The sequence below is a fragment of the Thunnus albacares genome, chromosome 18, assembly GCF_914725855.1.
Source record: "Thunnus albacares chromosome 18, fThuAlb1.1, whole genome shotgun sequence".
Lineage (NCBI taxonomy): Eukaryota > Metazoa > Chordata > Actinopteri > Scombriformes > Scombridae > Thunnus > Thunnus albacares.
The window spans coordinates 24,902,115-25,046,293 of record NC_058123.1 but is presented as its reverse complement, the minus strand read 5'-3'; the positions used below and the strand labels follow the sequence as shown (position 1 = coordinate 25,046,293).

The window sequence follows — 144,179 nt, the reverse complement described above, 5'->3', positions numbered from 1 at the left end:
TATCAAATGAAGAGAAATGTTCTCCCCTCGTCCTAGTAATATCTTTGTACTCAGGCAATAACAGCCGAGTGCCCCCCCCTTTACTCTCACTGCCAGAAGGGGGGGACAAAAGTCCCACACTCCAGCGTTAAAAAGCATGTTGTACCAGTCTTGTCTGGGTGAAGACAAATCTATGTATGAAGTCAGAGCTCTTGATTTACCGGTCAATATAGAATCCAACCAACAATCATGGTCATGACCTCAGGCTAATGAACAAAAGGATGAGATCGCGGATACAAGTGCAAATGAAATGAGTTTCCTTCACAGGTTGGCTGGGCTCATCCTTCGGGACAGAGTGAGGCACTCAGAGTGCTCCTTCTTGTTGAAAGGAGTTTGTTGAGGTGGTTCGGGTATCTAATTAGGACACCTCAATGTGGAGGTATTCCAGGCACGTCCAACTGGGAGAGGACCCCAGTGCAGACCTAGAACATGCTGATGGTATTATATATCCTATTTGTTCAGAGAGTGCCTTGCAATCTCCCAGGAGGAGCTGGAAGACGACTGGGTTACTTTGTTTAGGCTGCTAACACCACGACCCAGAAAGGCAGCAAAAAATGGATGGATGGAGCTGTGGCTGAATGTTTAAGCCTGTAACACCTGCCAATCAAGCAAAGACGCCCCAAAACATACCATTCTTTTTTTAGATTATTTTTCTGACATTTTTATTACACTGGCAGTGAAGAGTGACAGGAACAAGAGAGACAGAAGTGCGACATCTGACAAAAGTCCCCAGCTAGAGTTGAACCAGGAAAAAACATTTTTATACCAATACAATTGTTTCTGCCATCAAGTAATTTGATCTTTGTGTAATTTCTTCTCCACCAGAGGCTGTGTTGAGCCTGCTTTCCATCCCTGTCATGTTATCTAAAGGGTGACATTAAATTATGACTCAAAATTCCTATATAGATCTTCAGAGGTAATCCCACGCAACTGAATTTCTACTGTAGATGTGCACATGCAGTTCTTTGGTAAACCTGCTTATTATAACATGTTTACCTATGTTTCTACATCCAAATCTGTCTACGCTTCACTTTTCCACATAGACTTACTTAGTGTATGTGGAGTGGAGAAATCATATTTTACATGGCATGTATCTCAGTACTTATAATACATGACCAGGTGATATAAAAGAAATAAACACAGGGTTAAACCAAGGCCAGTAGAAAGAACAACAAGTATGAACAAGTATGAATGTCAGCACAGCATGTGGAGATCTGCACAGGATATGAATCTTCCACTGGCTACCTCTTTCAGACCATCTGCAGCTTTGATTTATCTGAGACCAGCAATATTCAGAACACCAGTATGACACTCTCCAACCAAATCATGAAGCTGGCTCCAAACATGATGAAAAGCTTGCTTTATTGTGCATTGTGCAGTCGGGGTGGTTCATGTTACCAAGTCTAAGTAAAATGATCCAGTGGACTCTGAAGCTACAGATGTTTTGCTATTCATTCGTATGTCTTGATCTGCTCTAATGGAACAAAACAGAACAATAAAAAGTAAGAAAAATGTTTACTGAAACATATTTAAAGGCTCCAATAAAAACATTATAAACTGCACATAAACATTTGTTCAGCTAAAGGGAAGAAGTCATTTGTTTGAACACCAAAACAAAACTACAATGACTTGTTTAAAGATTCCTTCCAGGCAAGATGTATAAAAACACTCTGAATAATAATTTGTGTCTGATGTGGATTTTCCATGATAAAGTTCAAATACATGATTAGAATGCTTAAAGTGGCATCTACTTCTTCTACCTCAATAAAAATCCAAAATCTGTGAATATGCAAATGTTTTTCATTGTAAAAGTTTAACTGCTGGAGAAGATGTCTCCTACTTCACTGTAAAGTTCATTCTCAGCGTATGTACACTGGAGGCTTCAGGTTTCCACGTCACACTTAGTTGAATACTGGCTCCAAACTAGTTGTGATGTCACAAAAACCTGTACATAGGGTACACCTCTTAAACTGAGATTTTAAGGTGAGCACAGAGAAACTTTCCTACTTTCAGTAGCTGAATGTAAAAACAGCCTTCTAGTGTGAAACTCTGCACATGCAGACACGGTTTACATTACGATGCTGCACTATCTAGTGAAGATAAGAAACTTCTAGATATCATCACATATGTTTAGCCCAGCTGTCCAAACATCTTTCACAGTCTGCACCTCTTAGTGAATAATGTACTGTATGTATGTTTGTGTTATGTTTAATGCTTCTGGGCTTCAACATCTAACCTTTCAAATTTTTAATTTAAGTAAGAAAAACACACGTGCATAGCCCTCTGCAACACAGCAGAGCAATCAGGTGCTGAATTCCACATTGACAGTACAACAACACCTCTTGTCCGTTGCGCTCTTCATATTTAGAGATAAAAGGTAAGAACATTTGTGCAGTTCAGCACACTTTAAACAGCATCCCTCCAGCTTAGACCTCTGTGTCAAATGGCTTTATTTGCACGGCAAGGCTAACCTAATGCTGTGACATTTTTGAAGGACTCCAGAGAAGGAGGCAGTGGTAAATGGAAAATGTCGATTGTGGCGAGCCACACTGGTGTGTAGGCCCCAAGGACTGAACCATTTATATTCTTCATAGGCCTGCGGGAGGGCTGTTATGTATGGGGGACGTATTTGGGCTTTTATTGTTGTATTTTGAATGGATTCACTGAGAGATCGGATGCCTTGAAAGGGGGATTCTCCCCTCAGAAAAAAAAAGCTTTCAGCGCCTCGCAGGTTTTGGTGTTCTGAGGGAAATGGCTGCATCGATTTAACCAGGCCCGACTGTACTCCGGGGACGGTCCCAGTGGTCCGTCCTTCTACTGCTGCTTTCATCTGCATTTTCACTCTCCAGCTGCATCTGCATGCTTTCTGAGTGAAATTAGCCCAATGTGACGACTGATGTACCACTGGGACCCCGCTGATAGCTGTCAACCACCTCACCTAGAAGCAAACTGCCGAGACGGGAAGCAGCAGGCTTCCTTCCCAGCAGATAAAAACACAAACATGAATTGTTATTATTGTTATCCTATCTCCCGTCTCTCAAATCAGGCCACGAATATTCAGCCACCTTCCCCCCGTGGGCTGTCAATAAAGGAGCCAAGAGCCTGCAAATCTGTCTGTTTATATACATCACATCAAGAGCAAATATTAATGCTCAATTTCCTAGCAGTGGGCCATCCTATAATGCATTTATCCTCTGCAAATAGCAATGTCACGCTAACTCTGGGGAAAGGCGTCAGCTGAAATGTTATGAATAACTTTATCAAATTACACAGTCAGAGCAAGAGGGGAATAATAAGGCTGGTGCTGTGGTGCTTGGCAGCCCTAAAGGCCCCAGCCAGGTTAAGGCACCCAGCCAGACACCATGCCTGGAACTAAATGAAGCTGTTAGGAAATGCTACAGGTCGTTCAGAGGCGCACACTACGCTCCCTAAGGGCCCACCATCTGCTGACACATGAAATACCAAGACAAAAGAAAAACAAAACAAGTTCTTTAATACGTTTTAAGAGAAGTTAGACTTTTTGGTCCATTTCACCTTTTTCCCATAGAATTAATTTTTAACAATTGGGTAAAAGTATTTATATACATTTTTTTGTTCTTCAGTAAGCTAATTCTATCTTGCTTTTAAATAGTTTTTATGGAGTTTTTCTTAAAAAAGGAATAATAATGCTTGTAACGTTTCAATCCTCCTCTAATCCACCTCTGCTTGACGTCAATTCCTTCCTCTGCCACTGTATGGCCTAAAACTATGGGAGAAAGTTAAAGTTAAGTTAAACTGTTAAATTAAGGTAAGGGATAAGGTTTGAGTGTCCCCATACTTTTGACCATGTTGTACAGCTAAAGATATTCATTTAAATAGAAAATGAGTAACAAGAAATAAATGCTTTCACTGAAAAAGACAACTAAAAACTAATAATAATAATAATAAAACTGATAATAATTATAATAATAATAAAAATAGAATGATATGTTACAAATACATTATACATTTTTATAACCGATTACATTTGTTAACTAGTGTATTACACTAATAGCTCAGATGCAAAGTAAAGGGGCAAAAAAGTCAAGAAGTAATAACAATAAGTGTTAATAAGTTATATTTCTCATAGGTGGTTCTGACCTTTTCTTTTGATAACCCCACATTTCATGTTATGTGAAACCATAAAGATGTCCACAGACCAGACTTAATAAAGTACTGTACTGATTTTTTTTCTCTCTCAAATGGAAAAACTGCACTAAGTCATTATGTCTCAGCAAAATAGTTCCCTCATTTTTTTCTTCACACTAATTCAATTATAAATCCAATATCTTTTCTCCCTATGCCAAATGTCAAGCTGTGCCTGAGTTATTCCTGACTACGTGCAGAATCAGTTGGTTTTGGCCAGAAAGATGTGAACTGAGGCATGCTGGGATACGGCTGGCCCAGCTGTGTTTCTGCATGCCGATTGATAAAGAGATTAGCCGCCCCCTACGTCTGACCTAAAACAAGGTCATCCAGGGCAGATACTGTACATAAACCATCTATCTATCATGTTCATCTGCGGTTCTTCTTGCCGGCAGCAGACATGCTATAACATCCTTCACTATGAGGAGAGAACATGCAACTTATTCCACGCCAGTAGCTAACTGTTTGGGATTACTCTCCTGGAATGAGTGTTGACAAAGATAATATTTAGAGTGGAAAATCAAAAGAAGTTTTTAGAAAGTGTTTCCGAGCATGCTGGCCGTGTATGAAAGGAAGGCTTTGTTTTGAAGCAGGTCCAAAAGGCAGTTAAATAGGCTTGAAAGGGGAGTGGTCAGTCAGCTCAGTTGTCAAAGACCACTTTAATTTCCTCTGAGGCATCGCCAGACAATTGAGCAGCACTGCTCATCATACCATCTCATTTATCATCACAGATATTTGCAGCACATTAGTGGATTTCAGTCATTGTCTGGGTTATTTCACACTAATCTCTATAATAACATTTATGTCACAAAGGAAGTGATGTGATGCTGAGAATTTGACTTAAGTGACTTTGGGCCTTTGCAACTTGGTTTTTTCTTTATTTGACATTACAAAGAGAATGAATGAACAGATCACATATGCACGTTTTTTATTTTATTCATATAAATCTAAGACTAAATCAACATTTAAAATGTTCATATAGATTTTACAAATATATGTTTAAAGCAAATGTAGGTGGAAGCTTTTTCTGTTTGAACCAACTGCCTTCAGTAAACCAAACGTCACCTTAGATTTTATATCTCTGTTTTATATCTCTTGACCAGCAGACTGAAACTCAAGAGTTTTGTGCAGCTACTTGGATAAAATAGTGTTTTACTGATGAAGCCACAGCAATGCTCAGACATGAACCTATATCCTTAAACCATCTCAAAAACCACTGTGTGTCTCTGTGCTGGTCAAGCTGCTGCTACCAGGCTTTTCCTGATAAAAAAGCTGCGTAGCATTCACTAACAAACAAATCAGTGGACATGTTGTGGCTAATTTACCTTATTAATAATGTTCATGTTATGATGACCCATACAATAATAACTCAGCTCATAGGAAGAGGGAGGTGGGGGGGGTGGTAACAGTTTAATAAATGTTAACACTACATTACTGGTTTCAAAGATGTTCAATATTTTCTTGGATTACATGACATTTTTATTAGCTAAACTCTTACTGACACTTTGGGACTTCTTTTCACTTTTTGGAACATTTTCATCACAATAATAAAGGTGGATGATGTCTGAGCAATGATTACAAATTAGCAACACATGACCCCTGAAATTTAAATATATCAATCGACTGATGTTACTTATGTCGTATTTATGTATGAATACATTCATTTCAATTCTTTGATGTTTGAATAATTTAAACCAAACACTAACTGTTTCAAACTCACTGCCGTTCATTCATCTCCACTGCCAATGCTGCAGCTAGCCGACAGTGCGGAATAGCATGAGGATTGCCAGATCATCCTGTGAGGTGTCCCCCATATCTTGCTCTCTCACTTATCATTAAAGTAGACCACTTTTTGCAGAAAACACACAAACCTGGCAACTTTTATTTGTTTTTGGAAGGTTAAAATCAGCAACCTGAAACACACCCCTTGCAATATGGCAGTATATTTAAGCCGGCAGCGCTCTGTTCAGTCTTTTGCTCTGCTGCTGCTGCTGCACTGCACAACTTAAAACCAGTAGTAATAATCTGCTGTAACTGCTACTACTCCTGCTACCTCTGTTGTTTTCATAGCATTTCATAAGCCCCACCTCCACCCCTGCATCCACCTGTAAGCTCTGATTCCAAGTTCCCATGGGAGGAAAGTTGATATTGGTACTCCCCACTCCCTGAGCTTGGTGTGTTCTTCCAAGGAGTGACAAGGTCAGAACCCACACACAAAATATAAACTCTTTACATATTCTGCATTTAAAATTATAATCAGTTCCACATCAGTTAGCTAATTAAACATCAAATATCTGCAAAAAGCAGTTCATCGCTGTAGGTCAGGGCAATGTTTTCTTTCTCCAACGTAACATTCATTTCATTAAAGTGTCTGATAAACTACTGACCTTGTGCCTGTTTCACCAAAATTGCAACATACAAGCAGCAATTTGCAACAGTAAAGATCATTTCCTCTCATTCAGAGTTATTCAGAGTCTTTTCACCCTCAGGTCTTTTTACGTCATAATGGAAATTCACTCTTATTTCTGTCACTTAAGAGCAAATTGCATTGACTTACATTAGTCCTTCCACCAACCAAAAGTCAAATTTTAACCCTCAAATTTAATGGTTTAACTTGTTTTTTGTCCCCAAATGGGCGGCAAGTTCCCATAATATGACCATATGAACAGATTTTTACCCCCACAGTGTTTAAAACCAATCATCAGGATACGCTCCAAAGAAAGACAACACTTCCAGTTTGTGCTGTGTCATATGGGATAAATCCATGCCCACAACTTGAATTATGAATTATAAAAAAAATGACTATGAATTGACCAGATCAGTGTCATGAAATAATAAAATACTGTTTCATTTCTTATCTTATGTATGATTTACAATTTTGTATTATGTTTGGTAGATCTGCTACATTAAATTTTTATGTCTCCGTAGCTCTTTTGTTAATTTGTGTCTCTCTATCCTATTTAATTATGCAGTTTTATTATTTTTGAAATTTATAGGAAAATAATATCCTTATCCACTCTCAAATGTCACAACTGTAATGTGGCCAATAACATCTGATCAATTCTAAGATCTTTTAATGCCACAAAATAAGTGCAACACTGATCCTGACCTCTTGACCTTTACGCTCAGCCAATAGGGTGCTAACTCTGTTAATTATTTGTGTACATATGTGAGGAACAGAAAAGATAAATGAAGGAGTCATATAAAGACTTCCTTCCCTTCCCCATTGTTTAAGACTCTGTCACCCTGATTGTGTCCTGCTCCTCATTGTTATTCATGAGCTGTCTTGCCGTGTGTGAGGATGCTTTATTGCTACTCTGCCATTCTGGCTGCAATGACTCTGTGATGAGGCTGTGTAGCCTGTAGTCAAGTTCAAAGTGTAATTTGCCTGAGTGTTATTTCAATGGACTGAAATGGCTTCTCATCACGGGCCTTTTCCCTCCCAATAATGCCAGGCCGGCGAGCTGGGCGCTGCTAGGCATGTGCATATACCTCGCAGAATCATGATGAGACGGCTGTTTAACACACATGATTAAACACACACACACACAAAAGGTTCATACAGTGTGGCACAAGCACAAATGAGGTCCCAGTGTCGTGTCGATGTGTCATATTTGTGCTGGCAGCCCGCAGTCGATGTACACAGCGATAACACTGCTCACATGAAACTCCATTCATACAAGTTCTACTGGAGACATTTATCAATCAAGTGTGAATTTTTGTTGTGGTTCGTCCACTTTGACCTTTTGGACCAGCTGATGAGCTTTAAGGCTTCAGTATTCTTGAAGCAAACCTGCCTTAACAAAGTTTTCCACCAACTTAGGATTGCACTGCTATAACATTGTCAGATTCGCAATGGACAAATAAAAAAGATCAAATTTGATGCAGCAGTGATCTCTTTTTTATTCCATGCATTCTTCTTCCTTGTCAAAACCCTTACCCACAATGCAACTCGACCCCCAACAGTTCGGTCAGAGATTTGGGTGTGTTATGCTGTTAAAAGCTAATGTAGCTTGGAGCTGTTAGCCTCAAGCAGAGATGAGGAGTGGGCTACAGAAGTCTGGTAACCTCACTTCCTTCTATCTCCACACCCCCGGATCTTTTTCCTTTTCAAAGTTGTAGTCTTCAGTTCCCTCTGGAGCCACGAAAGGCAGACTTTGATGCATAAAATCAGTGGGGTTTCCCTTTAAGGCAGAAGTGTTTCTACCTGTTCCCAGTGTCCTCACTCGAAGGCGGAGCAAAAAGCCAGATGTCACAGCCTCCGCCTGGCTGCATCCCCCTGCCTGGAATTTTTTGAAATTTTTTGTGAACATTTTCAGACACTCTCTCCTCAAAAGCCTTCATGGTTTTGCACTTGGTTGTATATATGTAAAATAACAGAAGTAAGTGAAGAATGAAAAAAGGGAGGGTTAGACAATCCAACAAGAAATTTATTTGAAACATACTAAGGCCATTAGTGCACACCTTCACTAGTTGCAATGAAGCAATCTTGGAGGCATGTCCCTCTCAAAATTTGAACACAGTGGTCCAAGATCACTTTGATGGTGCCTGGCTCGCTGTTGATGACACTGACTCAGAGTTGTGAAGCAGGATGAGCTGCTGGTTCTGGAAATATCTTTAAATTACCATTTGAAATGTTCCTTTTAATGATATCCTAAATTGTTCAACTGCATCTCTGAGAAATCATGTATTTTTCAGTTTGATATGGCAGATGGCTCTAAATACTATACCCATCAGTGTTTAGCAGCTGTTGCTATGGAGAAGAAACTAGTGGGAAATCAATCAGAGCTCAAATTCTGAACTATTAATCGCTGCAGTTCAGAACATTGTGAAAATAACATGAAAGTATTTTTTACCTTGAACTTTTTGGGCAATTCATACATGGCACTCATACATGAGTGAAATGGCTTAGGGAGGTCACTGTTAGCTGCAGGTCCACACACACGCAAACAGAGCAGACCAACAGTTGACCTTTCACCTTTGTTATGTTGCTAAAGCACCAGCACCATGACCAGTAGAGGAGTAACAGTATTTCTTCCATGACCATCCAATCTGTCTTAGTCTAAATAATAGTGAAATCAGACAGAGAGATGTCAGGAAAAAAGAAAATGCAGCGAGGCTGAAAGTCAAAAGAAAGAAAAGGGAAAGCATGTCTATGAAATCGCATAATTGCGCCGCAGGGAATTTTAATCAATTAGAACTGCAGAGCTAATTAAAGGCGGCATTGTGTTTACTGACTCAGAGCGGCGAGCTCAGAGGGAACAAACGCACACACACACACACACACACTTCCCATTGATTCAAATGGCCCAGCCACATACTGAACCATGTACTTGTATGTCATGGGTTCAACTCTGACAGCATTTTATCATTTCATCTTTCTGCCCCTATCTTTCCATTAAAAATTACACCCAACACATAACGTTTTAAAATGCTTGAAAGTACACATCAGGCAGGCAAGAGCATGTAAGCACACACACACACACACACACACACACACACACACATACACACACATGCATGGCCATGAGCTCCCGGATTCATTGATGAGCACAAAGCCCAGTCACGCTTTATCTGTCAGTGTTGAGCTAAGAGAGTTGACCCTCTCGAGCAGCCGGGCGCTGAATGTCTAATGGTGTCTGACAGTGTCCAAATGGACTCCCATACAGTTCAGAGAAGGTCATTTACATCATTTAGTGCTACTGATGAGATGAATAATAAATGAATTACTGCCCTGATGGAAGGAAAAAAAAAAAAAAGAACGCGTTGATTGAGACAGGAAGCTCTGCCGTTGGCCGTGAATTAAGGTGATGCAAACAGGTGCTGTGTTTACTGCACACACTCACTGAGGGGCCTCTCTCCAGCTGTAACATTTTCCTGACATCCTCCAGAGTGAAGGTAATTTCATTACCAAGCATCCAAACTCTACATGCTTGACTAGCTGAGGGGAGAAAGGAAATCAATAGACACCATTACCATGGTTCTCAGTTGAGGCGTAATGGATATGCACACGGCCAGTTGATGTGCATGTGTGTGTGTGTGTGTGTGTGTTGCAGTGTAAAACAAACCTCATTTACTGTTGACTAATGAAGATTTAAGAACATACTGTTTGTCTTTTTCTGAGCAGCTGTCAGGGGTTGATTACATCCTCACATCAAAGTCCTCGCAGTAGTATAACACCGGCGTCTTACGTTTCGCACTTGTCTCCTCTTCCCGGGCCCCCGGCTGAAAGATGGGGCCCGACCGTGACCCTGTAACCCTGCAGGTTGACGGGACAGAGAAGGAGGAGGAGGTGTTGAAGGAGGAAGCGGAGGAGTCAGATGGGTCACTGGAGTGGATCGCGCCACGTCAGGCCACCAGACTCCTCCATCTGCTATCAGAACTGTGCCTGTCTGCTCGGTAATTAAAATTAATTACCAAAAATTAACTGCAGGCCTGCTTTCACTCTGTCACAGCCTCCTCACACACATGCAAAGATATAACAGCAAATCAGCACACACACACACAAAACATCCAAACACTGTGTTTTTCGCAGATCTCAGAAAGTTCTCCAGTTCTGACAACGCGCTTGATAGACATCATGTCTGCTCTCTCAGTTGTTATCCACATAGCTCATCATCACAAGCGTATGGTACCCGTCGCTGTTTTGTTTAACAGGCTTATCTGGCTCCTGCTAAGGCGCCGACAATTTGTCTTTTAAATTTGAGACAACATCACTTTGCATCTCTCATTTCAGAGACAGTGGGAGGCTGTCTTTGCCTCTCCTGGTGCTAGCAACCATCATTGTGTCCCACTGTGATGTATGGATTAAAAAAAATCATTCTGACAGTCAGCAGCACAACCGAGACAGCAAATATTCTCATATATCCATTCATCACATGCTGGCCTTTGTGTAAAAATAAGAAACAATCCTCATAAATAGATGAGTAAGTTAGCTGTCTTCATAGACGCTTCAGTGAAATTATTTTACCTCAGTAGCAACATAATAAAAAGAAAAATACTTTTTTACAACCCTGAATCAGAGGACATACTGACGGACATTCAAACAAATCTCAAACAAATTAACATTGGTAGTGACATTGGTAGTGGCTCCAGCTTAAAAGATAGGTTCACAATTTTTCAAGTCTGTCTTAAAGCAACAGTCAAGAGTCCAAATGAACACTGAAACAGGTTTTTTCTTGCCATAATCATTCCTCCTGTTCATACTGACCATTAGAAGCTCCCTTCATAATGCATTTACAGTGTAAGTGATGGGGGACACACAGTCCTCCTTCTGTGCAAAAGTGTATTAAAAAGTTTATCCGAAACTAATATGAAGCTTCAGCATCCAAATGAGTCAAATCAAGTGGATATCTTTCAACGTTACAGTCTTTTTAGTGCCAAAGTCCCTCTTTATGTTACTGTACTTCCACCGCAGCTCAACAGGGAGACACTGTCTGAGGAAACACAAAGAGGGAATTTGATGCTAAAAAGACTGTAAATGTGTCAGATAGCTACTTGATATGACTAACTCAAACTGCTGAAGCCTCATATAAACTTCACATCAACTTTTAAATGCATTTTTTTTACACACATTTTTTACACAATGAGTATGTGGACACACTGTGGATTTTGGCTCCCATAAAAGCCAATATGAACTAGATGAATGATTACAGTGAGGAAAACCTCTTTCACTGTTCATATGGACACTTGACTGTTGTTTTAAGACAGACTTGAAATTGTGAACCTATCCTTTAATATTTATTGCACAAATATTAGAGTGGTATTTATCTTATCTAAATAAGCGTTTCCCAATATGTCAAGCTATTTCTTCAGTAAACTACAGTGGGAAACACCGCATTTCACAATAAAGGAGACTTTCAGGCTTTTAGCAGAGCTCAGCTCATGCTGTGTTGTGAGAACACAGTTCGAGGTTACACACCTGCAACTCTGGAAAACAATGACTTCTGGGACAAAAGTAAACATATAGATTCAAACTTTACACATCAGGATGTAAGTTACATGTGTACCTTCACATTTACAGTTCACTGTTCAACTTACATAACAGTATCCAGTGCACATAATCAGTATGTGGCACATTATGCAATAAATTAATTTAACTGCTAATTAGTTCATATTGCTACATGCTGCTATTAACTGGATGACTTGTAGCAAACTAATTCAAGCAATAAAACCACAGTGAGAAAACAATTTGCATTTATTAACCACAAGCTCATACTGTATATCATCACTTTATCACTTACAGTGACAATCACTAATCATTCTGATCACTGGCAAAAATTATTACAGTTATTTATTATAGGTATCTATAGTGCAGATCATTGACAGTGTTACAAAGTGTTTTACATTAAAGAAAATTAAAGTTGGAGGGGGGAATATAAAAGTATTACAAAAATGTAATATTGTTTAAGTGTGTGAGGGACAAAGCCTGTGGTGAAAGATGAATTTATAAAAGTTAAAATGTACTGCAGAGCCATTTTCCAGACTTCTTTATGAAATTTATTGGGAGAAATAGAATAGCCCTAGTCGAGTTTCATCTTGGCAAATGCTTTTCAGTATGAATCAACAGAGATGACATCAAATAAATCCACTTTGACAGCAATCTGTGCGGTGACCTCTGTGTCTTGTGTTGCCGCAGTGATTCAGATGTTGGCAGAGCTGTCTAAGAAAAGGTGAAACATTCGTCACATTCCTTAGAAGTAGGAACTAAGCGGAGCATGTGTTGGAGAGACAGTGCCACTGACCTGCCGCATGTCAAAAAATATTCGGCTGTCTGGTTAATTGAAGTGTAGCTATTTTGTAATTCAAGAGCATGATTTATTAAATCATGCCCACAATTTATTTATTTTTTCTTCCTGACAAGTGGGCTTCATTTATTATTTGCATTATTCTTCGTATTATTGTTGTCGTTGTTGTTTTTCCCACATGCCTTATTGAACAGAATGTGCTGCCTGTATTGATGTGGCCGTTCCTTGGGAAGACACCTGGCTAAATACAATGTAAATTCAGAAATCTATCTCCTTTTAGCTGCATGTCCCTGAGCTGTTCATCAGGACTCAAGGCTGCTGACAGCTTCGCCCTGCAGTCTAAATCAATACAACAGGTTCTTTGAGCATCACACACACATACATGCACCTGCAGTTAAGGGATAACCTTGAGACAGATCCCCACAATGGTGCAGCGGGTGCGTAACTCAACCAATCAGAGCCTTTTGCTGGATCATCCAGTGAATAGCAGTTAATGAATACTGTTTCAATTATCTGACTACGTGACCAATAAAAAATAAAACTATTTTTCTTTCTTTGTTTACCATATGATGGTGAAAGATCAGATTTTTTGAGTGGCAAATGCCAGATTGCGAGCAGCCCCTCCTCTTTAAATCAGCATACAGCCCGTGCATTGCACAGAGGGAACAGAAGCCTAGCTAGCGAGCTGCTTTTAATGTAGGTTAAGATAAAAATCATGGGGAAACAAAGCAGTTTGCTTACATTTGTCAGAAAAAGATGTTGTGAGGGGCAGGAGGAAGAGAATTCAAGTTCAGCCACCATTCTCAGCCTAGACACCTACTCCTGTACCAGTTTCTCTTCAACAAGTGCTAAGTAGTAACAACATGTATGTGACTGCTAATTCAGCCCTTTCCCCATCAACAGCAGCATGTGACTTAACACTTGATTCTCCAACGACGACATCCACCCCTCCACGCCAAAGCACAGGTACAGTACCTGCAGCCATGCACTCAGAAAAGCAAATTTAAATATTTTAAATGCCCTAGAATAAATATGAACCATACTTTACCATAGTGAGTCATTTGTTCCAGGCTCTGCTCGGTCCAGCACTGAGGCATACAAGCCCCATCAGACTTGCCCACTATGGATAAACCTGCAACCCAGCCCAAATGCGGTTCATTCCCAGTCACCACTATAGCAGGCAAAGCTAGTGGTGATTGTTTTTCTGCCCAGTGGTATGAAAGATTCCCATGGCTAGAGTACAGCACTTCAAGGGACACTGTGTTTTATAAGGCATGTCGCCATTTCCCCGAAGCAACCACAGAGGGCCAATTCATAAAAACTGTCTTCAAAGACTGGAAACATCTTTTCCAATTTTGTGTCAAACACAAGGGTAGCAGTGCAAACGCTACAGTGCTGGGCCGAACCGAAGGATACAAGCAAAGCCATCAGCCGCTCTGGAAGATTCAGGACATGAAGTGTTTACTTCATGTTCTGCATCTTCCACAGTGATGGAAAAGTCTGTGCTGTGTTAATGCCAGCACCTGAAAAAAAAAAGATCACAGCAGACAGGAGCCTTTCCATCATTAGCTGAGGTGTTCGATGCATGCCCCAGTGACATAGTGACAAAATGAATCATCGCCTACAGGCCGTCGTCACCCTACCCATAACAAGCTGTACAGTTGAAAGACTCTTTTCAACTGTCATTTGGATAAAAACTAGCATCAGGGCATTAATGATGATATACAGACTGAGCTCTTTGTCCCTGCTCTCCTTTGAAAGAGAACTGACTGAATCGTTGGATTATAATGAAATCATTTCAGTGTTCAACACCAAACCCCGTCATCTCCTGCTGTAATCATCAGAAGTAAACTTACTTACAGTTTCAGACTGTAGTAGCCTATTGCCTATTTCATTACTGTTTATTTCATTATTGTTAATTGGGTATAGCTTTTGTTGGGTGCACAAGTGGAATTTATGGTGATGTTGCTGTGTGTGTGTGTGTGTGTGTGTGTGTGTGTGTGTGTGTGTGTGTGTGTGTGTGTGTGTGTGCGCGTGTGTGTGTGGTTTATGTGACAGGCTATGTTAAAGTGTCATTTTTAATGTTAGTGAGCATGTTGGTGCCAATGTACCTCTATCCATACGTTTGATTAATGAAGCTGTTGCGTCTGTCAGCTGTGTGTGTGTGCGCCCACGTGTGTGTGTGAATATGTGGCTGCCGTGCCAGGCTATGTGATGCTGTTAATGTTCATCTTGGTGCTTGTAACATTACCTCTGATGGTGTATAAGGCTTGTATGATTAAACTGTGGTGCATTCAGGCAAATATAGTTGTAATGTAATATTTTGGTTAACATATGCATTTCAGAACCTATTAAAGGTGCAGTGTGTAGAAATTAGTGGCATCTAGTAGAATGGACTTGGCAGAAATGGAATATAATATTCATAAGTATGTTTTAATTAGTGTATAATCACCTGAAAATAAGAATCATTGTGTTTTTGTTACCTTAGAATGAGCCCTTTATACATAGGGATCAGGTCCTCTTCCATGGAGGCCGCCATGTTGCACAGCCATGTTTTTGCAGTAGCCCAGAACGGACAAACCAAACACTGGGTCTACAGAGGGCCTTTCACGTTTTTCACGAGTTTCGCGGCCACAGTAGGTTCTCCTACACGCTTGGAAGGAGAGGGTGAGGGGACGGGTATTCAGTTGGTTGCAATCTGCATACTCACTGCTAGATTCCACTAAATCCTACACACTGTTCCTTTAAGTATGATTGGTCTTGGACAGACTAGGCACACCTGATTTTCTCTGTGCCCACCCACACTGTGATTTCTGCCTACGCTACTGTGGTGCACAAGAATGGATGGAAAGTCTGAGGAAAAGAGTGTGTGTGCCCGTGTGTGTGTGTGTGTGTGTGTGTGTGTGTGTGTGGGTGGGTGGGTGTGCAATCGACAGAGAGTTTAGGAAAGACAAGAGGGAGACAGAGAAAGAATTGGCTTTCCCTCCTGTCTGACTGCTCTCCAGACTACAGAGTTCTTTATAGAACAGCTGGTCGATTCTGGCTATGGAGAATGCTGCAGATACTAATGAAGTAAAGATCTGACTCCACAGTCCTCCTGCTAGTTCTTGAGACATTTCACAAAAAAGCAAAAATGTCAACCTCATGGTGGCACTAGAGGAAAAGTCAGGGGATCACCAAAGTCAGTAGGATTCATCCTCTGGGGACCATAAACATCTGTACCAAATTTCACAGTAATTCCTTAAATAGTTGTTGAGATATTTCAGTCTTGACCAAAGTGGTGGACTTCTCTTCGACAGAAAGAATGACATTACCATCATTAGAGCTGAAAAAGCAGAACACAGATAACATAGAAACATATGAGTTTTGTGGATAATTTAATGATAATATAGATTCCTGTTATGTACGTCAGCTTTAATTGTTTCGATTTCAATTCTGAGGAATCATGTTTTGATATATTTTTTTGTCATTTCGATATGGAAGATGGCTCTAAATAATGGTGAATCAGAGTCGCAAATCAGATGTAGCAAACTCAAATTCAAACCTTCATTGCTGCAGTTAAGAACAAAACACTGCACCATTACTGAATTCATCTTACACTGACCCAGAAAGTAAACTGATTTAAACTCTTGAATGTTTTCTTCTTTTCTTAAAGATCCCTCATGTTTTGACATATACTATAAAAATCCTCTTCTTTGAATAATAATTTGTGTCTGATATGGTTTTCCCACAAAAAATTACCATGTTCCAATCCTTAAAATGACATCTACTCTCCTCCCCTCCACCCTCAATAAAAATCCAGAATCTATGAATATGCAAATATTGTTCATTTAAAACGTTTCATCACTGGACAAGATGTCCCTTTACTAAAAAGTCCATTTTCAGTGTATGTGCACTAGAGGCTTCGAGTTTCCACATCATACTTTTATATGTTTCATACTGAACCATGAGTAAACTAGTCATGCTTACAGGACCACATCTTTAACTCAGATTTTCAGTGAGCCCAGAGAAACTTGCCCTCTTCAACAGATGAATATCAAAACAGTCTTCTAGTGTCAGACTGCACATACATCATTCTGCACAGTGAAGCTCAAACATCCAAATGAGGGAACAAGAAGAAAAACATATTTTTGACTGGAGAGGGACTTTCTTATTGATATTTTCTGGTACATTTGCTCCTCTTTTGCACAGATGATTCAACAAGGATGGTTTAATGTCCATTCAAGCATTGAAGTGCTCTAACTGTCAGTCAACTAACATTTCCAATGTATGAAATGAACAGGACTTCCAGAACACTACATGTAGTTGGCAGAAATACAGTAACTCCTCCCATCCTGCTTCAGCTTATGAATACAGTCCATATCCCAGATTTCAGAGCTTCCTGCCCACATACAGACAGTATAATTGACACTTTTCAACTGTGTTATCATGGCAACAAGAAATGGAGAATAAGAAAACAAAAAAAACTGGGTATATTCATGGTAATAGATTGCGCTCAAGCAAGTTTAAGTGTCTGCAATTTGATTTCATAAGATACTGAAATGAATGGAAACCAAGAAATGCCTGGAAAGAAAGAGAAACACATTCAGCACTCTGAAACTTACTTATATGCCTTGGAAAATACAGTATGTACAGCAGTAATGTAAAGAATATGTGCAAAAACACACTGGTTTTGTCTTCAGAAAAGCCAGAAGTGATTTTCAGTGAAATGTTTTCCTAATGGGATTAAAAATCTGAATAAAAATGAACAAACTGTAAATGAGCAAAAACTTGTTTTGAACTTATTAACTGTGCTTTGCAAAAGAATATGATATCTCTGATTCTCAGAAACACCCCTAATAGATGAGAGAGGAGAAACAGAAGAGAGATTTTCTTCATGCTGAAAATGAGGGTCATGGTTGCCCATGAAGAGAGAGAGTCTTAATTGTTTCCTTGGAGACGGCCAGAGACTGCCCATGAGTTCTGGCTCTGACATCCACGCTTTTCTCATTAACAGAGTACCTGACATTCTGAGCAGGAAAAAGAGAAAACAACACTCTCCAGTGACTCTCTCTCACCTCTAAAACTGCTCCACAGTCAGACTGACAGACAGCTTTGTCATTATCCGTTTGTAATTCTTTGCTGGTCGATCGAGTCAACAGTATTAATCTCTTCACAGTAACATGGTCCTGTTTATGTCTGAGAGCTGTGTGGATGCACAATTCTTCTCAGAAATCAGCCAACCCTTGTGTGTCTGTGGGCACTGTATGTAACCTCTGACAAAAGGATACAGGCATCACTCTCGGCTTCAGCACCAATAGATTTCACCTGTTAGGTAAGACAAACAGCAGTGCTGCTACCCAATTGGTTGCAATGTGAAGAAAAGCATCTATGCTTACAGTTAGCTGATGTTTCTATATTCAGATAATCAATCTGCAAGTGTAATATGACTCAGGTTGTTGTAGGAAGGCCTCAGTTTGCGTCATATGAAGTGCTAGTCAGATTGTCTAAGAACATCTGAACCCCCCTTTATGAAAACAGAATCAGAGGTGGTTGTGTTCACATTTTTTTTTTTAACTTTCCAAAACAGGCAATCCAACATTCACACCCACTTTAGGCAGTGATTGGCCAGGTGAGCATAGGTGTGATAGTGTGAGTCGATGGTTAACTGTGATAATGCTAATGCTAATTTTTGCTAGCGAAAAACAGGCTTAAACTATTAAAACAAAATGTACTTACTCAAAAAACTGAACATCAGATTCCAAACTGAAAACACACTGAAATAGCGACGGCTACAGCTATGCCTTTACTCTGTGAATCACCACGGTTATGTTATCTAACCAACATTGCCATGGTAGCAACTTGTCAAACACAAGGTAGCCACGCCCTACAGCATTCCTTCCTTTATCATCTATTTTACTCTAAATGAGGCCATAATTTACAAAACGAACATCATGCTGTATTGAAGAACACTTGAAATTAGCGATTGAGATCAGAAACACATTAGGAAACTGTTTACTGAGGTAATAAATCAAGTGAGAAGTAGGGTCATTTTCTCATAGACTTCCGTACAATCGGATTTCTTTTTGGAGCCGGTGGAGTCACCACCTGCTGGCCATTAGAGAAAATGCAGGTTTAAGTCACTTACACATTTGCTTCACTTTTCAGACCCGGAGCTACTCACTTGGAAATGACCCAACTATGGAGGTCTGTAGAGCACCACCAGATGCATGCATACTGCCGTGATGCACCCTTGAGAAATTTAGCATGCATCACAACCGAATACCAACCTCAAGTGGAACACTGAAAACTGTCCAGCTAAATCCCAGCAAACACCATTAAATGTTTAAAGTACACCATTAATGAAATACAGAGCAACTGCAGTGAAGAAATAATTGTCCATTTCTGTTGTATGTTGTATCAGCAACACAAGCCTAAGTTTAATATTGACATCTCAAACACATATTACAGGATTGGGTAATATGAATGATAGGTTATTCACTGTATCTTCAAAGACTCATACCAAATAATGCAAATAATGCACCTAAATCCACTCTTAGAACTTATTACTCAGTCCTCGAGAAAGTCCACTTCATGATTAAAGAACATAACTACTCTGGAGGGTTCTTGTGCTCCGCAAGATACTATTGGTCTGTTTATAATGTTGGAGTACTCCTCAGTCAGTAAAGAACTAGAGGTAATAATACAATAAATTAAGGAGATGATAGCCTGAAATCTGTACCCTGAACATTCTTTTGTACAACTGCCGTCATTTTTCATGCAACACCATGAATGCCTTTGTAGAAAGACTGTCTGAAAGTTTGCACCCTATTTGTAAGATTCATCACATAGACACTACAAAGACATGAAAAAGACACAGAATTCTTGTAGTGTTTGGGGACACAGTGAGATGTAGCCAGGACGAGGCTCTAACATGTTGTACAAACTAGTTTGCTTCAAGCATACTGAAGCCTTGAATGTATTATGTCCATATAATAGCAGAAAACATTTAAAATGTTCATGTTGCTGAATCACCATCTTCAGGTGAAATGCCATAAAATTAGAATTACATCAAATCCAAAATGCAGTTGACCTGAACAGACCCAAACAAAAAGAGCGCTGACACGGGCAGCTGCTTCACCAATTAACAAGCAGCCATGGTGTCAAAAGAGCAGCAGTATCAATCATTTTTCTCCCATCATAATTGTGACATACCTCGTGATCAGAACTGATACAGCGTCTCAGATACACTTGGGTTTTATATATATTGACACACCAAGTGTGACTTGGCATGACTTGGGTTTCGGCTCTTGGTTACTAGGAATTGTGAGGACCCATGATTAGCTCTGTGTGCCAAGCTAATGTGGGTAATTGTTCAAACCAATTCAAAGAAAAAATTTAATTAAATTAAAAATAGGATTGCGTACCAAATATGGTGCACATGAGATGAACTCCTTGGGAGGAGTAGTGAAGAATAAGCAAAATCCAAACCACTGGATTGGAGTTTTGACTGTAGATGCTACCTCGCTAATTATTATTGTTGGGAGTAGTACTTCTATTTATCCCTGTGGGGTGACCACACCCACCAGTGCAGTAGAAAATCTGATCATAGGATAATAGGCGTGGCCTCTAATGAACACAGGCAACTCATGTTTCAGGAGTTTTGAGTCAAAACACGAAGTGCTTGTAAAAAAAAAGGCCACATGGTGGCATTATTGAATCCAGAACTTAACACTTTTTCTTTTGCCAAATTTCATTAAAATTTGTTTTTGTAATATAGTTATAACTAGCAATCACTCAAACAAATAAATAAATTAACCAAAAACATAACTTCACTGATGAAGGTAACTTTAGTCCTGGCAGTCAAGCAAGTCAAGAAACACTGTACATAAACATTTGTAACAGCACAATGCATGTTACTGCATGTTGTTTTGTACTTTTTCTTCCGATGAGAACATATATTTATAAGTGCTCTCTGCACTTTCAGGTCAACAATTTTTCTTCTTCCATCATTGAAGATAAAACCATGCAACACTCAACCTCAATATTCCAACACGAGATCACCTGCGCCTCTCCACTTTCCTCCGCCAGTTTCCACGTGTCCATGGCAACATTTCAGTTTAGTATTGATTTTACCATTAGAACACTTTGCAGATCTTGTTATGCCTTATTATTGCCGGAGCGAAATGTCCTTCTCCAGCCAGTGGACTGTGCTTTCGGTTTAGAGACTCTCTGGCTCCATTAAGAGCAGGCCTCAGCCTAATTGGGCCCCAATGAAACACTCTAATGGTGCCATTAGGGCAGGTAGATTAGTCACACATGCAGGCACACTCACATGCACATGCACTGAGTTACACATTCATTCTGTGAGTGCAGTCAAAAAGAGAACGAAAAGGAAAATGTGAAATTAGAGGAAGTCCTCATGTGTTGTTCCCTCAAGTTATTACTTTGTTCACTAAAATTACAGACTCTCCCACAAAAATCTTAATCTTAATCATGCCCTCAAATTACTAAATTGTGCTAAAATTACTGAATTCATTCTCTCAAATTAATACAGTATCTTATATAGTATTTCTCCTTGTCCCCATGACACTCAGATTTAGTGCAATTTCATTTAGATTTTGAACTACAAGAAGAGGATAAACCATGTTTTGTTGTAAAAGGCAATATTGTGTATCTTTAACATCCCTTAAACATATGTACTCAAACAAGTATTTTGAGAGTAAAAATTACAAGATAGAGGTAGTAGAAAAAGTATACTGAGCAGACAAATTAGTTATTTGAGGTCACATATACATAAGTAAATTTTTGCATTACATTTCCCTTTAGTAGTCTGTAGTATTTCATGACACTGTTTTTAGCCACGCCGGCACTATGGCTCTATGTGTGGCAATGTCAGTCTGTTTGTCTGCAACTTTGATCCAGATTGAAATATCTCAACAGGATCCACAGGATGACTGTAATAACTTTGGTGGCATGTTCATATTAGCATGTAGCTCAAAGCACCACTATTGCATTATATAGTTACTTTACCAAAGCTCACTGCTCAGCAGCACAACACAAGACGAAAGACCAATAATCAGTGCAGGCATGAAATGAACGAACAAATCTAGTACGTACAACCTCCAGGAAGTAGCCATATACTCACACTCTAAAGTTTGACACTTTGGTTGATACAGTAGTTAGACTACTTTAGTGCCTGTTGACAATTGTTTTGCATGTTGGTTGAAATGTCTTTATTGTCTCCAGCTCATTTCTTATTTTGTCATGATAAAACATACAAATTGGTAGATTTTTCTATATTTCTGGTAAAAACAATACCCATGTAGAATCAACACAATTATCACAGTAAGTAAATGAAAAAACAATTGATTTCATAAGTTATCAACTTCATGTAGCATACAGCCTGGTATTTTGCAAAGAAAATGCATAATTGTACTTACTACCATTTGATACGCACACATCTGGTTAGCATTGTAGTGTTCTGAGAGTTACAAAACACCTAGAACTGGAAAACTCAAAATGCTTGAAATACTCGATACATTTAGAGGTCCAGACTTGAGTATACTGAGACAAATCAAACACTGGGACTTCTCAGCACTAGCAACAATGAAACAATCTGCTATTTTTCACACAACTCTACCTTTCTGTTTCCCTCAGAGGCCTTCTGCTTATCTTGCTGACTTTTAATGGCTCACAGCTGCTACAGTCCAGTGTGATGTGAAAGAAACAGCCATTAGTATTAAATAGGCTGTTAAATTATTTGTTATCTGTTTACACAAATTATCTAGTCAAAGGAGTTTTATCAAAGCATTATCAAAACATTTTATCAAAGTTTTTGGGGCCGACATCATCAGACTATTTAATAATTCCCATCATACACAAAGCCGCCTTTTTGCGGGATGAATGAAAACTTACAGTCCCAAAAGTGTCTTCTCCTCAACCAATAAACCAAGTTCAGCAGCTGAAAGCTTTGGTTTTGCTTTCCAGACATGTGTAACACACGTCAAAACAGCCCGGCAACAGATCTTATTTAGTGGCACTTAATGCAAATCAGATGAATTGCAGCTGAGCTCATTTACATCTGAGTATGTGGTGACTACCCTGTAAAATTGAAACACTGAGGTGACGCAATTTTCATTGTGTGTCAGGACATCGTGAGGAAGGCATGTGTGACACACAGTGCTGCTTTGTATCTATTATGCCTATATTTATTGAAGAATTGTTTTAATTTTTTTTAAGAATTGTTATTGTTCTTGGAATTGGGTTTCCAATCATCCAACTCACTACATATTCATTTGTCCATGTTTGGACAAATCCAACCACAGAATTCTTATCTGTAATGAGAACTTCCCTCAGTCATTGATAATGTTCTCGTATTTGTTTGGATAACATGAAATGTGTTCCACAGGTAGGAGGAAACGTAAGTCGAGTGGGAAATCAACTAAATGACAGTAAGAATGTCAGACTTGATCCCTCTCCAGCTCTCGTCTCTGACACAGCTCCTTCGTTTTTTTCCCTCCCCTGTCAATAATGCAGCTGGGTCTCTGTTCCCCATAGGCTCCATTTAGAGGCCTTATTTTGATTTCTTCCCATGAAATATCACTCCATCTTTAAAGGCCCAGGGGTGGCGTTCCCGCTCTGACCTTTCCCTGTCAGTCAATAAAATGAACCCTTCTTTCATCAGGAGAACCCACAGGAAAAATTAAGGCATCATTCACTGCAGCACATTTGCTCTAAGACCACTGATTCTGAATGGCTCTATCCCTGGCATGTTGTTGTTATTGGTTTACTGCAGTGCATAAAAATGCATTTTATCTTTAAGATACAAAGACATTCAGTTTGACTTCTGCATGTTTGTCTGTTTGTCAAACATGCAGAACTCAGCTTTTCTCAGAGTTCTCATGGCAGATTTTGAATTGAATTTATGCATTGAAAATACACAAACAGGTGTAATGTGATGAAGTGTAGGTGGGAAATACAGTTTTGGGGTGCTGGTACTCCTGAAATATTTCCATTTTAAGATACTCGTCTTGTCCTCCATTACATTTCAGAGGGAAATACACATCTCTTGCTGGTAGCTAAGAGGTTGACATGTCTGTGCCCAGGGGCCTTTTGTCTCATAAACCATCCATGGTTAAATATCATTGTGAATGCTGGACTTTAACTGTAATAGAGTGCTGTCCATTGTGGTGTACCTGAATTCAGACCTTATGTTCTGCATAATCTGAAAGCCACATTTGAAAAAACATCCAGGTTTCCAGGCTACAAACTGTAACACTTTATTGTGCAGCCCCACATTTGATTGATTTTTCTCACTTCCTGCAGACTCAGCATTGATTTTATGTGTGTGAGCTGTGAGTCCACATCATCACTGACAACAGCTCAACTCTGAGCTGGAACTGCTGTTTACAATTCCACCCACATATGTTTGATAATGTTGCATAATGCAGTGATGTAAGCACGCTGAACGCACACATTATCCTGCTCTCAGCTGACAGCCAGCTGCTGCTGCTGACTGATGGACCGTCCACATGAGGGGGAGCAGTGAGTGATAAAGAGCTTGACAGAGTTTAATTAATGGTGTCTATCCAAGGTCAGAGTCATCATGTCACTGAGCTGTGGCCTCAGAATTGATTGATATCAGTCTTCTCTCACACAGTCACATGTCCAGTCAGGTGACACACATTGATCTGCTGCCTGCTCCAATACTCCAGCTACAACATCCATCCATTCATCCATCCACTTTATTGCACATTCTACCATTCATCCATCCATCCATCTATTCTTTTACCCATCTGTTGATCCATCCATCCATTCATTCTTTTACCCATCCATCCATTCATTCTTTTACCCACTCATCCATCCATTCTTTTCCCATTCTATCATCCATCCATCCATTCTTTTACCCATTTGTCCACCCATCCATCCATTCATTCTTTTACCCATTTGTCCACCCATCCATCCATTCATTCTTTTACCCATTCTACCAATCATCCATTCATTCTTTTACCCAATCATTCATCCATCCATGTTTACCCATTCTATCATTCATTCATCCATCTATTATTTTACCCAATCCATTATTCATCCATCCAGTTTTACGCATTCTGCCATTCATCCCTCCATCCCTTCATCCATCCATTGTTTTATCCATTCTACCATTCATCCATCCATTGTTTTATCCATTTTATCATTCATCCAGTCGTTGTTTTATCCATTCTTTCATTCGTCCATCCATTGTTTTACCCATTCTGTCATTCACCCATCCATCCTTCCATACATATATATACATAAGCTAAAATATTTTAAAAAATAAAAAATAATAAATAAGATTTAAAAAAACAAAGATAACACACCCCTCCCCTACCCGTCCCCTTCCAAGTGTGTAGGAGAACCTATGGTGGCCACAAAACTTACGAAAAAATGCAGAAGGCCCTCTCTAGAGCCAGTGTTTGGTTTGTCCATTCTGGGCCACTGTAGAAACATGGCGGTGCAACATGGCGACCTCCATTGAAGGGGACCTGCTCCCCATGTAGCTATAAAGGGCTTATTCTAAGGTAATAAAAACCTGATTCTTATTTTTGTTATACACTAATTAAAATATACTTATCAATATTTTATTCCATTTCTGCCAAGTCCGTTCCACTAAGTGCCACTAAATTCTACAAACTGGACCTTTAAAGGAGACTTCAGTATATTTGCTGTCCTGATTTTTACAGACAGGTCCGTGCAGAGTCCAGAGGCTCTGACAGCAAAGGTATGATTACCTTTGCTACTAAATCTGGACCTTGGATCGAACGATCAGGAGAAAAGAACCTCTGCATGCTGATTGCCTGTTTCATGTCACTACACTTCATCACTCTGCAGTGACACTCTGACACCACATGGCTCCAGCTTACCGTCAGGGTAGTGACCCCTGAAACTGTCTTCCATTAATCACAATTAGACACCATATAAGAAGCCATAGTGGATGAGAAATGAATGTCACTGGGGGTCAGTCTGGCAAGCAGGAACATGCATCGAAGCTGCTGCCGTTTCTATCTAAACTGAAGCAATAACTTCTATCTGTATACAAACAGATCAATGGTGCAATATGGTTGACCACTAGGGCTCAAACCTACAGGAACAGCTCTGAATTGTGAGACAATTTTGGGCTAGTGGCCACAGTCTGTATTCCAGGATCATGTGACGCACACGCTGTCTCAAAAAGACGTCTTCCTACACACAATAATCACAAAAGGAACAGCTTTAAAACTGTGAATATATAGACACCCAAAATGGCTCTTTTTATCAGAATTTGAGACATTAGTTCCAATAAAATTTGAAAAACCTTGAAGAGCAGCATTGGTAAATTATTTCATGTCATTCGTGTGTACGGGACTCCAGCAGGAAGTCAATGACTTAAGCGGTTCGGCCAGAGAAGAAATCTTGATACGTCTATGCTAGGGATGGGTGTTGTTTGAAATTTTCTGATACTAGTACCAATACAAGTTCAATAGAGATACACAACTTTTTTGATAATTTACTTTGAGGAATATAATCACGTTTTTGTACAAAACCTTTTTTTCCTTTAACAAAAGAAGTTGTCAAATGTTCAACATTGTCTAAACATCAGCAAACATAACTTTACCTAAGAAGAGTAAAAACAATAAAATTGGCAAAATGAATCATTACATATATGATGAAATAAAACGTAAACAAGACTACAAATCAGACCAGACATTTGATGTCAGCTTTTGGTACCAGATCAAACAATTGAGATAGCATTTGATTATGTGAGGGGCTGCTGCATCTGTTGCATCATGCAAAATTCACAACATTTTTTTGATGCACAAAAAAATGTCTGATATAACTATTAGTTATTCATATCAGCAATAAGTCGTACCATGAAGCAAGAAGTAGCACACTGAATTAAAAATAAAACAAGCACAGTTTAAGAAGATTCTCTTAAAGAGTATCTGCATTCTCTCCAATTTTCCAATACTCCCTGACCACTCCAATTTTTTTGACAGCTTGACAACTTTCACAAGCCCATCTGAGATTCCTCAGCCTTTCCCTGTATACATACATCACTTTGTCTTTACATGATTCTTTTTAACAGCTAATAATAAACGAATAATCTTTTGCATGTTTTGCAGATTGTACGTTATTTTAAACAAACTAACTGCAGAAACCTCAGCCTCAGTGGGAGTTTAATCTCCATAAAAACACTGAATTCTTAGCTGCATTAAGCACAGCTGGCCTAAAGGTTATACTAAATGCAATAAACTGGTATTAGGAGTGTGTGACCTGCTTAGTGCAGCATGAGATGGAGTCACACAGAGAAACAGTCAGTACTGCAGCAGTCACAAGCAAGACTCAGTTCTTCACAGAGCAAGTCGTATGAGGACAAAAGTTTCATTTCAGCACACTGTCACACATCATGCTCAGACTGCCTTTATGTCTTCAAGCAGCAATTTTTAACGAGAGAGGGAGCAAAGTATTGATCACATCCAATCAAGTTTCAAAGCGTCTTATTAAATTTGTTTTTCAAGTGATGATACTTTATTGATTTTGGTAATTTCTTGAATTGTTGTCTCTGTGTTCTGGTGCATCTTATTTGTTATTGTCTTTGTCTTCTTTTGCTCTTTCTGTGATTTTTGTTTTTTTAATCTTTTTTTTTTACTTTCAACTCGAAAAGCTTGAAAAAGAGGGATGTTGTGGCTCAACAAGTCTTTCTGAGTGTAGGAGTTGACTGGATGAATGAATAAATAAAACAAACATGAAATATAGCCAAAAAAAAGTTGTGAGAAGTCCAAACCTTCTCCCTTTCAAATCTCCCATAACCTGCTGATCAGAACGTGCCTCTCAGCAAGGTCACATCCTCCCGAAAAATGAATTTTACAACAGTGTAAGTCATAAATTTCTCAAGATGATATTTTATGGGTGAGTATATAAAAGAAGGATGATTGTCAACATTTATACTTGTTGAGCTGAATGTTAAAGATGCAGTTTCATGTATATGGTCCTTTACCACCACCTAGTGGACAACTTAGGTGAGTGCAGTTGTAACATTCTTACTGTAGAAGATCAAAACAGTGGTAATCCATAATCGTGAAGATATAAAACATGAAAAGAAGGTGAAGATTATTCAGCCTAATCTAAAAATAAAGAAGGAACGAAAAAAATTCAATTGAAATTTGTCCACTTCCTCCTTTATAACAAAGTGTGGATGTCCTGGCTGTAACGGAGTATAATCTGTTGTCATAAACAATCAGGGCAGTTTCGGTGCTTCTTCACATCACTACAGATTTCTGAGACTCAGATCAGAGGGAGTACACACCATCTGCCCACAAGAACATTATTTTTTGTGTTTTAATAATGATTCTGGGTATATGTCTCATGGTGAGCTCCTCCTGAACATTTTGAAGTGTTCATTTGGATTTTTCAGGAAGAGAAGGCCAACCAAACGTATGTCTTATGTAATTTTTATGTTCTCAATATTTCCCTTTGTGGTCACTTTAGTGATGTTCTGTGGAACAAAGTGTTCTCCTGGAGGATTTGGTTCCAATTATTAGAGAGTACACGGTTGGGACAGATGTGATTACTCTGAGTTTGTATTTGAGTTACAGTGTTAATAAAAGGGTTCAAGGGACCTAAGTCAAGATTTTTTAATCAAGCCTGTAAGTATTTACCAAGGATTATGAACTGTATTTCTTTAAAACAAGAATTTTGTTGTTTGTTTGGTTTTTTTTCTCATGATTCAGTTTTTATTTCTATCTAGGGCAATAGTTAGAGTATGATAATATTCCGTCTTTATCTTTTGCTCTAATTTCACTAATATTCTTTCAAATATTAGATTTTATGTTCAGATCATTTAGGTTTTGACTGTAATTTTGTTATTGGGGCACATGATCTTAACATTTCTTCCCAGCTCAATGTTGATCTAATCAGACATCATTATGTAAATCTGTTGTAGTGAACTGACATTTGAAGTGACTCAGAATTACGTGACTGTTTTTGCTCATATGTCAATCCTGCACAGTGACAGTGTCAGAGGCAGTGTACTGTATGTGCTTCCATCTTAATTAGTTTATTTCGGTCATGAGATATTCATACAGTGTTAATTAGCTACTGTTCCTCATGAAAATTCAACAAAATCTCAATGTTTCTGAGTCAATTGGTCTGCTCAGACTGACTCACAAACTTGATGAAGTCTTAATCATTTTCCATTATCTGCTTTCTTTATTGACCTTATTTACCGCCTCCTTCCCTTCCTTTGTTTAATGACAATGGAATTACCAAAACTTGTGTGATTCCAGTAAAACCAAAGTGAAAAAAAAGCATTTAACTGAGAATGAGCAATGAAGTCAACAGCTGCTAATGAAGACAACACAGAGAACAGAGAACAAACTTTCAAGACATGTGCAACTTTCCAATTATCTGTATCTATATTATAACATTTTATCCTCTAACAGAATTTGTTAATAAATAGTTTTCAAGTGTCGGCTAAATGTTGTCAAAAACCCTTGCAGTAACGTAAGTCTCCAGTTTGTGATGGGCAATAAAAACGTTCTATCATGGTATACACTGGGGCTGGGCGATATGACCAAAATCTCACATCCCGATATAGGTCATTTCATATCCCGATAACGATACCTATCCCGATATAGCGCATTTTAATTCAATGAATAAACACTTGGTCCATTCCCTTCCATCTCCCCGTGCCGGCATAAAGCCACCTCCGTCTGTGCTTTTACATAGCATGCAGGTGTTCAATTTACAGGGAACTATGTGTGAAAGAGAAACTAACTAAATGTACCCGAGAAACTATTTTGCAGTGGTGGAAAGTAATTTTTTGAATGTTGTTTGTGGCGCTGTGCTTTTGTTTGCATTTGAATTCCCGATTGCGCCTTTGTGCCTTTAAACGTTCCTCGTTTCTGTTACCATGGAAACGAGAAGGAGGGCCGCTGGAGACGAAGATGGATACACAGTTTGAAAACTAAGTTGACAGAAGAAAGAGTGAAACTTTGAGATTGTGAGACTTTATGGCCTGAAAAAACTTCAAACACAACAACATACCATGGCTTTTAGGCCTCTCCGTGAGAAGCCGACTCGTCAAAGGTGAGTTTAACCCTCCGGTCTTGTTCAAAATCACTATTCTCTCAGCTGAGTCTGTAATTTTTTAAAATTTTGATGTTGCTTGCTACTTTTACTGCATAAAGTTTTTAGCCAATATCAGTTCTTGTCATAAGTATAAAATATCCATTCCTTTTTAGGATTTTAACCCTTCAAATGCCAGTTAATTTGCGCAACGCGCTTGTTGAAAAACAACCTCAAAATCAGCTATTATCCATATTCTCAGTGCTAGTGTTTTCTCTTGTATAATGAATAACACAGTCTGGGATATGTAACTAATTAACAACAACACTGATTTATGATAATATGATACAACACTGATATTATGCATTGTTATTTTTGTGCAGGGAAAGCAAAATAGACAAAACTCCCACTCAGCTTGTTCGTGGCCAAAAATGGCCACCTCTTGTTTACATTCCGAAAATGCTATAGAAACACTATATATTAATATTATTTTCTACTTTCACTGGTTATTTTTTTAAAATTGGCATCAGTCCTGATCATGGAATCCAAAATTGTATCAATGACGGAATTTTAACCCTTTAAATACCTGTTTAGATTGCCTATTGCCACTTACCTTTCCAGTAAAAAAAAAAAAAAACAGAAAATTGTCATTTTTTACCATATAATTGATGCAACTGGATATTTCTTTTAATCATCAGAGCAGGTTAATACCTATCAATAAGTAGCAGTAACAATGATTTTTTTTAGTATAATTACTTCTTTTGAGCCAGGCCAAAAAACATTAAAATTCCCTCTCAGCTACCAGGTTTCAACTGGCCAAAAGTAGCCACGATAGAGCCAAGTGGTAGTATTGGATGCATACAGCATATTATAGACATATTTAAAGAGCTGAAGTTAAAAATAAAAAAATCAGAAAAAATCCACACCCATGGGAAATTTTATGTCATATACATTAACACAGCTAAAATGGCCACAAATGGCCAGCATAGAGACCAGAGGCTCTCTCTGTCTGTGTGTGATCCAAGATCAATCTTAGCAGTCAACGTTAATAACTTTCTACTATGTTCATGTGTGAACTGAAGGTTTGCTGAGATTCAGTTGGTGGCGCCAAAACCCCCCCCAATGGAACTGGACGATCTTTTATTTGACGTACTGAAGAAACACCGGGAGTATGAAGATCTTACCAAAGTGTACAAGGAACAACTGCAGGTGCTAACACAGCGTTACTTCTACCTGTCCATTATAAATACTACATTATAAAGTAATGTAACCTCTGCCTGCTGTGTGTGTTTTTATGTAGACATTGAAGAGTTTGGAGCAGCGCGAAAAGGAGATGAGAGAGGAGTTAAAACAAAAACGGATTACAACGAAGGAGTTACTCTCCAGCGTTGATATGTTTCTTAAGGTAAGACCATTACACACTCCTGTATTAGACTGTTCACAAGGCTGGTTATCAGTAAAGCCAATGTGGGCAAATTCTCTATGGCCCCAGGAGTGGAGGGGCCCCAGGGTCAATGTTGTCAATGTTTTGTGTGCTATTGATGGACAGTATACACAAAGGAAGTGAAGAATTTTACCTAGCAGCTAATTCTTGCCCCAGGGTCCCCCAGCGACTTAATCCAGCCATGACTGTACACCTTGATTCTCAAACTAACTAACTAACTCCATCTCATTCTGTGAAGGATAAGGACATTGATCAAGCTGTTGAGAGGGAGAGGAAGGGGATGATTGAAAAGGAGGCAGAGATAGAGAGGCTGAAGAAGGAGCATGTTGAAATGAAGGAGAGGAAACAGGAGGCACTGCACCAGGTGCAGAGACTCTCTGTGTGTCGGGACTTCATGGAGCGAGTGGTCAAAATGACCAAGGTACTGCACGGATTTTTACAAGTTTTAATTTGTTTTCCATACAGGAATAGTCTACCATAAAATTATATTTATCCATTTAATAAACCATCTGTCAGAGTAAAGTCTTTTTGAAATGCATGAGACCACCTAACTACCCCTGCAGCACATTGCAAGTGTTGTGTTACTGAAAAAAATTGATCGACAGAAAATTAAATGACAACTGTTTTGATAATCGAATAATTGATTCAGTCATTTTTCAAGCAGAAATGCCAAACATTCACAGGTTCTAGTTGCTGGAATGTCAGGATCTGCTGCTTTTGCCTTCTTAGATAAAACAAGGAATTTGAAGACGCCACCTCAGGCTCTGGGAAATTATAATTATAATGAGCATTTTCTGTCATTTTATAGACAAACTTATTAATCAATTTATTGAGAAAATCATTAGAATAGGCTTTCTTAAAATGACTTTTATGCTGTTAGCGGAGGTGGGAGGCAGGACACTGACATGTTCTCATTATGAACATCATGAAGTTTAATTTTAATGCGTGTATGTGTGTTACAGTTTCAAGATGTAAATGCGCTCGCAGATCATCTAGAGAATCTTCTACACGTCCGAGACAAGCTCTCTCAGAAGGAGCGTGAGGCAGAGGAGAAGGCTGACCAGCTCAGCAAAGAGCTGCTGACGCTGGAGGACCAGCATCGCTTGATGCTCCTGCACAAGAACAATGAGCTGTCAAAGCTCCAGACCGAACTAGAGAAGAGGCGCTCTGAAGCTGACATCTGGGTACGAGACGAGATCACGTGTCAAAACCGGCCTCAGAGCCGAGACAAGATCGAGTGTTGCTTAAGGACTCAACCACCATCTTCTGTGTGAAATTCAGTTGTCCCCTGTCTTCATACAGGAGAGGAAGTGGAACCACATCCAGGAAACCGCAGCAAAGAAAACACTCCTACTGGGACAAATTAAGATGGTGACCCTCAACCTCTATGAATCGACAGGTGGGGCTGTAGGAGGAGAGGATGGTGTGGATATAAATGACACAGAGATGCAGCTGGAAAAGGTATGTACCCTGACAGAGCAGCGAGGGTGTCAACAGAGGACGATCAGCTGAACATACTGTCTTCTACTGTCTCCTTCCTAGATCAAGATTTTCATCCAGGACCACGACGCCATCGTGAAACAATATCAAAGTGCCTCGCAGAGACAGAGCAACGAACAGAAAAGAGACAAGTCCAAAAAGCGCATCGCACCTCGCAATAAAAAAAGTTGATTTTTCAGTTTAACCTTAAACACGAGTTTCCATTCTGCTTTAAAACCGAATTCACTAAAAGTTTGTTCATGAGTTGTTCTAATGTAAACTCTGTGAGTTTGAAACTTGAAGACAATGAACTTCAATAAACTGAACACACTGAGTACAGTCAACAAAGTAGTTCCTAGTTGGATTCACTTTGCACTTTCGGTGTTTATTTATTCATGTATTTGTTTTCATTTTAATTAGGAAGACCTACATTGTATATGACAAAAACTGTCCAATAAAACAATACATCAGAAAGCAAAATTATACAGATAGGCCTTGGTAGAAAATGCCTGTAAAAAATACCCTATATAGAGAATTCATAAAATATAGAACTACAGAGACAGAAAATAAATATAATAAATACACAATATATAAACATAAATATATTCTATTCTGTTCACTCAAATTATCTGGACTTTAAACAGAAGGTGACGTGGAATGAGTGATATTGATTTGTGTCATTGTGTGTAGGTTGTCATTCGTGGTAAACTGTGTCTTGAAAAACATAAGCATTTCGTCCCTTTTGACATTTACTCACTTTAAAATGAATAAAAGGTCTGTGGGTGTTATCTGCACGTTTGGTTGTCGTTTAAGGCGACTGTCTTCAAATGCGCATTCCCGCGACGAGGGGTGCTTTTCACAGCAGGGGTGCTTAATACGGCACAACACCTGATTCAGAGGCGTGACTGAGATCAGACTGATCAGAGCTGAACTCTTCCATGAGGGAGAAGAAAGACATTAGTAGGACGAGGGGAGGACATTACTCCTCGTTTGATAACATTAAAAGTTAAGGTAGACTTTTCTGTCGACTCATTTAAAAAAGACGAGAGAGAGAGAGAGAGAGCAGCTGTGGTCGAGTGAGCTTGAGAGTGAATGAAGAGAGGGAGTGCTGGTAGTGAGAGAGCCGATGAATCAGATCAATAAAACCTTATTTTCTGATTGTTTCACAGCGGTTACGTTCTAAAAAGCACAAAGATGCCCACACACCTCCGCTCAACCCTGCGGCTGCACCACCTGATTTGGTCTGAATACGGGCTAAATGGAGAGCAGAGGAGAATAGTGCAACCATAAATGACAGCAAAACACAGCAGAGACTCTCACACACTTAGCTGAAATTCAAAGAGTGAACATAAATTTGGTTAAATAACACAAATAAAGACAGTCTCTACCACGTTTTGCTTTCACTTATGGTCGCCATCTCGCCGCTTCTCTGCTCTTTCTCAGCCCGCCGTGTGTGTGCAGCGCAGCAGAGGAGAGACATACAGCGATGGAGAGTTGACGACAATTAAACTCATTATGTTACTGTAAGTGCAATAGTAAAAAGCCAAGAAGAGTAATTTATCAATGTGATCCACGCAAAAGATGGACAGACTCCGAATGACGAAAAATATTGCCGTAAAGAGTGTAATTTGCGTCACAACAATATAAACTTTTGACATTTTTCTCTCGTCACACATTATATATATCATCATATCGCACAGCCCTATATTGCCCAAAGTATGTGGACACCCCTGCCCACAAATTATTGCATACTTTTGGTCTTGGTTTGGACTTCATTTAGTTCCACTTAAGGAAATCTTAAATAACATTTCAGACAACCATGTGATTCCAACTTTGTATTAACAGTTTAAGGAAGGCTGTTGTAGCTGCACATGACCACCCATGGTTTTGGATTGACAGGGTCAACAATCACATAGGGGTGTAATGTTCGAGTCTCCATTTAATTTTGGCCATGTAGTGTATGTAATTTTGCACTGTCATACAGAAAGTTTTACTCCTGTAAATGACAGTATATTGCCGCCATAAAACAGTCCTGTTGATATGCAATGAAGCCTGCAATAGTCTAATACAACCAGAGATATTAAAGGGGAGACACCTCAATACCAACAAGACTGAAAAAATATCTGATGGTTGGCAAATTTCTATTGTCTCACAGTATTTATCCTCACACTGCCAAGCCGATCTCCAGTGTATGTAAATGTATACACAACAATCTCTATCAGTGCTCAGTACAGGAAGTGACTGTACAACATGAAACGTTTTAGATTTTCACTGCAGTTTTTTCAGACTGTCCATCCCCTGCCTCCTGTGGCTGGTGACCCCTTTGATGCTTCTTGAACTCGCCGCTGTTTAGGAAGCCTTTCCTGCAGACCATGCAGCGATACGGCTTTTCGCCTGTGTGGATGCCTCTGTGTAGCTTGAGGCTGCTGGAGTGAGAGAACCTTTTGCCGCAGATGTTGCAGCCGTACATCTTCTCCCCTGAGTGAATCAACACGTGCACCTTGAGATTGCTGGGGTTGCTGAACTTTTTACTGCACTGGTCGCAGGCGTAAGGCTTCTCTCCTGTGTGGATGTACATGTGGTATTTGAGATTGACCGTGCAGCGGAATTTTTTGCCGCATATGTCGCAGACCGGCTGCTCCCCCGGTTTCTTCCCGGTGTGAATCCTCATGTGGTTCTGAAGTGCGCTCGCGTGGCCGCAGCGTTTGCCGCAGGTCTCGCAGACGTACGGCCTTTCCCCCGTGTGGGTCAGCATGTGGTGCTTCAGGGCGCTCCGGTGACTGCAACCTTTCCCGCAAACCTCGCAGGTGAAAAGTTTTTCTCCGGTGTGTTTGCTCAGGTGTTTTTTGAGGACGCTCATGTCGCTGCATCCGAGGCCGAGCACATCGCAGCAGTTTTCCTTCTGCATGTGGGTCACTCGGTGGGTGGTCAGGGACGAGGACGAGAGGAAACTCTCGCCGCACATTTCGCAGACAAAATCTCTGTCTCCTGAATGCAGATTCTCATGATCAGCCAAACTCTGTCTGCAGTTGAAGGTCTCCGGGCAGAGCGAGCAGACGAACGTCTTTTCCAGGGCGAAACATCTGTGCCTCTGGAGCGCCAACACCCCGGCGAACTGATTCTCGCATAGCGTGCATGTATGGGTGCTAGGTCTCTTCAGGCTGTGCTGGCGCATGTGTCTGTTGAAGGTGGACTTGTAAGCAAACTCTGTACCGCACTCTGAGCATTTGTAAAGCTTCTCTCCTGTGTGACGCCTTGAATGTGCGATGAGCCCACGGAGTCCAGCGAAACGTTTGCCGCACTCAGAGCAGAGGTGAGGTTTGGTGTGAGTCAGGGAGTGCCTTTCCATCAAACACTTCAGAGCAAATGTTTTGTCACAAGAGGGACATTTGATTGGCCCTGTAGTCTCCTTATGTTTGATCTTTGATGTGGTAGTTGGAGTGGAGTCTGTATCCTCTTGGATGACATCCTCCTCGCTGGCATCGGAGGCCTGCTCTGCTGTCGTGGCCTGAGAGTCTCGTATGTCAGGTTCAGACGGGGAGTTACTCTCCTCATGTGTGGCTACTTCAGCTGCAACAAGAAAAAGCTTTATAAGAGGACTCGAAACAAAGTAGGAAGCACACAGCTAACACAAGACAAAGCCACACAACAAGTTAAACTTCAACACATTTAACAGATATCTGTCATGAACCTCTGTCATTTGTCATTTGTTTTGGTACAGAACAGATCTTTCTCTGTCTTGCTCTTGTTTCAGTTCTGGTTTTTTTGTTAGGGAAGTTTAGGGTTTGAGCTTAGTGAACTTGTTGTTTTGGGCATTTCTCATCTCTGAAGTTTTGTTCAGAAATAGCCTGCTACTGTTTAAATATTAGTTGCTGTGCAGCTGGCCATTCTTGGTAGTGGGAGGAGTGTTATGTGTTATGTTATGTCAAGGTTTCTCCTAGACCGGGGACATAACACATTTTAATAACAAGAAGAAATCAATTTGCTCAAGAAGAAAAAGCAGTATGTAAGACGGGGAAAAATGTTTTATCACTTTAGAAGAGCAAGGAACCTTTTAACAGACTGAAATTAATGTTTCTGACACACTGCAAAGTGGTCAAAGTGGTGAGTGTGGAGCACAACAATGATTTAAAAAAACAAAAAGGCAAAACATTTTCAGTCTACTAATTAAGATTGATAACATTACTCTTCAGAAAATAAATGGAATTGAATTAGAAAACGTCCATATTTTTGAATGGCTGTATGTACTTTGTATTCACATTGATAACCCTGTAAATGCTTGAAAAAATATTCAGTCTGAAATTTTACCCGTTTCAGAAAATTGCAACACTTGCTTCTTTGTAGACTTGATCCTGACTACCTCTGTAAGATACTTCCTCCTTTTTCTAACAGCATCTTTGCACCACACATCCTAGACTTGGAATAATTTTCAAATAGTCTGGCTGCTTCCTTTTAACGCCTCTCAGGTCCTATTTCATTGTGTTCAGTGTGAATGTTGTAGATGAATAGTTTGTCCCTGGTTAATTAAAAATATGAACTTGTTTTCTCTCTCGCTCTCTCTCACACACACACACACACATACAGGACGTATCTGCGTGTCTGCTCTGATGGTTTGTAAAATCAAGAAGCAGTAGTTACCAGGTTCAGTCACTGACTCTGAGTCAGCTGCTGCTTCTGTTGCTTCTTCAGTCTGTCGCTCTACTGAAAACACAAAAACATGACATCAACATCAGTGAAGCTCACATTCACATATAACAGCCTAATGAGGGATTCAAAACATGTTTTAATGACTGCTTTCTCTGTGATCATGTTGTATGTGTTTCATTTGATAGAGGAGACCAGTCATTTTTCTCAACTTCTAATATCACAACAATGCCCAGAAACTCCTGCAAACACACTCAGGCTGTACAAACAAAGCTAATGACTAATTATCTTGCTTTTGGCTGCCATTTGACGCCTTTATAAAACTGCTATGCTGTGTAGTTCTCATCATGAAGCAAGATGAAAGGATAAATCATGACATACGATACATCCTTGTATTCAAAATCATTTTATGCAACGTCTGACTAAAACTGAAACTGAGTGGGCAACGTACTTTGGCTATATATATGGTCATCCCACACTTTTCCTATTTTCTTTATCTTCCGACGAGAGCTTCTCACCACCACTTCTGTAATTACAACCACAAGAATATGCAACATTGTTAAATATACAAAAAAAGTTGTCAATAGTCTCAATGAAGTGTCACTGCCACTGGAGTAATACGCTAACTTACGATTTTTGTGCCCTGCATTCTGTTTCACACTCCTCTGTTTCTTCTTGTCATCCAGCCGTGACATCTGATCTGCAGCACGACTACCTTCAGCTTCACATATGGACACTTTCACAATCATTGATATTTTTTCAACCGCACATTTGGTCCATGTCTCCATGAGGGCTGCAAAGTGGCTCTGGAAAGACATGACGAAGAGCAAATGAAGAGCAGCCAGAGAGGTTGATTATGATTAGTGCTTTAACAATTAGGCAACTGAGTCATTAACTGATTAACTGAGCAACAGAATGTAAATCCACAACGATTCTGATGAACGATTAAGGAACTTATTACACAGAAATGCTTTCGAGCTTCTCAAATGCTGCTTTTCTCAGTTTTATATCATCGTTAATTGAGTATCTTTGGGTTTTGGACTGTTGGCTGTACTAAAAGAACAAATTATCTACAGATTTATTGATGATATATTGTTAGTTGCAGTAATGTTAGCACAGATTATGTTATGGCTATGTTGTTGATTGGTTATGACACTGTTGTGAACCAATAGTTGCTGTTACTTGTGCCAAAAACAGATTTCACTGATCATATTTAACACTGTCAGAATTGTAAAAAATGAATTTTGTAACATGAATACTTCACACGGAATCAAAATTTTGCAAATAAAAATAGATGAATGGATGGATGGAACAGAAAGAATGAAACAGGAGGATAAATTCACTTTTGGATTTTTTTAAAACAGCTTAATTGAAACAAGTATACAACAAGTTCAGAGCACCTTGTGTATACAACTTGAGTCTACAATCATAAACACAGCAGAGGGACTAAAGGTTATAATAAAAAAAAAAATAGTTAAATAAATGTTTTGTAAGGCTTACAGTAGTTATATGTTTTAACAACTTTTTTTGTTTGTACATTTAGATAAAGAAGAAATGTATCGTTTGATATGGACAGTCACCTTTGAAAAGTTTGGCTTTTTGCTTAAGAATTTGGATGTGTGAATATAAAATTTACAATACAAAAAATACAGGATACAAAAAAACAGTTTGAGCACAGTGTTAAAGGAAGAACAAGAAGAGAGGAGGCAGTGCTATCCAGATTTAAATAAGACACTATTTCTGTTAGGAAAAGTAAATTCACAAGCATGTGCACATTGTAATATAACTGAGAATGCTGAGTACATATTAATGCACTGTGTCAAATATAATGAAGAGTTAGGTTACAACAAGGGGTGAGAGAGGCCAAACGGGGATGGGATTTGGAGGGAGTACTAGGAACTGGTGGTGATAAGGTGAGAGAAATTCAGAGAGGGGTAGTAAAATTCTTAGTAAACACCGGAATGTTTAAGAGAATATAGTGTTTGTTGTTGTTGTTTTGTTTTTGTTTTTTTAAGTAGGAGTACTACATACGTACGCTAGGTGGCGGTATGCACCTATAAGTTGGTATTGCAATACGCCAATAAACACAAAGATGAAGAAGGAAAACGCAGTTTTTTTCAAACTTTGGCTGACATATCAATAACCCGGATCCATGATTCATAACCACAGCCCATAATAGAACTCTGACGTCATATGCACGTTCTCACTAAAACAGTACACGTGTGTGTTACCGTAACAGCTCCGTTAAACTGCTGTCTCTCCTCCGGCAGAGTCGCAGTCACTTCGCTCTCCTCGGTCTTCACAGCCGGCGCCGAGCAGCTCTGAGCGGACACAACGTTGGCCGAGTACTCGTCCAGAAGTCTGCGGAGCTCCGACACCGCGGAGGCCACCAGAGTCTCCATCACTGCAGATATCTGACTCTCAAAAGTGTCCAGGCTGAACATGTTTGTTAGAAACTTCACGGTCTGATTTATATTAGAGTTTTTTGTAGTCGCTGCGCTTCCTCATTCTTCTTCGAGTTATTTACGGGGGACTACTTGCACTGTATGAAGACAGTTTGCCCTCCAGAGGACATGAAGCAGTACAGCAATTTTTGTTGTAATATTTTGGATGTTTCTCCTAAAATGTGTCTCTTCTACTGAACTGACATTTTTCTTTCTGCTCCCATGTTCTTGTGCAGCTACAGGGACAGCATCATTAAAACCATTTTAACCAAACAATTCAAAACCACTTGTATGGAAGCACATTCATTCACATTTATTTATTTATTTATTTGTGCATTTAAAACAAATCAAGCAGTTTTTGTTTGTTAATGTTTCTGAGTGCTTTATTTTAGTGGCTTATGTCTATTTTGAAAGTTTTCACATTTTTCTGACTTATTGAAACTACAACTATTAGCATTACAGATGTTAATGTTAATATACTGCTGTACTTCATCATTGTAAACACTAGAGGGCAGTGAACACACCTGATTCTAAATATACTCAGCACAGTTTAACTCCACCAGTGTCAACACACCTCCACACTATCACTTCTAGTAAAAATAAACAAATAAAACAGTTTTTTGGATATGAAGAGTGTCATTTATGGGCAGCTTCTTAGCTGATACAATGGCTGTATCATACTCAGTCATAAATCCAGATCTTCGGTCATCTTTGGTTATGCCATTCTACTCAACCTAAAAGGCTCTGATCTCTGTTGAAAGTCTTGCATGCCGCATGTTCACTGTACTTTTCATCCTCAGATCCTTCGCTTGATATTCACGACAAAATGTTGAGTGCTGACGGGACTCCTGTTCCTGCTGAACTGAGCCAGTGTGTTTGATTCAACTGCTGTCAGCTCAGAAGGCACAAGAGGGAGGCCAGATGTTTCTGTCAAGACATTGGCCAAAGACTCCACATGTGTCGCTCTGGTGGTGCCATTCAAAGCTTGCTGAGAGAGGCGTGAAATTCTGCACATTAAATAAAACATGGTAGGAATTAAATGTTTATAGGAAACACATTTCCTTTACTGTAATTACTTGCACACAGCTAAACTTCAGAATATTTATATTTCTAATTATCTCTTTTTTTTTTTTACATGATGATATTATCTGTTAGTGTCAGCCCTAAGGAGAAGTAAACACAGTATTGCCAATGAAAATATAATCCTCTAATTGTTTAAGGGAAAATTAATTGGAAATTTCTGAGGGATGAGATTACTTGGCAACATCACAAATTGTCACTCAATCTGACTGCAAAGGGAGAGAAGTTACAAAAGCTCAGATAAATGTCAGATAAAGTCATGGGCGCCGATAAAGGCAGAAAGGACTGATCAGAGCCTTTAATGAGTCAAATGTGGATCTTGTTAGATGAAAGTGACAATCTCAAAGTTTATCCAACATGCTACAGATACAGTACATTATTTGTCTTGTTTTGTTGCTGTTGATCAGAGATACTTTATTGTAGCTATACCCAATCGTTTAGTCCCCTGCAGCCCAATCAGATGAGCTCAAGTACTACCGTTTGGAGTGGTTGAACCTGTTTCAACCTATCCAACCTTTTATACTTGTTTCACCCACTCAAAACATAACTCAGGTTGGTGGGAAACTGAGAGGCACGCTAGTAGTCAACCGTTGGGGGTTCCTTTGTAATAAGTCTCACACCAATTTCTAATCATGAGTGTTTATTGTGTTTAATTTATTAAACACAGCTGTGTGGGTATTTTTTTAGTACCCCAGTTGGGAATCATACACAATCATAAAGCTGGATATTGCTACCTGGAATCCTCCAATAGAAATCAGGCTGCTGTGGCAGCATGTAAACACCTTATCCTGGTCTCTGAACATTCTCTGTTGGTTGAGAAATGAGAGGCTGAGATGTTGAGGAATCAAGACACAACTTGACACAGCTAATCAGAAACCTGGATACTGTTAGAATCACAGGGAGCTGAATATCAAGGTCTCTCATGCTCCATGTAATATTATTAATATCCCGAATATGATCAAAACCAGGATAAGACCCAAAATCAAGATACTAATGTGAATGTAAATGCACTGGACAAATGACAATCTATCGTCATATTTTTTGTAGTAACAAGCATCCATAATTTCTAAAATAAATATAAAATCATGAACTCAGAGAACTAATAAACAGTTATGAGGTTCATATCAGTATATTATAGACCTTTGGCTGGTTGCTACTTTCTGCAAAAGTTTTATTTCCAACATACTTTCTCCACATGGGACCTCTATATAGGTCTATATATAGGTATATAGTTTTGATGAAATATTATAAATACAAGATCTAAAGGCTCTTTGATTTTCTTTTAAGAAAAATGTAGTTTTAGACCGTACTGTCACTTTTAATTTGGGTCCCCTTCCACCAACAGATCTTAAAATAACTCAAGAATGTTCCTACAGTACATACTCTGCATCAAATTCACAAAAAGATTAGATTTATTCCAGGACCAGGTGGAGGTTTATATCAAACCTGAGATCATGGTTGTTAGTTAATGGAGAGTGTTGTGTGAGGACAGTGAGGACTACTTAAAGAAAAAGGCTGCTGTTACTCTACATTTTTCTTACTGTCAACAAATCCTATTAAAAGACCAAAACCAACAATGTATTAGTGCCTCTTGATACTTTCCGACTTCCCTACCATGACTTTGGCAGTTAGCCCACAGCTTATCTGTTCCTAATCAGACATAAATCTTTAAAAACAGTTCACAAATATACAATTTCATTTTTTGTAAACTCAGTAATGTTCTAAAACAGCTGGACACTAGTTTTTAGCAAATGTTACTCCAACTTGAGGAAATGGTGCATTTGCAGTTGCGGAGTAATACACATTCTGTGCTCTAAAGAGTATTTCCAGCAGCAGGACAGAGTATGTGGGACTGATTGACAATAACCTACACTGTGTTCACAATGATGATGTCAGTCAGTGCAACAGTGTGGCTAACTGATGTGTTTTAATGGTTTTTGGACAACAATGAAGCTCTATGGCAGAGGAATAAGATATATCTGGCTTCTTCTTTTGCTACACAGACACTACTTAGTAGGATGAATTAATTGTTGGTTTTGGTCTTTTTCAATTGTTGACAATAAAAAAAGAGAAAATATCACCAGCCTTATACTTTAATGACAACAAGAGTGCAACACAAATTGGTTTAGGATTTTTAAGATAAAGTGACATTAAAAACAAATCCCCAAATTCTCACTTTTTACAATTTGAGCACAAAATCTTCTGATTTGGTTTTAATTGTTTAAGTGAAAAGCTTTTTAAAAAATTAATTTTTTGACAAGATTATATACAGTTTCAGTGAGTAAGTAATTGCAGATATTTGTATCCAAGTTCATAACAAGTGAAGAACTTAGCCACTGTGAACAAATTGCTGAGTATCCCTGTTCAGCAGTTGACTAAGCTCTGCACCTGATCAGAAACAGCAGACACAACACAAACTCTAATCCATTGATCTTGCCTCAGAAGACTTCTTCCTTCAGAGTCATCCACAGACTGACAGCTTGAAGAATTCCCCTCTTAGAAACGTTTAAAAAGGCAGAAAAAAGTGTGACACTCTCCTTATTTTAAAAAAACACTTATCCTCCTCCAGCTCCAGAAGCAGCAGCGGACACCGTAGCAGTGTAGTAATCCCTGGCAATGTGATTTTTCTATTCTGTCCCAAATCATCATGCCAGAGACCCACACAGCCACAGCAAAGACATGACTCTCCTCTCCGTCCTCCAGGAAAACCCACAGCTCTCCTTCCCTCTCTGTAAAGTCATCTCTCTCTCTTTTCTCCTGCTACCTTTTCTCTCACGTTCCAGTCTCTCCGGTCCTCCCTCCCCCCACCCTCCCCACTCAGGCTCTCAGGCTCTCAGGCTCCCATGCTCGGTTTAACTTTGGGTATTTCCCTCATTAACTGCTACGCCTATATCAGGAACTCCAGAGAGGCCCGAGGAAGTCTGGCTCTAAAATAAAATGACAGTGTGCTCCTCTGATAGTCACTAATGGTAATCACCTCCTCGCTCTGCTGGTTGGGCAAGTCTAATGGCAGGTGTGCGGGCATTCAGGGACACACGCTTCAAAAGTCATTCATTCGCATGCTTCTGTTTTCTTTTGGTTGTCTTGACTGTTGCCTACCTTCCATTTTAATGCAGGAGGGATTTAAATATACATTTCATTTAAATCAGTAGTCAGATAAGTCACTACTAGCCCTTCTCCACTGCAGGAACTTAAAGGATGAATCTGGTGAATTTCTATATTTTTCTAATTGTCACCACATCCCATGAAAAGACCAAAACCAGCAGTGAACTAAATAACCTGATATTTATGTGACATGTTCATTGTCCTGCTACTGTAAATATTTATTAAAGCTCAAAAAGCATTAATCTGCTGCTGAAAGTAGTCTCCAAAAAATGTACGATTTACTCATGTTTGAGTAGCGTTTCATAAAAACTACAACTTCCTGTCCCATTTTGAACCACTTCTTAGTTTTTCGGCTTGCTCCAAAGTGTGCCTTTCTTTTTTTTATAATCATCATGTCAAAAGTCTGTTTTAAAGGTATACTATGTATTTCCCTAAGATGTTTACAAACACCAACTGACAAATCCTGCATAGTCTACCTTTAAAGTGTAGCCAGGATGGTCTCAATGCAGCCCCTTGTGATTAATGGAGGATTAGCTCCAACTGCAATGCTCTTACTAACATCAGTTGCAGTGGGTGTTTTTGCCCTCATCGGGCTTGCTTGGAAAATGCACACAAAAGTGAGATTTACACTTTATTGAAGTCTTTTCAAGCTGTATGTTTCTATTTTACTAGAGAAAAGGCTTCTAGGATGAGGACTAAGTGGCTAAGCCTTTCAATGGGAAACAGTCCCAAATGGGGCCAGGAATTGAGGCTGAAAGGGTTTGGATTACAGTTAGTGTTCTTCTTACAGTGAGGAAACATACTGTACAATTAAGGGAACTTAGGGTTGTTATTTTTTCAATTAAAAAAAATTGAGCAAGATGCATTGTTACGCCAAACAATACTGTTGCCACATACCAGCCATACTTACAAGTCAAATCCATCTGTGCCTGGCTGTCTTCCTCCTCTTGCACTCCCCTGAGAGAAGAGAGGCAGTGTGACCTGTCAGTGAGTCTCTGGCTCCCATCACTGCCTTTTATTGGTCCTGACGGGGGACTTGTGGTGCAATGGAGCGCCACCTACACATCTAATGACAAGCAAAAGTTCCCAAGTGGCAACACGTGTCCCTGGCAGGAGGTTACTGGGCTGTACTCTGAGGGAAAGAGAAGAAGAAACTGATGAAGAAAAGTAGTGAATAACTTTCCCACCAGGCCAATTCAATTCAAATCCAGGTTGCATATTTGAGTTTTTGCCTCAAAATTTTGTATATTCTAGACATTTATGAGAAGTGATGATGCATATGGTGATGGATGCATTCACCTAACAACTTTTATATTAGCTCACATTAAATACATAGTGAGACTGATGGTGTTTGCAGGTACAGTGCAGGTTGCAAGTGAAGACATGATCCTGCAGGGCTGATAGTGATCTTTCAGGTTGTAATAATATTATCAGTCTGAGCCTGAAGCTAAATGCCATATTGCTGCTGGGCTTGTTTTGTCTTTATGTAAAGAGACAATCAATCAATCAAAGTTTATTTATATAGTACCTTTCATAATGGTTCACAGATGACTGACAAGTCAATTATGAGACAGAGCAAATGTAGACAGTAAACCATAAAACAATTTGAGACTAATGCACATGAGAAATAAAAATTATGAAAATGTAATAAAATAGACTTAAAAACTATAATAGTAAAATGGAGTGAAATAAAAATTTGATTAAAAAACTAGATAAAAACAAAGACAAATAAACCAATAAAAAGAGGGGAGATAAAATGAATAATAATATAATAAAGATAAAATAATATTTTACAACATGAATATGATGGAATAAGTGAATACAATGAAAAGAGTTAGGTGTCAGAGGACCTGAGGGGACATACTGTTTCATACATTTTAAGCATGTGAGACATGTAGACTGAAGACTATGAAGTGCTTTAAAACAAGTAAAAGAATTTTAAAATCAATACAGAAAGCAGCGTAAGGGCTTAACAACAGGTGCAATGTGTTCTCTCCTTCTGGTCCTGCTGGGCAGCACTCAGCTGTAGCTGATTAATAACTTTTTGGGTATTACAATAGTCCAGCCTGCTTGATATAAAAGCGTGCATTAGTCTCTCTGTGTCACTCAGGGAGAGTAATGGTTACACCTTAGTAATGTTTTTGAGATGACAAAAGCAGATTTTGTGACAATATGAATGCACGTGCATGACTGTTTGTAATGAGCACGGAATCGCTGTCAGTTACTGGAAGATTATTGAGATACAGTGCCAGCAGTGAATAAATTATCTCTTCAACCATAAATCATCAGTGTTGATTTGTGGTTCATGGCTGCACTCCACAGTTGCCTCTTAAATTGTCACTCATCCTGGTTTCTCATATCACATAAATGATTTTCATAATACATTTTCAGCTCTTACTCAATCCCTGTGAGACACTGCGTTCAGAGTTTGAGCGAGTTCAAGCTAAAAGTGAACACAAGATGCTCAGGCTCATGCTAAACCACAACACGACCCTGCTGTATGCCGAGGGGTTAGCAGTGCGTGTGACTGCTGGAGCTTATTTAATGGGAATCATGCTACAATAACACGCTCAATCCTGCTAGCTGAGGTTTCAGTTTGTACGTTTGATCTATAGAGGCAGGGCATGCCGAGCGTAATCTTGGCATGTGACCCTCGCCAGCTGTTCAGCCACCCAACCTCTGACCTCCAAACCCCTGCGAGTCCAAGTCAAATCATGCTTGACTTGGTGGGGCCTTTATGAAAGGTGGAGACCCAGTGACCGGAGGATTGTAGTAGAAGCATTAGAGCAACTTGGTGGAAGAAAAGCTCTGAATTCCTGGATTGCCACAGCACATGCCACCAGTATTAATGAGGTAATGGGTAAAAGCCACTGTTACAATAGGTACTGTATAACAGATATTCCTGCATCACTAAAGTAGTAACACATGAGAATATAAAGTAGCATATGATCACAATTACTTTAAAAATGTATTCTAGCGCTTGTATTACTGTCCTACAGTAAATTATATTGTGTGTGTGTATGTTATAGTTTAATATATCCCTTTAAAATATCTTGCACAATGGTCTTATAATTGCTCTATAAATAATTTGTCATATTTAATATTTTGCTTATGACGATATATAAATGTTAACATTTATTTGGTTAGATTTATTTGTCAGGGACCATGTACGAAAGAACATTAAGGGAATAGTTCCACATTTATTTAGCAAGGTTAGCTGTTTCCCCTGCCTTTAGTCTTCATGTTAACCTAAGCTAATCACCTGCTGGCTTTAGATTCATGGTTAATATGCAGACATGAGTGTGGTGTCAATCTTTACATTTAACTCACAGCAAGAGAGCGAAAATGTGTATTTCCAGGAATGTCAAACTATTCCTTTCATTTCAGACAATGAAAACAGTTTATTTGCACTGGATCTGGCTACTAACTATACACAGGCCAGAAAGACCAAAACACAGCTAAACACAGCAGATACGAAATGAATTTTTTTTGTTTTTGTCTTACCCTCTTTTTTTTCAAGTTTCGTTGGCTCTCTTAGGAGCTGCTGTTCCCGTATTCACATTCCAATCCCATTACCAACCCCACACAATGCAGGCACACTTCCAATCCTAACCATAACCCCATGTTCAGTCTGACAGTCACTTCTATCATTTCAGAACCTGCCATAGGTCTCTTTCACAGAGGACATTTTGACATGTAACGGTAGGAAAAGCAGGTGTAAATAATAATATTTAAGCCTCTGGAAATTTGGTTTGAAATAGTAAAAATGCATGTGATATCAAAGTTAAGTGTGTCATTAAGCAGCCACAAAAATCTGAGTAGAAATAAATGTTCATAAAACCTAGTTCAAAAAACAGCCCATTTTGCTGTTAAGTACGTTTAAATGTACATAATTAGCCACAGTAATGAAACATAGCAAAATTAACTGGGTTGAGATGCAGAAACGCTACCAATAACACAGAAACTCCAGCAACCGGAAATGAGACAATGCACTTACACAGCAAGTCAGCAAATCACGTTGTTTATGATTGGTTCAGTTAATTAGTTGTGTAATTTTCATCATAAAAGCATTTTTCCAAGCATAACTATGCCCAATTCAAACCCAATATCAAGAAAGTTTACAAAAACAATATTTCAAATTTGGATTGAAACTAATTTCTAATACTTTTTAGAATCTTACTATTATGTACATAGAACCCTAAGTTACAGTTAGAAGGCTATTGTTGATTTGGGTTTCCAGTGGCTTTAATGATGGCTGAATTCCATTTAGCTGCTGCAGTTTCAGGGTCCTGGTATTGTGCATGCTGGCTCACTGTCATGGATCAATAAAACAGAACTGAGCCATCGTTAATGTCATTAGTAACACCTGTGCTTTTCCTGCTATGACAAGTCAAACATATGTAGTATTTAAAGAATCTGTCTCCATCAACCCTGAAGGCTCCAACCTGAATGCAGGACACCAGCAGCCCTGCACCCGTCAGTGGTCCCTGTGGGCGCCACAAGATCATGTGACACCACTTTGATCAGCACATACATCCCTGCGTGCTGGGACCTCACTGCTCTGTGCTCCATCTCACCCTGCCAGTGCTCAACACACAGCTAAGACACACACACACACACTCAAACACATACACACACAAATTAATGTAACCAGACAGGATGTACACATGCATGCAGGCCTTTATGCATGAACACACAAGATGTTTGTGTGCTATAGTTTTGGCCCAGCTGCAGCAGCATTTAGGTCTTTGTGTGCTTCGTTCTTCTAAAATCACCAAATGAGGCATCACTTCCTGTGTGGCTGACCTACTGAATTAACCCACTGCCTGTGCTCCAATTTCTAAAGCTCATTGACTCTGAAAGATCACTACCAGGAACAAAGCATCATCACAAGGTGTTTTCATGGAATAACATGCAAATCAAATCTTGGATATTTGTAACCAAATATCATATCACTACATGCATCATTTCTGAGCAGCAGGAATGATGGGAGAAATGGTGTTACAATATTAACATTTTCTCCACTTTTGGGCAGCAGAATAAGCTGAACACACAACATTTATCTGGATGAAGTGACTTACAGCCAGATGGCTGACATGACAATTTTCATTCATCATCTGAACTACTTCAATTGAAGTAGTTTGTCCTGTCTTTATGCTAAGCTAAACTAAGCTACTCACCTCCCAGCTCCAGAACAATACTTAACGTACAGACAGGAAAGCTATTGAGTTAAGTAACATTTGTAATATTTTGCCTTATTGAAGTCAAAGTTGGGTTGGGTTTTTGTTGTTTTTTTGTTTTCTTTTTCTTTCTTTTCTTTTTTTCTTTTGTCTGATAAACAAGTTATGTAACTGATAAAAGTTTTTTACAATATCTCAACTTCCACATCTTTCCTGCTCATAAGAACAGGAAAAATGTTTGCTGTTTTTGAAGTTTGTGTTTGTTTTTTTGCATGTTTTTCTCAAAAATACCAGCATTTGTTTACAGAGTGCATTCTAAAATTGACAGCCTGAGCACAACACCTTGATCTCCGTGTCACTTTTCTCCTTTTTATTTCTCACCAGTGAGTAGTCATAGGTTTAGTCCTATATTTTAATTCAAGATGAAAGATTACCAGCTGCTCTAATGCTCACATAAAAAGATTAAGACATTTCTATGATACTTCGGCATTCTAAAACAACTGGAACATGAACTGGATACACAGAAAACAAAGTATTTTTAAGCTTAAAAGAAAGTTGTTATGTTTAGTTTTAGAACATGTAGCAATTTGGAGACGAGAAGAAATTAATCTGACAACAGTGACTGGATTATCTTGAAAGAACTGTTATTACATTTTACTCAATTACTCCTTTAAACTTTTAATCAAAATTATCAGAAATTATTCAAATGTGTCTTAAAATGGTAAAACCGTGTTGACTTACTGTAAACCCTAACGTGGTTCCTCTGACTCATGCAGTGACACTGCCTTCCTGCAGCTTTCTTCTGTGTCCAGAATGCCTCATGCAGGAGGAAACAGTGGGCTGAGACTGCCTTTCTCTCATTTATAAATCAGTCTTTATGAGTTGACATAGTGTCGTTTGTGCATTAGGCCTGCCCCAACTTCAAAACAATTCAAAGAACGGTTTGTTAGTCTGCCCCTCGCTGGTACAAAGCAGCTCTTTCAGCCTGAGTCTGTGTGTAGGAAGTCATGTTTTGTACCCCCAATTCTCTCAATTAAATTCAATGGAGCTTTATTGGCATGACATTTTGACCAAACATGATGGTAAATAATAAATACAATGAATACATTTCTACACAGTACAGGAATTATAGCTACTGATTACTAGTATAGCTGAGAAAATATTACCAAAATCTATTTTTTAAAGCTCCCCTAATATTTCAGTAAAATATCTCCTTTGTATATTCACAATTAATCAGATGAATCCTGTGTAATGTGAAAGTCATTCTTTCACCAAAGTTAGACTAGCTGGTAAAGAAAGTACAACATGTAACAGATGGTTTAAGAAACAGAATAAATGACAGGAATAAATGATGACAAAGCTATGAAAATAAGACCTAAAGTATTAAAAAAAATGTATCCGGTATGGTTTAGGATCTTATCATTTCCTGTACCGAACAACAGATTAGATTACATGGTGTGATAAATGCAAACTCTTCTGAGGCACTGTAAAAAATACAGGTGGCAGGGAAGTGGATTTGTGTAAATTTCCTCAGCTATTTTTAGATTTCCTTACTGAGATCAAAAGTCCTCCTGCTCATTTTTGCTTAAGTTTCAGTTGAAAAAAACACTAGTCTAGTCAAAGTCTTGTCTTAATAAATAAAACATGGAGTTTTAGTCAAGGCCAAGAATGAGCATTTTAGTCAAACCAAAGCACAATATCCAGATTAGAGTCTGCCTGATAGATTTCAGTCTAAAGACTAGGTGAAATTTTTTTGCCTTGGATCATTCACACGTATTTGACCACTGCACCATATCTTAGTTTATTTGCCCCATACAACCAATACAGATATAACTATAAGCTAGCTAGACGCTGACACACCAACCACGTGTACGGTAGTGTGTGTGTGTGTTCAAACAGCTAGCAATGTGAATTTTCACTAATTTCACAGCAGAACCATTCCAGTCTCTCCCCTTTTCCCTGTCATCTCTGTACATTTAAGGAGCAGAAGTCCCGACATGCACGCAAATGTTTTGCAAAAGTTGGAACATTTTCAACGCACCACAAAGTGTCTTCACATCAATTTGCGCCGAATTCATGACTAATCGTGTTTTTTCCATTGACTCATGCAATCATGTAACTTCTAAAATTTGTTTCATGCCCTGTCTGAACCAAGCAGCAGCTACCATGGCAACTTCTCTCTAGAAATACTAAGTCAATCATTTTTTTAGTCAAAGTAGCTAACGTTAATACCATGTGCACCACTCAATGTTCCCAGTAAGCTAGCATTCGCTTCAGTCCAAGGTCATGATCCATTAATCTTTATATACACTCTATGGTCTGAACTCACAGTAGTGTGTACAACCACTACTACTACCGCTACTTGTTAAGACATTTCACTCAAAACCAAAAATGTCAATCTCATGGACACGCTAAATGAAAGTCAGGAGACCATCTAAATCATGAAGATAATGGATCTGTGCAAAATTTTGTGCAAGATATTTTACTGGATAAATGAAAATATTGACCTGCTGGTAGCACTAGAAGAAAAGGCGGGATCACCAAAGTCATTAGGGTTCATCCTCTGGGGACCATGAATTTCTTTACAAAATGTCATGGCAGTTCATTCAATGTGTTAATTTGAAGAGAGACAAACCCTTCATAAGTAAATAAAGGTTTAATGTAGTTTTCTCAGTGGTTCTGTATTGCAGGGGAGGGCGGACACCTGTATACTCAATTCACTTCCTAGAACAATAAAAGAAACTGATTGCAGCTCCTCAGATGGCCAGCAGATGTCTCTCTTGCTTTACTTTCATGTATAAATGCAATACAGGCTCATTTAAGGGGAAAGTGCTCAAAGTTCAGCAAGGTGTTGATCACTGTAAACCTGCACCTTTCAATTCCAATTATAAACTTAATTAGGATTTAAGCCACACAAAATTTTGTTAATCCTTTCACAGAAATCCTTCAATAATGTTCCATGTGCATATGTGATGGGAGACCTAATCACAAATAAACAAATTAGTTTTTGGTGTCTATTTTAAATAAAATCCACACAATTATAATGTTAAATGGATTACTCAGTAGTCTGTTATTTTAAATATAATATTCAGAGCTCTGAACTATTTTTCAGTTCAGGCGTCAGTCTGGGAACTCCCTCCTTGTCTCCCAGTCTGGTTCTCCTCCCTCTCCTCATCCCTCTTTCCTTCAGCACTCTGAGCTTCAGACCTCCTCAGGGAACATCTGAGGCACATCAGGATTCTAGAGACCTGGCAGATGTGGATTCATCTCTACATGAGCTTTCAAGCAGCCACCGTGTGATTCCACAGACCTGTTATGTTGATCAGATCTGGGTCTGGGCTCTCAAGATTTAAGATCAAGATCTTCAGTCCAGTCCATCTGCCCAAAGTGAACTGATGAAATCTTGGAGTATGAGGGTGAGCCAAGTGCTGCAGCTGTCCTTTATGCTGGTGGGACTCTGCCAGGCCCGCCGTGACCATCCACCAGGCAATCCCTCCAGATCACAGGAGGCAGGTGAGGTCCCTGTGTCTCAGCTGAAAGTGCTCTCCCTGGGACTGGCTCACCTGCTGCAGGGGGTGGAGGAGAACGCGGGGCAGCTGGAACGGCAGGGAGAGCATGTGGCGGCAGAGCTGGACGGGGCCACCAGGAGTTTGGAGAGCCTCCGTAAGCAGAGTTTGAAGACAGGACGGACTCACAAGCAGGTGAGGAGGAACCACATTTCTGAAAAATCATACTTTATAAGGGAAATACACTTTTCAGACAGCTATAAAAATACAAACTTTGACCTGTTTTGAGACATCTTTTTTTGTTTAACTTTTGCACATTTTTGGCAGATGGAAACTTTTGGAAACAGTAATTTTATCATAAATCGACCTCTTTGAAGCCCAATATTCCTTTTCAACCTCCAATGAATAGCTTCAAAGTTATAAAAATAAACTTTTCCACATGACAGTGTAGCATACTCTATTCTGTCTCCACTTGTTAAGGTACTTCATTTAAGCTCTGTCCACTTTATTCTGAGTGAAATAGTCCATATTCACTTTTTCAACTTATTATCTGTGGAAAGAGCAGCCCTAGTTCTACAAGAAAATGATGCAGCACTGAAGGGACCATGGAGCTTGTTAAGATCTATTTTAAATGTCAGCCTGTCTGATCCTATTTGCTTTTTTGATGTTTGTTTGGTTGATTTAGTTTGTTTTATGTTGTTTGCGTGGTGTATATTGTGAATAATGCATAATAAATTATTATTTTTTTTAAAAAACCCTCAAATACTATAACCTTTGGTGGGGCAGCTATAAGCTTTTAAAGCTGTTGGAGCAGCCTGCTTAAGGCTCACTTGTATGGCTATTATTTGATTTTCATCTTTTATTGATTTCTTTGTTTTTATTGTTTAATTTTCACTTTAATCATTTTAATTTACTTTTTAGGCTCACATTTTTATCAAGTCTGTCTTAAAACAATGCCCACATGCCCCTATGTACACTGAAATACTCAGTGGTCACTGTAGTCACTCCTCCTGTCCATACTGGCTGTGAAGAGATCTCTCTCTAACTGTGATAAGAGATTAGGGGGGAAAGCCCACAGCCCTAAAGTTCACCTGAAGCTAATATGAGGCCTCAGCAATGTTTTGATCCTAACGGTCCAGCCAGGGACCTGTGTTGTCATTTTCCATCTCTTGTTCCCCTATTTTCTGTCATCTCTCTGTTGACATCTGTCTAACAAAGGCATGAAAATGTCCCCAAAATAAGTTAACAATTATTTTCATTATCAATTAATCTGACAAATATTTTCTTGATTAATGGTTTTGTCTATAAAATGTCAGAAAGTAGTAGAAAATGCCTGTTGTAATTTCCCAAAATCAAAGTTGACATCTTCATATGTCCAACCAAAATTCCAAAACCCAAAAATAATTAGTTGTATGGCAAAGAAAATCATTGAATCTTCACATTTGAGAAGCTGAAACCAGCTAATCTTTAGATTTTTCTTTGTGCTCACTGAAAATCTGACTTTAAGGGGTAGAACTGTAAGCACAATTTGTGGCATCACAACTTGTTTGGAAGCCAATCATGGTCCAGTTTACAACTAACATGCAAGTGTGATGTGGAAACTTGAAGGCTCCAATACACAAACACTGAGAATGGACTTTACAGTGAAGTAGGAGACATCTTGTGTCCAGCTGTTAAACTTCTGAAATGTAATATAATTGCATATTCATAGATTGTGGCATTGTTAATGAGGGAGAAGGAAAAGATGCCATTTTAAGGATACATTTTTGTGGATAAAACCCATGTCAGACACACATTACTGTTCCAAGCTGCCAAAACAAAATAAATGAACATGCACTCCTAAATCATGTACCCACTCATGGGAACAAAAGGCACTCCTTATGTCTCATATTCCACTGATTTCCACTGAAATCTGCTCAGGGCAAAAGCATTATCTCGAAAATGTAATTGTTTTATTTGTATGTACAATGGAGACATTGTGTTAAAACACATAATTATACAAAAAAAACTAAATGATATGTGTTGGCAAAAAATATTGTGTGCATACAGTCTCCCATTGGTTTAAATGAAAAAAATGAAATAATGTTATTTGGCACAGACAGTGAGATGTTTTTTCAAAGACAGGGACCTTTATATTGGATGGTATATTGGCAACAAGAAGTACAAGAGTAAGGTCAATGAGACCTTTAAAGACCAAGTAGAATGTGACTCAAGGTCTGAAAATGAATTGAATAAAGGTTTGTAAACCATCAGAAGAAGACTATCAGGTACATACAGATGCCGTGAAACGTTTTATTACTGTGAATAATGTGATGTAATGTACTGTTCTTCAGGTGAGGAAGGACCTGCAGATGCTGAGTGCCAGGGGTGACAGGATGTGGAAGGCAGTCAGAGATCTGCAGAAGGGGCTGGAGGATCTGGAGACGGAGCAGGGGGCCATGCAGCACCGGATAAGCCGGATCCTCCAGGGCATTAAGAGCATGACTGAGCCGAGGTCAGGGGGTCAAAGGCCGCTCGACATCAGTTCCATGAAGGTGAGAGGGGAAAAAAATCAGAACTGACTGTAAATAAGCAGGAATTTGTCTGACTTACATTTGCTGTGTTAAACTAGTGTAGAATTTACTTTGCATAGTATGATTGCAGGTGAAAGGAAGGAAATGACGGTTTTCTTGCTTGAGTCTGTTGTCTGAAACTTCAAATATTAAATATAATGATCGAATGTAAAGTAACAATTTTTTGTTATTTGTTGTAGTTGCTGTGCTGTAGTAGCTACACATTTGTCAGTGGAAGTAACAGATTAGACCGTCTCTTCCCTTTTATATCTTTGATGTGTTACAGCTGATCATCGATAAACAGGCGGTGCGGCTCGCCAGGCTGACCTCTGAGGTTTCAGCCCGAGACAGAATGATTGACAGGCGCCTGCAGCAGATTGAAAACCTGGAGAAACAGGTGTGTTCAGCATTAATGTTTTCAAGCTTACTTCTTTATTTTAACTTTATACACTGTGTGTGCTTAATTTTGGATGTTGCCTTATCTGTCTCTTTTTTCTCTCTCCTTCTCTTTTGTTCCTTCTGTAAAGCAAAAATTCTGTATGAATAAAGTTTAAATGTTTAATCCAAAATGATTGTAAAATGTCCCACACACCTTAGAAAGTTTCACATCATCCATGTTAATAGTGACAGTATTACTGTTATTATTAGTGGTAGAAGTTGACATATTTGTGTTATGTTATATTACAGTTATCACTTAGATCATTAGATGTGCCGCTAATTATAGAAATAATTTGAAGTTAAATACAGAGCTTTAATAGAGGTGGTGGGTTGTGTTCACACTATGGTATGTTGTAGTTGTCTATGGCTTTACTATAACACGTCTTTACAGTATTTCTGACCTGTCCTTGTGTGTTTATTTCAGGTGTCTAAGAGCCTCCCAGCAGTACTGAGGGCAGATTCTGACTCCGACTGTCCGATGAGCACAGCTGCATCAACACAGCGGCTATGAGCAAATCCACTCATGAGCTGCAATGAAGAAGATTTTTTTTTTTTTTTTTTTTTTTTTAAAGCTGACAAAACAAACTGCTCTGACTCTCACAAATGGATGTGCCGCAATCAAGTCGTCATGTGTGTCTAGTTATTTTGTGTGTTGTTCTCAGCGAGCTGTGCCTCTGCTCAGAAATAAAATGTTCCTGTTTCTGAGTCATCGTGTTGTGGCTCTGACTTCCACAATATTGTGGTTGACAATGGCGTAAAACGCCATGTGAAGATATTTTACTCATACACACCCAAATAAACAGGCACTCGCTGGAGTCAGAGGAACCTTCAGACTAACAGCAGTGTGGAGGTCTATCACCTAAAAACAAATACTCTAAAGTTATAGTTAGAGTATAAGTTATAAGCACATATTTTACACTTTTGGAGCATTTAGGTTCTTTATGGGATTACTGGGTATCATCTAATAATCATTGTCAAAATTAGAACTAATTTATGTTTTTATGTGTAATTAATTGAAATTGATTGTTTGATGATTGGGATGTACTGTACACTCAAGTCATATCTACCATAAAAAAAAATACAGTAATATCAATTATGAAAGTGGTTTGTAAAAATGTTGAGTACTGTCCAGTAAAGACAGTGGAATATTCTGTTAGCAGGTTACAACAATATATATTCTGTGTTTATACAAGTAATTCATGTTGTTCTTCCAGTCTACATACTGTGTGGCATAACCATTGACATGTTTATCTAAATGTACTTTTAGGTCAAGTGTCAAGTTTAAGACACTCTGTGGAGTTATTAGATAATGTTGGGTACTGCAAAAATACACAAATTTTGCAAGTCATTTAGTCTTACAAGCACCTTTGAAATCATATTTCTCAGAAAACGATAGAAAAAAGAGCAAAGTACCCAATAAAGTAATAGTAATCCATCTGTTCTCAAAGCAGTTTACACTTTTTTTTAAATAAAAAAATTACTTCACCTAATTTTTAAAAAAAATTTTAAAATACACCTAAATCCATGCATCTCTTCAAGCTACAGTAATGTAACCTGCTGGAAATGAAAATGTGGACACATTTTTGTAAGTTGTCCAGGGACATGACTGTAGGTGACTGTAGCTTTACTGTAGCCTGAGCATTCACTATGCAGCTGCATCGTTTACTGTTGGAAAAATTAACAAAATATTCTAAAAATGAATATCTGACTCAGTATCGGCACATACTCAATATTAAAGGATCAAGAGAAGAAAAAAAACATGACTGAGACATCACTACATTTAACTGGCCTTTTAGCTCTCTGAGGAAAAATCACTTTACTGCCCATGGTCAGTAGGCTTGTAATCCATTCATTGTAAGAGAATTGTTAAGATAGAGATATATCACAGAAAAAAGGTCAAAAAAGACTTACAGAATAGAGGTGAAAAATGTCTAAACCATACATCATAAATCATATGTTTTTGCATTTTTTTACATTTCTGTTTTGTATTTTTTTTGTCAAATAAATCAAAAAGATAAAAAAGAAAAAAATCACTTTTTGGTCCCTCTGTTCTGGCACAACAGTAAAAGCAAAATGATTCAGAGACATGACCTTACATAATGACAAGTGTTTATATATCTGAATAACTCGGGAATCCTCAGTGGGAATTGAACCCCAAACCAAGACATTGTGAAAAATCCAACATTTAGGCAAACATTAAAACTTACAAAACTGTGAAAAATTGTGAAAGGGTAAAAAGGAGCATCAAATCAGCATAATATAAAATCAGGACCACAACTATATAAGATGAGGGCCAAGCTAACCTTAAATATCTAAACTTCACTCGGATCTAACTATTGCAGGTACAGAAATAGCCAATTGTTGAGTCATTTAAAAATGTAAAATCTAACATAGAAATCAGATGATCCAGCTTTTATTCCTGTTGAGGTTTATTCCACCTGAGTGGAGCACTGAGTTCTGTTCTGCAGCCTCCAGAATGACACTCATCTAGATCCAATGAAAGAGTGGGTTTGTTTATACCGTAGAAGAGGTGCAAGTTAGACTGTTTTCCCATATACGGTCATATAAACAGGACATCTTACAATATCAAGCCCAAGCCAGCAGCTCTGCCCCCTCACAGCTGTCTTGCAGCCAAATGCGACAAAGGTTATGTGTTGAATCTTGGAGGGCTGAGATGATATCTGATGGCCTCAAGTCACCGTCGACGAGCAGGCAGTCTGTCCCCTCTGGTGTTCCCAAACAAACCTCCGACAACACGAACTCTGGCCCACTTAGAGGACGAGAGAGAGAAAGACAAAGAGCTGGGGAGGGGGGGAAAGAGGAAGAGAGCTAGTTAGAAATACAGAATTGTGTTCAGGAGTAAATAATAACGATACAAAAGCGAGCGCAAAAAATGAGGAAGGACCAATAAAGGAAACAAAGAGAGGGAACGAGAATGGAAAATGTGAATTCATAGAGGAAAATACAAACAAATAAAGGGGGTTGGTGCAGGGAGTGGACTAGTCAGGACTAGCTATATACTGGTATATTAAAGCACTGGGTTGAAACAACTAATATAACCAGCTATTATCAGGAGGTTTGTCTTTGCAAAGAGAAAGTTAGCAGACATGAGATTCAGATCAGACTACACAGTCTCTTTATAGATGAAATCATCCCTTTGGTTGAGAAGATGTCATGCAGTATTCAAACCAAAACCCCTGCATGCTGAAATCTGCATTTCAAATACAACGATTGATCAAAATCAAAAGACCCAAACATGATTTATAGAGGAAAAATGTTGAATATGTCTTCTAATAATACCTGTAGAGCAAAGAGCAGTCAGATTTTCAGCAACAGGTGATACACAGCAGCTCAGATTATACAGAGTATCACCACACAGTGCTGTTATACAGTATAGGAGAAGACGGTTTGGTAGGTGTGCCGGAGCTGCAATAGCACCCCTCAGAGGTCAGAAAGGAACAGTGACATCTCTCAAAATGATCTGAAATGTTTATAGGCTTTGGCCTATTATGCATGTCTGTATTCAAAGTACTCTTATGACTACACAAACCCCACATTTTCCTATCATATTCTGTTATGTAATTGTTGTCCTTTCTGCTCTGGTTTCATTTTGTTTAGAACTCAGAGGAAACATTCACTGGTGGAAAATAACCAAGTAAATGTGCAACTTTTAGGTAGTTGTACTTTACATGAGTATTTCTATTTGATGCTACTTTATAATTCTACTCCACTGCTTTTTCAGAGGGAAAGATTGTACTTTTTACTCCTTTTTACTTTTCAGTGTAAGATTTAAAAAAACAAACATATGATAAACTTACAAGATACAGTATATATTAAATATATATTATTTTGACCTGTATATTTAGGGCCCCTTGTCACATGACAGCAGCACCATCAAAGAGTGATTTCTCCTCTAAACTTCTTCTAAAGTATGCAATATTTCATTTAAAAGACAAAAATGATGGAAAAGTCCAAAATATTACACTAATTTGGACTGAAACAGGCAAATGTTTCAGTCGAAATGGTCCAACCAGAGACCTGCGTTGTCATTTCACATCTCTTGTTCTCTTATTTCCTGTCATCTCTCTGTTGACATCTGCCTAACAAAGGTATGAGAATGTCCTCCATATGAGTTAACAATTATTTTCATTCTCAATTAATCTGATAAATATTTTCTTGATTAATGGTTTTGTCTATAAAATGTCAGAAAGTAGTAAAAAAAACGCCTGTTGTAATTTCCCAAAGTCAGAGTTGACGTCTTCATTGGTCTCAACTTGTCCAAAAGTCCAAAACCCAAAAATAATTAGTTGTACGGCAAAGAAAATAATTGAATCATCACATTTCAGAAGCTGAAACCAGCTAATTATCAAAATAGTTGCTATATAATTTTCTGTCAATTGACTAACTGGCTAATCAATTAATCGACTGATTGATGCAGCTCTAATAACAAGTTCTGCTCAACATCTAGTAACTAATGATATTATTAATCATCAACATCATAAACTTATTTGTATGAGTGATTTAAAAGGATGCTCAAATTGATCCCCCTCCACTCAAAAATATGTTTTTCATCTTGTTGCTATGGTTGGATGTTTGAGCTTCACACTCGAAGGTTGTTTCCACGTTTGTCTGCTGAAGGGGGAATTTTGTCTTTGCTCACTGCAAATCTGATTTTAAGGTCTGGACCTGTAAGCACAATTTGTGGCATCACAACTAGTTTGGAAGCCAATCCTGGTCCAGTATACAACTCACATGCAAGTGTGATGTGGAAACTTGAATCCTCTAATGCACAAACACTGAGAATGGACTTTACAGTGAAGTAGGAGACATCTTGTGTCCAGCTGTTAAACTTCTGATATGTAATATAATTGCATATTCATAGATTGTGGCATTGTTAATGAGGGAGAAGGAGAAGATGCCATTTTAAGGATACATTTTTGTGGTAAAAACCCATGTCAGACACACATTACTGTTCCAAGCTGGTCATTTTTATGTGGTAATACAGAGGGGGTCATTAATAGTAATTAATAATTATTAATAAAAGGTAACATTAAGACATTAAACAAATTAAAATCCTATCAAACAAAAAATACAAAACAAACCTGAATGAAAACTAAAAAATGGTAGAAGGGGAAAATGTTACACGTGTTGACAGCTCTGGCCTTTCTAACATTTTTTTCTCCAGACTCCCATACGCAATAGTAACAACTACAAGTCATGTAGGTACAGGGAAACACAACAGGTAGGCGGAGAGAGAGACAGAGAGAGAGAGCGAGAGAGAGAGACAGAGAGAGAGAGAGAGAGAGAGAGAGAGACAAAAAGAGAGAGACAGAGAGAGGGAGAGTCACAGACAGGCAGACACAGAGAGAGAGAGGAAGTGGTGAGGATGCAACAGCCGCTGCAGCACTTTGCACCTCATCTCACCATCGTCAGACTGCCACAGAGTTCATATCACAAACACCGGTGTGTGCTGTTCAGGTAAGACGGCAGACAGCTGCTACTCTTCCTGTGAACTTCATTATGAAGGAGAGATGGAGCCACTAACTTGTCTAACTTTTAGATCAGTCTCTGCGTGAATGACACGCTGTTGTAAGTATAGGCTATATTGTTTTATCTGCTGTTGTGAATAATAATAATAATAGTGCCAGGCAGCCTGTGGGCCGTCAGTGTGTCGCTCAGGAGGAAGATGGAGCTGGTGATGGTATCACAAGAGGAAACCAGCTCCACTTCCCTTCAGTCAGAGACAGAAAGCAAAATGTCGGAAATTATAAACTGGAGGAGGTCGCCGTCGTTTACATGTATGCAAACAGAGCCGCGGTGTGCATGTCGTGCGAGAGTGTAGCTGCGGGTTTAAACATCAACCTGAGATCATCTGAGCTTGACAGGTCACACACACACACACACACACGCACGCACGCACACACACACGTACGCACACACACACACACACATACACACACACACACACACACACACACACATACACACACACACACACACACACACACACACATACACACACACACTAAGCTAAAACTAACAATGTGTCTAAATACAACACACCTGTGATAAATTTTACCTTTATGAAGCCTGTCATATTCAGTTTGAACTGTTTTAAAGTGATGTTGATTCAGGTTTTATGGTCATTATGTGGTGTGTGGTGCTGTTGAAATGTGTTGCACTATAGATTACTGAGAAGTTTCTCCAGTTCACCCTCATAGGTTGTAGATTACTTAACCAGAGGGCTGCAACTAGTCTACTAATTGATTAATTGATTGGTTGTTTGGATTAGTTTGTTTCGATTAGTTGTTTGGTCTGTAAAATGTCAGAAAATGGTGAAAAATGTCGATCACTGTTTTCCAAAGCCGAGGGTGAAGTCATCAAATGTCTTGTTTTGTCCACAACACAAAGATATTCAGTTTACTGTCATAGAGAACTAAAGAAACCAGAAAATATTCAAATATGAGAACCTAGAATCAGAGAATTTGGACACTCTCTTCTTAAAAAAATGACTCCAAACTATTAATCAATTATCAAAATAGTTGGCGATAAATTTAATATATGACAACTGGTTTATTAATCGACTAATCATACCTTTATGTTTTACCTTTTATTATTAATTATGGTAATGATTGTGGTATAATTGCTAAGTATAGCCTACCTGATCTGTATTTAATATCATAAATCACATGACACATGCTGGTTACCATAAAATCTTCTGAAAATGTTTAAAGTAAATTCAGACTAAATGTAAAATGAACTGACTGACAAGAAAGCAAAACCCGAAAAACAAAAACCTTCACATACGTGTCTTCATCTGAGTAATATATGTAAAAATAGACGTCATTTTAAAGGGGAAGTCCGTCGACATACAACAAAGTATGTTTACAGGTCTTTGGCAATACTAACCTGTGGTAAGTGAGAGAAAAACAGTTGTGTAAGGCATTTGTGGTTTCAGAGGAAGCTTGGCAATGGCTGATCAATTTACTTCAAAGTGATGTCACTTGAGTCACTGTAGTTGGGGCTGAAAACTACAAGTTTGAAAATGAATAAAATCTGGGGGTGTGGTGTCTGAAAGAAGTGAGGTTACCAGACCTCTGTAGCCCGCTCCTCATCCCTGCTTCCGAGTAGCATCTGGAGGCTACATTAGCCGCTGCTAGCATCACGCACTTGATTCATAAATTTTGATACTTTTTTTAAGAGCAGCCCATCATGTTGGACAGTATTACAAGTGTACAATGCTAAATCAGTGGAGCACTCTTGTAAGTGCAGAAAGTGCAAAAGTTCATTTTATGTCTGCAAGAATGCTTTGACAATATTAAATAAGGTTGACACTTTGAATAAGATCTGTGAAAACAAGTGGTAGGATGTGTCTGAGCTCAGGTTAATGGCTGTGATTTGAAGACATGTGTATGTGTTTGAGTCCAGGTTAAATCAATGTCCTCAGATACACCTAAAAATACATGAATAGTTGTCAGTGATTGGATGATTTCTTACAAACTACCTTGCAGGTCCATATTTGTTCCCTCAGTCTACAAAACAGGTAGAGTACCTGTTTATATTCACAGACAAATGATTTTGACTGTTTTTGCCTAATTAATTATTTGGCAATCTGGTGCATTGTTAGTGTTATTAAGCAGCAAACGGGTAGACTAAGAATTTAGTTTTTGTCGTCATTGTTTTGAGTAGAAAGCCGTGCATCTAATCTCTCTAACTATGCAGAGGTTACACTAATGCACTTATTAATTCTTAATCCGACATGTTTTCACCCACGTTGTGTTGTTACATCACTCGATGTGTTTTCAGTGGAGGGAAATGAACCACCGAAGACTGTGTGTACATACTGTATAATTAACCTCATGCTCTACTGTAGTTGCTAATCACAAAGTCTTTTTATGAGAAGGAATAATCTTCAGCCCCTTGATTTAAATACTGCATGCCGACAAACTGGAGAACTGCCAGGCAGATCCTTGAGAAACGAGCCTTCTCATGAATGCCCCTCATGAGTTTCATTCTCTTCGAGTCAGACCACAATACCACATCCTGAAGCAGTTCTTAAAATAAACACGGGTTTGTCTGTCAAGATCTGTGCTGGATTTTGCTGCTTCATTCAAGACACTAAAAGTTTTTGGTAAGAATGTAACTTTTCAGGTTTCATACACTGATGTTTGCATCCATGGAACAACTACAGGGCCTAAAAAGTAACAAACTATTCAGTGCTTAAGTAAGTCAGACCCCTCTATACGTATATTACCAAGATTGTGTGTCAGTGTATTCAGCTGTTTTATATAGCTGCTGCCAGGTTTTGCTGGGTTTCAAGACTGTTGATTGTTGCTGTTGTATTGATTGTTGACACAAGTTTTGGCAGATTTAGTCCACTGTTAGGCCAGTTATAACAGTTTTTATGACCGATCCACCTAAAGTTTGGGCACTGATCTGGCCTCTTAGTTGTCTTACATTATCAAAGTGCTAATTACCAGACCTTTTATAGCTGACAAGTGCTGCTAATAACAACTCACTGTTGCAGCAGCATTTGTTTTGTGATCGAGGTTACATACAGGAAGACTGCAGATGATTCAACCATGATACAGTTAAGCCTTTTAGATTTTATCCATATTTGTTAGACATTAATTGGTCAATTCTACATCGTTCACAGTCCAATGTGACATAGTGTACTTTTAGAACTTCAGTATACTGTATATATTGGTATTTCTTTGATACATTTTAATAAATACAACTATTAGGTTTTAAATCTATGCAATAGTTCCTCTAAACCTTTCTGGATCTGCTTTCATGTTCTGCAAAGTTAGAAAACAAAAGATCTAAAAAATGTGGCCATTAGCAAAGACATTGAGAAACACCAATTAAAGCTCATTTCCATGTTTTCATTTTGATGAACAAGTGGATTCATCAGCAGTATTTCAGTAGCAAACACCACAGTTCTTTCCTTAAGTAGCCAACAGTTTATTTTTTGTTTCCACTTATTTTTTCTGTTTTGGTCATCACTCTCTCCTTTTTAGGTAGTTGGTGGTTGCATATTTAAGCAGAAATGTACTGAGTTTCCTCTACGGACTTATAAAACAGGGGGATTTGGCATGTAATGGTTTTCCAATCCTTCTTAATTGGGATCAAGGGTTATTGTGAAGGAGTCTGGAGTTTAAGACTCAAACAAACACTGAAGGTCCCTCAGAGCATAGAAGTGCCCCAGACAGAAAGGTCTGCACATTTTAAGGCTCTGTAAGTTTTTCACCAACTGGTGTGCTTTGCATCGACATTCATTCAAATGCAGAACACTTTGTAACTCCTCTTCTCTCTTCCTCATCTACAGGAGTGGTGTACCTGGAAAATGCAGTTTCGGTAAAGTCCATTCAAGGTAAATTACTGCGTCCGTCCGTTCATCATTGAGAGGAAAAAAGGAACTCAGTCCGCCTCACAGTTGGAGGAACGACATCCAAGCTTCCCTCTAATCAAGTTCTCTCTGTCCAAAAGATGTCAAACGCCACCGCTGACAGTATAGGAAGTGGAACCAAAACCTCTAAAGTGTCAAAGGACCATAAAAAGGTAAGGGGACGTTCATCATTAATGATGAGATTCATTCCAAGGAAGGAAGAACGTTACACTTACTTTAACAAAATCCTTGTTGATATCAAAACAGAAAATTATTTTGTAAAATCATTGAAACATTCAAATACATGATATTTTGGAGACTTTTAAGATTCCAAAGCATAATTATTTTGAATAAAACCTTTCAAATGTCAATGTGGAGCTTTCATATGTATTTTTTCCCCCTCCCTTTAGTATTAATTTCACTAGTTCTATACTTTAAGACAAGAAATACATATTTGGTTTAATGGGTTTTTGTGTGACGGAAAAAAACTTTGATTTCCTTGTATGTTGTTCATAAATTTGAATTAAGGACACATGGGACATACAAGTCCATCAATATATGATAAAAATAATGATCAAATGGTCAAACGGTCAAATCATTAAAACAATGACCAACACATCTGTGTTATGTAAGACAGCTGTGTGATGATGGTGGTGGTGAATAACACAGTGATTAGGTTGATCAGCTTCAGTTTCTGGCTTACAGAGAGATTTCAACACAGTTCAGTTTGTTGTAGGAACATTTTTTTTAAAAAGCCCAGTGAAAGTGTTCAGTTTTGCATTTTACTTTACTAGATTTGTACGTTTTATTTATTGATGTCGGCTTTTAGCTCCAAGCATCGCTGTACCAATGTACAACCTCAGAGCTGCTTTATGGGCAGAATAACACTCTGCAGGTTGGAAATAGCCTGTCAATGTGAAATTTGAGACAAAGTTTATCCCATCCCAGAGTTTAATACAATTTGGTGAAAATTTCAGGCTATGGGCCTGGTAAAACAGAGAAATGTTTGCTTTTTTACAAATATGTCTTTTTCATCCCTGTTATGGTTTGTTAGCCCACATCTGATGCCCTGAAAGGAGCCATTCAGCTGGGCATCGGTTACGCTGTGGGAAACCTCAGCTCCAAACCAGACAGAGATGTTCTTATGCAGGACTTCTCTGTGGTGGAGAGCGTCTTCCTGCCCAGGTACACACTCACTTATACACATATTTTAACATTTGGCTAATGCACATATTCAAAGTGAATTATAGATCAATAAGCTTAAAAGATCAGTTCAGCCATATTACCTAAAGACATTTTTCTTTTCGTGTCCACCTCAATACAATGCAGCTTGATGGAATTTTTATTTTGTGCTGCTCACCTTTGAAAAAACTCAACAACAAAAACATGTCTCTACAGGAAAAGATTTCCTTTGGATAATCAACCAACCTCAGCAAACATTTTTTGCAATTTGAGTGAGCTGACCCAGACTGGCCTCATTAACACATCCAGTTCCATGATCCAAGTACTTGTTCTATACTGTAAAACCAAAAAATGAAAATACTACATATTAGTGAGCCAACTTGTTTTCCTCTCTGAAGGTCTGAAGGAACTACTCAGTCTTTTATGAAAATTGATTTTCAACACTTTTCCAGCCTCTCAAATTGCAATTCATACATTTTTAACTGAAACAAAATACATTTTTATCTGATATTTGCAAAAAGAAGAATAGATAAAGTGGACTTATTGCTATGGTTAACTACTGTTAACCATAGCAATAGTTATTTTGTGAGGCTTATTTGACAGGTCCTGTAAATCCTTAATAACTGGCATTACTGTATCTGTGCAAATGATTTAAGACCATTATTTGAGTTTAGTTAGTGCTCTCTAGGTTAGATTTTATATGACACTAGAAATAAATTGAAATGAATTCATTGGAAGTGTACCAACTGAACACTGTGCCTTTCCAGGAAGTCTCCTAAGAATTTACAGTAACATATGAGTTCATATGAACTCATAAAACAGAGCGTTATCAAATATTTTAACCTACTTTTACCTCTAAAAAAAACAGCAGCATACAGATTTGTAGTGTATGTTAAGAAAAAAGGGAAGTCACTTTCAGAAATGTACATGAATTTTAGTGGTTTTAGCAGAAAGCCATAGATTTCAACAGTAATATGTTGCAAACAGCTGCTGTGGTATTGATAAACACTGATATTTTTCTCACACTGACTTCAATACATTTTCTTTGTTCTCCAGTGAGGGCAGCAACATGACTCCAGCACATCACTTCCCAGACTTCCGTCTGAAAACGTACGCACCGCTGGCCTTTCGCTACTTCAGAGAGCTGTTTGGCATCAAACCAGACGACTATCTGGTGAGTGTGGACACAGTCAAATTCACATCATCATTGTGATTCAGCAGCATTTGGCGGAAGTTTCAGTTGATTTGATTGCAACACTTTGTCATGGTAAGACTGTTGCGTCGTTCTGAATTTCAGTACTCCATCTGTAAAGAGCCTCTGATCGAGCTGTCCAACCCTGGCGCCAGCAGTTCCTGGTTCTACCTCACCAGTGATGACGAGTTCATCATTAAGACTGTGCAGCATAAAGAGGCCGAGTTCCTGCAGAAGCTGCTTCCTGGTTACTACATGGTAAGCTGCTCCCTCAAACAAAAACTCTCACTAGTGTATATTTTCATCAAACTGTCACATGTAAAAGTGACAGTTTGGACTTAAAGCTGCCCTGTGGAGTTTTATTTGAAACAAAGTTATGTTTAATGTTTCTCACCAAACACACTGTGCATATTCTTGAAGCCTAACGAACATGTTGAATGCATTTCCTTCCTCATAAAACATTCTCTAAATTCATATTTTAAATCCTGCATTGTTTACATTCATGTGTGCGTGCTAGCAGTCTTCCTCTTTGTTGATGCATCATTTAATTTCTTTGCCTGTTACTGCCACCAATTGTTGATCAGCAGAATAGCGTGAAACCAGCTGCAAGAATATGTGCCAGATGTGTTGGTTAAAAATGGCTGCAATACAAAAACAGATACAGGGCTCTTCTCATTTCTCTACTTTGTGCCTCCTCATCTCCTCTTTCCTCCGTCCTCCTGCCTGTGACCCAGGAATGGATCTCAGTGCACCATGTTTAATGATGTCTCAATTCCAAAAAAACATCTGCAGTAAATATATAAGTTGTCATGAACACTGCTCATCTGACAGAGATCATAAAGTACAGTTGTAGGCTTTAACAAAACAGTGGACAGATGATGCAGCATTGGTTTAAAATGACGACTCCGAAGCAAGGATGTCGCATTTTGTTAAATGCTTGTTGCCTCAACTCCTCTCTCGTATCTCTTCCTCGCCTCCTCTGCTCGCATCTCAGGTGGGAGGGAATAAGACACGAGGAGAGGAGGCGAGGAGAGGAATGGAGGATGTACAAACTGAGAAACGAGAAGAGAGGGTTGAGTCACATTGACTGATACTGTGTGAAGCGATATGTATCATGCAGAGAAGGGCAGTTTTAGTGTACCAGATGCAGCTGCTGCAGTCTTGTCAGCTGTTTTCTCAAGATGCGCTTTTGATAGGATGTTACATCACTTTTTTGTGCCTTCCTCAGTGGTGCAAACAACAAGATACATACTTGCATCTGGCTTTGATGTTGCAATCTTTCTTCATGCATCTTTTTTGTCTGCAGCCGCTACTTTTGCAGTAAAGTCCTCTTATTAGATATTTTCTACTATACAGTATAACTCCCCTTGCAGCAGCAGACTTTCCTCCATGTTCTAGTTTGGTTTTTTAAGCTTCCAATTATTATTATTATTATCATTACACCTTTTTCACATGCTGATTGCTACTAGAGGTATCACAAATCTCCCATAGACAAAATTAACTACAAAAACAAAGTCATATACAATGGGCTTTTGAAGAGTAATATATCATTGTAAATATTTTTTAACTAAATTTCACTGTAAGTAGGAGTGAGTGTCTTGATAAGAACTTTTTTACTCCTAAATTGGTTTCTTTAGATCATTTATTACCTAAATCCGGCCCAGATTACCGAGAAACATCAGGCTGTGGCAGTATATCCGAGAACACATGTATACATGCTGCAATAACCCTGAAGCTTGCGTGTACATGCAGCTGGGTAATCATCATTTCTCCTATTTTTGGGCTCTGTGGTGAGATAACGTACAGTTTTTCCTGTGTGGGCTGTCTTTGAATGTCTTTGAATTTTGCCGATGAGTTACTGTTCAGCTGTGGTAACTGTCTTATTTGTGGTTATTTTTTTAAGTGGCAGTTTCTATATTTGTCAGGCTTATGATTTATTGATTTAATCATTTTTGGACACAAGTAGGTACTGCTGCGAATACTGATCTTTATTTCCATTCCTTTGCACTCTTTTCAGTGTCTGAAGTCTTTTGTTATGCACATCTAAAAACAGAAGGATTCCAGGTTTCTCTTTTAACACTTGTTTCATGGTTTAACTTGATAATCAAAAGGAATAGCATGTGAGACTTTGGGATGTTCCCAGTTTCATTCTCAAGACAGTCTGTTCCGTCATTTGTCTCTACTCAACATTTTATCCTGAAAAAAAACCTGCTTTGTCTTTGTTACTGTAGAACCTGAATCAGAACCCGAGGACGTTGCTGCCCAAGTTCTACGGCCTTTACTGCATCCATTGTGGTGGCGTCACCATCCGCGTGGTGGTGATGAACAACGTGCTGCCGCGTGCCATTAAGATGCACTACAAGTACGACCTCAAGGGTTCCTCGTACAAACGCCGCGCATCACGCAAAGAGCGCACCAAGTCCTCACCCACTTTCAAAGACCTGGACTTCCAGGAGGAGCACGAGGGTCTGCACTTCGACCCGGACACCTACAACGCCCTGATGAAGACTCTGCAGAGAGACTGTCGGGTGTGTTCACGTTAAGATCTTATATGTACTAGCACAGTAGGACATTATGTTGGTATTAAGGGTGATATAAAGCTCAGAATCATTATTCTGTTCAAAATATTTCAGTGAAAGTGCAGGATATTTCAGTATTCAACAGAATTACAGACGTTTGTCACTGCTGGAGAAATCATCTTTTTTACTTGTTTATCTTTCTGTGAATCTTATGTGTTTCAGGAGCAACATCCTGTTAGATATTTCAGTTGTTTAAACACTTCCACAACTGAATTTCTCATGTTTCTAAAATATTTGTTTAATGAGACTAAAAGTCTAGAGACTACAGTGTTCATGATACTCCAAAATCTACCGGACAAAACAAACAACACAGCCTACTGATGATTTACATGTCTTCTTAGAGCGATCCCAGTAATTATACATGTAAAGTTAGCTCTGAGGTAGTGGTGGTGGTGCTAGAAGTAAGGACATATGACTGTTAAATTAAAAGAATTTGTCGTCTGAGGAGCAGGAATGTGATACAAAACTTTAATGGAAATCTGCTTGTTTGATTGTAAGATATCTTGTGCTGAATTTGACATTTTGAGCTGAGAGTGGCGCTAAAGGAAAAGTCACAGTTTACAAACTGGAAATGGTTCATCCTTTGGGAACCATGAATATCAAAAGAAAATTTAACTTCTATGTCTGGGTTTTCAAGTTATTCAGGATAAGTCTAGAGCTACACAGATTCTTTTCATAACTGATCCATCTGTGGACATATAGACTGTATTAATCGTTTAACCTATATGTTAAAAAATAATTGAAAAAATGCACAAGATGACATCTTCACATTGTTAAGTTTGTCTGACCAACAGTCCAAAATACATGTATAATTATATTAAACAGATAAGCAGCAATGTTAAGTGATAAATATATTATCAGAATGATTTCTCTCCAATCAAGTAATCAACACATCATTTCAGTACTCACAAGGAGCTTAAATCTTTCCTCAGCGCAGCCTGAGCTGAATTCAGCAGGAGATCGGCTCACCCTTCCGATAACATTATGCAACCATGACAGCCCAGTTCTATGATCCACGCCCCCGCAGCTCAGTCTCGAGCTGTTATCATGACCTCATTAGTGCCTGCCTGTTATTTGATTAGTGTGAAACAACAGTGGCCACTTGATGGGGGATTATTGCCCAGCAGAGAGAAGCACCTGACTCATATGATCAGGCTGAGCAGCTGTACTCTGGAGCACAAACTGGCCTGTCTGGGTGTGATGTGTTCTTATTGGGCAGTTAGTGTATTAGGTAACACAGTCCATATTAAATGCCTCTTTGTTTGTAAGTTATTTCATGACATCAGTGTTTGGTCAGAGGGATTGAGGCTTATGTTGTACTGTACTTTTGGTTTGCAGATCCAGGTTTAGCCCCTTTAACTGGGACCTGCTTGGGTGTTAGAGGTCAACACATGGCTTGTTTGAAGTCCTCCTTCAGTAAAAAATGCGTTTTTCTTCTTGTTACTTCAGTTAGATGTTTGACCTTCACTGTACAGAATGATGTATGTCCAGAGTTTGACACTAGAAGGCTGTTTTCATATTCATCTGCTGAAAGTGGAAAGTTTCTCGGTGCTCATCTAAAATCTGAGTTAAAAGCATGTACTTACAAGCATGATTTGTGACAGCACAATTAGTTTGGAGCCTGTATACAATTTGCACAACTGTGGTGTGGAAACTTAATGCCTCCAGTTCACATACACTGAGAATGGACTTTACAGTGAAGTACATCTTATGTCTAGCAGTTAAACTTTTGAAATGAAACATATTTGTATATTCATAGATTCTGGGTTTTTAATGAGGGAGAAGGAGATGATGCAATTTTAAGGATTTTAACAGGGTAACTAAACATTTTCTTGCAGGAAAACATGTTAAACACAATTTATTATTTCAAGCAGAGGATATATATATGTATATATGTATATGTCCTACAACATGTCTGGAGAGGATCTTTAAAAACAGTTAACTGTGGATGGTTAAAAAAAAATTACATTTATACGTTATTTTACCAGTCAAAGTCTTGTTTTATTACATTAATCATTAATCAATACACTTCACTAAATGGACCATATCTTTGGATATAAGAGTTAGACATAATACCCAATAATAATTGTTTAAGACTGTTTACTGCCATATTGAAATTATTCCTAATTCCATACTACATACTAAATCTGACCAGGTTCTCAGAATAAAGTGTTTGTTGGGGTTAATTGGGACGGACAAACCAAACTCAGAGTTTCTGTCAGTGCATGCATGGTGTCATTTCCTATTAGTGCAAAACAGAATGAGTGTAAACTATGATTTTATAATTATAACTTAATATACCAACTCCAAAAACAGAATACTACAAATGTTAGTAATGTTATTGTCTTCTTTTGTATTGCAATGCCTTTGTTTTAAAAAAAATGTTTTAGTTAAATTGCTTCTTGAATTGGTTGCTTACTTGGGTTTTCATCTCTCATTAGGTCCTAGAGAGCTTTAAGATCATGGACTACAGTCTCCTGTTGGGGATCCATGTTTTGGACCAGAAGCCGCTGGCCAGAGGAAACCGATGTGACAGCAGGAAAGGACAGAAAGTCCTTTACTCCACTGCCCTTGAGTCCATCCAGGGTAACGTGAAGGACCCTGAACCAGTGGCAGATGACGACACGTGAGAAAACTTTTTGTAAAAGTTTCTTGTAAAATGGAAAATTCACATTAGACATCTTTCTACAAATATTTTAGGAGTGCTTTTTAACACTACCTATTGACAGATAATTGCCATATAGATGATTTAATAGTGTGCAAAAGCATTTCAATACAGAATGTGAAGAATGTTTGTATTTGTATGTACATTCTCCAAACAAATTCAAAGTGTTTCATAGTGAAATATTTACTTTGTATATGGAGTGATGGCTTAAATATACTAAAAAAATTCTTAAAACATTTTATTGTTAAAGTTTGTATGAGGTGTGTCTGTGTTTCTCTTATCTCTCTCTTATCTAGTTTAAAAGTCTCTTCTGCTTTTTCTTCTGTCCTCTTGCACAAACTGCTTTTTTTTGCACAATAGTCTGATACGGTCAAAATAACACATCCTCACATGTGGGGATGATTTTTCTTGATAGTGTCGCCATAGCAACTAAGTTTGACCAATTATTAACAAATCAGTCATACGTGCTACATATTTCACACACTACACCCCAGAGGAAATGATCTTTTTCTCACAGATTTTATCTAAAAAATAAAAAAAATCATTAAAATCTTTTTATTTCAGATTGGGTGGAATTCCTGCCAAACATAAAGATGAGAACCTGCTCATCTTTTTAGGAATCATTGACATCCTTCAGTCCTACAGGTGAGCTCACAGTATGACGCACACACACACACACACACACACACACAGTGAAAACAGGAATTTGTTGTTTTGCAATTCACTTTTAGTCTTTAGTTACACTCTAATGTCCACATTCACATTTCACCAGAAGATGTTAGTAGTGCAGCGGCAGCCATTCTTTTAGGCTGTATTTAATTATAATCAATAAATAAATTGAAACGTTGTAAAAAAAGCAGCTATTAATGACATTAGTATTTGAATTCTGCAATAAAAAGTTTTCAGATAAAACTTAAAATTATTGTTTTGCTTGCTTCCATATTCTGTATTTAAATTAGTAAGATAGAAGTTTAAAATTGAATCACAAAATAGATTTTAAAAATACATTTTTATTCTTCCATTTACGAATGTGTCTGTTTTAATATTTACAGTTCATGGTCACTTTAGTTTTGTTTTTTTAAATGCATAAAATTGTTAATTTATTTAAATTAAACATTGAAGAAATGTGGGATTATTTGGTTGGTTCACTCCAGACTCCATACACAGACATACAGAATATGTGCGATGACTATAATTAAACAGGTGATTTTTTTAATTGCTAATTGTTATTCTCAGGTTGATTAAGAAGATGGAACATTCCTGGAAAGCTCTTGTACATGATGGGGTACGTAACTTCACATTTTCCCCTGCTCCTCACAGGTTTTTATATCCACCTACATGCATGCAGTATGTACAGTGTGTCTGTGTCTATATGTGTGTGTGCATCTGACAGCTGCGTTTCCTTTTCAGGACACAGTGTCAGTTCACAGGCCCAGTTTTTATGCAGACAGATTTCTGAAGTTCATGGGCTCAACCGTATTCAAAAAGATTCATCGTAAGTCATTCTGCATAACTCCTGTATTCTGTAGCCTGCATAAACAGTCAGCTTTATTTTTAATACATGCCGTCTTTGTGTGTTTCAGCTCTAAGAGGAGCGTCTTCAAAGAGGAAGAAGAATTCCCTCTACGCAGCAAAGTCAGCCTCGCAGGAGTTTCTGTGCCTACCGAAGGAGGAGAAGAAGGAGAAGAAAGCTCAAAGCATGGACAATCTGGATGGAAGCTGTAAGCTGAAAGGAATACATTTTAGCAAACATTTTTGTCATTTTTAGGGCAAACTTTGATTCTTTGTTTTTGTATTTGATTCACTAATTTGTCATCTGCTTGTTCCAACAGTTTACAGTTCCTCCAAGCAACCGGATCTTCTGCCAAGATCTGCTGTTTCTTTCGAGTCCACCCCTAATGATGAAGAGGACACTGACAACAGGTAGCATACATGTGTGGTTCGTTAACAAGTCAGCTTTCCAGGAATGTAGAGAAGTTAAAATAGTTTCATCACTTCACATCAAAAAAAGGATAGTGCAAGATACGGAACTGAATATAAACGGAAAGAGATGTGCAAAAGAACAAAAAGTCTTAGTAGTTTTGTAGTAGTAGTAGTAGGCTTTGTAGTTATATATATATTACATTGTATATACTGTAAGGTTCTTGTATTTTTCTGAGGTAACAAATCAAGTGAGAGGTAGAGTCATTTTCTCATAGACTTCTATACAAGTGGCCTTCTTTTTGGAGCCAGTGGCTTCGCCCCCTGCTGGCCATTAGAAAGAATGCAGTTTAAGTCAACTTCCTCATTGGCTTCATTTTTCAGACTCGGAACTACCTGCTTGGTTCAAACACTTAAAAATTATCTTTTTTTCGTTTTCCTGACAAGTGACCCCCTGTGGTCATGTGAATAATGACTGATATCTCCCAGAATCATTGTTTGCATCCAAACTCCAACAGTCAACTTTGTTTTCTTTTAAATATGACCGGGGTGTTTCTCTAACCTCAACCAAACAGTTAACTTGACCACCCCTTAACGACAGAAGTGGCAGATCAGAAAACTGTCAAGTGAATGAAATTTTTTTAACGGTCGTATGGGTAATTTTGTAAAGCAATAGCAGATAAACTACCTTCTTTACCATTAAATTTGGAGGAAGTAAGTGGAGCAACAAGCAGAAAACTGAAATTTAGTGTGCTCACATACGTCTTTACACTATATGTATTTGTATTTATGTTGCAGTGAAGACAGACGAGCCTCCAGTTCAACCATCGCTCTGGATGATCCTCTGCCGTCCCTCAACAGAAGCCAGTCAGAATCCGAACTGGACATCTACCTGGTATGAAATATTTTATTTTATACAATCTGCATGCAAAATGTTTTCAATTACAAGGTCTTAAAAGGCTGCCATTAGTCTATATTTTTCTTATTGTCAACAAATCCCTTGAAAGAGACCAAAACCAACAATGTGTTAGTCTGTCTCTCAATACTTTCTGATTTCCCTACAGTGTCTGTGGCACTCAGCACCAAGAAAAATATAAATATCACCAACCTTATTCTCTCTAATCCAACTAATATGAACTTTTACCCATTACTGCAAGATTTTTATGTATTTTTAATATTATTATCATAGATGACAAAATGAAATGGAATTATTTATTTAATAGGCTAGTATTTGCAGATTAATCTCAATTTACACTGTAATCCAATCAAGTATTTTCATTACTATGAAACTGACAAACTGATCATCATGGAGATTTGAACATCTGTTGTATCGAAACACAGACATTAAGTTTGTGGTATCACCCACAGGTTTCTGAAGTTAGGCTTTGAAGCTTGAATGAAGGATTTATGTAAATTTGGTCAAAATAGAGCTAAGGAGGGAGCTAAATACAGATCCCTCATCTTGACACAGAACATAACAGACTGCTGTCATCCATTTACTTACTCTACAGTTCTGAAGTGTTTGTTTTTTTTGCAGTATATTAAGATTTTTTCCCCCCAAATTGTTACAACATTTTTTTTTAAATATGTTACCACTATATTCTTTAAGTATTATGGCTTTCTTAGATGTTTTTCCCCAACAGTGGCCCTTATACTGTGTTGTACTGGTGTATCTGGGAACACCATTCACAATGAACTTAGGGGTCACTGGGTGTCTCTGCATTTTCAGCATCACACAGTCTCACCCAGGCGACCCAGCTGGAGTTGATCAGTCGTTTGTGTCCCAGCATCCATAAACTGTAAGCAGCAACATGTAAGCAGCATGATATAAACTATTCTATTGATTATTAATTGATCTTTTCTTGTGGACAAAGACACTGTTTCTGCAGGTGATGTCAGTTTCTTCAGCAGAGGCTGCAGCTGCGGCATGACCTAAGTAGAAATATGCAGACTAAGAGTGAATCATAACAAATTGACCTTTATCTAAAAGCCCTTACTATCTTTTACATGCTTATCACTTGTCACTCTCCCAGCATGCAATCTCTCCCGTCTTCTTGGAACTTTCTTCTTTGGTTTTGTGGTTGCGCTCGGGTCCTAGAGGCCCCGCTGATACCCTGTGACGTTTAGAGTGTATGACTCAGCTGAGTCCTGTAGCCTCCACTCCCTCGCAGTTCTCACGTCCATGTGAGCCTGCGAAAGCCTAAGGTCCCTAAATTCCCTTTTTCTACAGCACTTCTCTTACATAACCACAAAATCCTCATTCAGGCTTATATGAAGCTGATCGTCAGCCCACATTAAGCAGTTCTACTCAGGCTCTTTGGGAAGCCTGCAGACGTCGGGGTTAATCTAATCTCAAAGCCTCTTGACAGAAGACAGTGGGATTCAAAAGCTATAGTGAGAATGAAAAGGAAAGGCTTCAATTTATCTGCTGGCCTCCATTTGCCCCCCTGACTATTTTTTATTTTTTAATTTTTTAACTAATTATTCGAATAGAAGATCTGCATGATGTCAGCTGTTTTTAACCCATAGAATAAGGTGTCAAGGAATGAAAAAGAAATGCAGATATTATGTTCACTTTAACAGACAATGCAATTGTCTGTTGAAAAGATTTTTTGCCAGTAGGGAAGGAAAATACACCAGGAAATATAATATACTATGTTAGAGTGGTCAGCAAAGAATATTTTCAAGCTCCCAAAATTAATGAGGCAACATTTCAACTAGCAAGGTCTCAAACATCCATGTAAAGGAAAATTATCATATGCATACAAAAACTGACAGCTACACCCACAATTAAGAGATGGCACGATACAAAAATATTCCCATTATATAAGTGATCCACATATATCATATATACACGTTTTGAGAAATGTAAAGTGGGAAAAATATGTACGATGTTTGGCACCAGGGGGAGACATCTCATCAAAAAGGGTAAAGGAGATGCCATGTATCTTGTTTATTGATCTGATCATTTTTATAATTTTGTATATAGCCTGTTGGGTGTTTGCCAGGCGGTGGAAATGTTGCCTCATTAAATTTAAGGGAGCTCGTAATATTTAGTGTTCATTGAGTCTTGCATGGGCCTAAAACTGAGACCCAAACCCAGCCTCATCTTTAAGACCCAATTCGACTAAACCAGACTGTTACAGCCAAATTGGAGGCCTGAACCCAATCTGAGACCCAAAGCTATAAGATATTTGCTTTTTTTCTGCCATTACTGACCACTAGCTCACCAGGCTAACACAACACATTGGCTACAGTCTTTCACCTATGTGTTCCTTACTGGGCATTGCCTATTTACTTGCAACACATGACATGCATGGACACAGACAATGGGAACAGTCAACATAAATTTCTTAATAGATTACATTTAAAATACCTTAGCTTGGTACTTTGTCAGGTTCAGGTTGGTTGGCAGAGATCGAGTGTGGACTGCATATCTTGTTCCCTTGTATGCTACACGTGTTCTGCACCTGTATCCATCTGGGATTAGATGTGCTCACTGTCTGCCTTCTTTGCTTTAAACAAGTGGGCTAAATCATGCAAAACAGTTTTTTTTGGTTGGTTTTTTTTTTTTTTTTTGGTTAACCATAAATGTAAAGTGCCACACTGACACTTCACTCCACAACTATTATAAAAAAGCACTATGTGACGCTACACAAAATACTATAGGAAGCCTATAGTGTAGTTATATTAGGTTACATATAGCTTTTCTGCTATTGGACATGGTTAAATTGCATTACTAATTTTAATGTAGGCTTAATACATACAACAGCAACTTTAAACACAGTCTCTGGCTTAGTGACCCCCTCAGCATTGGGTCAATGAGCCTGTGTCAGTAATCTATCCATTTATAAAACTGTCTAGATTTAAATGTTCATGTCTTAATTCATTCCTATATAGGCTCTGAACATCAGCTGTTGTCCTCTCTTACCTAAACGACAGAGAAAAAATAACACTCCTTTTTGTTTTCTAGTGAGGAGAAATGAGTGATGTCTCCTCTCCCGCCAGCTGTACCTCTACAAGAGAAAGACCTCAGAGACATCAGGACCTCACAGCAGTGTAAATGTGACACAAACTACAGGCAGTAAAATGTTCATGTCAGTTTCTCCGCTGTGACGCTGTGTCACTCTGTGCCTTTGACTTTCCTTTCTGGGTCAAAGTAAATGTGCCAAATCACTGGTTCTTTTGTAGAAATCCTGTCAGTAACAGATGTGGATACAGTATGTGTTTATGTGTGTTAAAATCACTGAACACTGTGTTAATATAAAACACTATGAAGCTGCTTCTTCTGCTCCTGTTATTGTGCACTTTGCTGCTAATTTAACAACAGTGCTTGAGAAAAAAAATGAGTTTCAGTTTGTCCTCTCCTCTTTGCTTTTATTTTCGGATTTTCTGTACAAATTTCTCAGCGGCTGGATCCCTGAGGAAAGAGACTGTCTCCATACTTAATCATCAACAGAAAAATATGTTTTCCTAATGTTATTTTCAAATCATATATTTATACGGAAACATGTTCAAAGATGATTCTGATTTGGAGTATCTGAATGAAATATGCCAATTCATCTGTTGATACATCTCACATATGCATGAGTGAAACATTGTGTATCGTAATATGTGTAGCCTGCTTTAAAATCACAATTTACATAAGGCAATATATAATATTGTGTAATTTTTGACTCTATAAGAAGAAAGAAGAAAACTTTATCTTTATAACATGATAATATTTTGTTAAAACAAGAAAACTAGGTCGGACCTGATGCTTGGTATTAGTCCTGCACCCTTCACTGGATGTGTCATCTCTCTACTGAATGTACATTAGACTCAGCTTTTGACTTTAATAAAAACTAATGCCTGTTACTGTTCTGTATCCTGGAGGTAAATAATGAGCATATCGTGTGTTATTTCAGTTCTTATTCTTTGTCCACATGCCTTAACAAGTTTTGAAATCAGTGCTTTTATGTAATTTATAGGCCTACAACTGTGTTATAGCAATACTTTGAACTTGTATCTGTGAAATAAATTAATATTTAATGTCCTTACATTTATCTTCTTCTTCTTCTTTGTGATTTATTGAAGAAAAATGACAAAATGACAAACAAAAACAAACTCACAAAAACATACGCACATAAATGCAGTTCCATCATTAAATAGATAAGTGAAGTGAATTAACAAATAGAAAATATGTTGAATGTATTCTTGTATATTTAAAGTCCCCCTCTACTCAAAAATATGTTTTTCTTCTTGTTCCTACAGTTGAATGTTTGAGCCTCAATATGCAGAATCATGCAAGTGTGTCCAAAATATATGTGTAAGCATATATTAGTTAAAATGTTTTATCAAACCACATATCTGCTCACATCAACTGTCATATTCTATTTAAACACAAGGGGGCGCAGCAATGATTCACTCATAGTGTATTAAGAAGCTACAGTGGATGATAAAGCTAAGGTTTGTCTTTACTTCTTATCTCTGCATCATGTGTCCTGTCCTCTATATTGTACTATTACAGGATAAATAAATTCATATTTTTAGTTTACAGGCTGACTCTACCAGGTTTCTGGATAACATGAAAGTCAGAGTAAAGAAAATGATAGTATGTTTATGTTTATGTGTATGTATGTTTATTAAATGTGAATCTGTCTGACTGGTTAAATTCAACTTAATTTATAATGTGCAATAAAGTCCTGTGTGTATCTTCACCCACTGATGGTTTTACTGAGCAGAGTGTGAAGCTAACACTGCAGGTTTAGAGGATTTAGGTTAATCTCACTCAGATGAAAACATCCGCCAGAGGTGGAAATTAACAAAGTACGTTTAGTCAGTGTGATGTTGAAGTAAGTGGCACCTGACTTGAAAATTTACATTTTGTGAAACTTCACAATTTCTGATGACTTATTGATGAAGAATAAAATGCACACAAAACACTGTGCATTCAAATAACAAACTATATGACACTGATACTAAACTATTTTTCAAAATGATTTCCTTTTACTGCTAACACTTCTACACTCTGCTACTTTCTTATGGAGTATCTTATCCATTGTGAGTTTCAAATACTAATGTACAGATTTTAATAGGTGTTTTTTTTCTGAAATCAGACATGTCAAAGGGTCAGTCAGCTGTGGCTTTATGTATCCTGCATGATTAGTAACACATTAACATGATGACAAATGTGTGCAGAGGTGGGATCATTTGTTCACTCACCATCAGTGAGTAATTGTATTGGTTTTCAGGGTAATTTGTAGGTAAAAGTCGAGTAATTTGAGAAACTGAAGTTTATGTATTGCAGGGCAAAGCTTCATATTAGTATAAATGTAAGAAGTCAAATGTGAAAACAACAATTGTATGTGTTAAATCACATTCATTACAGTAACACGTGGTTTGTAAGGACTTTGTAAGAGCAGTGATTACCTGGACACTAAGGATACCAGAGAAATTTAATTCCGTTTTTGACCGTTTTATTTGTTCTTTTATTGGAAGATTTATTTATTTTAGACATGACATTGTAGCTGCTATTTTCACTCTGGCTGTCATTCACTGTAGTTTAACCCAAGTGGTAATTTAGCTCCCCAACACTTACTTTTCATTATATTCTGTGACGGTGCAGTAAAAGACAAATGTCTACTTTGGGGGATAGTAATGTTACTCTGTCTTAGTTATTTGTTCATTACTGAGGGTTAACAACCGATGTGGAACATTACCGCACTATTTCCCATTAGTCTTAATGAAAAGTAGGCTTGGGTGATGACTTTAGACTCACATCCATTTCCGTTTGCCTTTTTTGGTCAGGTCATGATTTCAGTTTTTGTATCTGCGGATAAAAAAACGAGTCATCGTGACACAGAGGTTCACAGGATGGGTGACTCAGGAATATGACACCACCTTCCGCACCCACGCTGTGAAACTGCAGCGGCCTGTGCGGCCTGCAGAAAACACACCTGCAGTCTATAAGCCACGCCCACATACCTGCGAGAACCAGGAAGTTGCATTTCTTAAACCTTGCGAAATCAAAATACGAACCAAAATTTCGTCTCGTCGAAGCCCACATCCACCTCTGCATTTCTTACATTCCTCTCTACTTTGGGTATTAGTCTGTTCTGGTGACATAAAAACAGAGACTAGACGCAGTTTCACCTGGTAAGTAGACCTCTCGTTGTTTGCTCTGAATGTCGACGTTTTCTCTGTTTCCTTGGGCTCACAGCCATATTAGGGCATTGTACTGCTGCTCACTTAATGTCTAGCTTCATTTTGCCAGTTCACAATACTAACATTTAGCCAACTTTTTGCGCCAAAGAGTGACCACAGCTTATTATTTCCTTTTTTACCCGACAGTTTTTCGTTATCCAAACGTCAAATGTGAGCTATACTGTATCCAGGCCTTCTGCTGTCTGCTTTGAGTTCATGCTTGCGTTGTACTCGCTGTTGTGACTGTGTTGTTTGTTTCTGTAAGTGAGACAAACCGCCTCTCTATCGAGCAGCCACAATTGTTTCAAGCTATACTCAGTTAACACCGGGCGACCAGAAATGTACAATTACTACTTTCACTGAAGTGTGTCAGTCTCGAGGTGAACTTTCAGTGCTAACTTTTTGTAAGACTTTCATTATATTTCAGAGGGCAATGTTGTAATTTATTCCACTATGACATTTTATGACAGCACTTACTGGTTATACATTCAGTCTCTCAGCAATAAACCCGACCATCATAAAGGTGAATTAGGGTTGGGCAAATATCACAATATTTTTGACCACCTCAGTATCGATATTGTGACAATATTGCAGGGATGACTATTGGTACTTTCGCAAAATTTTTATACAATGAGATTTTTGATAAATAATCATCAGTAATATGGATATAATAACTGGTGGGTAAAGGCAAATAATAAAACAGCTAGAACAGTCTGGTAAGTTCAGAAAATGGCATTCCTTAATGCAGCCTTTAAAACCAGGAAAAGACAACACTTATGCCATATCATGATATTACAACATCCAAAATCTAAGGCAATATCTAGTCTCATGTCACAATATCGATATATGTCCCAGCCCTAAGGTGAGTGTTCAGTTTCTGTTGAAACCGTTTTAGAGTTGCTTCAACTTTATGGTCAGTATGGAGGCTGAAGTTAATGGTTCCCATGAATGGAACCTTTTCACAGCAGACATCTTGACTTGTCAAAACAGGAAAAACACAATTGTATCAATACCAGCACAATACCAGAACCCTGAAACTAGCTCACCTTAATCGAATCTGCTGTGAAAAGGGTCGACTGCATTGCATTATACTGAGAGATATAATGCTTTTAATATTTAGTCTACCCTTATTGGTTAAATGTGGTGGAAAAATATTAGTAACAAGTCTTTTTTCTGAAGCAACCTTTTTTTTTAAAAAAAGAAAAAACGTTGGTTTTGGCAGGATTCATCAGGGAGGGAGACACTGGGGTTCAGTATAGGAGCTGCACTGTTCTCTCAGTCCTCAACTGCAGCGTTTGACTTTTGCATCTCTAACAAGAGAAAACGTGTAACAGGGAGAACACACTTTTGTTCCCTGCAAAACTGCTCTCTCTATATATATAACAATTTTGATAGTGCTTTATGAGTTTGCCTCTGCAGGTCAGGTCATGTTCCCAAGTGATCCAGATTATACCTGTGGACGGCACGTGCATCCCCTGATTCTTTCCTCTATCTGTCAATCTCTCTCTCTCTCTCTCTCTCTCTCTACACACACATCACAGATTTGTGAGTGGCATGTGGCCCTCCATCTGGCTCGCACATGCATTGCATATGCACATTGCATAATGACCTCGGGCCTTAGTAACGCAGCACTACAGCACTACTACAACACGTGGGAACATGACAAGGGGCAGAGAAACAAACTGCTTATGTAAAAGCATTAAGACGACCAAACAACTCCGGCTTCATTTGCTCACCCTGTGGAAAAAGAGGAGAAAATAGAAAGCATTTACAGTCGAGTTCATTAAATAGTGAAAACATCCAGTGAGAGAGGAATTAGCTTCAAGAATGAATCACTCTCCGTCTTCTTTCATAATTTAAATCTGAGCCTTTTTAAAAAGTAAAAGCCCCCACCTGCAGGTTTGATGCAGTTCACATGCTGCCTGTGATATGTTAATGATTCACAATATATAGAAAACACACCTCAACACTTTGGAATGTATCCATATGTAATCAGTGTTTCTAGCTGCTGAAACTAAAATAAAGTACCCTTTTTAAAAAGAATAAAGTTCTGTATATTAGGGCTGCAATTTACAATTGTTTTCATTATTGATTAATCTGCTGAGTAATCATTTTGTTTATAAAATGTCAGAAAATAGAGAAAAATGCCATTATAATTTCAAGGTGACAGTCCAAATCCAAAGATATTCAATTTACTATCATCAAAAGCTTCAAATTCTCATATTTGAGAAGCTGAAACCACTGAATATTTGGAGTTTTTGCTTTTAAAAAAAAGGTACTAAAATAATTATTTGATCATGAAAATAGTTGCCACTTAATTTTCTGGTGAACGATTAATAGTTTAATCAACTAATCATTGCAGGGCTACTGTATACACACACACACACACACACACACACACACACACACACACACACACACACACACACACATATATATATATATATATATATATATATATATATATATATATATATATATATATATATATATGTGTGTGTATATATAATTTTAAAGTGTCCTTGAGTAAGACACCAATCTCCAAATTTGACCCAGCATCTCTGTGGGAGTTTAAGATTAAAACTGTTCATGTTGTTATTAAAATGCAACAGAGCCAAAAACAAACAACAAGCTTAACATTGTTGTTCCTGATTTGTCAAAAATCATATCTTGACAAGGAAATGAGTACAAGCCACCGTCGTGCAACGATCTGTGCAAACCCAAATCACTGGAACTGCAGTAGAAGATGTGAGTGTTTGTGTTTGCACATGAATTCATGCAGTGGAGGATTAGAAAGAAAAGAATATAAATGTGCAGCGGAATGATAGCAGCCACCGTCAATCAGGAGTTTCTTGACACGGTTTGCTCTTTAAAAGCTCAGGTGTATAAAAGGCTTGATTTACAGGTTCTCAGACGTCTGTGATAAATGATGTATTTAGTCATTTGATGCTCTTGAGAGTGCAGACTGAAGCATTTTGGTATTCCTGGCTGTGTTGAAATACTTGTTAAAGCCTATTATCACCTTTTATAAAGTTGTTATGACAAATGAGTTAGCAACCAATCATCTCCTCCTACATCCAGCAGACACAACAGAGCAACATTATCATCATTTCAAGTCATGTTTGTGGCCACCTGATGAATATTCACTCTCCTTTTAGCACTTCTGATTACTCCTGAAAGAAATATCTGACTCTTGAACTAATAAATGTGCTCACCATATAATTGCTAACTATGTCTATCTCCCATTTGTTTCTGGCCAGGTAGTGTACGTTGTATAGCTTATTGGGGCTTTTCCCCTGAAACAAGCTGCCTGCCATGGCTAAAAACAACACTGTGAGACTGAATCAACAGTAAAGTTACGACTGAAAACCCAAAACAATGAGCTGAAAGATGCTGCAAGGTTTCATACAGCTGGGGGTAACTGTAGAGTCAGGGGTGCGGGTTTGCCACCACACGCAACTTCTCTCACATGCAAATAGGGATGTGATGCATTCTTGGTCTTCCGTGTAGTATTTGTATCCCTCTACATACACAAATATACACTCCCCTCTGTCAGGATGGAGTTTGGGCTTTGTGATAACTGTAAGGTGTTGGATTGTGATAAAACAGCCTATGAATGTCATGCTGTTGTGTGAATTATGCACAGCTTAGAGGTTTGGTCTTCTCAATGCTTTCAGACCACACGGAGCTCCTAATCTGGGCTCCTCCGACAAAGACGACAGACAGGGTGAACTTAAAAGCCCCCTCTCCTTCCTTTTTCTTCGTCTTCCTTTGTGCTGTTGTTACCCAACTTTTTTTTTTAAAAATAGCCGCTTGTTATTTTTGTGTCTCCCCTGCTGTGCTCCTGGTATTTTTTTTCCCCCCTATGGAGTGCAGAGGGATTTCTGCTGCTCAGTGAAATCTGCAGCAGCTCTCATGGCACAACCATCCAGAGCCGTAATCCAGACATCCAAGCTGCTGGGATATAAATCCCGTCCGGAGTTTGCATTGGCTGGCAGCTGATCAAGAGGCCACAGAGATTATTTATTTATTTATTTCAAACCTCTCAGGACATGGCGGCCTGCTGTCAGCTGGTGACTCTGGGACGACAAGTTACAGACATTTAATCTGTGCTGCAGGGTGGCGCGCACGCTGGGGGATCGCACGAGTGTTCGAGTGGAGGAGTGTGCTCCTTATTAGCAGGAAGGAGTTGGAGACGCATTATGGAAGACCATTAATGACAAAAATACTGAGGGAGTGCAAAACACAATTAAAACGGGTTATTGCGCTGTAAAGAATTGTATGTTATTGAGGGTAACATTTTTAAAAAAGCATTCACAGTTTTGTTGTGTGAAGTTCAGCTGCTTTGACTTGTGGCAGCTTGTTGATGTGTTAAGCCAATCACAGCCCACCGTAAAACAAAATGGCGTGTTGTTTTTGAAATTCATGTGAAATTTAGTCACAGTTTAACACTTGATGATTGTTGCACATTGCATCTAGAAATGTGATGAGTTTTATACATTCAAGAGAAATTCTGTAGATTTGAGTTAACAGCCTGACCTCCTCCTTCTTCTTGCCGTTCGTAGTATGTAGTAAGCACACTCTCAGTTTTAGTAGTTTAATAGTATCCCACTAATGCAGATTCCAAGTGATATTAGATTTGAACCCCATCTTCATTATTACATCAGGCGTTTTTCAAAATTGTCCTGTGTCCTGTTATTGGGCATTCAGAACGGAAACAGTAGGGTTGTAGAGTTGTGTTGCTTTGTGGCAGCACTGAGCCATTTTAACCTTTTCCTGGTGATCCGGTATGTTTTTGTCGGAGCCCACTCCTGCCACATCACCTCAATGGTCTCATTGATTCCAGTTTTTTGTAATTATTGTGGCCCAAAATTACTAAACTTTCCACAGCTCTAGCCAAAATCTGTGCTAAATTATAAAATAATCATTCAAAGATAATTGTTTGGCCATTTTGGTCTTAATTTGATAGATGAAAGTTCAGAGAGATGGGAATCGTGAGTAGAGAAAGGGGTATAACATGCAGCAGAAGTCTGTGGACCATGTTATGTGGTACAGTAAGTGTCTTAACCAGTAGGCTACCGGTGTGCCCCAGAATATGCCACAATTTTTGTTTTAGTTTGTGGTAAATTGCAGTAATATTTAAAATTGCTTGTCCGCTGGAAAAATTGCAACTTTTTAAAGAACTTACTAATGAATAAGGTAAATAAGAACTAATTGAAATAAATGGTTTGGTTTTGCTCTCTTCAGAAATGTTTCATTAGGTAATTTGGCTTGGTTGAGGTAATACACAACCCAACAACCCAGGCACAAGTTCTGTCAGACAGGACATGTTAAGGGAAACCAGAGGAAGTCTGTGTCACTATAGTTCTAAGGAAGTTTGCTTGTGGAGAATGATGTTTATTAGACTTTGGGGGTTCTGAATTTGATTTTATGTATGTGGTGATAAGTAAAATTTTCAGTCATCCTTCCAGCTGAACCTTTTTTTTTTTTCAGAAAAGTTGCAGGCATCTGAAAATGAGAGCTAACAAATATTCTGTTGATTGGTTGAATAAGTCTGGTGATATTCTATTTTTTTCTTAGGTCAACAAATCCCATGAAAAGACCCAAACCAACAATGAATTACTACTAAAAATAATAGCCTGATATATCTTATATCTGATTATCTTCCTGCAGAGCTCTATTGTTGTTCATAAATTATTAAAAATGCATTAAAAAGCCACATTTACACCCTGTCCTTCGTTACCATGTGCATGGCCACTGCAGTTTATTTGGAGTCAAGCCCACACACATGAATATTCACTAGAGAACAAATGTGTATTAATCCGCAGCTGAAAATAGTCCATAGCAAATGCACAGTTTGCTAAAAACTGCAATGCCCAGCTGTTTTAGAAAATGACTGATCCTCTAAAAAATGAAACTACATACATGTGACCCGTTTTTTAAGATTATGTGTTCAGTAAGAAATGATGGGCTTGGGGCTGAATGCCACATGCAGGGTATAGAAGTCACACAGTATTGAGAGATAGACTAGCACATAGTTTGTTTTTATTCAGTAATGTGATGTGATTATTAAAGGATATCAAAGACCAAAATTGTTTATGACAATAAGTCTAGAATAATGTGAGCGTTTGCTTCTAATTCTTGCAATTTTAAGATCAAATTCCTCGGAATATGCCAAAGCAGCTTGAGAAAGTAGTGAGAGCAGACTTCAAATGAAGCACGCACAACATCAGGACATTGCTCTCAAAACGTGATTTGCATTCACAAATCTGTCCCTGTGCACAATCAAATCTTGAAGTGCAGATTAATTACAGCTCGGATTTGTTTAGTAGTAGTCTTGTCATTAATAAACCTCCCTAAGGGGTTATCCCTGGTGGAAGGGTGTGTGTGAATGTGAGGGTGAAGTGGATGAGTCTGTCCGGGTGTAAATGGTGAGAAAACTAAGCCTGGATGAGGGGATTATAGGAGAAGGGGGCGGGGAGCATACATGATCTGTCAGGGCTTAGTACCACAATTATCCCAGCGGCTGCAGCTGCAGCAGCAGCGGTGGTGGTGGTGGTGGCAGAGGCTGCGTTTTCATTAGTGTAATGTCCAAAGAAGCTCCAGAATTATGTAAGAGTGACGTGCTGTCATCGTCTCTCGGCCGGCCCACTGCCTGGCAGGAACGTGGCCATTTGTTTTCCTTTTATCCTCCCTCGCTCAGAAAAGCCAAACGGACATCTGTCAGAGTCGGCGGTAGGGGACAGGAGTCGTAGTAGCCACACCACGGGGATCTCACTGCTTCAGGTGCTGAAGCTGTTGCTCGTTGTCATGGAGAGACTGATGCATTGAAGCAGCAAGAAAGGACAAGTTTGTAGTCTTGATGATGCAGAAGGAGATGGGCGAGCATACGGAGATGTTGAATCTATTTCTGGTCTTGCACTTTGTTGGAAGATGGGCCTCTGTTTAGAGGAGTATTAGAAGATGAAGTTTAAGAAGTTCATCACGATCATGCAGGCTGCTATGGGGATTGTACCCCTGAACAAACGAGAGCTTCTGCCACCCGGCAGAAAACTGTGGCGACCCCCAGGGTGAGTTCAATTCCTGTGTGTGTGTGTTGTTATTTTAAACATGCACAGGTTTTGTGCATAGTAGTAGTGTACTACATGTTATAACAACTGTTGCAGCTGTTAATTTCTAAATCCTGGCAATGTTTCAGGAATATGGCTCCCTTTTAAGTGTCTTTTTCAGGAAAGCAACAGATGGATTTTGATAAATATGTTTTTAAAGGGCCTTTTCACACACATGAACAAAAAACATATTTTCTTGATTATTTTAAGTGGTATCTAGTTGTGCAGACAGTTTCGGTTTTATTTGTCCAGATTTTGAGATGTCTTTCTTCACCTCAATACAACAGAGGTGAAAGGAATTTTGTTTGTGGTCTCCAGCTTTAAGAAATAACATCAATATTATTGTGTCTTTCCAGAAACTATTATCCATTTACTCTGGATAATCCACAGGTGGAATAGTAGAGGTATCTCAAAATCTGCACAAATAAAGCCAAGAGGATACCACTAGAAGCAAATGTAAAAATGTTTTTTTAATACCTTCATTTGGGCACAGTCAACTGTAATCAAAACAAACTTTAAGTTACTTGCATAACCCCGGTTCTCAGAGTAGCATGAGTGAGATGTCTCACTATGGGAAACGTCCCTCTGCATATTCCTCAGAAGCATTTATCTCATTACACCAATCCTGATTGGTTGGTGATTGCGACGTTCATGCCGGGCGGTTCCACCTACCTTTTTAAATAGCTTACTCTACAACATAGGCATTATTCAAAATAATCACTTCTTCTTGCTTTGCCCCAGCAAGAAGGGTTGTCTAGTGAGACTTCTCATTTATAGTATTCGTTTTGATGTCTCACTATGGGATATGGAGACTCCTGTATTGCAAGACAAGCTTATCTCAGCAACCAGTAGCACTCTGTTGCAGCGAGGGCCCTGAGCCCAGTACTGCGTGAGCCACACACAGACGGATAAAAGCAGACAAAAGTGATGGGTGAAGACCAGTCCGCCACTGCACAAATGTCCTGAAAGGAAACCCCTTTAAATGAGGCCCAGGATGTAGCCAGGTGATGAGTGGAATGAGCTTACAGGCTCGTGATGCCTGCAGTCCCTGGAATATATAAGCTAGAGCAGTCGCCCTCACAACCCAGTGAGAGAGCCATTACTTTGTAATACGTTTTCAATATAGGGATTAGCCCAGGATACAAAGAGTTGGTCACTTCTCCTAAATCTCTTAGTTCTGTCCATATAGGTGCACAAGACTCGAACTGGACACAGCATGTGCAACCGCTGAGAATGTCATAAGTCAATGGGGGAGCATGAGTCACCCACCTTGGGCATACAGGCGGGGTTAGGTTTTTATGACACTCTGACATGCCCTGGGGCAAACTGAGTGCATGACGGGTGCACCGAAAGCCTGTGAATATTACTGACCCGTTTAACAGATGCCAAAGCCAGCAACAACACTGTCCTCAGAGACAGATGTTTCAAGTCAGCCTCCTCCAGTGGTTCCAAAGGAGGACCAAAGAGCCCATCCAAGACCACTGCCAAGTCCCACGGGAGGGTAACCAGTGGCCTGGAAACAGGAAGGAGCCTACACGCCCCTGTCATAAAATAGCAGACCAACGGATGTTGGCCAACTGACATCCATGTGATGACATCCACCCATCAATCAGTCTTCAACTTATAGCAGCACAGAGCTATGATTCATTATGACACACGCACTTTTCAAAGTTCAAATCAAATTCCTCCCAACGTTATGTCCCGTCTGCCTATCCTGCTTCACACGGAAATACGTCACGATATGGGAGTTAGACATTGTTAGTTATGGGAGTCTGGACATTAAAATGCCCTGACCTTCACATCACTATGGGGAAGGCAGAGATGGAGAGCCTCGTTCTCCTTCTTCTTGGCCTCACATCACTGCTGCATGAAGGTCAGAGTGGTGCTGAAAATGCTGTCGAGTACAATCAGGATGTCCAAGATGTCCTCCTTCTGAGATAACTTCGGTTGTGATTTGGCGATTATATAAAAAAAATTAACTTGACTTGACTTGACTTGACTTGACTTGACTCCTCCTCGTCCTCATATTTTGGCTCCAGCACATCTTTGAAAGCTGCGCCGCAGCTATGTCCAGCTGTGAGCCCCAGCTAGCGCCACCGCATGGTCCAGCGTCCGTGTTCTTCTCCACCTTATCCTTGTTGTCGAAGACTCTTGGCAGTGAAGCAGGAACAGTGCCTGTATGGACCGATGGCCAGCCAGGCACATTCCAGCCTGAGGAACAATAACAGCAATACACCCATCAAGTGTGAAGTAGATCGGATGAACGGTTCTCACCCGCCTGCCCAGGCAGGCAGGTGTTGCTTTATAGTTGGATAACACCATCCTGTTGTCGTCATGATGTGATTCCACTGAAAGTCAATAAACATTATTAAATTATTTCTTAATTCCAGTCAAACTGGCACTTACAGTCCAACTGAAGTTAACCTGCCTTTTTTTGGTCTACTACAGCATATCTGCTCTGTAAATCACTTGTCCTGTGTTCTACTCTACTGTGTTCTGAGGAAAAAACTCAGAAATTAAAAGGGAGAAATTTACATTTTAAATTCTTTGGTTTCATGATGGTTCCCTCTAGTTTTACATTATTTTGATTAAATACCATTTCATCATCCGCTTACGTAGCTGGAGTCCTTATTTTAATACAGCAAGTCAAATCTTAAATAAAGCGATAACGTGGTGTTCTGTCACGAGCAGAGCAGATGGTCACACTGAGCCTGATAGCATCCTGCTACACAACACAAGACAACATGACACAAGTAGCCTGCATATTTTTCCAAAATCCTGTTTTCTCCATTTAGTAATACAGAACTATTAACAATACATTTAACAACATGTTGAAATTATTTTTGACTGCAAAAAGGGATGATTAAATGTGATTTCAGTTGGACATTAAGTGATGTTAGTTTAGTGAACTGCATCACCTGTAAGGCAGGTAAAATGTAATCTGCTGAACCTCAGTGTTAGAGTACTTCCAACTAATTGAACAGAGGCTTGGTCTAAATAGTGTTGGGTGTTGTTTGAGATTTTTTGACACTAGTGCCAATATGGTACCTGAGTTTTGGTGCCAATGTAAATTGTTTCACAGAAATCCTGTGTCACAAACTGAGGCAATGGAGTTTAAAAGATGCAGGCATGAGTCGCACTGTATGAATGGAGCATATATGGGCCACTGTTTTTGGATCTTGACCTGTACTATGGACTAAGAGTCAGGATATCTTGGCTTCTGCTGCATGGATTTCGAACATTCCTCTTGAAATATTTCTTGTGAGTCCCCCAAATTTATGGAAGTGCAATAGGGCTGGGCGATAAATCAAATATTATTTTCAATTATGCATTCCCTTTCGCAATGATGCTCTTGTTTTGTCTTGTGTCAGACAGGCAGAACGGAGCTCTTCCTCACAGTGCGAATTTGTCTGAATTTAACAGTCAAATGTTCCATGGTTGAAACTGACTTATTTAGACATCTACAGGCACAGGCTACTGTTTGTTTTACTTTCAGTCAGACTTTGGATTCTATTATTTTAGATACGAGGACACCTCGCTCCATGTAATGATCTCTCCTTTCATCCAGCTGCTCAGCGCTATGCTTTCTCTGTCTGCAGCCTGTTATTGTGCACAAGCTTACTTGTAAAAAGCTGATTAGAAACCTGGTTACACATATACATGGCAGAGAGATTGGTGTTCTCCAGGGAGTAAAATCTACCTGTGGAAGCCAGGTTTCTTTAATCCCATACTCTGATTACAGAAAGCAGGTTTCTTGTTCACATGACAGTTAAGAAATCAACTGTCTGGAGAAAACGACTTACTGAAGTGCATGTGATATGATGATACAAGTCAATGATTTCTGTCAAAGGCCCATGATCTGTTTCTCAAAGTACCATGATGAATGATCATTTTAGTATTGATCACTCTCTACACAACATGCATCTTAACAATCAGTACAGCAACATGATCTCAGTTATTTTGATCTAATTTATTTTTATTTATTATTTTTATATTTATTTAAAAAAATAAAGTGCAATAAAGTGCAATACTGAATAGTTTGAATGCCCCTTAATGGGAACTTGGAGGTGATAGGGTACATAAACATTCAGTTAATCCGGCCATGCCCAACCCTATATCTGAAAAACAAAATATTTCTTTTTTGTCTTAGAAAGAAGTGAGTTAAGTCTTAGATTACCTTAGGTGTAACCAAAGATACCAAGCCCTTCCTCGTGCTTTCACTGAATCTACAAGTCTGTGCTTAATGTGTAAAGGGCAGCAGGTTTAGTCATGCAGAGGCAATCTGCTTTCCTCACTCACAGCACAGTACTGCAGTATCTGACTGTATCCAGTCAGTCCATCTGAATGCATTAGGTACTCATTTCTGACTCACTGCCATGAAGTTGAGAAAAAAAGTTGTGTCAGCTCAGCAGAGAACACCACATGTTGAAACATGTTGTTAGTGTTCAGGTCAGAGATGCTGCTTTTGAAGGTAGACTGCAGATTATAGTATTACCTATAGTCAGTTGTATCTGTGTGAGTGTGCATGGTCTCCTCAGGTGAATCTGGCTTTACTCAGAACCGTGAACAGATGGCTTAGTTCTGTGAAACATCTAGCATCTCTGATCTAGCATTACTTTTTAAATCACAAAAACCCAGAGGCCAAGGTGACGTCCTCATTGGTTTTCAAAACCCGTAGTCAATTAACAATGATAGAAAACTGAGAAAAGCAGCAAATCCGCACATTTTCACATTTTCCTGCCTCTGACAAATAAATGATATTAAAAGGGTTGACCCTTTGACTTACAAGTTAAGATGACAAGAACAGTAATGTCCCTGGTTTGACCCTTCCTGCCTGGTGAATGCCCATATCTTCTGTAACGCAGACTTTCCATTGAAAACTGAGATAACCCCGATGACATCATTAGGGTTATTTCCTCAGCCTTGACAAACATCTCTGGAAGGCATTATACGACTGTGTTCACTGGCTAAGCAGTACAAAATATTAAATGTCAAGCTTCCTTTATGTGTTAAGGCAGTGAGGTGCCTCTTTAACATTTCAGAACTACTCTTAAAATTAAACATTTAAAGCTCACACATGCATTGTAAAAATACCCTAATATTATGGGTAATAATGCGGTACTCATGTCACTACATGTCACACAGCTCTCTCTCAGCAAAGATCTACAGAGTATATGTGATAGGATTTAAAGGATCTTATTGCATTATTTTTTATTAGAATGTGTAACACACTAGTAGTCAAGAGTTTGTGTTTCTCTCTGTCTACACAGGGACCAGCCTTGCTTTGACCAGACCAGCACTGACCTACTCAAATCCAACCGCAAGTTGTGTTGGTCAAGAGAAGCCAAGTACCTGTATCTGCGCCGCCTCTCTTCACGCAGCTACTCGGCTATTATGATGGTACGTTGTTTTCATGATGCTGAATGTTGATGCTGAGCTTTCAGAGTGATGTTGTGTCTCTCTACACTGTATGTGTGGTGGCGGTGTTTCAATGTTTGAAGCCAACATACATGCACTTGTATTTCATTGGTTTTAAATATGCTAATCTATTAAAACTTAAGCATTAGCATTTATAATACTGTATTCGTTTTAGTTTTGAATACAGTGACATGGAAACGTGTCATCTGTCGCAGATGTCATTTGAAGACCCCACAGGTCCGTCTCATTTTGGTGATATTGTATTTTTCTCTCCTGATGAAAATTTCATGATATTTTATCTTCTGCTTGTCTCCTGACACTCTGACTATTTGGAGATATGAGGTTTAGTGACTCACTATTTCCCAGACTTCTGTCCTCTTCCCTGATTTGAATAAAAGTACGCTCTAGTGACCCCTCCTGCATCCAGGATGATGATTAACCAGAGAGACATGTCACATCCCGGAAGCTTCATTGTTTTAACGATGACACAAATTATTCAGTCTAGTGAGGCTGTTTGCATTAGAATGGCCTATTTTAAGGCCTATTTCAGTCAATGGGAACTGTTGTGATTTTACTTAGCTGATCTCATAGGATTGAATACTTCTGAAACGTTATTGTCGTTATTTCATTTGTATGGCATTGCTGCTCTAGTATTAAAAGATGTGGATAAAGTGTTGTCCCTTTTACCAGCAGAAAAGAGTCTATCATTTGTTTAAAGGGTAGATATTGAAAAGAAATAATTCAATGGTACATGGTATTAAGGATTTTGGACATTTTCAGGGTCAGCTGGTGTTCTTATCTGTGATTTGTCTCGTGCTGATAAAATACCAGATAAAGGCAGGCTTGAATGGATAGTATTACACACACACACACACACACACACACACACACACACACACATACAAACAAAACAACAATAGGTTATTGTGGGACAGCTGCACAGGGTTGTCTAGTTGTTCCAGACCTTTGCTTCGGCTGCTCATACATAAGAGCCTTACATTTTTCACATAGCTCTATAGCGTGTCCACATACTTTTGTGTCCTTTTGGTCTGGGGCTTTTTCATTGTCTGGGCTCCTTAGTTGCAATGAAAGGAAATCTTTATGCTACAGGATACAATTATAATTTAGACAATAGTGTGCTTCCAACTTTGTGGCAAGTTTGGGGACCCTTTCCACTGTCAACATGACAATACCCTCATGAACAAAACAGGCCATAAGGAGATGTTTTCCCAGTTTTGTGTGGAAATAACATGACTGGCCCATGACTGGCCTGCACAAAGCCCTTGACCTCAACCCCATCCAACATGTTTGGGATGAACTGGAGCACCAACTGCGAGCCAGACCTTAGCGCCAAAACATCAGTGGCCAACCTCACTAATGCCCTTGTGGCTGAATGGGAGCAAATCCCTGCAGCAAGGTCCCAACATCTTGTGGAAAGCCTTCTCAGAAGAGGGGATGCTGTTATAGCAGCATATTTATGTGCATGACATGTTTAACAATCACACTGGCGGTAATATTTGGGTGTCCAAATACTTTGAGCCATGTTGTGTATTTGCCACGGTCTGAGTAAAAGGAGGCAGGAGATTAAGAGATAGATAAATCAGAAACTGTATTTTGTCCTGTCAAAAGTGTTGGTGGTACAGCTTAGGAGTATTATGTGTATCGGTTTCATCTGTTTTGTGTTGTTGACTTTGTTTGTCAGTGCTTTGAATATTTTAAACACGCTAAACTAAATTTGTTTTTCTCTGAATATGGCCAAATATGTTTTATTCAACCTAAAATGCATTTGAAATGAATTTCTTTTATGTACTCAGATTCTTTTTATATATCTGTTATTTTCTCCGGTGTGTTGTATACAATCTGTTATTGTGCAGTGTGTCTGGGAGCCTCACAGCAGGCTCCCTAAAAATCAATGCGAATTTTGGACGGATCCATCTCAGCGGTATTAGGTTCAATTCATCTCTATACATGTATCTATAATGTTATCAACGTTTCGTTATTGCTGATAAACAAATAAATCGTTCTGCGAAGCCAGCGAGGTTGATGTCGTAAAAACTTGTTTTAGTTTGCTGTCATTTATCACAGTTGATGTTCATCTTAAATCCCCCCTCTGCTCCCATGTTGGTATAATCTGACCCGAGCCAGGAGTACTCGGCGCTAATTTTTGCCCTGGATGTCTAAACTTAATGTTTTTAGTTAGTAAACTACGATATTTAAAGTGAAGTACACGAGATTTTTACACTTTTTACACTTTGAAAGTATCAGTTTTTGAAAACTTTGGCTTATACGCGACTGGAAACATCAAACTAGACATATTTTAGTTATAATCTTCAACAGCAGACAGTTCAAAGTGCGTGATGCCAGTGAACGGAGGGGGGCTGCTCTCCCTGAGCAGATATGCAACTCAGTATTTCACCGTAAGTAACGTTACTTACACAGCTAAATTCAAAGTTTTGATAAATAAAAAAGTCGACAGATAATAGCATTGGTATTCTCGTATTACAGTGATTTTGTGTTTATGCTTTGGACTGAAAGTAGGTTGAAGCCTGTTGCCTCCTGCTGCACCTGCTGTGAAAGCTACATCAACGTTAACGGATAGTTTACTAAGTAGAAACACGGTAAAAGTTAATTTATCCAGTTTTAAAGGCTGTTTTGACCCGATAACTCCTTTAAATTTATCGGGGTTTTTTTGTTTATTTGGTCAAATGGACTTATTTGTAATGCGCGCTGTTGTCCTTTGGTGGTCAAAACAACATTGTTGTTTCCTTTTTTAAATGTTATCCTCTGAATTTCTCAACCAGCAACAGTTTACCGTGATGGAGTCTGTAGTAGATTATAAACTCACAGCAACAAATATCCAAATTTATTAAAACGACTTAACTTTTTCAGTTAGTTCTACGTGTATTGATGTGTTGTTGTACTGGTGCCTGACGGTGTCAGTTAACGCAGCTCTGTCGCCAGTAGGCGGCAGACAAGTACAATTTTTGTGTTCAGCAGCAGCCAGCAGTATATTCAGACTGTTTATTGCTGGATTATTGGGTAGTTATGAGTTTAATCTTAATCCTACCGACTGGGTACCCGCAGACGGCAGAGGTTTACTTTTTGTCATATCTCACAGGTGATTTATTCTTTCATTCCAATTTTTCATGTCTTTGTCAATCAGTTTGTTCTTCATTACTTCATATCATTGTTTTAATTAGTGCTTTTAAAAATACCAGTGTATTGGCGTCCTGGGTTCATGTTCACCATGGGTCCTAATTTAAAGTATCACACACTATCAGGGGGGTTGGTGCACTCAGACAATTTGAAGGCTTTGTGGAAAGATTGTACCGGGGATAAAAGCTGCAATTTGTATTAAAGAAAAGTATGTGTTTTTGTGTTATACAATATGCAAATTTAACTAACTTTCCTAAAATATTAATAATCTGTTTTTTCAGATGCCATTAATTACATAACTAATAATGTTTTGAGAAGAAATAAGCTAACAAACAAACATTTTGCTATGATGGTTGTTTCTTACTGTAGTTTATTCTTGGTATCCCCAGGAACCCCAGTGTGTTGTCCTTTATATGTTAAATATGTTGAGATGAGGGTTAAACGACATTTGAATTCCAGCAGGAGGGCAGACAGGGATCCTCATGTGTAAACACTGGCTGTGACACACACACTTTTCCCCCCCAAGACATTCACAAACTGCTCTCAGGCAAACACATATTAAACAAAAGTATGTTACGTCTGTCTTATCTAGAAGCCAAAGATCTGTAGCTGCACAGTTAAGAACCAGCATTCTTCTTCTGTGTGTTGAAGTAGGGAAAAATATAACAGTCAGTCAGTCATATCTTCTGATTTACTGTACATAAATTAAATGGCATTTTTTTTATTTGGGACTTATGTTAATTATGGCATCCTGACACATTTTGTCTACACTTTCATAAAACATAGCAGTTTTTCTGAGTATCAGCGCTGAAACCAGTATCAAAACATTTCAACCAGTACTCAGTCATACTTGCAAAAGAAAGAAACTGAGAACTTCAGCTGAAATTTTAATTTTAATTTTTGGTTAACAGAAAATTAGTAAACAATAATATTCCTTTTTCAAGGAAAAATGTCAAACATTTTCTGGTTGCAGCTTCTTCAGTGTGAGGATATGCTGCATTTGTATTATTATAAACTGTTTTGTTGGTTGGACAAAACAACAAGATATTCAACATCACTTAAGGCCCTGAGGAGCTCTGATTGGCATTTAAATGTAGTGAAAATATTTTATTATATTACCAAGACTCTAACATCCTATATGGTATAAATTCTGTTTTGGCTTGTAATAGATATTTCACCATCAAATGACGTGACTATAATTATTATTATTTTATTTTTTGTCATCAAAGAAAAACCGAACAATGGGTAGGAAAGAAAAGCAATAGATGAAATGGACATGAAATTAATTTGTATAGTGGAAACGTTTTTTCCTATTCAGTAATTAATTTGAATCCTATTACACAATCAGAGAATAAGAAAACAACAGAGATTTTGTATAATGTTTGATTTTGAATGCAGTGTTCTGAGTCGGACTAAGATCTCCAGACGCATCCCGTGTTTCTGTTTTTAAAAAGACTCGACTCCTTCTCTAAATAATTTGTTTTCTAAGTCACGTCCTGTGAGGATGACCCAGTATTTCAACTTCTCTCCTCATTAGTGGAAATGTGTTTGTGTTTTGTTATGTAATGGCCCACACTCAGGAGACTACGACTTATCCAGCAGGCCTGCCTGCAAACAACCATCACAATCATATCACATTGTACAAGAAGACAGTCTGATTAAACCGGTCTGGTCTACCCAAAGCACTTTTTCATTAGCTGCTTCTTCTTCTTCTTCCTGCAACTGTAACTCTTAGTGCATCAAAGTCTCTTGTTGCTGCTTCCCACCGGCTAAGTAATTATCTTAGTTTCACTGGATAATGTGTCTCCTCTACTCACACAGCGTTCTCTTCTGTTACAGTTTGTTTTTGCCTTTCAGGTGTAAAGACAAATGAACAAGAAGAGAAGCAGCAGTGTCTTTATGCTTCTTATCTTTATTGATACAACAAACTCTCCACCTCAGTTGAGCATAACAACTAAATATTCAAAAATACTAAATATGCATACAAACAAAATATACTTATTCTGTTGCAGTCCTCAGGCACGACCCTGTCGAGCTGGTGAGCAGTCGTGTGTTTTGTTAATTGTTTGGAGATTTCAAGAAAATTCTTCAGATTTTTGTTGCACTTGATCTGAGAAGAATAGTTTAATGGCAGTGCCAAAACAAAACCTTTCTATTCTTTTCTCTATAATGTTCATTCACACAGTCATGTCAGCTCTCTGCTGTTTCCCTGCTGCTGCTGCTGGTCATCTGCTTTCTGCCAGAAGATCTTAAAAGTGGGTTATACTAGGTGTGCTGCCAACCCAAGTTGTGCCGGCATTTCACTAAGCCTGAGCCTGAGATGTCAGAGGCACATAGATTTCACTGTGTACTTTAGTTACCAAAAAACCCCCCAACAATTTAAAATCCCAAACACAACTCAGATTTGCACTCTGGGCATGTTTGGTGTCGGTTTGTCTTTGCAGATGTGTGAAACATCTGTAAAACTTTTGAGGAGTGTCTGATATACGTTCTGGTCTGAGCGGGCATCAAGCCCAAAATGTGTTGTGTTATTTGTTGTGTTTGTGGATGAACACTCAGGAGTTTAATCACCGCGTGCCTGTGCAGGAGTTGGTGTGTTTGTATGTTTACACTGTGTGCAGACGGTGGGATTTGTGCTGAATGTAGGCCAGCAGAATCCCTCTTACGTCAAAGGCAGGCAGGCGGGCAGATGCAGGGAGAGAGCTGCTGGTGGTTGTGCAGCTGTGGCCATGGAAGAGGCAGTAGTGCACATCAGTCTGCCAGACCACCGTTGGCGGTGAACAGGGAGAGACGCGGATAGGAAGAGACGGGGAGAGCCAACGATGAAGACCATCCTCAGCCTGCACAGGAAATGGGCCCACGCGGTCAAGACCATACGCATCCTGCAGGGACTCGTGAGTGCGACTCTGCTATGATGGCTCAGATTTGATCAGATCAGTGGACGGGCAAGTGGCTCGGCCAGGCAGCTGCACCTGACTGGTTCTGTTATGGACACGAGTGTCTTTTTGTCAGTGTTGTTGTGTTTGTGTAATGGTTTGAGTTGAGTTGATCCAAACTTACAGAAAAGTAACTAGTTGTTACAAAAATGATCACTTGGGATCAAAATTAATTTTGGTGTTTGTTAAAGGTAAAGGGTGTTGTAAATAGTTTGTCAGATCCACACCTTTTCATGGACTCAGTGGTACATGTTTATACAGAAAATGAGGTATGATCTGTGTGTTTTCACTTTGTCTTGCATGATGGAATATTTTTGACAAAGGTAACTTTGTACTTCAATAGGACTGATACACAGATTTGATTCATTTGTTAGTTGCTTAACAGGAAACTAATTTAAAAATAAATTTTTACTGGTTTCTTTCTTCTTCTCATTTGCAAAGATTTGGTTGTTTCTGTGTGTTTCATGCAATTGTAAATACTTTATGGGGGTTTTGACAGTCAGATAAACTGATTTAAAGACATCAGTTTGAGCTCTGGCATTTCTCATTAGTCTTGACAATAGCAAAATTGATTATTTTTAATAAAAGATGAAATGATAATAAAACTGTTAGTTGCTGCTGGAGACTGTTCTGTGTTGTCACTGTATTGGTTGTTAACTGACATGAAGTGAAGCAGGTATTACAGTTGAATGTTGATTTATGTAACCTGTTGGCAGGCGCTTTCATCCTTAATTATTATGAAGTGCATTTTAAAGAAAGTTAATGGATGTTTATTTAATTTTTAATCAACACGAGTTTCTAAGTCAAACCTGTAAATAGCCCAGCAGAGGAATGTCATTGTTCTTTTGGGAGCTCCTGGTTGTGTAACAAAAGCACAGGCTAATGAACTGCCTTTGTTGTTACATCACGTAATACATTATTAATCTGTTCAGTGGAATGAAACCACCCATGGTAATCTTTCCTTTCTCTTCACAGAACCCGGTCATGGAGGAGACAGTGTGGGAGCAGTACACCGTGACCCTGCAGAGGGTGAGTCCATCTGCACCACATCTCGTCTATATTATTTACATTATAGGCATAAAGCCGGGCTCTTAACCCCAGTGGTTCACACACACTGCTTTTGAATTATTAGTTTGACACATTTCAGTCAGCCAACAGTTAAAAGAGCAAAGAACGCCCAGAATACAGATGATACAGATATTCCCCTTTCCGCTTAATGACAGCCAGAGTAAACTTATGCAATTATGAAACAATTCTTAATTTTGGTTTTCAGAATTATGATGAATTAGTTTTGTCAGATGAGCTCCCAGTATGCTGAAAAACTAACACAGAAAGTTAACCTACATCAAGTTTTTTATGTCCAAATCTGAATTAAGTGAAATAAAGGGGAATGAATATTTGATAAAGCTCTTAAAACCCAATGTAAGCTGTTTACCCAGCACTAAACACAAAGTTAGCAACTAGACAGTGAAGAAAGTTGAGCATTTAGCAGCTAAAGAGAAAAGTATTTCCCTCAAGAGTTGGTGCAGACCAAAAAAGAAATGAAGGACAGTGAATGTGAGACTTTGATTCCTCAGGTGGACACAAACATGACACCAAATGAAGGCTAGTGTTGCTCCGGGTTTGCTCAGTGTGGGGTCAGTGTTGTGTTCACAACTTGTTGCAATGCTCCCAATTGGCCAAAAACAATCAATTAATGCAGGTTTACATTCATAGAGTAAAGAAAATATATATGAGATTGATTGGTTCAATTAAAAAATGTGTTGAGTGAGGTTGTGCTGTATATCTGAAATACTGACTACAGCCCTGCATTTCCTGTGGTTGAGATGGCTTGAAATGATTAATCAATCAATCAGTTGACAGAAACTTTTATACAATTAGTGGCAGTTGATTGTCAGTTATCAAGCAAAAACACCAAATCTCTCAAAATATTATGATTTCTGGTGCTATTAAATTTAATGTTGTTACAAAATGAATATACTAAGAGAGAAAGGATAGCCTAGGTTACAAGTTTTGAGTCTGCCAACTTGTGTTTAGGACTGTCATTTGACAATTTTTGTCATTAGCCAAACCAATATTTTTCTATATCTTACCTTGAGAGATGTTTCATGTTATTCTATTAAATTAAAAAAGACAAACTTCTCAAGTGTCAAGAACTTTGCCTAAATAAACATTGGCAAAGTTCTGATTTAAATCATGAACTGTTTGATTGAATTAGTAAACAGGATTAGATCTGACCAGACATTCAATGCCAGCTGTAGGTACGTACATGTTTTCAACACTCTGAGCCACTGATACTACAAGTAATAATACTTTGTTACATTTGGATTTGTCACATTTGTTCCACATTCTGCCAGCAGCCAAGTGAATCAGGTCCCACATTGTTGTTAATATTAAACACGTGTACGACTGTGTGAGCAGAGCAAACCAGTTGAGCTTAGTTAATCACCATGATGAGCTCATTGTCTCGTGCTGCACTTCTCTGAAGCCAGAAAAGCAGATTTAGTGCAAAAAGGTCCTCTGCTTCAGGCATGTGACCCCTGACTCCCAACCCCACCACAGCTGTCACTCGCTTTTTACATCTACTTTTTGTTCTCTTATTTGTTCAGAGTCTCTTTAAAGGAGACGCTACTGCTGCTGCCTCTCTCCCTTGTTGTGTCCTCCAGAACATCTCTCACCTTGTTTAAGAAAAACACAGTCCGCAAGAGTCTGTGAGGCTTCTCTGAACTTGAAACACAAGATTTAGGGTAAACGTCCCTATTAAGCCCACGTACCATATAAGCCCACTTGCAACTTCTGAGTCGAATTTAAAAAAAACACATCATAATTTTTTTCTGTTTGATGTTTCTTCCCATGAAGCTGCTTGTTACATAAATGACACTTTTTATTGTAAGTTAATCAGATTTGTCAATATTGAGTTATCGAAGCATATGTGTGACATGTGCCTGCTGATCCCAAAAGAAGTTGCAAAAAAACTTTGGTGATTTAGGTACCCTCAGAAAATAACATTTTTTGCATATTTCTACTCCTATTTTTGGTAAATACTCAATTGTTATCAAAATTTAAGAGATTAGTGATTTGAATAAGACATATGTTAGAATATTACTTGAATCAGAAATATTGTTTCTTTTGAAATCAAAATATGAGTTTTAGCATGCGAGCAAACAGACCACATGCTGCATCAATAGAGTAGCTGCATAGTATGGTTCATTGCAATGACATAAAGCATGGTAAGCATGTATAGTTTACATTTTTGTGTGCAGTTCATATTATTATACTGTTAAATAGATAATAAATGTGTATGTTTATCTTTATTTATTTTTTAATTAACATTTTTATCTGGTGGGCTTAAAGGGTACACTACCAAAAAAAATCACACTGTTTGGGGTGGATATAAATGAGTATAACTAATTATTTCTCAGCATGATCAATTAATACTCTTCATGTTATGTTAGCACACCATGTATAGATTTATTTCATATAGTTTTTTTTAATGTCATGTGCATAGAATAAAAATATTCTGTCTTTTAACCATAAAGTCACTGATTTTCCCTTTAAGCCCACCTGCTCCTATTAAGCCCACTTGACTGTGTTTCAATGGGGATTTTGTCCCTTTTGACTTTTGAACCATTTCCCCCCCTAATTTTAACCTCACCTCATGAATCAGCTCAATAAATTAGATAATTAATATCCATATTTAAATATCACTGCTATTAAATAGGTCAATTCATTCTGGACAGCCCTATATTCTATCCTAACATAAGCAATATTTTTCTAATCTTTACTTTTCAGATAAGTTTTAGTTTAAGATGAGATAATGAGCTTCAAGATGTTATGACCGATGTCTCCTCACAATGAACTGTATGTTATAATGTTACTCCACGATGAACTGAATGGTTTTAAAATGTGTTCTTACAAGGTTTTCAAACTATTAGCCTAAATGTGATTAACATTCGAAAATCAGTTAAATGTATTGTTTAATTGTAAATCCTGAAATTGACTCATTTACCATCCCTAGAACATTAGTATTGAATCTGCAAGCTGTTTTTCCAGTCAGTTGGTCTTCAGAAATCTTCATAAAAACATCTTCGTACTTTCAACCAGCTGGCTGAACCAGAAATTTTGGCCAATTTCAAAAGCCAACAGCACACCATAGGATAGAGATACAGACAAAATGACAACACATATTGAAAGATGAAGTATTTGAGAATAATTTCCACTATAGTTTTAATTTTGTTCATGAATAGTTTTTTGGCTACATTCCAAAGAGGACATGTTGTAAGTTTAGCTTTTTCTGTGTTGACAACATAGCAAAATGGCTGGTCACGCCCATTTCAAATGCCATTTACAGGCCATAGGAATGAAGTGGAGACAAAATGAAAATAGCTATTGAGAGCTAAGAGTTTACAGATTTGAATAGAACAAGTTTGTATTCTTAAGATTTTTTAATATATATATTTATTTATCAACAAATCATGAAGTGGGCTTATTTGGAACACCCATGGGCTTAAAGGGTACATTAGGTACCCATTAAGCCCATACCGGACTTTTGCCATATTTTGACAAATTAAACATTAAAAACATTAGAAATTGGAATAAATGAATTGTTGACACTTCAAATGAGAGATTAGACTTTCATTTTAACAAAAATGTTCGCACTTAAATTGGGGTATTATATATGAAAAATGTCTGAAAAGCGGATTTGGTGGGCTTAATAGGGACGTTTACCCTATAAAAATATTCATTACATAATATAATAGTCCTCTGGTTTTTAGTTAGAAGAAATGCTTTATTTATCAGGGACAATTCACATTAATTGACTTCATTATCATGTAAATGTACCACATTTAGCCAGATGGCTCATTTTCATCTGCATGTTGACATAAAACAAAATTGAAAAAGACAAAGGGCAGACAAACACTGAAGCACATATAACAGGAGCATTAAAAACAAAAATTCATCTTTTATCATTTTTTGGAGCAAACGTAAAAATAGACCTGCAACAGTCAGTCGATTAATTAATTAGTCAATTGACAGAAAATTTATTGGCAACGATTTTGATAATCGATTAATTGTTTTTTTGTGTCGATTAGTGTTTTTTTTAATTGCCTGGTTCCAGCCTCTTATATGTGAATGTTTTGTGGTTCCTTCAGGCCTGTGTGATTGTAAACTGAACATCTGTGGGTTGCTGACTGTTGGGTTGCATCTTGGGCTTTGACATTTTGTAGACCAAACAACTAATCAATTAATGAGACTGATTTATTAATAACTTTACAGACAAGACTTAACGTTACAAAATATAGTGTTATATTACAGAATATAGTGTTGTAAGCAAATACACAGGCACATAACACACACAAAACATGTAAAGCACACACGGCAAACAATGTTAAACACCACATACAGCAGGCATGTTGAAAACAGACGATGGACAGAAGGTGAACAGGGATTTTAATGCATTTTCTCTTTAAATTAAAATCAATTTTAACTCTGTACAAATAGGTAACAAACTCAAAATGTGGGGTTAAATCAACAGATAAACTTCCTTTGTGTTATATGTACCTTAAATTGTTCAGATTACTGGAATCAAAGCAAAAACAAACATGGAGGATATCAAGACAGAGGCAGAGATTTAAGAAGTGGCACTGTTCTGGATTTTACACTTTAAATGGCAAAGCAAAGCTCGATATGATAAAAATGTTTATTAACTCTGACTTTGGCAAAGTCAAGTAGGTATTTTGTAATAAAGTGCTTTTATGAAGTGGGCACCACAGATATCCCAGCAACACACACACAGACACACACATTTACAACCTGTTTCACACCATTAATCCCATCACCAATGCCTTGACTGCACACTGGCAGGCTTCCTTGGCTTGACGGTCTCCTCTGTCATTTTTAAACCCCTTTATACCAGTGTGACATGTCTGCTTTTTCTTGGTTAGAGGAAATTCTCCAGCCTGTCGGGCTCATGAAACCTTTTCAAAAATCAGATAACGTCAAACATACTTTGTTGTCGAGCTTTAAAAAAGAAAAGCCCACAACCTGACATGACATTTTGGAGACATCTTACTGCAGCAGTCTGTTTCTCCTTACATTATTTGATTCTACGCCTAAGATTTTTATAACAGGAAGTAGGATCTTTCAAACATCTTTTTAATATTTAAGACTGTTCATGTCTTCTTCCGTGTTCCTTGATTTTTGCCTCCATTCGTTTCTGTGCTCGCACTTTCACTCTCCCTCTGCCTCCAACGGCCATCTGCTGCTGACAGAAGGAAGTGGTGAATTGTGTGTTTTTTAAGTACAGATGGAAGGGCGGGGATAAAGAGAGAGGGTCATCAAATCTCTGACCTAATCTCATCTGGGCAAACTGGAGCAGTGGCAGGTACATGTAGAACCACTCAGAGCCAAAACACATTTCCAAAGAAGCAAGAAGCCTCTGCTACTTGTGTCTGTAAATTAAGAGCACATCTTTAGTGTGTGCAGTGTACACTAACACGCACACACTCATACACACTTGACACTTTAGAACATTACGAAGCCAAGGATTAGCATGGATGTTAATCACACACACACACACACACACACACACACGATACACAGAGCTACAGACGATGAACTCAGAGACACTGAGCTGCTGCACAGTCATACATGACATGTAATCACAATTAGAGTCAAAACCCTTTTAATCACCATGTACAATGCACATACTGTTCAGCCATGATAATACAGTGTGAGCTGATACACACCACAGGGATTACAGGCCCACACACACACACACACACACACACACACACACACACACACACACAGTGACATAGAATAGATGGAGACTCCACGTGATTTACATGTTTTTTTTTTTTGTTCTCAGGATTCAAAGATGGGCTTTGGCATCGCGGTGTCAGGGGGGCGGGACAACCCAAATGAGGAAAGTGGCGAGACGTCCATTGTGGTGTCCGATGTCCTGCAGGGAGGACCCGCTGATGGCTTGTTGTTGTGCGTACTTTTTTTTTGTTTTTTGTTTGTTTTGGTCTTCATTTACTATAAATGCCTAAACTCAGCACGCTCACAAAACATTTCTAAACTTTCAAGCAGTTTAGTTAAATTATTTAAAAGCTACATTACTGACAAACAAAATAGCTTTGTGTCAAGTGGTGGAATTCATTCTTATTCAGTTAAGACAACAATTCATGTCCTATTCAGTAGCGATATTACTTAAACAATCCCTCGTAGACATTTGGATCAGTAAAGTCCTTAAAATGACAAAATAATTCTCAGTATATTTGAAAACCTGTTTTATTATTTTAATAGTCCAAAAAACAAAAAGCTAGCCAGAATATTTTTAGGATTTCATCTTCCTTTCTGTTTTGAAACATTTGATACTGACCTGTTACAAGAGTCTAACGTTCAAAACACCAAAACAATCTCTAAGAATACTGTATCAAAGGATTTATTTCTCCACTTTATGAACCTCATCAGAAAGGCTCCAAGCTGTTTTTTAAACTGACACAAAACCACCTGTTACTGAAGGTTTATATTAAAATGTAAATGGATTGAACATTCACATCTGCTACACTGATCACATCTAAAATAACTAACTGAGTTTAGCATGTTTAGCTCATATCCATGTCTCTGTTTTTAGTGAGAATGACCGAGTTGTGCAGGTGAACGCCATCCCCATGGACGGGGCCCTTCACGCCTTTGCTGTCCAGACCCTCAGGAAGTGCGGCAAAGTAGCAAAAATAGTAAGTTAAGCATTTGGTTTGTTGTTTGAACCATGTTATTGTTTTGTTATTTAGTAAATAATAAAGAAGTGTTTATTTAAGTGACATAATTTATAATCTTTATAATCTAAATCTTTTGTTTTTATTGAAACATTCTTTGTCTCTATTAACAGACAGTGAAGAGGCCCAGGAAGGTTCCGGTAAATCTCATGAACTGTCCCCCGTCACCCGATGACAGAGTCTTCAACAACGACTACACTGACGACTACAACTACGATCAGGACCGCCGCAGTGTGTACAGCGGCCGGAGTGGCGGCGGGCGGGACCATAGCCCAGAGAGGGAGCGAGGTGGCGGAGGCTACATGGATTCCGGCTATCAAACACGTGAGCGTGACTACGACAGAGACTATGACCGGCGGGAGCGGGGCAGGAGCATGGAGAGAGACCTCAGCCCGGACCGGCAGTACAGGAGGGACGGCAGCAGAGGTCGCATGTTGGACAAAGAGCGCAGCCCAGATCGCCGCTACAGGAGCGACCACATGCTCGACCGCGACTACAGCCCGGACAGAAGGTACCGCAGCGAGCGAGCATTAGACCGAGACCACAGTCCCGACCGGCGCTACCGCAGCGAGCGAGCCCTCGACCGTGAGTACAGCCCTGACCGACGCTACCGCAGCGAGCGTACGCTGGACCGCCACAACAGCCCGGGACGCAGCCACGGGCGCGACCACAGCTTCGAACGGGGACGCGAACGCATCCCTAGTGACCCGAGGAAGTATGATGAGCCACTGAAGCGGAGTGGAAGCAGGGACCGCCTGGAACGCTCGCCATCACCCGCTGCCATGCCCATCCCTATGCCACGCCCCATCCGGGACCTGGACGCACTGGAGAAACCACTGAATGTGCTGCTGCTCAAGAACCGGCCCAACGAAGGTGAGAACAAACCTTGTTTTGAGTTATTGTTCATTCTCGGTGACAAAATGCAGTTGGTACTTCTCAAAACCTCCAAGACAGTCCAGCCCAAATTTTCTTTCCTCTACACCTGGAAACTGTTTCCACGTTTAACACTTTGCAACAACATCTCTTATAAAGAATCAAGAGCACATAACAAGTAATGATAGTTTTGAAGGGATGGTGATTGAAATTTTTGGGAAATGTTTTTCTCCAAAATACACACATATTGTTGAAAACCACCGATAGAGGAAAGTGTTCACCGAATTCTGTGACCATAAGATTTTCAGTTTGTGTCAAAGTATGTTTATGCTGTTTCCCCTTTACTTAACCTAAACCCAGACTTATCCCTAACCCTAAGGGGAAGCGGACTTTGACACAACACATCTTGTCAATGCTAAAATAATTCATTTTCAGATCACAGAATCTGTGCGAGTAAGTCCACACACAGTCTAATCAGACCGTAATATACTGCACAGAGATTATATCACCATTATATCATATTTTTTCTTGTTTTCCAGAGTATGGCCTTCGTCTGGGCAGTCAGCTCTTCATCAAAGAGATGACCAGCACAGGACTTGCCAGCAGAGATGGAAACCTGCAGGAAGGAGACATAATACTGAAGGTAATGTCAACGTGTTTCCTCAAAGTGCTAATCATGGACGAGCTTCATGACAGAATAGGATTGCAACAAATCTTTATTCATCTTATCTTTATTATCTTTATCATGATCGGTCTCTTTCCATAACAACTATTTGGATGCATAATTTCACAGGCTCCTACACTGCAGCATTGTGTCTCGGTACTTTATGCAGTGATAAGCATCTGAACATCTCCTAATCTCCTCCTCTCTGTCAGATTAACGGTACGGTGACAGAAAACCTGTCTCTCACCGACGCGGGGAAACTGATTGAGAAGTCTCGCGGGAAGCTGCAGCTGGTGGTGCAGAGAGACAAACAGCAGGTGTTGATCCGAGTCCCCCCAATGGTTGACAGCGACTCTGAGCTCGATGGTGAGAGACAATCGAAACTGAAAAGCAGCAGGTCCTATCCAGTGTAAACGCAAACGTGGCGTGTGGCCATCATCATCATGTATTAACCCACTACATATGAACTTCATATGACTCAAATGTGGAAATGTTGTTGCTGTTGTTGTTGTTGATGTTTTGTATTTACCCATCAAACCTGTTTTCCCTTCATAAAATAAAGGTTTTACTCACACGTCAGTTTTTAGTATTATTTAAATATTACATAGTTTGTGCAAATATTTCACAAAGCAGGCAAGTAGCACTGTGAGCTAACCAGACATCCACCAAACAATCATGATTAATCCTCCACCTTCATGATAACTCACTCTTTTATACCTATTTTTAATGTCACATGACCAACTGGAGTGCTGTGATTGGTTGGGACCAATCTAGATAAGTGGTATGAGTGGATTGTTCGCTCACCAAACATCTGCAGGGAGGGGGGAATAGCCGGAAGACTTGTGACCCACTTTGTCCGATTTTGGGACTGTGAGTATGTGTGTGTGTATGTGTGTATGTGTGTGTGAAAGTGCTCACCCGCCTTTGGCAGGGTGATCTAATCCACCACCATAATCCTGCTATTGGATATGACAGAATTTCATTATGTTAAGGTTCGCACCACAGCAGCTGTCTGGTTTCTGCCATCCAGGATCCCTCTCTGTGAAGATCTCTGACAACAGTAGGGACTGACTGTGTGTGTGTATGTGTGTGTGTGAGTGAGAGGATTTTCAGCTCTGCATGGTTCAAATCACTTGAAGTACATTTACTTAAATTTGCTCTCTGTAACGCTAGTGCTGCACTTTATTACTGCTGTCATGTTAAAATTCATGGAAATATAATCAAACATTTTTCTCTGTTGCATTTCAGTGTTCTTTGTCATGATCAAGATCCTTGCTAATGCATATATTAGTGGGTGTTCTCCATTTAGTGTAGTGATCTGACCTTCATTTGTCTGGCACTGGTGTATTTTTCTACTTCATGACCTGTGGGCCATTTGAATTGTGTAAAAAGCCACATTATGTAATTTAAAAATTAATGGAGCATCAAGGAGAAATGAATGATTATTTTTTTTTACTTTTCTAGACTTGTTTTAATCATCTGAACATGAAGACGATACGGAATCAGAGACACTTAAGTCAAAATTTGGTTTTGGTCGTGGTTCGGAACGTTATGATATTTTTTTCAATCTGTTTTTTTTGTTTGTTTGCATTGTTTTTGTTTTTTTTCCCCCCCAGATATCTCCGAGATCGAGTCTTACCGCTCCTACTCACCGCAGGATGACAGGCGGGGCCACCACTCTGACCTCTCCTCCCACTCCTCCAATGAGAGACTCAGAGAGAAGCCCAGGTAAGCTGTTGTCAAACCTTCAGTCACACCTAAAGATTTAAGTGCTTGAACTTAATTGTGCTCAGGAGATACAGACATGTACACAAGGCCAAACCACTCCTGAATAGTCTGCTTCGGTGAAATCTCTTAATCGGCAACATCGAAAATTAGATTTTCAAGACATTTTTTCTTAGAAAGCTCATCAATAAAGGCATGTATTGATTGTGTTTTTCTTAACTTTTGACATAATTTATTTTGTGGCTTCATCATCTAAATATGAGTCCATATTCACTGAGATATCTTCAGAGATTTTATCATCCGAGTGTTGTTAAATACAGCAGAAAAAATCAGGATAATGCAGGATTATGTCGATTCATGCTTCATGAAGCTTAGCCAATCCATCACATCCAATATCAGAATTGCCACAGTAACAATTTATAAACTAAATGTTTCTTGAAGCTCTATTAAAGATGAGACATAATGTAATAATTGAATTTCTGATCATTCCAGAGAGGATCCACCTAACAGGTTGGCAAAAATGGGCGCCATGCCAACACCATTCAAAGGTCCTGACAGAACCGTAGAAGACATGCCCCCGTTGCAGTCGGAGAGGGAGGAGCCAAGAGCAGAAACACCACCAGGTAAACTAGTTTCTCCTTCTGAATGTCCTAAACTTAAATAATACACCTGTTAATGTGAAACATTTTCATGTGTTTTTTTTCCCGTTTGTGCAGTACCAGCGGTCACTGTGGCCCCAAAGTTTCACGCTCCTCCTAAGGTGCCTCTAAAGCCAAGCATGGACGACCAGGAAGTATATGGGTCAGTTTATCACAAATAATAATTCATATTTGAGCACACATCTGTTTGTTCGTCTCTCCCTGTCCAAAGACCCATAGTTTGGAGAATTGACTTTGACTTTCTTTCCTCTTTCATTCCCTTTCATTTGCGACTGTATGATGAAATCTTGCTCACATCATCCAGGCCGAACACAGTGATGGTCCGTTTCCGGAAAGGTGATAGTGTGGGTCTGAGGCTGGCAGGAGGAAATGATGTTGGTATCTTCATCGCTGGTGTTCAGGAGGACAGCGCAGCTGAGCAGGAGGGTCTCCGCACAGGAGATCAGATCATGAAGGTGAGGCGTCTTTTGTCCCAACATTCAAAATCTGCAAAAAACATTCAGATGAATCAATAGCACAAGACACTAAATGTGTTAATTAGGCTGTAGGTACTAATTAAAAAGTACTATAAACATATCATGATAACAAAAGGCATGAAAGGTAAAGGCAAAATTAAAATTATGAAAAACAAAATCATTAAAGGCATAATTCATGTTGTAAATATATTCCAGAGGTAAGATTAGAAGTTGCTATCACTCCAAATGTATTAAATGTAATGTAAGTTATTAATGATTTAAACATTGGACCTTTAACTGATAACTGTATGTCGGTTGTATTGACATCTATTCTATACCATTTCACTGTTTCTAATGGCATTTCTTATTCTTGACTGTTTTGTCCGTCTCAGGTGAACAACATGGACTTCAGAGGTATGGTGCGTGAGGATGCGGTCCTCTACCTCCTGGAGATTCCAAAAGGAGAAGATGTAACCATTCTTGCTCAGAGCAAACCTGAAGGTACTATGTGCAGCATGAATAATTATAAAAATTCTTCTGTAGAGCACCTTTCATGTAAAGATGCAGCCCAAAGTGCCTTATAATACAAGATCAAAAACAAAGTTAGGCCAGAAACTAAAATGAAAATAAACAATAAGTAAAAAGTTTAATGACAATACATTAAAACATTAAACATGATACCAATTAAGTAAAAAAAATGTATATGAATACCACAGATTAAAATTTAACAAGGTTGAATAAATGGCTGCTGATAAAACATATACAGACTTTGTTTGCTATGAATAATAAAATTGTTAAAAACAAAAAGATAAAGTGCGCCCTGGTAGCCTACTGGTTCAGACGCGTCCCACATAACCACAATGCCTGTGGACTGTTGTTTCATGTCCAAATTAATGTCTAACCAATATTCTGCTGATTCACTTCATGGTTTCACATAATTGATATGCACATGAATAGAAATGTATTCTAGATTTATGAATAATTTCACACGGATACAGCTTGTGGATAGAGAAAAGCAGTGGGCCAAGAATCAAACCCTGTGGTACACCAAATCCACTGCAGTACCGAGAGGTCATGTTTAATTTTTAGTTATGTTTTGTGATCCTATGGCTCAGAATGACATAATGTTTTTTGCATTTTCCTTTCTGTTTCAGTGTACAAAGACATTTTAGCATCTGGCAGAGGCGACTCTTTCTTCATCAGGACCCACTTTGAGTATGAGAAGGAGGCTCCCCAGAGCCTTCCTTTCATCAGAGGAGAGATCTTCAAAGTGACAGACACTCTTTATGATGGAAAGCTGGGCAACTGGCTGGCAATCCGTACTGACAAAGACAACCAAATGCTGGAGAAAGGAATCATCCCTAACAAGAGCAGGTGATGGTTGTGGGGTTTGGTATATGTGCATCTGTAATGTTAGTGTTGGCCATGCTGACATAAATTCCCTGGCTGTGGAGCAGCTGCCAAAAATCATTAAGAACCATGTGGAAATTTGAAACTTTTAGAACTAAACAGAATTGGTTATTAGACATGATTCTGACTAAAGCTCATTTTTGTTTTATATCACAGAGCCGAGCAAATGTCCAATGTCCAGAATGCTGCTCGGGCCGCATCAGGCAACGACAGAGGAGACTTCTGGAGGCTGAGAGGTCAAAGGGCGGCAAAGAAGAAAGATCTCCGCAAGAGCCGAGAGGACCTGACTGCTGCTCCGGTCACCACACGATTCCCAGCCTATGAGAGAGTGGTCTTACGTGAAGGTACTCTAAAAAGTTATCCACCAGACTGTGCAGTTTCACAAGAGGTATATCATTGCTGTCCTGTGTTTTTCCAGGATGTCTGTGGCTGAACTTGTATTCTTTCTATTGTTTTGTTCAGCTGGTTTCAAGAGACCTGTGGTGATTTTCGGGCCCATTTCTGACATAGTGAATGAGAAACTGGCCAACGACATGCCACACGAGTTTGTCATCGCCAGTAAGTGCTTACATCATTACTACTTTGTTGAGCTTGTTTAACAGCTGTAACACATTTGTTTTTTGTATAACACATATACTTACTGAATATTGAAAGTATTTCAGGATGACAGGGCGGAGTTGTGAGCCAACTCTGAATCAGTGCCAACAAAAACAGATTGTTGCTCATATACTTCATTCTGCTTTGTGAATAATTTATTTCCTCTTTCAGAAACGGAGCCTAAGGATGCAGGAAGTGAGAAATCCTCCGGAGTGGTGAGACTAAACACCATTCGACAAATCATTGAACAGGTTTGTATTCTCTTGGTGGAAAAAAAGCATCTTAACAGGATGAAAATGCTGTTACACCATCTAACAGTTGACCACATCTTCCTGTTTCCTCAGGACCGTCATGCTTTATTGGACGTGACTCCCAAAGCTGTGGACACCCTGAACTACACCCAGTGGTACCCTATTGTCATCTTCCTGAACCCAGACAACAAGCAAGGTGTCAAGACCATGAGGAACCGCCTCATGCCCGGATCCACCCGCAGCACACGCAAACTGTACGAGCAGTCCGTCAAGCTGAGGAAGACCTGCTCACACCTTTTCACTTGTAGGTTATTCATTTTTAAAAGTCACAAGATGCTTTTCAGAATTCAAGACTGCAAATAGTAACAACAATCAAGTAAAACCTAAAGTACAAAAATGAAACTTATGTTGTTTTTGTGCACGCTTAGCAACCATCGACCTGAACTCAGCCAATGACGCGTGGTACGGGAGTGTGAAAGATATGATCCGGGAACAGCAGGACAGAGCTGTGTGGGTGTGTGAGGGCAAGGTGAGTCTTGTTATCTGTGTGACTGACATACTGCTGCATAACAGGCATAGTAATATGAACTTTTCTATCATGCGTAGGTGAGTTTGACTGAGTAATAATACATCCAGTAGTGGATTGATGTAGTCATCTTTCTCTCTCTCTCTTCCTCTCCTCAGCTGGACGGTTCAGAGGAGGACCTGGATCTCCATGACGACCGCATGTCCTACCTGTCAGCGATGAGTGCAGACTACCTGAGCATGGACAGCCGGCTGACCAGCGACTACGAAGATACAGCGGATGAAGGCGGGGCTTATACTGACAACGAGCTGGACGAGCCATTGGACGAACCCCAGCCTGTGTCGGCCATCAGTCGATCTTCAGAGCCCGTACTGCCAGAAGAGGTGGGAAGAAGATGCACCCTTTAACAGCCACCCTTCTAATTCTCACCATCAATTACTCGTTTTTAAAATGTGTGTGTTTGCATAGCCTGACCCCGTCAACCCTCCTGTGTCTGTGTCTGTGTGTGTGTGTGTGTAGAAGGCTCACCCTGAACCCCGGGCTCGTATGAGGAAGTCAGGCAGCAGAGAGGTGCTGAACAGAGAGCCCAGTCCTCCCCCTGCATTTGTCCCTGAACCCCCGAAGGTGAGACCCCCTTCCTCCTCCTCCTCCTCCTCCCTCCCAAAAACTCCTCATCAGACATAAAGTAGAATCAGACTACATCCACAGTAAGGTGTCTACATTTTTAAACGTGGTTTACATGTGAAAACATTGTGCGTTCACACATTTTCAGGTTGTTTTGGTAAAGCTCTCCACTCACACTGAACAAAACCAAAAAAAAAAAAACTGCATCACAGCCAACATCTGGTCAGGAGCAGAACAGACAGACTGCAGGAAAGTCTCAACTCATTAAACCTCCGTTGTCCCCTTCTTCTCCGTCATCACCTACACCTTGTTTTAATACAAACTCACAATGTTGTTCTCATTCACATATTTTTCTGTTTCTGTTGCCAGACAATTAAACTAGTAGAATATTGTTTTGATCTGCAACCAAACAATCAATCCCAAGCTGATGATCACAATATCACCTGGCAAATTAGAACAGAAATTGGAAATGTGGCTTGGTTTTGTAGGTGTAATGTAGAAACTGCTTCTGGAGCACGGACGCGTTTTAATTTGAAGGAGCAGGATGCTGAAGCAGACTGTCCCGAAGGTTTCAAATGGACCAAAATATCCTGAACAGTCCTTTCCTGTGACAGGTGCGGGCTCAGACTCGGACTGACTCATCACGCAGCTATGACTCACACTCCAGCAGCACCATCAGCAGCGATGCAGCGGGCGGAAGCAAGCCGCCTCCCCCTCCTGTGGCCCTGAAGCCCGTCGTCCGTCTGAACCAGGCGTCAGAGGAGCAGAGCCCGAGGAAGGGGGAGGAGGAGGATCCCGCCAACAAATCCTTCCTGGGCAAGGTTAGTATTATTATTATTATTATTATTATTATTATGCCTTTGTTTATGACTGTTTTAGATCAACAAAGTAACTCATGTGTACAACAGATTCCTGCTAATATTCTACAGATTTTTCTGACTCATCCAGCATTTAAAATGATTTTTCCTCTTTTTCTTTGCCTTTGATATGTTAATATATTTTTATTCAATTTTCTTCTTCTGTCACTTTCCTTGCTTCTAATATGAAATAGCAAATGGGTGACCAGGTAACTGAATATGTCTGCATTTTACCTTGAATGTTTGTTGTCCTCCCTTTAAATCTGTAAGCACTCATCATTTGTGTCCATTGTGATGGTGCTCAACTGTTTTCATTCCTCTATGTCACTATCACTCAACTGTTTCATTTGACAGCCAGTCTGTGAGTTTATATGAATCATACCATGGAGATGCATCTATCATGTATCAATAAAAGAAGAATATTAATGTTAACATTTATTTATTTCCTCTAAGATTAAAGCTTTTGAGAAGATGGACCACCTGGCCCGAGCTCAGAGGATGCTGGAGCTGCAGGAGGCAGAAAACGCTCGAGTATGTGTTATTGTCACTTTTTAGCAATTCTCTACTAATCTAATAATATATTCAAAATATCTCAATTTCCTGTAATTCCTTGAGTATTTAAAAACAAGAAACAAACATTGGAGACAGCTGCAAAACCTCTTCTAGGCTCTTGGGGTCTATCAAGATGTCTCGTGGTATGTTTTTTTGTATTAGTTCTGACATATCTGGGTCTCGTTCCACTCTCCATGCAGCTGGAAATTGCCCAGAAGCATCCAGACATCTACGCCATCCCAGTAAAACTGCCAAAACCCAACCTCAACCGTCCTCAGCCAATAGGGTGAGAGCACCAGTCTTCTTCATCAGTTGTTTTTATAAGATATTGTAAGTTATTATCCATTTGTCTAATAAAAAATAACATCAAACTGTTGGATGACTGCTGTCTGTGTTTGTGTGATCAGTTCAAGCTCCAATCCCGAGCCACAGACTCCATCCAGGCCACCGTACTCCGAGACAAGAGGACACGAAGATGATGAGGCGGAGTACCGCAGACAGCTGGCTGACCAGACCAAGAGAGGATACTACAATCCCCAGAAATACAAAGACACCGAGCTGTAGGTCAAACCAGGAAGTGACGACATGACTACACACTGCTGGAGTCCTTCCATGTAGTTGCTACATAACAGCTTATGCAGCTTCACCTTGATATGAACTCTCAGAACTTTGTGTGTGCAGTCAGGTTCCTGGAAAGACGTTGATGTCAACACATTTTGTACAGCAAGTGTTCAATCAGCCTGGAGAAACATAATGATATTGTGTTTTTTTTTACCTTCTCACCCGTCCTGGCAGGTTTGTGTCATGTGCTTCTACAGACCTGATATTTCAGTGTATATAATGTTTTAATGTGTCTGAAGAGGTTTTTGTTATGAGTGAGTCCCCCCCCCCCCCCCCCCCCCCCTCCCCCCCCACTCCTCCCTTCATAACACTAATATGTAGTTCCTCTTATATCAGCATTATTTAGTCACAGTCCTAAGCATCTGTTTTTCTGAGAGATAAATGCCTAACTCCAGAATCCTCAAAAACTCTTCCGTCTAGCTGGAAGTCCTTCTATCTACCTCCTCTATCTATCCTGGAAGCTGGTGTTGCCGTGTCTCCTTGATCATTTTTTAGAAAGAAGAAAGATGCAATTTTGGTATTTTGTATGGAAAACAAATGTAACTTACATTTTGTTTTCACGTTGTACAAAGTGAGCAAGGATATACTGTATGTCGTGTCTTGCTACCATCTTTGTTTTTGATCAGGAAAGTCACAACTTGGAAAATGGGTAAAAAAGTGTTTTTTTAATTTTGCAGCAGACAGAACATTTGTTCATCCAGATAGTTAGAAGAGTCTTTGAGGATTCTGGAAATCCAGAACTGTGATAAGTGTTGAACAACCTGCATTTTTTAAAGATTGCTGGGTATTTATGCTTTAGAAAAACAGATGCTAATACATGAGAAGCGCACCAAGCTGCACCCAAACCACTGCAGACAGTATCTGGACTGTTTGGTTTTACATTCTATTAGTGAGTGGTTTACAGGGCCACCAACACTTTTCCCCAATGTTAAATAGCATGTTTAAGACATGTTCATACGAGAATAATGTTAAAATCAATGTGTCAGTTTGGGTTCCATCCAAACTCTTCCTTTTAATCACTCTCTTGTCAAGTATTCTGAGTTATTGTTCACCTCTACATTGCCAGTCGAACATTTGTATATACATAGCGCTGTGTAAAATGCGTGCATTCTGGGAAGCAGCACATTTTCAAGTGCCTTGTAGCTCTTAATGGACAAAGTCATCAGACGCAGAGTGCATCAAATAGAAACACGTTCCATAATGTGGACCAAACAATAGAGGGTGACTTTTTTTTAATCAAGTCTAATAAAATAGTTCTAGATTTAATCAACTGGAAACTCTTCCATTTTATTTTCCTGACTGACTTCCTTAGTAGGGTAGCACATCGCCTTCACCAAAGAAAAATTACAAGTCACAATAACAGAAACAACATAATGTAAACAATAAAGTACTGAAGGATCTGATAATTACCAGGAAAAAAAACAAATTCACGAGATCTGTCTTAAATAATAAGAATATGAGGTTCTTATTCATAATTATGACATGAGGATCTTTTAAACATAATATTCATATCTGTTAATTATGAAACATGATCTTATTATTACAAGTTTTGTGTCTCATGTATACGAGACGAGAAAAGTCTTTTTTTTTTTTCTGGAACAGACGAACCAGGTAAATGATGTCACAGAGTTCACCTGTTCAAATGTTGCATTAATGAGTTTGCAGTTTGATGAGTTTGTCAGGTTTGAGGTGGATGTAAGCTGTGCAGCGCAGCATTGAGCTGACGCTCTGTATATTTGTCTTTATTTGCCGCTTGCAACAAGAGACAATAACATTTTTATTGCATGTTTTTATATTGAATATACGCTCAAATCAGTCTGACAGTCAGATCAGTCTTTGTACACGGGCACATGAGGAATGTGGTGACGACAATCATGTTGGTTGATCAGTTTCTTTTAAATGTATGTTAGTTTGTGATTTTTTTTAGTTTGTTGTCTTCTGAGTATCACAGAACGGACTCTTGGGAAATTCTAATTAATAAATTGTTTTTTTTTTTACATTATGTCTGTTTGAAAGTGTCACGTTCCACTTTTGTTCTTGGAGCAGTTTGGAGAGATTAAATGTTTTAAGATTTCACACCTAAAGGGCAGTCCACATCAGTTTGAAGTATTTCTGGAGCATTTTTGATGTCACTCATGTCAACACGGAACATTTAAAAATGTAAACTGGTTTTGAGACAGTCAAATTAATAGATTCAATTGATTTGGAAAATATTTTGGAAAGATGATGGCCGTGTTTGACATGTTTCTTGGTACCTCGATGCAGTGATTTCTTGCCGCTCTTGAACTGGAGCTTCATTCATTTTCTGAATTAACAGCAAACTAATCAGTTCAAATCCTGTCGAGTCAAACAAACCAGAATTTACTGCTCGCTGTCTTTTTTTCCATTTATTCAGCAGAATTGTACATGCATTCCCCTTGAACTTGTTCAGTTTAAAGTTGTTCATTATATGGGTTGCCCTGACAACTTATAGGTCCAACATCATTAAAGTACATTCAAATATTACAGCTATTTAACCAAAGGTAATATTTACTCTGTTTGTCACCTAAATATGCACAATAAAATCCACAATTTCTCTTTGGTCAAACATAACACGTCACATTAACACTCGGCCTAGTGAAATAATCTGCCTCCTGCTGTCATACTGTAGATGTACATGTTTACATGACAGTGTACTGTACAGATTAAGGCAAGTCAAGTGATAACAAACAAGAGAGGGATACAGAGAGGAGAAAGGTATTCAAACAACTGAAAGATGGATGGACGGTAGTAAAGATAGACTTTAGTGATGTGGTGCAAAAAGTGAGAGCTGTGTTCAGATGTAGACAGGTTGCTCCTGTGCTGTCAGCAGACGGTACATGGCTGCAGGCATCGTCTTCATGTGGATCTGGAGCACAGACGAACCAAATGATGGGAATTAAAAGGCAGTAATGTGAAATGAGACACTGAATTTTTTTAAGAAAAGATTCTTTAAAAGCATATTTAACTCAACCGTTTCATGCATGAACATTTTTCTAATTTCATTTGTTCTGGTACAATAATAACTATTTTAAAAGGAAACTACAGCTAACTGCAAAATAATGACTAGAACGAACAATATACCGATAATTCTGCCGCATCCTTTGTGCACTGAAAGGCTTTTAAAGTAAAACATCTGTGCACCAAGTGTTGTGTTGTTGTCTTGACAAAAAACACCAACTTTAAGCCACACTTTCATGCAGGCAAACTTTTTGTAGGAACAAATGTCACATTTTTGTATATTCCAGAAATGTGTTATCTTGATTTCAAAAAGGAGACATTGAGAGCTGCTCCTACCTCTCCCATGGCGTTGGACAGGATCTGAACGATCTTCTCGTGAGGCGTCGCCACAACGCTCTGGCTGTTGATCTCGATGATGCGGTGACCGACACGCACGCCTCCTCTCTCGGCGATGCCTCCTCTCATCAGGCTGCAGATCTGCACACACATACACGAACATTAAAAACACAGCAGGGAGGTGACTCAATCCAGCAGCAGAAAAATGTGGTAATTAAATAATTAATGATAGCTTATAAATGTGTAAATGTGTCCTTGAACATCATCAAAAACAACAAATAAATATAAATGTATGCTGCTGGTAAAACCACCTTTTATTAGAACATGGCAGCGGAAAAAGTGCTTTCTTCTGGGTCACTAAGAGTACTTCAGTTCCCTTATTTTTAAAATCTATATTTCTATAAATGTGTGGTTGATTTTCCATGTTTAGGTCAAAGAAGCCAGTAGTGTAAAACTATTTACTGGTTCATTTTACATTGACGGTAGAAGGATGAAGGGGTACTGTGTGTGTGAGCTGTAGTAGCAGTGATCAGTCCTGATACTCACGATGCCGTTCTGGACGCTGAAGCCCAGCTGGTATCTGAGGTCCGGCCTGCGGATGAGCACCATGGTGACAGGCGGGCACCTGACGATGTTCATCTTGATCCTGGACTGAGACTTGAGACCCTGAGGGAGGACAGAGACCGGTTAGCTACAGACACACTAACATACAGTAGAACAAGAGGAGATGATTCTGAGTCTACAGCTAAGAGAAACAAATTGTAATTGTAACAAAACTAATTCTGGGGTTCTTTTGAGCAAATCATTCAAGCAGGTTTAAATTCAGAAATTACGGAAATTCAGGAAAATTAAAAAGACTAAAGAATTTAAATTTAACTCATTTCAACAGAGGAAGCAGCAGCGTACCTTGATGATGCTCTGGCAGGTGCTGAGCGGTAAACCCACCAGGCTCGTCCCGTTTATGGTCATGATCTGGTCTCCAATGTTGAGTCGACCAGACTTCTCAGCCGGACCAGCATGCATCATGCTGGCGATGATGACGGTGGGGAGGATGGAGCCCCAGCCCGACTCCACTATCACCACACCCAAGATCTCCCCCTTCTGCTTCTCAATGTAAACCTGCCAGGAAACAAGTCCAACTTTATTTGTTTTCAAAGACAGTTGAGCTCTGGTAGGTGTGTCACAGAGTTAAGTCATCACACTGAGCCATTTTTCTTTAGTCTTTCCACTTGATGGATAAACTATGGAAATGTATCAACATTCACTGTTAAAATTTTAATTGTTTAAAACCTCTCCTAGTGAGGGAACACAATCCAAACAACAGGCTAGATTAAGGCTGCACATAGTTGGAGCTCCAACAGAGATTGTGAAGAATGTGAGACTACAGCGTGTGCTCAGAGCAGCGAGAGGATGGAGGCGGATCTGAGGCTGGACCAGGTTGAGCATTGTACTGGGGTTAGGAACACTTTTTTAAAACCATATGGCTTTTTTCAGGACCGTCACACAGCTGTGACTACAAAACAAGCTGCTCGTTTGAACCACTGGAAGGCAAACTAACAGAGAAAGCTGAGCAGAAAAAAATCCCGTACTTTGTCCTTTGTGTTACCAGCTTAAAACTTAGAAACAGAAAGTGTTTTACTAAGATTTTTCCCTTTAAATTATTTGCCTAAATTATGGCAAATTAGGGAAACAAATATCCATGACTTGACCTGTACTGAAGGGCAGGTGTGATCTTACTATGTGCAAAATCACACATTAAGACTCATCAATATATGATGTGAAATAGAAAGTATAAAGTAAAAATGTCTCCAGTGATAAACTGATCTCAGTTTCAGCACCACAAGTAAATGAAAAACTCCTGTGACTCTGCTGCCACCTGCTGGTTGACTCACGTCTCTGCAGTTCTCTGACTTGGAGAAGTGGATGAGGTCATCGTTGTACATGTCCTGAGTGTTGAGCAGGTCGCTGTACTCCCTCTGGCTCAGGTCCTCGGGGTCGATGCCATTGGCCCTGAGGAACTCCTGGTAGGCGACGCTGAAAGACTGACCGATGGACTGAGCTATCAGCTGGGCCTGAGAGGTACAGACAAGAGGACTTTAGAATGTCTGGGGGAGTTTTCTCAACAGACAAACTGAGCACAGACCTCATGTTTAAAAGGCTTAGTCACATCCCATTAAGAGAACCATAACCCTAACCTAAACCTTATTCTATCCTCAGCCTTAAAACCAAGTCTTAAAGGATCATTCCTGTTTATTAGAACTTGTGTTTTTGTCTGACCATCATCAGTGCAACAAGTACAATGTTAGTATTACTGATAAGAATGATAGACAGACACAGGTCGTCATACACAAGAGTTAAAAGTCTCAACACCTCTCTCAAACTACAAAGTGAATATTTTTTCATCCGTAATAAGTTTTGCTTACTTTGCAGGAGTTAGATGTGAATGTGTATCAGTTTCTTTGTGCTTTTAAAACAAACAGAGATAGCTCTCTTGTGTTTAGCCTAGCTTAGCACAAACACTGGAAGCAGGTGGAAACTGCTAGCGTAGTGTCAGCTGCCTTCCAACAACTCCAAAGTTGTCATATTTACACTTGAAAATGGGACAATGTGACCTTACAAGCGTTTTTTGGTGCTTTGTACCAACCAAAACCTGCTGATCTTACTGTCCTGATCATAGACTGTATATAAATATGGACGACACATCTCCACTTCCTACCACTATGCAAAACTGAAGCCAAAATATCTCCTTTCCAGGAGCTGCCATCTTGCTTGTGTGATGTTATTTGGAGCCAGAGTCTGTGCAGTAGAATCAGGCAGCAGGATGATGGCCTGATGGAGGTTTGAGAGCATCACACCCCCTTTTAATATCATCTAATGTCTAATTGAAAACAAACTTATCAGAAAAATGAGCACTTGAACATACATCAGTGTGATAAGAACTACCTAAAATGACAGAAACTATCTTTGGGAGAAATTTATTGAACGTGTACTTTGATATTTTAGTTTGGCTCATGTCCCATCCGCTAACATGGAGGCGGCAGGACTTATGAGCTATACTGCAGCCAGACACAAAGGGGCAATCGAGATATTTTGGCTTCACTTATGAGGAGCTGTCATGACATCCATATTTATGCACAATGGTCCTATCATAAATTTCACTCACTTTCTGACTTTAAACAAACCCAGGTGATTCATGGACGTGTGGGTGATTACTTCTCTCGTCAACAAGATACAACATGTAAACAGAAGGTGTATTTTTATACTTGCGCTGAAGGCCAGCTTCAGTTCCCCCTTGCTTCCAGTGTTTGAGCTTAGCTAGACTCAGCATGTCCTGGACCTGTCTCTGTACTCCCACTCTGTCCAACTAGCTAACTCCCAGCAAGACAACAAACTAACATATTTCCCAGAAATGTCAGAGTATTACCGCACTGGCCTGAATATAAGACAGCATTTATTCGAGGATTATGCAATTACATGTTCACATGATCACAAATTCTTTTTGAATGGAGAGAGTATCAGTGTAACACCAGCTCCTACATTATGGGCTGTTTGTAGCATTAATGTTGTTGTCTGTTTATAGTCTTTTAGACACACTATTCTGATGTTTTTACTGCAGAAACCGACCGCGGACTGAAACATCTGTCAAACAGCAAAGAGTAACAGCTGTCACAGATGATGAGGAGCTCAAAAAAATCAGTCTGAAAAAAGCTGTCAGAGAAAATGATTCTGACCAATTCCAAGAGTCTGACAGGAGACAGTGTGAATGTGTGACTGATAGACAAGATACAAGGCTTCAAGGATGAGGACTCTCTGGTGTGAAGTGAGTTGTATCTTTTTTTCAAAAACATTTGTTGGAAAAGTGGTTGGTTGTCTTATGTTCAGGCCAATAGAGGGAAGTATGTCACAGTCAGCCATGCTGGATTCTTTTTGCTCGTCTCACCTCAACTTTACTTTGATCAAATTTTGATTTTTTGGTTTCACTGACCGCCAAGACAGTGACGAGCAGCAAACCCAAATACGAGCTTCAATATCATTCATGATTTATATGCTAATAGATGACGATGACGACCAAATTTTGAATCAGTAACTCACATCCTCGGACTCGAAGACGTGACAGATCATCCTGTACAGCCGTCTGTCGTCGTGGGTCATGGTGGTCTGCTCAGCGGTGTGGTCCAGGTTGTCCTGTGCGCTGCGGGATCGGACCATCTTCCCCCGGGCCATCAGCACCACCATGTTACCGATGTCGGCTATGTAGGAGATCGTCCTCAGTGGCAGGTCCATTATAGACTCCTGGTGGCCGAAAACAGACATGAGGTACTCTAAATTAATCCAAGAGGAAATTGATAAGAGGACAGTAAAGTTTTCTCCAAAGTTTTTACCAAATGTTCAGTTTTCTTTGAGTAGCAGGTAATAACTCACTACTGTGACATCACACCTAAAGAGCCACATTTTTTTTAAAGAGGTTTGGAACATGCAACATGTTTTTGAGTCTTTCTTTGTATGATCACAGTTTTCACAGTATTTAAGGCTGTAATGTATTGATTGACATGGTAAGGAATGCATATTTATTTCTATACCTGAGTGTCTGCATTGAGGACTTTGATCCTCTGCGTGGACATGAACAGATCCACCTCAGCGGTAGACGGACCCTCACCGTCGGGGCTCTGCACAGCCGGAGAGAAACGACAATAAAGGAAGTGAAGAGAAGAAGCAACAGGTTGATGAACAGCAGCGAAGGAGGAGAGGTAACAACTCGTGCAACACACAAAAATTATACTGGAGGTAAAAAATAAAGAGAAGAGGACAACAAAAACGTAAACAAACGTTATAAAAATACATCTGCATAAAAGGCCTTCTATATAAAGACAACTGCGCTGACGTCCTTGTCAACATGAGTATTCATGCTTTACATGAAACTTACAAAGTCACAGAGAGAGTGAACAAACACAGAGAACGTACCTTTTTCCTGTTCTTCGCCTGCTTCTGAGCAGCCTGCAGTGATCAGAAAGCAGAATACAGACTCAGAGAGAGACTAATCAAGAAATCAAAATCGAAAAAATAGCTTTTTGAGGTGGATGGACAAAAAAAACCCGGATCGCTTCATTCTCTGTGGACCGTCTCTATTCCAAATGCCAAATTAAGGGACAAAAAGACCTTAAAGGTGTATGTTTTGTATGTGTGCATGTGTGTGTGTGTGTGTGTGTGTGTGTGTGTGGGAGGACAGTGATGTTACTGTCTATCACATCTGACAACAGCAGGCTGCCAGAGGTCTTTGCAGTAAACATTTTCAAAAGTTCCCTCTTCATCTATGTGACACAAACGACCCCGGAGGAAGAGAAGCGACCTCGTGTTTCTGGCAGACGTCTCATCACAGCTTTGTGTTTCCAAATCTTAGCTTGCGCCACAATTTCTCTAACTACATCTGTGCTGTTTCAAGGTTTAAAAATCCACCTCTGTCTGCTCATCTTCATCAGCAGAGATGTGATTACAGTGGAAATTTAATTCAGTTCAAACTAAGGTTTATTTCACTTCAGTAGAAGAGGCCCTGATATGTTGTATACTTTGTGAAAGTTATATTTAGAATTGAATGATTTAAAGTTATTATAATGAAGTTGTTGTTGCTAAGCAGCAGTTGATATCGTTGTATACTGACTTGCAGATTTTGTTCAGTGTAAGTAATTACTGTTAGTGTTAATAGGTGTTTTCCACCACGGATGTTTTTCCATGTCACGGTAGGAAAAGCACAAGTGTTACTAATAACATTAACAGTGGCTCTGTGCTACTTAGGTGTCCCAGTGAGTCATGACAGGCTGACAGTGAGCCAGCATGTACATTACCAAGACCATGAAACTGAAGCAGCTAAATGGAATTCAGCCATCATTGATTTAATCACTTGCACCTTTCCTACTCTGACATGTCAGCATTCTGTGAAAAAGACTTAATATACAAAATCTCATTCTTGGCAGTTTGCCTGGTAAATACACTCTCTGCATGCGTGTTTGTACTATTTACACTCAACAACTTATCATCATGTTTGAAAAGACAGACTGTCTTTCTGCTAAAAAGAGTGGTGAGTCTTTTTCTAAAGAAATGACCTAGTTAATTGCATCGAGTTATTTCCAGACAGGTAGTTAGCAGTTAGCTCAGTAGTTGTTAAATGTTAATGATGGACAGCAGGTACTGTAGATAGACAACTCTGGTCAGAATCTACTGGTTAAACTGGGATGAGTTTGTGATTATGACTGGTACAAACTTATCTTGTTTAATACTATGTAGACCTCAAACAGACGTTTATAGAAAATAATCACAATTTCAGTTGCAATTGTAATATTGGTAAAAAAAAATAAAATAATGAAAATTAAAAATATATATTTTTCACAAATTTCACAAAGCAGTCAGTTGTGTTTTTTAAGGTCAGTCTCACTCAGATTTAAAAAGGTCAGTTCACCCAAAACAAATAACCCAAATTTCATTCATCTCACAATTTAGTCTCATTGTATTACAACTGTTTTCTTTTCATGATTAGAGACTGTACTGTTACACTTACAACTGTAAAAAAAAAAAAAAAAAAAAAAATTTAAAAAGATGAATTGGAGGTACTGACACCAACACTGATTAAACAGTATTGCTGACACTGATGACAATGAAGTATTTAAAAAAAACAAACCCTGATAAAGACTCTGTGCCTGAACACGTTGGTTGAATTAAGAACAGACTTTCCAGTAAATCAGCAAGCGCTGCCAAGTTATCGTTTACATTTAGAAAGCAAATAACTAAATGCAGTTTTGACTCGTCAGAATTTGACATTTTGGCTTTTCCCCTTTACTATGACCCATCATTTTGTGCCAGCAGCTCCTGTCTGGCCTCATGTTGCTTTGAAATCTCACTTCTATAGAAAGATTTTACTGTAATCAGATCAGTGTTTCCCTTGTAATTGTACAACGAGAACCCCCACCAGGCCAAAAACCAATTTCTTTTTAATGCCAAAAATACCGCCAAATTATTCGGAAAATAATTTGGGACTCTGTGGGACACTAGGGACACTCCATGTTATTGCCTGGGAAAATCTTGGTAGCGTAGCTCCTTTTAAGGAGTAGAGCAGTGTGTAATGTGTGTGCGTAGCGAGTACAAAGACAAAGCCGTCAACCTGAGGGAAAACACTGCAGATCTCTATTAAAGCTGACACATATTTCTCCTAAGTGTTTATTTACTGTAGTCAGGAAAATGTCTTTGTGTAAGCGCTGTTGCAGAGACATCAGTCTGTTTCACACACGCAGCTGGACGGCTCCGCAGGCTGTGTGCGTCACATCATCACGAGCTGGAGTCTGACTACTGACTTGTGCCGGATGTCACCGTATATCACTCTGTTCACAGCAGTCATGTCAACTTCAGTATTTCAGTTTTTATAGGTAGCAAACAACTTGTATAATAATCTGTCTTTCTACACCGTCCGGCACTTCCCTGTCTGTTGAGTTAGGCGGATAAAATCAGTATCATGTTTCATAAAAGATATTTTTACAGACAGACTTTTATGTAATTTGTTTTCACCTATTTAAATGTCGGTGTAATTTACCATTATACTGGTGTTTTATGTCTGCATTTTTGTCAGTTTGTGAACTTGCAACTATCATCTTCCATCTGGACTATTTGGACAAAATATTTTTGTTAATATGTTTTTATATACTGGCAAATTCTTATTTACACATAAATGCATTTTTCTGAATTGATGAATCTGTAGAACATTTACAATCATGCTGCTGTTATTATTTACTATAAGATCATAAATGTGAGAGAATATAAATTCACTACATATATTTTCACTCTTCAAAAATAACTGTTTTGTGATTAAGGGGAGTTTAAATCAAAGGGAAGTTTTACAATTCTTTACGTATTGAAAATGCTGACATGCAAGGAACGCAATACAACAAAATATGCTCCACAATACAAGCCATTGGATCGGTATTGATCCTGATACTGACCTTATTAAGCTGATCGGGTATCAGCCAGACGTGACTGATCCACAATAAATACAGTCTAATGGTCTGTTCATTTGCTTGTTGTTGTATAAAGTCACTGCCGATACTGACTCATCACTTCCTGCATGAGCTTCACAATAGAGGCATTTTAATGTGAAGTATGTAAAGGCCTTTATTGTCAACCCAATAGCAATGACATCTGCTGTTAGCTAACGTTACCAAAGATCCCCTAAGCCTCATTAATTTAAACATTTTCTTGAATTTTATTTTGTTGGGAGGTTGTTTTGAAACATTGTAATAATGCAATTTCGTAAACCTAACATTATAATTAAAATGCGCACAAGCCTAAAAAACGATGTTTGTGCAGTTTAGTTACAGCCTCACGTTACCTCACACATACAAGAAACAGGAGCTTAAATTCGGGAAGAAAAGAGCGCTAATATCGGACTAGTAAGTGAGACGTCAGCTCACCCAGACTGTTATACAACCAACCTCCTCTCTGCAATTTACATTCTAAAAAAGTAAGATGACTTATTCATCCCCCCTCATCATTATACAGTTTCTAACCTTCTCCTTCTCTGTAGGTTTATCTCCTCTCAGACCTTAACGAAGGCGATGTCCTGGAACTGTCAGTCAACCGGCCAGAAAGCAGAGTTCAGCTTAGCTCGTCCTCTTCCTGCCTCTGACTTTCTTCGCACATCTCTCCAAAATGGCAACGTCTAACTGCTTATCTCTCATACTCCAGTGGTTCTACACCGCCAGCCCTCAACTGACTCCAACTGACAACTATGTTCACACAGGCTGTACAAATCCATTTTTTTGGTGTATCCGATATCCTCTCTGTATAGTTCATGTCATGTCAACAGCAAATGAAACAAGCCACATTTATAAACACTGTTATAGTTAGTTTGATGGCTGCGATCGAAGTCAAAAGTATTCCCCCCCTTGTATGATGAGTGTTTGACATCATGCACTGTGACGGGAGCAGAAAGCGGGGTCTACAGTCTCCGGGGCCTCGCAGCCTTGAAATACAGTTTATATAACATCCAGTGGAGCTGAGGAGAGGAGCCTGTATGACTGTGGATCAGGAGCAGTGATCTGTGGATGATGCGCTGCCCACAAAACTGGGGACTTTTTCGCCCCCCGGCTGTGTTGCCTGGGCGAGGATTTCTGATGTTAAAAGACCCAAATATGAAGCGAACCACTGTTACATCACTGATGATGTGTCCTACTGTGTAAGAAAAAAGCAGTGACTTTCAACTCTGAGCTCTTTGATGTCTGTTGTAAGTAATATTTATTTTTATAAGAGTCATATTATATTTATTTAAGAGTGTAAACCCTTAATATATAGTTCAACAAGCTGTAATGCACTTAAAATCATCTTTTACCAGACTGTCTGAGGAGATATGAAATCATACATTTTATTTCTATGCCAAGGTGATAAAATCATATATGTATGTTTGTTCTCTAGAATTGCATAAATTTGTCCACAGAGGCAGAAAAATGATGTATATTTAGAGTTCAAACTCTGCTCTTCCTCTTTCTCTATGATGAGCACACAGAATGAAAACAAATTACAAAAGTACATGTGCGTAATTGTAGTTTTGCTCTCACCCGGACTCTGCTCATAGCCTCCTGTGCCTGCTGCATGCGGGCGCTCTTTGTGGGCGTCCTCTCTGACAGCAGGTGGGTGCAGCCCAGGTAGGTCGCTGCAAAGATGATCCCGTCAATAAGGTCTTCAGGGTCACATGGTCCTGGGACTGCGTGAACCAAACACATCCATTAGGAACATGTATACAATACATATAGACATACATACATACTGCATGTACATATTAGAAAGTGAAGCTACAGCATTGATCTTGCAAAACTACAGCCACCATTGGAAAATGAAAAATAAACACAGGCAAACCTATACAGACTGTAAAATGTTTTTAATCTTCCGACAGTATGATTTTCATGCGGGAGTTCACTTACCATCCACAAATGTGGGAAACGAGGGAAGAGATCTGCGAATCTATGAAGGCAGAAAAAAGAAAAAAGCTACATCACCATCCTTATTACTTCTACTCACATACTGCAGCTTTCTCCTAACTCATTTAAATTCTGCAGGACTACTACTGCTGTCAGCCATTTAGCTGCTGGCAGATAACACATTGTAAAAGATCTTTGCAGGACTTATCACCATACTCGTGTCTCTACCCAAACCATACTTCTTTTTTTTTTTATTTCTCCAGATTTGAGATGGGTTTCATGGGGCTGAGGGTCAAAAAAATATTGTTACTCAAGAATTCAAAGTAATGAGTTCAGCGGTGAGTGAAGAGATGGTTCAATATTTTCAATTGTGGAGCTTGAGTGGAATTGTTTTTTAATCAAAAACTAGCAAAATGAGTTGATAACAACAGCAAAACATATTTAGCTGCAAAACATCAATTTGATTATCTTACATGTGATTTTGTACACTAAATATATTCATTTCATCATTGTCAAATGAATTTCAACCATATAAACCATCCACACTGGATGGGGAAGTGCTGCTGTTGATGCTGCTGTGATACTGGGCTATACAGAACATGACTTATGGACACTGGGAGGTTCAACTCTCACCTCCTGGATAGACGGCTGCTGCGGAGGCGACTGTGGCTGAACATGTAGCCGCGGCTGTTGAGGTGGAAGCTGTTGATGCTGTGGTTGATGCTGATGTTGACGTTGTTGATGCTGATTAGGCGGCATGTGTGCGTACGGTTGTGGCTGTGTGTATGTCTGCGGCTGCCTTGCGGTGTCCCTCTGTTGTGACTGGTGGCCTTTATGGTGATGATGGTTGTGTTGGGGTTGCTGTTGGTGATAATGTTGGGGATGAAGAGCTCTGGATGATTCGGCTCTCAGCGGACTAACCGGCTCACGAACCGGAACTGAGGCGTATCGGGATGGAGACTCGGACAATGACTGAGAGGGGGACTGAGGAGAGGACTGAGAGAAGGAAACGGAGAGAAAAGAGAAAAGGAACATATCACTCTTCTGAAACTGCAACGCATCTAAAACCACTCATGCTGACACCTTATTCAGACAATACATGATTCAGGACTTGGGCATGAATCCAAGTAACAGAAAATGAAATTAAAGCCAGGGATGTAAATCTTGTAGTAAAACTTCCAGGAAGCAATCAAATCAAATTGAATTATTGCAGCACTGCGGACCAAACTCCTTGGGCAATGTCACTCATCAGCACAACCTCAAAGGGATAGTTCAACAAGAAACGTTAAGAAATAACTAAAAAAAACCCACAAATTCTCACTTTTACATGTTATGTGCTAAGATACATGTGTAAATAAGGCTGTTTTGGAGACAGTAGACAGACTGTGGACAGAACAAGGCTCATAGTTTCCTCCTGCCTCTAGCCTTCATGCTAAGCTAAGCTAAGCTAACCACATCCTAAAAGCAGGATGAAGATTGATATTGAAGGTTACAAAAGCTCAATTTTTTTAAATAAATCATAAGTGTAGGGCTATTTATTTTTAAAATCAAAAAAAAGGTGAAAAATATTATAATATGCAGTTTCACTATTTTTTTACTGTGAGGGACTGACAGTTACTTTAAGTTAAAATTATTCTGAGCTGCCATCAATATGAGAGGACCCTGTTAACTGTAAACCATACAAAATAGAAAAACAGGAGCATAAACAACTAGGTCAAAAAATGTGTCTAACCCATCTACTCCTTTTAAAAAATCTGAGTGTAAAAACAAATCCATATCTATCCTGTCCAGGTGCTGAGTTCAAAAAACTGCAACTCTGTCTTGTATCTCCCCAAGGACTTTCCATACTGCAAGTATGTGTATTTATTACTTGATGAAGAAAAGTGCAATATCAGGTGCACAGGAATCAAACCAGTTAAAGAGCCAATTTAGGCTTGAAATATTGATTTTCTTTGTGTAATAAATAAAAAAATGTCTACAGGAGTTGATGACAGCATGGAAAGTCCTTTGGAAAGGAACATTTCTCACTAAAAGACAAAATAATAAACATTAATGATGAAAGAAGTCATACTAACATGGCCCGCCGCTGTCTGCAGTGGGTATACATCCTCTGTGGGGCTGACCTCCTGCCTCATCACCCAAATCGGCTCCACAGGCTGGTCAGGTGTGTAGGGGGAACGTACTGTCTTAGTCTTAACCTCCTCAATCGCCTCCTTGATGTCTTTAATCGCCAAACTGATGGCGTCTCCTGAGCCTCTCGTACCTTCCTCTCCTGCTGTGACACCCAACACGTTCCGCTCATCCTGGATCTCACTGGAGCTGCTCTGCCCAGACGAGGGGCTCTTAGCCTGGGTTTCTGCTTGTCTGGGTGCACGCCTTCGACTTTTGGGAATGGGGCTTTGATTGGCGCTGTTCCCCTCTCCATCAGACTGACCGTCATAGTGGTGCAGTCGGCAGCCAACAGAACGGTCTAGCGGAGAGTGATGTGAACCGCGGTCTCTGCCCTGCCTTGGGGCATGATGGGAGCCCTTGGTGGGGGGAGGTGGAGCCCCTTTTTGTACATTCTCCTGTCTATGGCTGGTAAAGGGCTCTTGGCGGGACTCATGCTGGGCCTCGTTGGGCTCAGTCCTCCAACCGCCCTGCCTACGAGGTTCTCTGTGTAACTCAGGGTAGGAGGTCTTAAGGGGCTCAGGAAAAGAGTTAGGATGGGATTTTGGCTCCGAGTATGACTCGTAGACCGGCTCTGAGTAAGACTTTTGGTGGGACTCTGTATAAAAGTCTGCATAGGTTTTTGGATAAGATTCAGAGCAGGAAGTGGAGTGGGACAGTGAGCACGATTCAGAGCAATCTTCATCTTCTTCATCTTCTTCCTCTTCTTCAGGTATCAGGTCGTGGTCGGGCAGAGGGCTCATACTGTTGTCCTCACTGAAGTGGTCCAGCTGGGGGAAAGGTGGAGCATCAGGGGAGGAAGGAGGAGTTGGAGAGTGGAGCGGCGGCGGGCTGTGGAGAGGTCCATCCATACTGAGCGAAGCGGCGCTCTCCGTGTCAGAGCAGAGATCAGTGATTTCACTTCCCTGAGCTGCGATGTCCTCCACTACATCATCTATCACTTCTTCCTGATCCTCCTCCACCCTCTCAGCATGTTCCTCTGCTCCGTCTTCGACTGTCTGCATGTCGTCATGGCTGCAGCTGGAGTGACCTGTGGTTGAGTCCTGGTCTCCATCATCCTCTGCCTGTTCTTGTTCTTCGTCCTTCTCCTGAACTTCCTGCGATTCCTCCTCACACTCTGCATTACACTCCTGGAGGTCCTCCTCTGCCTCAGCAGGAGGAGTGTCTTGCACGTTATGAGTTGCTGGACCAGGTGAGAGGTGGGTGGGGGTGACAACAGCAACGGGAGTCTGGTGAGGAGATCCCCTGTCTTGCAACTGGTCCTTTAGAGTATCTTCTGGTGGGCTTTGCTGCACCTGCTCCTCTGCTGGTTCTTCTCTCTTGTCTGCACCAGGTGAGGAGTCCTGTTTCTCTCTGATTGGTTGCCTCTGTCTGTGACCTCTGTACCTGGGGTTTGGGTCACCATGGCGGCGGTAACGGGTGACAGCAGGGCGGTGTTGCTGGACAGGACGAGGTTCAGTATCTCGACTTTCAGGGGAAAAAGCCACCTCCGAGATAAAACCAGGACTCTGAGCCTGGCTTTGGCCCTGCCCTTGCCCTGATGTAGGCCGTCTGCGATGCCGTGGGGGTCCACGACCTGTGGGTGGGTGGTGGTGGTGGTGGTGGTGAGGAGGGTGATGATGATGATGATGGTGATGATGATGGGGATTCGGTTCCCCATCCTGGTTGAGCATCTGACATGGCCTCCAGGACCGACGTACGGGAGGTTCCCCGGGTGTCGTCCCGTTGGGTTGCCTGCTCCTCTGAGGCACCGAGGTCACCTTGTGCTCCTCGCCTGCTTCCCCCGTTGCCTCTCCCTGATACTTATGGCTCATGGCTGTGGTTTGATCTGACTTCAATTTTCAGAACATGCTCCTCTCATCTCCAAGGAAACCCCGCTCATACAATGACACAGTCTGGAAGAAACAGAGACAGGATGTAACAGGAGTCAAATCACACACAAGTGGTCAAAGGAAAGGTTAAACATGCTGATGCTAAACACCGCTTCATTTTTTCTCACATTTTTTGAAATAAACTATAAAAGCCTCAGTATGCTTCAAACAAAGTATTTGACAAATTGTCATTGACTAGGTGTGTGGAGGTCTGAAAGTGGGAAGGGTTTGAACTTCTCTTTCCAGCTCTTTTCATTCAATATTCACACAGCTACTTCCTTTCATGTGTGCAACCAAGCAAAACACCATGAACACCTTCGACTACAGTCTGTCCGGACAGTGTGCCACTGTCTCCATTTGAACAATTAATTATATAAATTGGGTTCTTGGAAAGAGATCAGGAAGACACTGGGATGCAGCAGAGAGGAGCAGTTGACGGCAGGCTTTCTTTCCTGCTTTTGGGTGTGGCCACTCAGGACAGGTATAAATACTTCTACTTTTAGACAATTGGACGACACAACACACAAGCTAATTAGTTAGATGCATACTGCGGCCTTTAATTGATTAACTGGAAAGAAAAAAGTTGGGCTGTTATTTGCAGTCAAAGCAACTAGAGGCTACCCCCAGTCCATATTCAACCTGCCTACTTCTAGTTTGACCAGTCAAAATCACATCAACATTTCTTTTCTCACAAATCTAAATTAAGTTGCATCAAACTGTGGTCCTTGACTTGTCATATGAACTTCTAAGGTGAACAACAGGAGACCAAAATGATCCTGCTTTCTGGCAGTGTTATAATACATACAGTCAGACAGTCACCATGTTTAAAGCTGGAGTGCGGGACTTTGACATATAAATGAAAGTCTGTTACATTCAAGCCCTTGCCGAACAAGTTCACACAATGCTGATTAAGCCTATTGCCGCCAGATAAATATCTCTGTATTTCACAGTATACCAGGGTTTTTTAAAAATCTGGTGTCTGTGTCAACATTCCCACGCTGGCACACTGGTAGTGATGCGTTTTATGTCGACCATCAATGATTGGTTTGCGACAGTTGACCAGGGCGGACGGTCCTCAGTGTCCCCCGACTGCGTTGCGTCACCAGAGTAGGGACCGACTTACGTAAAAAGCGATGACACGTGTTTGCGTAATTACTCTCACTGCCAGAAGGGGGAGACAAGAGTTCCGCACTGCAAGTTTGAACTTATATTGCTTTCATCAAGTTTGCATTTCCTTCATTTTGAAAATTTACATGCCACTATGGTTAATTGGTAAAAGACCCTGATGAAGGATCAGTGCCGAAACCCATTGCCAAGTTGTTTTTCACACTATGGCTAATTAATCCACCACCCCAACATCTCTCTGATTTCAGATTACACACACACACAAAGGAAATATTGAGAATCAGACCGGGGACTCCCTGTCTCTATACTGCTAATACCAAAAACCTAAATCCTCTGGTATTCATCTGGGTGAACAGTGCACTTTAATCTGCACCACACTCATCCATCCACCAGCAGCTGGCAGATGGCACACGACGGGAGAAGAGAAAAGTACGAGGAGGAGGAGGCAGGGCAGGAGGACAAGGAGGGACATTTCTCTGGTATCAGATAAGACCTGACAGAGAGAGATGGATAGGGCAGCGATCTGAATAATAAATGCCCTCTGTGAATGAGAAGGCCAGTTTTGATATTTATTTAATATGACCAGGCTATCAGGGTATCCATCAGTTATCTCCTATCGCAGGCTTAACTGTGTCTGGGGTCAACAAGCTGAGAAAGGACACTAAATGTTTCAGGAATAAAAAATGGTTCCAGAAAAGGTCACTGATGTAGAAAACTACAGTCTGATTTAAAAAAAGATCCAGGCTAAAGCTTGTTTACGAAGCCTACATAACCGCTTTAAAGCATTCCTCATTATTGCTACTCCATATGTTTCACTAAAGCTGCTTTCATAAGTTATTTATATGACCTTAATGATCAGAAGAATCCATAAATGTGAGACCATATACATGAGATGTTGAAGTTTTCTCCTTAACCAAGCTCTGTATGTAATGGTTGCCATAACAACTGATATTGTTGTTTATACTAAAATCAGAACACATTTTTGGCAAAATCTGAGAAAGACTGAAGTAAAACCGGTCTCAGGAGGCGGTTATCTTTAGTGTTTTCTCTTACTTTTGTTACAAAGGACTGCTGAGCAACAGAAAATTCAATCTTTAATTGTCACTAGAACCCATAAATATGTGACTGTATGCATAAAACTAAGAATCTTTTCTTAAAGATTTCTTGCACTAACAAAGTACTTAATAGGGTTTTAAGGATATCTTACCTACAGTAGATCACTCAGGTAATCTTGAGTAGAGTACAGAATAAAATTGTTATTTGTGTTTTATATTATGATTACTTCAAATGTCTCACGAAAATCTGTGAAAAATGGGACCAAAAAAGATGTGACTTAAGTTTAATTTGTGCAATATTTTTCGGTAAGGACATCTCAAAAGAAAAATAGATTCTAAGCTTGCTTATAAGTGAATGCTGGATTGACTCTTAGTTCTTGTTTATCTTTGTAATAAGTTAATTTGCAGTGTGTTGGATCTACTGCATTAATGTGAGTGGATTTCTAGTAACCTACAATAGCATAATGATAAGCTCACTCCTATCTCCTCTCAAATCAACCCATTTCATATTGTGGACTGAGAGGCAGCAGAAGGTTTACTGACGTGGTTGTCACCTTACATGCGCAGATAAATACATTTTAGACTTTGAAAAATCGAATACAGTGGAGAGAGAGAGAAGACACAGAGGGCAAAGGTTAATGTTTATCCCGTAATCTGAGCACAAACCACAACTGCCAGGGAGGGAACATGGAGGGACGCAGCAGGAGTGAGGGCGGACTCCCGGGGTGGCTAATGTCCCTCTCTGCCTGGAGCTCAGGACTGGATGGCAGAGGTTGGGTGCCTCAGAGGGAGGGTCAGGGAGAAGGGCTTGCCCGGGTCGCAGATGGCCCTGGCAGCGCGGCGGTGTCTGCAGAGCTGTGAGCCGAGCACTGCACTTCCATCTGTCAGGCTGCAGTGAAAGCTGCAGGGAGGAGGATTTACTAGCCCATTAGCTCTCTGATCTTATACTGATAAACACACACTGACAACAACACGTGCAACACGAACTTATAAGGACCTTCACTGATTATATCGATGCAGCCTTAGACCTTTTACAGCGTATGCCTAAAACTAGGACTGGATAACACTGACAAAAAAACAATATCACAATATTTTTGACTGAATTAGTGTTGTCTCTAACAAGTGTTATCATTACTGGTTAATCTGTCAATTGTTTTAATTAACTGATAAATCATTTAGTCTATAAAATGCCAGGAAATGTGAAAAATGACACAATTTCCCAGAACTTAAGATAATGTTAATACTATGAGGATATTCTGGAAACAATCAGCTGTCATGTGAATATGACGAAACATTCACTGTTCATTTTACTCACCCTCAACAATCAAATGAGCTGAGAAAACTATCATGTAACCAAAATATAAATCTGTTCAGTTTATTGCTTGTTTATCGAGGACCTTTAAGCTGGTTTACACATGCAGTCCCTGTGCAGGATTTACAACCAGTACAGTAACCACAAGAGCAAGATACCATTTCTCAAATATCCAAGAGCAGTAAAAATAAAAAATAAAAAAATCCTTGTGAATCTTTTAGATTAAAAGCTGATTTAGAAATACAGGTTTCAAAAATGATCCTAGACATTGTGTGATCTTAAACCATGATTTTACAATCTGAAATTTGAAGTGATTAGTTTAACTCTAATAGACTGATAGTAATGCAATGATCGGGAAAAGGTGAGATTTAAAGAAATTAATAACCAGAATTATGTATACAGCATATCACACCGTTATATTGTATTGAAACATTTAATACTGAGTATCAATTTCACCCTAAAGTCAGACCCTAATACTGCACTAACCTTTAAACTGTTTCTACGCCTGTACACACTACCTGCCTAAATCCTAGCTGAACTGATCAACTAGTCAATCAACAAAAAAAATGATCATTACTTTTGATAATCAATTAAATATTTATGTTTTTCTGGCAAAAATGGGAAACCTTAGCTAGTTCCAGCCTCTTATTTATGATGATTTGCTGCTTTTCTTTGTCTTATGTGATGTTTAACAGAATATCTTTGGGTTTTGACTGCTGGTTAGACAAAACTAGGGATCTGAAGAGGTCACCTTAAGTTCTGGGAAACTCTGATGGACATTTATCACTCTGTTTTCTGACATTTTAAGGACAATACAATGACGAAAATAATTGGCAGATTAATGCATAATGACAGTAGTCATGAGATGCAACTGTCCTCACTTTGGAGCATTCTCTTCACCTTTCTATTCTTGAGCGCATGATTCATCTCTCTCTGTCTCTCTCTCTCTATCACACACACACACACACTCACACAAACACACAATGACAGAAACACCCATTCAGAAAGCATATGGTCCATGTTGCGATGCATCAATAGTCCTATTACTGACATGGTGTTTACATGTAAACTACGCCATTGCTCCAGAGGGAGAAAATTAATCCACGCACAACAAGTACCAAACTGTCAAGTGTATTTCAAGGTTTAAATTCCCCCAAATGGCCTTGAACGATTTTATTATATTAAAAAGGGTCAAACTAAGACCTTCCTTTTGGCATTGGTGCTCATTATCAATTAACGATCAGTCCTGTAGGCCCACTACTACTACTGTCTGAATTATGCTTTTAGTCAATGGTGCAATTCCCAAAGGATCAGGATGTTCTGGTTGTAATGCACTCATGTAGGCTACTGGGAATTACATACAGTATCTTTCACTGTATCCCAGCGCCTCTAACGCCTACTTAAAAAGCTGCATTTTCTGAAGATACAAATGTAAAGCAAACTGTCACCTGTCTAAATGCCTCCCTCTCTCCATCCTGACGGACCAGGTTCAATCTCCGCAGGTGTCGGATCCGCCATCAGCGAAAACAACCTGACTGTTCTCACGCGGTATTGACCCACAAACCCGGTCTCCCCGTCACCGGACATGACATTTCGTCATTTACCTGCATGTCAGTGGATGAGAGGCCCGGGTCCGGCCGCTGCAGCACACATCCTCGTCCCTCTCTCTCACCCTCCAGTGCCTGCTCGCTTGGCTCGGCTTGGTTTGGCTCGGCTTGTCCCTTCAGACAACTTGCTCGGATTAAGCGGAGCCCCTCCTCCTGCACCGTGACATCAGAGCGGATTAGCGATGCACAAAGCGCCTTTACAAACGCTGCTGATGCTGGCTGAGCAGGCACAAACAGTTCTTTACGGCCATGAGTGTGGCCTCATCCACCTACTCCATCAGCAGCAGCCTGCAGCCTGCAGAGTGCTGCTGCTCAGACACCCTGCTGCACTCTCACGGCCTGACGGTGGTGTCGCTGTTTCTTACCTGCCTGTGGATCCCTCCGGTCTACAGTGAAGTCAGGAACCTGGGGCACTTTTTGGTAGATTTACCAAGAAAATTGAAGACTACCTCAAGTGTTACCTTTAGACCTTGTTATGGATCTCTGCTATATTTCTATAAAGAAAATAGGTTGCCAAGTAAAATGCTTTGGAAACACATCAAGAACTCCTACCTCACTCCATGACATGTTCAAGTAAAATGGGACAGCTGGTAAGGTAAAATGGGACAGTCACAGATGGTTGTTTTCAAATAGGGTGATGTCAAAATTGGCCGATTGAAATTTACAGGTCTAATTAGCTTACAATTTTCAATCTTTTTTAATGAAAAGTTAGGTTACATTCATGATTTAATTAATTAATGCCTGAAATGATGAATGGATTTAATCATTAAAAAAACTCGAGCTCGAATAACAATACACACAGTGGGAGTGTGATCTCATTCACTGTTCAGGTTGCCATTACTTCACTATATCTTTACATAGCAAATAGTTGTTTGCTGACATCCAGTAAGGCTCTATGTCATTTATTGGACCTTTAATATTTTGTCCCATTTTACCTAATGCATTCAGGTAAAATGGGACAGTCCCTCAAAACCCTTTCCCATAAAAGGTAAAGTGTATTGTGAAAATATTTCAATTATAAGCCAAACGGTTAATAAAATGCAACACACTACTGTTTTTGGTGTTATACCCTTATTGTTTTAGCTGCAGAACTCTTATTACCAAAAAGAGAAAATCAGCATGCCACATGGTGTACCAAGCAAGTTCTGGGACCAGTGATTTCAAAAATCTGCCCATCTTAGTTATCTCAGACCCATCAAAATTACTGTTTCATGTAATGGACATTTGTAGCAACAATGCAATAACATGTTTGGTGATTGGCTCCTAATATTTAAAGAGCCCAAGACATAAAAACCTTATTTGTCCCATTTTACCTGATGTCCTCCATTACCTGACTTCACCCTACACATGATGCTCATGGACCACCTGTACTACTAAAACACCTGTGAGAGCTGAGCAAGTGGAGACAGTGGTATTCCACCAACTTATTTGTATCCGGTTATCATTTTTATGTGTTGTTGTCTAAGGATGATTTTTTTCTTAAAGACAAATGTAAGTGATACTTGAAAAAAATAGAATTTAAAATTCTTTAGATAACACTACCTACTTACTTTAAAAAAAAAAAAAAAAAAATTGTTGCCAGTGTCCACAAAGACTGTCTTACTGAAGCAAAAAATATTCCACCAGCTGTGCAATTAAATGGTGGCTAATCCATCCAGCTAATCAAAGATGACATATCCTTGTTTTTTCCAGTCTATGATTTTTAAATTATTCACCACTGAGTCTCTTAAACTTAATAATAAGAGATGTTAACAGGGATGATTTAAAGTGATTTAGGTAAGATAGCTTTAACTTTTGCTTTTTTATTATATTCTCCTATTAATTTATGTTTTATTGACATTATATAATTTATTTAATATGTAATACTAATACTAAGTGCTTTTTATATATTGTGACAATGATGATAATTATGACATGGCACCTTAGGAAAAGCACAGGTGTAAATAATAAAAGGAATCATAGCTGAATTTCATTTAGCTGCTTCGAATTCGAGGCCCTGCTACACATACATGTTGGCTCACTGTCACACTGTCATGGTTTACTAGGACACTTGAATAGGATGGAGCCATCTTTTATGTCATTAGTAACACCTGTGCTTTTCTGATACATGTTCCAAAATTAGCCCCTGAACAAAGTATCATCCACACTTGAAATTATAAAACTATTGAATATAAGATTAATATAGATAAGTAAAAAAACAGTGTGGACCAGTAGGGAGTCACTTCTGGAGACCAACTTTGTTTGGCAGAGCTAAAGAGTTGCAGCTTGGGAAGTAAAAATATTTCTTGTGTAGTAGCTGGAGTATCTTTGTCATAACCACTAGCCTATCAGGCTGCCCCACATCTTATCATTTTAACCTTTAAATAACAGCACACAGCCATGAAGTGACATTCAGATCATAAGGACAACTTCATTTTGATGAGACACTCTTGAGCTTCATGTCCCATTATAATCTCCAGTTAGTGGAGGGAAATAGCACACTATGCCTGTTAATTTATTAAGTAGTATTAATATGAACTTTGCATTTAAAAAATAAGGGTTTATAACAGTTTCAAGAAAATCATGTATTTCTTATTAAAATGTAAATGTATGCAGAATGGTTCTCCATAGTCGAATGTCTAATGTATGGCGCTGATGTAAGGATAATATTTTCATCATGTATATATCTTTTTTTGTTAATAAAATAATGGATATCCATAGTCTACACACCTGGAAATAAATAGGTTATGTTCAATTAAGGCCTTTTAATTCCAAGATATTAAATATTTTTACTATTTTTAGCCTGATATTTATAATAAGAAATAATGAATCATGGTTGATAAACAACGTACAGAGACGAGTGTGAAGCAGGGCAGCGGTGTTCGCTCCTGGCACGATAATACATGCACATTTCAGTGTCAGTCATAGTCTGGCAGAGCAGATCAATAGGGCCTGTGACTACACATTGTTGAGACCCTTTAATGCATTCTCACCTAGGTCACGTACGTCCTTCTGCCGGAGCAGCCGTTACCGTGACAACAACATGTGATGGAGGACAGTGATGGTGTGGAGTTGTAACCATGGTACCCAATCTGTTATTGCTATCTCTGCAGCTATACATCTTTGATCCCACACAAACAAATATTTACAAAAGCTATGAACTTTTGGGTGAATGTGGAGGCATGTGTGATACATTTCTCCTGAGCCAATCAAAAAGCTTCAAAATATAGTGTGCAACATTGGAGAATCAGGTCTTCGGAGCGTATCTAACTTATGTTATCATTCTGCTTATGTTGCCTATATTTCATCCAGCTCACTACGGTTCTATTTTGAGAGAGGACATCAATAATTTGTTTCCCTCTCTCTCTCTGCATACATGGATGAAGGTATACTGTACATGTTCTTTCGTTAGTTATGTGGCACGCAGTGAGCACAGACTGAGCCCATTACTGGCATTAACTCACATTAATGTTTCATCATGGCCCATTACAGTGTATCTCTTATCATGCAGGAAACCATGGCCTCAATTTAAAACGCACAGTCTGTCATGAGACAGTCTGGTTCCACGTTTACCTGCAG

General features: G+C 39.2%; 6 protein-coding genes across 13 annotated transcripts; 4 read left to right on the top strand and 2 right to left on the bottom strand.

The window, feature by feature from the left end:
- Positions 1 to 29,836: 29,836 nt before the first annotated feature.
- On the top strand, positions 29,837 to 33,149 carry LOC122968562 (coiled-coil domain-containing protein 42 like-2-like). Its single transcript, XM_044333904.1, has 7 exons — positions 29,837 to 30,035; positions 31,097 to 31,223; positions 31,315 to 31,419; positions 31,697 to 31,879; positions 32,421 to 32,642; positions 32,761 to 32,919; positions 33,001 to 33,149. The coding sequence occupies exons 1-7, from the start codon at positions 29,995 to 29,997 to the stop codon at positions 33,127 to 33,129; spliced, it is 966 nt and encodes a 321-aa protein (XP_044189839.1). The 5' UTR covers positions 29,837 to 29,994; the 3' UTR covers positions 33,130 to 33,149.
- A 1,041-nt stretch (positions 33,150 to 34,190) lies between these two features.
- Positions 34,191 to 40,663, bottom strand: LOC122969048 (oocyte zinc finger protein XlCOF6-like). Of its 2 annotated transcripts, none has more exons than XM_044334624.1 (5): positions 39,813 to 40,663; positions 38,213 to 38,387; positions 38,033 to 38,107; positions 37,576 to 37,638; positions 34,191 to 36,507 (listed from the first exon to the last, which is right to left on the bottom strand). In XM_044334624.1, the coding sequence occupies exons 1-5, from the start codon at positions 40,023 to 40,025 to the stop codon at positions 35,198 to 35,200; spliced, it is 1,836 nt and encodes a 611-aa protein (XP_044190559.1). In that variant the 5' UTR covers positions 40,026 to 40,663; the 3' UTR covers positions 34,191 to 35,197. The 2 variants fall into 2 exon arrangements, with proteins under 2 accessions (XP_044190559.1, XP_044190560.1); XM_044334625.1 differs by having other exon boundaries at positions 37,576 to 37,635.
- An 11,840-nt stretch (positions 40,664 to 52,503) lies between these two features.
- On the top strand, positions 52,504 to 57,488 carry LOC122968712. Its single transcript, XM_044334127.1, has 4 exons — positions 52,504 to 53,091; positions 55,230 to 55,430; positions 55,735 to 55,845; positions 56,311 to 57,488. Exons 1-4 carry the CDS (start codon positions 52,786 to 52,788, stop codon positions 56,395 to 56,397), a joined length of 705 nt encoding a protein of 234 aa, XP_044190062.1. The 5' UTR covers positions 52,504 to 52,785; the 3' UTR covers positions 56,398 to 57,488.
- A 3,745-nt stretch (positions 57,489 to 61,233) lies between these two features.
- pip5k1ba (phosphatidylinositol-4-phosphate 5-kinase, type I, beta a) lies at positions 61,234 to 79,851 on the top strand. 2 transcript variants are annotated; one of them, XM_044334621.1, is made up of 16 exons: positions 61,234 to 61,364; positions 65,215 to 65,259; positions 65,376 to 65,447; positions 66,329 to 66,459; positions 67,513 to 67,630; positions 67,754 to 67,906; positions 69,880 to 70,176; positions 72,669 to 72,853; positions 73,457 to 73,537; positions 74,129 to 74,177; positions 74,303 to 74,387; positions 74,476 to 74,613; positions 74,725 to 74,815; positions 75,611 to 75,707; positions 76,542 to 76,625; positions 78,786 to 79,851. In XM_044334621.1, exons 3-15 carry the CDS (start codon positions 65,376 to 65,378, stop codon positions 76,578 to 76,580), a joined length of 1,536 nt encoding a protein of 511 aa, XP_044190556.1. In that variant the 5' UTR covers positions 61,234 to 61,364; positions 65,215 to 65,259; the 3' UTR covers positions 76,581 to 76,625; positions 78,786 to 79,851. The 2 variants fall into 2 exon arrangements, with proteins under 2 accessions (XP_044190556.1, XP_044190557.1); XM_044334622.1 differs by lacking the exon at positions 76,542 to 76,625 and having other exon boundaries at positions 65,215 to 65,447.
- A 1,898-nt stretch (positions 79,852 to 81,749) lies between these two features.
- tjp2a (tight junction protein 2a (zona occludens 2)) lies at positions 81,750 to 118,595 on the top strand. Of its 3 annotated transcripts, XM_044332852.1 has the most exons (25): positions 81,750 to 81,949; positions 94,377 to 94,506; positions 101,592 to 101,645; positions 107,488 to 107,612; positions 108,259 to 108,361; positions 108,514 to 109,273; positions 109,813 to 109,916; positions 110,150 to 110,303; positions 111,554 to 111,665; positions 112,155 to 112,285; positions 112,379 to 112,463; positions 112,626 to 112,776; positions 113,169 to 113,277; positions 113,931 to 114,150; positions 114,343 to 114,530; positions 114,649 to 114,744; positions 114,955 to 115,034; positions 115,128 to 115,338; positions 115,463 to 115,563; positions 115,719 to 115,943; positions 116,080 to 116,184; positions 116,799 to 117,005; positions 117,495 to 117,572; positions 117,794 to 117,879; positions 118,001 to 118,595. In XM_044332852.1, exons 2-25 carry the CDS (start codon positions 94,501 to 94,503, stop codon positions 118,155 to 118,157), a joined length of 3,648 nt encoding a protein of 1,215 aa, XP_044188787.1. In that variant the 5' UTR covers positions 81,750 to 81,949; positions 94,377 to 94,500; the 3' UTR covers positions 118,158 to 118,595. The 3 variants fall into 3 exon arrangements, with proteins under 3 accessions (XP_044188787.1, XP_044188786.1, XP_044188785.1); XM_044332851.1 differs by lacking the exons at positions 81,750 to 81,949; positions 94,377 to 94,506 and adding an exon at positions 96,666 to 96,941; XM_044332850.1 differs by lacking the exons at positions 81,750 to 81,949; positions 94,377 to 94,506 and adding an exon at positions 99,829 to 100,574.
- A 1,213-nt stretch (positions 118,596 to 119,808) lies between these two features.
- Positions 119,809 to 140,964, bottom strand: LOC122967993 (amyloid-beta A4 precursor protein-binding family A member 1-like). 4 transcript variants are annotated; one of them, XM_044332855.1, is made up of 14 exons: positions 140,619 to 140,964; positions 138,369 to 138,603; positions 133,558 to 135,546; positions 132,116 to 132,478; positions 131,486 to 131,525; positions 131,123 to 131,268; positions 126,492 to 126,524; positions 126,110 to 126,196; positions 125,622 to 125,822; positions 123,422 to 123,601; positions 122,436 to 122,648; positions 122,076 to 122,195; positions 121,530 to 121,670; positions 119,809 to 121,101 (listed from the first exon to the last, which is right to left on the bottom strand). In XM_044332855.1, exons 3-14 carry the CDS (start codon positions 135,463 to 135,465, stop codon positions 121,030 to 121,032), a joined length of 3,504 nt encoding a protein of 1,167 aa, XP_044188790.1. In that variant the 5' UTR covers positions 135,466 to 135,546; positions 138,369 to 138,603; positions 140,619 to 140,964; the 3' UTR covers positions 119,809 to 121,029. The 4 variants fall into 4 exon arrangements, with proteins under 4 accessions (XP_044188790.1, XP_044188791.1, XP_044188789.1 ...); XM_044332856.1 differs by lacking the exon at positions 140,619 to 140,964 and adding an exon at positions 140,463 to 140,612; XM_044332854.1 differs by lacking the exon at positions 138,369 to 138,603.
- Between the last annotated feature and the right edge of the window lie 3,215 nt (positions 140,965 to 144,179).

Coding starts and splice junctions, on each gene's coding strand:
- pip5k1ba (XM_044334621.1), top strand. CDS start 65,376: ATGTCAAACGCCACCGCTGACAGTATAGGAAGTGGAACCAAAACCTCT. Junction 73,538..74,128: donor GACATCCTTCAGTCCTACAG/GTGAGCTCACAG, acceptor TGTTATTCTCAG/GTTGATTAAGAAGATGGAAC. Junction 75,708..76,541: donor CCGAACTGGACATCTACCTG/GTATGAAATATT, acceptor CTGCATTTTCAG/CATCACACAGTCTCACCCAG.
- LOC122968562 (XM_044333904.1), top strand. CDS start 29,995: ATGGCTTTTAGGCCTCTCCGTGAGAAGCCGACTCGTCAAAG. Junction 30,036..31,096: donor GAGAAGCCGACTCGTCAAAG/GTGAGTTTAACC, acceptor TGTGAACTGAAG/GTTTGCTGAGATTCAGTTGG. Junction 32,643..32,760: donor GCTCTGAAGCTGACATCTGG/GTACGAGACGAG, acceptor GTCTTCATACAG/GAGAGGAAGTGGAACCACAT.
- LOC122969048 (XM_044334624.1), bottom strand. CDS start 40,025: ATGTTCAGCCTGGACACTTTTGAGAGTCAGATATCTGCAGTGATGGAG. Junction 38,388..39,812: donor AGTTTAACGGAGCTGTTACG/GTAACACACACG, acceptor ATGTCTTTCCAG/AGCCACTTTGCAGCCCTCAT. Junction 38,108..38,212: donor GAATGCAGGGCACAAAAATC/GTAAGTTAGCGT, acceptor TTGTAATTACAG/AAGTGGTGGTGAGAAGCTCT.
- LOC122968712 (XM_044334127.1), top strand. CDS start 52,786: ATGAAATCTTGGAGTATGAGGGTGAGCCAAGTGCTGCAGCTGTCCTTT. Junction 55,431..55,734: donor TCGACATCAGTTCCATGAAG/GTGAGAGGGGAA, acceptor GATGTGTTACAG/CTGATCATCGATAAACAGGC. Junction 55,846..56,310: donor TTGAAAACCTGGAGAAACAG/GTGTGTTCAGCA, acceptor TGTTTATTTCAG/GTGTCTAAGAGCCTCCCAGC.
- tjp2a (XM_044332850.1), top strand. CDS start 100,503: ATGAAGACCATCCTCAGCCTGCACAGGAAATGGGCCCACGCGGTCAAG. Junction 111,666..112,154: donor AGACTCAGAGAGAAGCCCAG/GTAAGCTGTTGT, acceptor TGATCATTCCAG/AGAGGATCCACCTAACAGGT. Junction 112,464..112,625: donor GACGACCAGGAAGTATATGG/GTCAGTTTATCA, acceptor CACATCATCCAG/GCCGAACACAGTGATGGTCC.
- LOC122967993 (XM_044332855.1), bottom strand. CDS start 135,465: ATGAGCCATAAGTATCAGGGAGAGGCAACGGGGGAAGCAGGCGAGGAG. Junction 131,526..132,115: donor AGCAGCCGTCTATCCAGGAG/GTGAGAGTTGAA, acceptor CTGCCTTCATAG/ATTCGCAGATCTCTTCCCTC. Junction 123,602..125,621: donor ACGTCTTCGAGTCCGAGGAT/GTGAGTTACTGA, acceptor TGTACCTCTCAG/GCCCAGCTGATAGCTCAGTC.